The 117,420-nt window shown below is 41.1% G+C and overlaps 1 protein-coding gene across 1 annotated transcript; it reads right to left on the reverse strand.

Moving 5' to 3' along the window:
* Positions 1 to 44,012: 44,012 nt before the first annotated feature.
* Positions 44,013 to 117,090, reverse strand: LOC124606046. The gene is made up of 12 exons (XM_047138008.1): positions 116,984 to 117,090; positions 105,035 to 105,154; positions 98,696 to 98,903; positions 98,329 to 98,558; positions 84,313 to 84,578; positions 77,201 to 77,287; positions 76,477 to 76,604; positions 73,447 to 73,505; positions 68,176 to 68,295; positions 50,791 to 50,998; positions 50,347 to 50,591; positions 44,013 to 44,381 (listed from the first exon to the last, which is right to left on the reverse strand). The coding sequence occupies exons 1-12, from the start codon at positions 117,079 to 117,081 to the stop codon at positions 44,108 to 44,110; spliced, it is 2,043 nt and encodes a 680-aa protein (XP_046993964.1). The 5' UTR covers positions 117,082 to 117,090; the 3' UTR covers positions 44,013 to 44,107.
* Between the last annotated feature and the right edge of the window lie 330 nt (positions 117,091 to 117,420).

Raw genomic sequence — 117,420 nt, forward strand, 5'->3', positions numbered from 1 at the left:
TCACCTCGGTTCCGAGAGTTCTGGAACCTGTACAGAAAATTGGAATATAGATCAACATAAACATCATTTCCGCCATTTTTATTGCTCATGAAAACCACACATTGCATGTTGTACCACCATACAGCCAGACCTTCAGAGGTGGTGGTCCAGATTGCTGTACACACCGGTATCTCTCATACCCAGTAGCAAGTCCTCTTGCATTGATGAATGCCTGTATTCGTCCTGGCATACTATCCACAACTTCATAAAGGCACTGTTAGTCCAGATTGACCCACTCCTCAACGGCGAATCGGCGTAGATTCCTCCGAGTGGTTGGTGGGTCACCATCGCCCATAAAGAGCCCTTTTCAATCTATCCAACGCATGTACGATAGGGTTCATGTCTAGAGAACATTATGGGCACTCTAGTCGAGCGATGTCGTTATCCTGAAGGAAATTCACAAGATGTGCACGACGGGGGCGCGAACTGTCGTCCATGAAGACGAATACCTCGCCAATATGCTGCCAATATGGTTGCACTATCGGTTGGAGGATGGCATTCACGTATCGTACAACCATAAAGCCGCCTTCCATGACCACCAGCGGAGTACCTCGGAGCCATATAATGCCGCCCCGAAACAGCAGGGAACCTCCACCTTGATGCACTCACTGGACGGTGTGTCTAAGGCGTTCAGCCTGACCGGGTTGCCTCAAAACACATCTCCGAAGATTGTCTGGTTGAAGGCATATGTGACACTCATCGGTGAAGAGAACGTGATGCCAATCCTGAGTGGTCCATTCGTCATGTTGCCGGGCTCATCTGTACTGCGCTGCATGGTGTCGTGGTTGCAAAGATGGACTTATGGACTTCGCCATGGACGTCGGGGGTGAAGTTTGGCATCATGCAGCCTATGGTGCACAGTTTGAGTCGAAACACGACGTCCTGTGGCTGTATGAAAAGCATTATTCAACATGGTGGCGTTGCTGTCAGGATCCCTCCGTAGGTAGGGTCATCCACTGCAGTATTAGCCCTTGGTCGCCCTGAACGAGGCATGTCATCGACAGTTCCTGTCCCTCTGTATCTCCTCCATGTCTGAACAATATCGCTTTGGTTCACTCGGAGGCGCCTGGACACTTCCCTTGTTGAGAGCCCTTCCTGGCACAAAGTAACAATGCGGACGTGATCGAACTGCGGTATTGACCGTCTAGGCATCCTTGAACTGACAAGACGAGCCGTGTACCTCCTTCCCGGTGGAATGACTGGAAGTGATCGGGTGTCGAACCCTCTCCGTCTAATAAGCGCTGCTCATGCATGATTGTTTACATCTTTCGTCGGGTTTAGTGACATCTCTGAACAGCCAAAGGGACTGTAATACAATATCCACAGTCAACGTCTATCTTTTGGAGTTCTGGGAACCAGTGTGATGCAAAACCTTTTTCGCTGTGTGTAGTAATTTCGGGCGTGTCCCATGTGAGTACTATAGAACCATTACTTTTCCCAATACATGTAAATGACGTTGTAGGTAACGTCGAAAGTTCCATGAGGCGATGTACGTTTCCAGAAAGTGCAACAAATATATTGCTTCCTACTATGTGTATCTCACGAAAAGACCATGAATATATAATTAAAAATATTCGAGCCCACACGGAAACTTACCAGCAATAGTTCTTTCCTCGTAAGATATGCGGTAGGATCAGAAGATGCGGTAGGTTACATTGATACACTAAGTGTCCACCCCTCTCCCCCACAAACCGTAAGGTGGCTGGTAAATGAAATGTCGTGTGGCTAGGGCCTCCCGTCGAGTAGACCGTTCGCCTGGTGCAGGTCTTTCGATTTGACGCCACTTCGGCGACCTGCGCGTCGATGGGGATGAAATAATGATGATTAGGACAACACAACACCCAGTCCCTGAGCGGAGAAAATCTCCGACCCAGCCGGGAATCGAACCCGGGCCCTGTGGATTGACAGTCTGTCTGACCACTCAGCTACCGGGGGCGGACAGGTTGGTGGTGAAGTACAGATATAGACATATAAATGCGATTTGCCGTTGAGAAATCCCTGCGTAATATTTCCTTTCGTGCAGAATGTAGATGGTGTTATTGTTATCACATCTTGACCAACCCAAATAATTTTATTGTCTAGGGAAAAAATGTTGCTTAGCTACTAGGGGAACATTAACCAGCATGACTGTCTTCCGTGTAACTTTGTTTATTACGTACATGTTTACAGCAGTACGCCTATTTTTAAACAAAACCCAATTCACAATTGTAATCTAGTTGTGAATAAAACTTAGGGTGTGTGCCTCACACAATGGCCACATTATTAAACAGTTTTTGTAGCTGTGTATTGCACTCTATTTTGTGCCAAGGTAAGATCACTACAGGGTTCAAATGGTTCAAATGGCTCTGAGCACTATGCGACTTAACTTCTGAGGTCATCAGTCGCCTAGAACTTAGAACTACTTAAATCTAACTAACCTAAGGACATCACACACATCCATGCCCGAGGCAAGGATTCGAACCTGCGACCATAGCGGTCGCGCTGTTCCAGACTGAAGCGCCTAGAGCCGCTCGGCCACAACGGCCGGCTCTGACAATTTTAAACGTGGTCGGCTCATTGTTCGTCTGCAATGCGGGTTGCATTATCTCAGAGCCTTGCAAGAATCAGAAAGTCTAAGAAAGACACCTACTGCTATACAGAAATAGCCAAAGGACCTTTAACGCATCCCAGTTTTGGAAAGGAAAGACCTTTTTTGCGGTAACAGAGACCAGACTATGATTGACGAATTTCTTACTTTTTAACTGCTTATTCATTGGCGTAACCATGCAAATTTTTACAGAAATTATCGATTTCGGTTGTCATCAGTCATCTTCAGCCCATACAGAAAGAGAAGCATTTTATGTTTATTTAAATACAGAAAAGCACTGCTTGCCGGCAAATGAATTTCAGGTTATGTGCAGACATGTGCTTAGGTACTAATGTATTTTGGGTGTTACGCACACTTTTTTGGGTTATCTATCCAGTTTGATCACTTGATAACAATCGCGGTATGCAGAAGCAGATGTACGAGATGGAATAATAAAAACAGCCTAATTACGGAAAAATTATGTCGCTTAATAAGGTAAATATTTAATCCCAAAGAATACTGACTCTGTTGTTATAAGTAGAATGGATAATACATTTTTTTAAACTGTGACTTAAGAATTTTTTAAATTCTAAACTTTTGTAAGAGAAATGTGGTCTGAAGTGTGTAGTCGTAATGAAATTTTTCTACGAGCTTCTGTCGAATATTCAAGTAAAATGAAAGTACTTGTGATGAATATGTATGCAATTCGTGCGGCTAACACAACTCACTCTTTTGCGACTGTCACACTCTTCTGCAGGAAATTAATTATTTGTTAGTAAAGTAAGATTTAATTTGAACATTCCGAGTTCACCTAAAGCGCCACACTTTGTGTGTGTGTGTGTGTGTGTGTTTTTCTGTCTCATCCATGACCCTATCAGCAGTTCTTCAGACTACGAATAATGTTCCAATTTATATAACTATATCCAAATGGCAAGAGGCCACGGAACTTACAGTTTTCGTTTATGTCACCCTATTACTTAAATAAACGAGTTATGGATAACGTGGCTGGGTGGTTGAGGGAATAAGTACTGGGACTAGAAGTCCAAACGTCTGGATTTCAAATCTCAGTTGGTTCTAAAATTTTTAAACTCTTGGCTACTTTGATCTCTGACAGTAAAAAAGGAAGGAATGGAAATATGGATTTAATATACTGTCGACGATGTTGTCGCTAGAGACGGAACACAAGCTTGAACTACGGGAAGAAAATCGGCCATGTCCTTTTCAAAGGAACTATGGCGGAATTTGCCTTAAAACGATTTGTGGAACCAGGGAAAATCTAAATCCTGATGACCGTACAGGGAGCCAGCGCGCGAGCCATTGCACCACCTCCTTTGGTATCTCCGCCAATGAGAAGTGCGTTTTGCCCATTTCTAGTTATGACCTATTTTTACCTAAGAGGGCGGATAAATTTAATCGTATCGCGTAGTTCATACATGATATTGCCTGAGAATGTCCCAGGAGGTGAAATTAGCTAATCGCAAGAGAAATAAAGTGTTCATGTCATACTGAAAACAATCTCATGCAAGAAAATGACATGTTTCGAGAAAGTTCAGATTCTGGCACCAGTCGGAAATTCAGTATTTGTTAATCAGAATGTTATTCACGGAAAATGAAAATATTCTACACTTTTTTGTAAGATCAGAATTTTATGCTCAAGACGCTGCACGGAAAACAAAGTGATTTACTTTATGAATCGTCCTGAACTTACTCGTGAATACAATTAAAAAATTATACTTTCAAAAAGAAACCAATTCTCTTCAGTTTTCTAATAATCTTTGTTATCGGATCTCAGTTTCTTGTACCACAACTGGACGTTAACTAATTGTCACAATCACAGATAAAATAAGCGAAAGACGGACAAATTTATTAACAAATACAGAAATTATGAAAGTTACAAACAGAAACCGGGTGCACCTTGTAGATTTTGTATAAAAAAAATATTATATATTTCTGAAGACAAAGCTGATTTTATATTTGTAACGGACTACTTGTCTCGTAAAAACACAAATGAAAATTTTGATTAGCCGAGAGAGAAAACGTAACTATTTCAAACGAAACTGGAATTTTGCGCTGTGCGCTTAGTGACGTCTAATGTTTCCACAAATTCTATATTCCACCATGAGTTTTGGAAACCAACAAGAGTATGGCATAAATTCACACATTAATTTGAAATCAAATCGATTACTCATTAAAATTAATAAAACTCGTGTCCCTGGAGCGACGTTTGTTTGTTTAGAGAGGCAGCTGAAATATACACACATGATAGACTTATCACAAACAGAAAAACGACCATTTAGAGAGTTCTCATGTTTTTATCGGTGCGTCACGCGTTTCTTTACAGCAGGTTGTAGAAGTTCACGTAATAGAGATGACAATAATTCAGCTGGACGCTTATTATGCCCCTTCAAGTGCGATAATAGTATGCAGCAAACAATAGATGGCGGAAAATATTTAAGCTCGAGGAAAATAAAAGAAAGTCCTTTGAAGAAAAAACCTAGAAAGAAAGAGTACCTTAAGCATGATTATGGATGATATATTGCTGACATTCGAATGTCCTTATTTAGCAGGTACGTTACCATACGGAAGCTATTCAATGAAAGTGTCGAATGGCATTTATTTACTTGCAGCCAGGAATTAAACCCAGCTGGAGACTGGTTGTTACAGCACAATAAGAGTTTGGCAATTTGGAGCAACTTCGTAAGCAATGGGTAAACAATGTAACAAATGTAGAACACCTTGCTGAAAACACTAGCTCACTGATATTTATGTTGAAATATCATTCTTTTTATTGGACTACACTAGTAAATGAGCTGAGTACTGTTGCCATAACGTCCATTTACTTCCACATCGTGAGATGACGCATTGGTAAAAAAAAGCGCTGAAATCTCATTACGAAGGAACAGGGTTCGAATACTATCCGGTCATACAGATTGAAGTTTTCCACGCTCTCCATGAATCGGTTAACACTAACGTTGGGATGGTTCTTTTGTACGAAAGTATTTACTAGTTTTAGATGTACATAATATTTACTCTGAGATACATTACAGGTCCATAACAAAAAATTATTTTTACCATTCTGCACATGTACTCCGCTATGCATTGAGCTCACTTTGTGCGAACAGTTATTAGTATAATGCTTCATTTACTGCAGGCCCTGTACACAGGGCACTGAGCAATATTCATAGATTCTGGACTGAAAACCGATTCTTGGAATTTGCTAAACGTGATTTTGTCAGTGATGTAGTGTCTGTCTCTTAAGATTGCTCAGCATTTCTGTTAAACTCCACCGCCAGTTAAACAAGTCTGTAGTCATTCGCGTCCTCTTCTTCGTGCTCAGTCTGTTAGTTGTATGTAATTCGGATTCCTTGCATTTGACTTGTATACCAGTGTGCACCCAAATAATGCACTGCAAACAATCGTCATCACACTGCAGCTACCTCGTATCTAACCATTATATGTTTGCCATGCACTTCACAGTCTTTCGCAGAGTATAGATGTGGACGTAGACGAGATAAAATAAGTTATTTGATTTACCTGCAACGTTCCACTTCGTCTCCCCACATATCGTTACTCCCTGGTATCTGTATGACATGAGGGACTCCAGTTATTTCTCACTTATCCTATAGTTCAAAGTTATTAAATCTTTAAATTACATGGCGCGCCCAGTTTTACGTTAGGATGTATTGGGTCAGAGAGAAAAAAACCAGATAAGTCATTTTTTTTCTTCAAGATTGAGTTATTACTGCATTTCGATTCAGACTGAACACAGGCACCAGCGGAGAGGGTAAAACTGAAAAAAAGGGGAAAAAACAAGCAAGTGAGCTCAGAGATGTTATCATTCACAGTTTTTCTCTCAGGGAAAAGCAACAGGTAAGCTAATTTTTCAGGGGAAACTAGCAAGCATGACAGTGGTGACTCACCCAGGGCAGAGCAAAAAGAACTCTGATACAATCTCACTCCCAGTATAATTTTTATGTTTATCATGAATGCACTGCAAAAAAGTGCGCAAATGAAATGCATAATTCCTTTTTCACTTCATCACTAATACCTTGGGTGATGATATTAAAGAGCTCTATACATTTTGTGAGCCTTCTGGTGATCAAATAAAGAACTTCACCGTCATCCGCTTCATTAATTGTGTAACTCTCAGACAAATTAGTAGCCTGAAATCACAAAATCACATTCTTTGTAGGTGGCCAATAGTACTTATAGTGCGATAAAATGTTGGATTGTGGAACCCAAGGGTACTAATGGAAACAACTGAACATCTAAAAGAAATAATCGAAGCGTCCAGATGTTAATGAAGAAATGGTGCTGGGCTAGAAAACACTAGTGTCAAAGGACATTTGTAAATGCCCTTTCAAAATGCAATCTATTAAGATAATATCATCTGAAACCAGGTATTGCCCGTATTTTGAAATATCAAGCGACTTATCAGGGAGGAATGCAGACTGGCATCATAAGAGCATCACGACAATGTCAACCAACACATGGCCTGTTTCAGCTGCCCATACCTGTTTATTAAGATAGTTTAACTTCAGAACACCTTACTTGTCTAATGTACCATAGCTTTGCAGTTATCTTCTGTTCGCTGTAATCGATTTTTTTTTTAAAAAAATCCGCTCCTTGTACTAGATCTGTTTCCAGTTTCCAGACTAAAATATAAAGATTTGCTAAGTCCCTCACCCTTATTATGTATTAAGAGATAGTTGCTAGTCTGCGAAACATATGATACTTTCTTAAGAAATATCTATTACTACATTTTATGTTGGATAATATTTTCTTAGAGGTAACTACTCATCTGCAAAAAAATCTAATAGTCCAAATAATACTATACACTAAGTGTTTTATGTGTTACATAATTAGGAATGGTACCAAATACCTGTCAGTCACTTCAGGTATTCAGAATGAGATTTTCACTGTGCAGCGGAGTGTGCACTGATATGAAACTTCCTGACAGATTAAAACTGTGTGCCGGACCGAGACTCGAACTCGGGACCTTTTCCTTTCGCGGGCAAGTGCTCTACCAACTGAGCTACCCAAGCACGACTGACGACCCGCCCTCACAGCTTCAATTCTGCCAGTATCTCGTCTCCTACCTTAGAGCACTTGCCCGCGGAAGGCAAAGGTCCCGAGTTCGAGTCTCGGTCTGGCACACAGTTTCAATCTGTCAGGAAGTTTCACTTCAGGTATTAATTGTGTGTCCGCACCTCACTCAAGGATCGGCATAACAAACTGAATTTTTCCTGTAAAAAAGACCGCTATCAATCTGGAGCGAAAGGTTTTGTAAGGCCAGAGTCACTGCACTCACGTAATTACCTGCTTCTGTTTCTGTTACGGTGTCAACTGCGAAGAGTTCGAGTCTGGTTTGAAATTATCGGTGTTTTCGGAATTCATGGCGGTGCGGTGAGATGCCATTTCGATAAAGCGTGCATCATATCGTCGGAATTCAGAGTCCTTTCTTGAACCTCGCTACGGCAGTTCTGTGACTCAGCGAACGGGTGTTACCCGTGTTGGTTTAAAATTGCTGGGAATAGTTCTCTACGCAACAGATCAGTCAGAATATATTTAAAGTGGAACTAATAGCCTGAAAAGTGTGTGTAGAACATGTTTTCCATGGGCGTCTTCTGCAGTATAAATTAATAATTATTATTGTTATTTTCATCAAAGCTGACAGCGATTGAAGCGTATTTTTCACCATACGCATTTCGTTTTTAATTATAAAGCATCATCTGTGGTCATTCTGGAGATACGATACACATAATATCTCTCTGCATTTTGGTATTTATAGTTTAACACTCAGCGTGCGCCTGAGTTGATATTATAGCGTTTGCAGGAAATGGGAATATGCGGCGGACGTAATATTACGTCACACTAGTTATGACTGGGCCCCACTAGAAATACGGGCCCTGCAACGAACTTGTGACGTCACACTAGTCGGCTTGTCCGCCACACTTGGCGAATGCTCAACTCCTTGCTGTTCACCCTCGGTAGCTGAGTGGTCAGCGTGACAGAATGTCAATCGTAAGAGCCCAGGTTCGATTCCTGGCTGTGTCGGAGATATTCTCCGCTCTGGGACTGGGTGTTGTGTTGTCCTAATCATCATTTCATCCCCATCGACGTGCAGGTCGCCGAAGTGGCGTCAACTCGAAAGACCTGCACCAGGCGAACGGTCTACCCGACGGGAGGCCGTAGCCACACGACATTATTATTAGCTCCTTGCAGGGCCCACGAGAAATCAGTATGTAATTGAAAAGGTACCCACTAAAGTGCTTAACTTAGCAGTCTGCTATCGAGAGCTTGCATGCATTTAAAAGCGCAGTCAAGAGTTATTAAACTCGTCTGAAATGGTTACTCGCTATCCACCGGAGACGGCTGCTGGCACTCGTAAGACCTGCAGTGTCACGTGCTCTGACGTAAGCCCAAGGCCTGTCTTTCTGGTGGGCCTCGAGTTATGACGATTTATAGCTCCCGCAACCGTCTGTCAGGTCTGCTGGCTTCGTAGTTCCTGCTGGAAGGTAGCAGTGGTGTCACTGGAAATCTTTGTTATCGTCTCTTGTTTCGTAGGCTTTAGCTGACGTTCAAGTTATCTCTGTTTTGCGCGTTTTGTATGCTATTGTATTGATTTTGAGTTCAAAATGTGCAATGAAGAGGGGAAGCAGTTGGGGAAAATGATTTAAAAAAAAAAACCCTGACGAGTCTGCAGGTGACGAGAACGAAATATTTGATGAAGATTCAGATTACACGTTTATCGAATTATTTTCGGAGATTGTGTTGTTATGAAGGATATTCGAGCAGGTGAATCAGGGAAACCATGCGAGCATATGATTGTTGTGAGTGTAACGTTGGACTACGTATATCTCCATGTTTGCTCATATCACACTGTACTCCTCTGTGAACGCTAAATTTTGCTTTGTTCTTGTGTTTTGTGTGTTTCTTTAGATTCAAATGACCCGTAAAAGACACTTAAACAGAAAGATCACTTGTTTGCTTACTGGAGTATGTATTTGAACAGCAGAACTAATTTTCAAATTTTTCTGCGATGATTGCTATTAAATTGAACTTTCATCTGTGGATTTAGATTTAACACTAGCAATGCCAAAATATACTTATCTCAAGTGGAAAATCCAATAAACCTAAAAATGTTTTGAAATTCCTACTAGGTAGTTGTACATACGAGTTACGACTTCCAAAAAACCATGTACTTTAGCCAGTCCGTAGATAATAGCAGCTACGTACAAGACCAGCACTGTTAAGTTTTAAAAACAGCTTTTCTTTAAACATTGTCGTGCATTTAGTTATGGTATTTTTGTCTCTTGTTTAAATATTCTGAAGTCGACTGCCACTTGCTCCGTTGTTAGCGGAAGTTGAGATCGAAAACTTTCTCATATATTTCCTTATCGCAATTTTTCGCCTTTTTTGAACCCTCTTTTTGTTATGCCGCATTTGTATTTCTTTCTGGTTCATCACTTTTTTTTAATTTCGCAAGAGGAACAGTACTGTAGTTTCACATGCGCCACACTCATCTCAGTGTTTGAATATATAATTTGTTTAGTGTGGGCTGTGAGAACTGCCAGCTTGCGAATAGATTTTTACAGCAGTCGTGATTAATCTGTGTAAAACCTTTGTCTGTCCTGAATTCTTGTTGAGTTTCTGCAAATTCAGCTACCTTAGAACAATGTAAGTACTGATATCTATAACGTTTATCTTTGCAGTTTTAGGGTATGAGTGAAGAATATTCCCTGCAAAACAAAAATAAGAAGTTCGAAGAGGAAACCAAATACCTCAATACGTATTGAAGAAGCTGCCTAGAAGCTGAGTGACATGTAAGGATTGGAGAACAATGGTCACCTGACCTAGTGAGTTTCTGAATAACTTCAGACTCAATCAAATTTCACAGCAAAAAATAGTACGATCATAAATATTGACATATCTAACAGACGACTATGAGACTGTGATAGCCAAGCTTTGAACGACGGAGATATCTGCACAATTAGAAGAGCATGCTTCCTTTTTGGCACCCAATCGGACAGCCCAGAGAATAAACCTGTAGCCTTCCAAACAAGGTGTCTACAGTTGGTCAAACGAAGACAAAGACAATGTAGTAGCGTTGTCATTATTCATCGTACGGTGAGTCTGTGTACGAAACAGCAAGTTTCTGTTATTATGTATTGCTTTTATTGCCTCCCTGAACATCCAGGTTTTCAGACTGGCGTGTATTTTCGCATTGGCCACGTCAATTTCGGCATAGACACCTGGCGTCTTCCGCCACAACGCTTCAAATGCCAGTACCCGGGCATGTAGCGTAAAAGAACTGCCTGTGATAAATTTTTATGTCCACATTGCTTCAGTATTTGTAGGGAAAGACTCCACTGTCTCTTTCCGAGTGTAAAACGTGCGAAAAACGTAAGATTGAGAGGAAAAGGTGACAAAAAGACTAGCAGCAACAGGGAAAGGTGACAAAGAGCGAAGTAACAAGCGAAAAAAAAGAGAGTGCGGTGTAACAGGCTAAAGCTCCAGCAAAATAAGACGGGAGTAATCGTCGTCTGAATATAATGTAGTACTGGATATAACATGATAAGTAGCAAAAGAAATTAAAAATCAATTGGTTAATGCTGCCTGTGTGCTAGAAGAAACAGTTGACAGTCCTCTAACATCAGAAGTAACAAATTATCAAAGTTCTTCACTGAATCAACTAAGCTCACCTCCATTTCTATTTTGGCTGTTTTATTGACCCTTTCGGAGAAGGGAGGAAGATTATGGGTTAAGGTTTCCGGCTGGTTCGTTGGGGGCAGGTCACAGGCAGGAAAGTTACAGGTTGGTGTTGCTTGGGTTGGAGTGCCGGTGTGTTAGGTGGGTATAGAGCCATCTTAGGATAACGCGTAAGTTTTAATGCTGCTGATAGTAGTCCACGTGATGCTGCGTGTTCCGAATGTATGTACAATAGCTGATGACCAACTACAACCATTAGGTATGGGCGGGTGAGGTAATGTTGGGGTTGATAAGTTGATACTGATGTTTGGAAAGAAGCAGTAGTTATAGCATTGTGTGGAACGGAGGAGGAACCCTTAGTGTGCCTACTGCTAAATTTGGGGTATTGGGGGTAGTAAGTATGGGATGATGATAGGAAAGGACGTAGGTGGAAATGTTTTGTCTTACTTCAGCATTCTTACCGCTCTTGGAGGGTCCGCTAGTAATTAACATTCGTCCATCGATGGTTTGGCAGTCATATTAATACTGCAGCAGGATGTTACCAACACAATATAAATAAGATTCATTGTGGAGAATTTCCTCTGTCGCCATCGTAGCGTTGCTGTAAGGTTTAAACAAGAGTGTGCAGCTGGTTGAATGGCGCTGATTTTGGTAATTGATGGCAGATGAGTACAATTAATTTGAGTTTGGATGAAGGGGGAAAATCTTAAGAAATACTTTCTCAGTGGGAACCATGTCAATTCTTTCAAATATGAGTACGGTGCAAAGATACTTTTTCCCCCTAACAAGGTAAAGATGTCTTCAACTATCGCCGCATAACAAATGAAGGGAACACAGACATCTAACACTCAAGTCATATGTTAAACTATTTTATTAAGGAATTGTCACGAAATGCAAAAAGAGTGAGAATTGAAATAATCGTCCTCTGCAATAGCTTTACGACAGTAATTGTTGGATAAATAGTTGATTTTACATGAGACAATCTGCTGGCGCATAATTTTCCCAGTTGACCTTCAAAATAGTAGTACATAAGACAGAACTCAAGATGTACCTACAGCAGCATTACCTTTGAAATAATTTTCATTTCAATGATCACTACCACCAAAAAATGGTACCATCTCTTTCATGCTTACTGTGTCATTCGTAGAAGTGGATTTAGCATGTAGGCCTAACACAAAAGCGAACCGAATCAAGAGTGAGAGCCAAGTATCTCAAGTAGGAAATGGAGATGAAAACAGCAGAATGAAAACAAAAATTAGCTACTAGTTTTTTATTTCTGAAGCTCGCGGCAAAATTTATCTCTGAACTGTCAGCCAACTGTATACTTTTTACTCAGTTTCTGATTAACCACACTTATTTTCTTATTACAGATAATGGTGTGTTCCAGGAACCCAAAATCCTACTTTCTTCATTAACAGATGTCTGTAATAAGACTGCATACTCTGCACAGTGTAGATTAATTTTCAGAGAAAAAGGATTTAAGAAGTAGGGGTATACCTCTCAAACCATTGCTCTGCAGGTTTCACCTGCACCATTTCCGGTATTAGAAGCTACACAGGGAACGCTTGTCAGATGTTTTGGAAACGCACTCTTGTTAAACCTACGCCAGCATATTTTTCTTCACACTCTCTTTTGCGTAAAAATGGTCCTCACAAGCAATAATACTAGCACAGTTCAAATCAGGTGACAGGTCACAATCAACTTTTCCACTTCATAAGCAATTCTTCAGGCTGTCTGGGAAGCCTGTAGAAACGCTTGTTGTTAATTTTCTCCATTGAAACTACGAAGAACCCAGATGAACAATCGGGTATTCGCAGGAGCATTTCATCAATTTCTTGTGTTGAATATTCTGAAAAACACAATATTCTTGACTACATTCACTAGAACAATTATTAAAGACACATCAAGCTTATTCGAATAAACAAACGGAAACCACACAGCGCAATTCGTGATAAAAGATAAAACTTTCATTTAAGTGTGATTAAAATACTGTACTGGTAAATTAAATGTCTTAACCTAGAATTAATTGTGGACTTTTCCAGCAGAAATTCTATTCAGTCCCAAGATGAAGGTTATGAAATTTAAACCATTAAATCTTATTATAACAAAATTTAACCAAATATATTTCGCAGTAAGCAGATATGAAATTAGATATTCTAAAAACACCAATACAGTAGACTGCAGTGCACAATTGACACGACAGACCCAGCCATCAGCCATCTAGATTGCTTCATTTGATCCTCTAACACCACAAGTGATATGGGGATGCGTTTACAGCGTTAGTGCATCTCCATAAATTCTAACATTTTTATGTTTTACCTTCTGAGATGTCTATGATGAAAAGTTATAGTTGCGTGAGTTTCTTTTCTAATTATGTCGTGTCACTGCAGTCTACTGTATTGGTCTTTTTAGAATATCTAATTTCACATCTGCTTACTGCGAAATATATTTGGTAAAATTTTGTTATAATAAGATTTAATAGCTTAAATTTCATAACCTTCATCTTGGGACTGAATAGAATTTCTGCTGGAAAAGTCCACAGTTAATACTAGGGTAAGACATTTAATTTACCAGTACAGTTTTTTAATTACACTTTAATGAAAGTTTTATCTTTTATCACGAATTGCACTGTGTGGTTTCCGTTTGTTTATTCGAATAAGCTTGATGTGACTTTAATAATTGTTTAGTGAATGTAGTCAAGAATATTGTGTGTTTCAGAATATACAACACAAGAAATTGATGAAATGCTCCTGCGAATACCCGATTGTTCATTTGGGTTCTTCGTAGTTTCAATGGAGAATCTCTCCTGCGAACCCTGCAGAACTAGCACTCCTGGAAGAAAGGATATTGCGGAGGCATGGCTTAGCCACAGCCTGGGGGTTGTTTCTAGAAAGAAATTTTCACTCTACAGCGGAGTGTGCGCTGATATGAAACTTCCTGGCAGATTACAACTGTGTGCCGGACCGAGACTCGAACTCGGGACCTTTGCCTTTCGCGGGTAAGTGCTGTGAGGACGGGGCGTGAGTCGTGCTTGGGTAGCTCAGTCGGTAGAGCACTTGCCCGCGAAAGGCAAAGGTCCCGAGTTCGAGTCTCGCTCCGGCACACAGTTTTAATCTGCCAGGAAGTTTCATATCAGCGCACACTCCGCTGTAGAGTGAAAATTTCATTCTATACGAGGTTTGTTCAAAAAATTCACGAACTTTGTCCATAAATTTTTTCTACGTTTACCTGTTACTTGTTGTGCATGGTCTCTTTCAAAATACTCTCCTCCACAATTGATACACCGCTCCCAACACCGCTTTCACCTCCGGAAGCGGTCTTGGCACGCCTCTTGCTGGATCACGTGAAGTGTCGTCTGCGAATTTTGATTTATCTCGCCTCTTGTAGCAAATCTTCCTGCTTTCAACGATTCTTTCAATTTTAGAAATAAAGAAGAGGACCAGGTCTGGAGGGTATGGAGGATGAGGCAAGGCAGTGATTTCGTTTTTTGTGTAATAGTCAAACACCAATAGAGATGAATGTGCAGATGCGTTATCGCGCTGCAAGAGCCATATTTCAGGCCGTTTCCTTTTCACATTTTCTCGCAGGCATCGCAACATGTCCCGAAAGTGCGATTAACAGTTGGTCCCTGTGGCACGAATGCATGATGGAATAATCCTTCAAAGTCAAAAACACATCAAACAGTTTTGCAACACCCCGGTTCCCAGAACTCCTGAAGATAAACGTTGACTATGGATACTGTATCACAGACACAATCCCTTTGACTGTTCAGAGATATCACTAAACCCGCCCAAAGATGTAAACAACCATGCTTGAGCAGCATACATTAGACGGAGGAGGTCAGACAGCTGATGAGTTCCAGTCATTCCACCAGGAAGGACGTACATGGCTCGTGTTGTCTGTAGTTCAACCATGTCTAGACTGTCAGTACCGCGGTTCGATGGCGTCCGCATTGTTACTTTGTGCCAGAAAGGGCTCTCAGCAAGGGAAGTGTCTAGGTGTCTCGGAGTGAACCAAAGCGATGTTGTTCGGACATGGAGGAAATATAGAGAGACAGGAACTGTCGATGACATTCCTCGTTCAGGCCGCCCAAGGGCTACTACTGCAGTGGATGACCGCTTACCTACGGATTATGGCTCGGAGGAACCCTGACAGCAATGCCACCATGTTGAGTAAAGCTTTTCGTGCAGCCACAGGACGTGGAGTTACGACTCAAACTGTGGGAAGTTGGCTATATGATGCGCAACTTTACTCCCGACGTCCATGGCGAGGTACATCATTGCAATAAGACACCATGCAGCACGGTACATATGAGCTCAACAACATGCCGAATGGACCGCTCTGGATTGGTATCACGATCTCTTCACAGGTGAGTGTCACATATTCCTTCAACAAGACAATCGTCGGAGACGTGTATGGAGGCAACTTGCTCAGGCTGAACGCCTTAGACACACTTTCCAGCGAGTGTAGTAAAGAAGAGGTTCCCTGCTGTTTTGGGGTGGCCGACGCTGACGTACGCCGCTGGTGGTCACGGAAAGCGTCGTAACGGATGAACAATATGTGAATGCCGTCCTTCGACCGATAGTGCAACCATATCGGCAGCATATTGGCGAGGCATTTGTCTTCATGGTCGACAATTCGCGCCCCCATCGTGCACATCTTGTGAATGACTTCCTTCAGGACAACGACATCGCTCGACTAGAGGGGCCAGCATATTCTCCAGACATGAACCCTATCGAACATGCCTGGGACAGACTGAAAAAGATTGTTTATGGACGACGTGACCCACCAACCACTCTGAGGGATCTATGCCAAATCGCCATTGAGGAGTGGGCCAATCTGGACCAACAGTGCCTTGATGAACTTGTGGATAGTATGCCACGATGAATACAGGCATGCATCAGCGCAAAAGGACGTGCTACTGGGTATGAGAGGTACCGGTGTGTACAGCAATCTGGACCACCACCTGAGAAGGTCTCGCTGTATGGTGGTACAACATGCAATGTGTGGTTTTCATGAGCAATAAAAAGGGCAGAAATGATGTTTATGTTGATCTCTATTTCAGTTTTCTGTACAGGTTCCGGAACTCTTGGAACTGAGGTGGTGCAAAACCTTTTTGATGTGTAGAGAACTATCAGCATGGCTTTGACATTTGACCTGACCTGACGAGATTTTGGTCTTGGAGAACCTTTCCCCACCCATCGGGAAGCTTGAACCTTGGTGCCAACATCATGACCGTAGAACAACGTCTCATCACCAGTTATGATCCTCCTAAGGAACATCTCGTTCTCATTTGTACGATGCAAAAGCTCTTCACAAATTGCGACTCATGAGACGTGGGACGAACATGCCGGAAACACGATGTATTACAAGATGGAACTGAAATGCTACATTTTTTTGCAATCTCTGGGACAGTTTGTCTTCGATTGGCATGCATAATTTCGTTGGCGTTCCTGACATGAGCGTCGTTGGTAGACGAAGGGGGTCCTGTCCGAGAGTCATTTGTAACTTCTGTCCGGCCATTTTTAAACCGTGTGAACCATTCGTAACACCGAGTACAGCTTAAGCACTCATCACCGTTGACTTCCTCCATCATTTGTTGTGTTTCTGTAAAGTTTTTCTTGAGTTTCACGCACAATTTGATGCAGACGCGTTGCTCCTCTAACTCTGCCACCTCGAAATTTGGAAACTGTGCGACGCAATGTTCTACTCAGTACAGCATTGAACAATAACTAACAGACATACAACACTGAAACTTCCGGGAGCTACACATTAAACACAGGCGTGTTCAGGGATGCCAACCGCATTTCGCTCCAACACAGCATTGGCACGGAATTTTAAAGTTCCGGAATTTTCTGAACACGCTTTGTAGATCCCGTGTCAAGCCCTCTGCTGTCTACTATCCTCATAGGTGACCCTCTTTATTAGAACGTTACTGCTCCTGAAGTTGTTGTTCGGTCCTCCTCTTCAGCAGTCACTGTTAAAGCACCCTGCCAGTAGTGCACTGAGTTTTCCTACAACACGTCGGCGTAGTTGTTATCTGATTTGGCTTGGTTCGGTCTGCGTTTTTAGTTCCTATCAACAGACCACGTTCTACGGATCTTGCAGCTTATTAATTATTTGCTGATAATTGTAATCCCAGAACAGAGGATGATCTGGAAGTTAAAGTCTGAAAGATTCTCACTAACCTTTAAAGATGTTTCATTGTAAACTTACTATTTTCCGTACTGTGAACATGTGTTTAAAGGTTTATTTACCTCTTCAAAATTTTCTTAAGCTTTGACAAGTTTTTTAATTCATTTTCAAAAGGCACCCCAGGATAAATATTCGCTATTTCAATCCACCCGTTAAAGGCGATTGAGAATAATTTGAACTAACATTTGGAGAAGGTTTTTATCCACCCTTTCAAGGTGGATCAGTTCGGATTGTGCTCTCTTGTAAGCATTAGTTTAAACTAAACTTTGACGTTTTTCTTGTGCTCTGGTTAGTGGCAGTGTTAAGGCTAAGCATGAGTCCTAATCACTTGTTGATTATCCCAGTATATTAATTGCCTTTTGATATGATTAAATCACCTCAACCTATTTGTGTAACATTGCTGAAGTTATTCCCCGCGTACCTCGGCGCCTAGGTCAACTAGAGGACCAATGTGCGATCACTATGTTATACGTTGACCTTAACTTGTAGGAAAATTTCCTTCTATCTTATTTCTAAGTAAGGTTACGAAATTTGTGTGCAAATTTATTTTCAAGTATCTGTAATTCCTCATGTTCATTGAACTGGAAAACTTTTAGTAGTTTTACATTTCTAGTCAAAATTTGCTTTAATTAAAAGTTCTCTGAGTACCTGTTTTGAGACTGTTTTACGGGTTAAAATGCTGAGCCTATTGGTAAAATCATACTATGTCTAATAGTTTCATGTTATATTTTGCTTTGATCTAAGTTTGTTTAAACATTTGTTCTGAAGCTCGGTTGTACTACTTAGACTGCTGACCTTGTCTGTAAAGCCATAAGTTGCTTAATTGTTCAATGCATACTACCAGTGTATTGTGTATAGGTAAATAAAAGAAAAAAAATATATATTTGCTGTATCCTCGTCTCGGGTTCGGTCTTTCCACTCGAGCGGCCCGTATGCTGCTATCCTAACATATCAGAATACCTTCAGCCACAGGCACAATACTACACTCCACATTACACCATCCTCAGAACTATAAGCAGTGTACTGAGAGACAACAAAATAGGATTCCACACAACAAGAAAAATTGTGAGTAGATACAAACAATTAAACATACAGCATTGTTAGTTGGTATGAAATACAGGTAGACCGTAGTTTGAATTCTAAAGTCAAAACATATGTATAGAACGAAAACAGTATAAGTACATTACCATACAATATACAATGCTAAAAACTGCACAGAACGGCAAGACATAAAAAAATGACTACATAATGCAAAAGAAAAGGAGATATCATAGAACGACATATACACGTGAATTAGCACATAAATCTGCAAATATTGTAAAGAAACAAGGACTGTACACAAAATTCGAAAAAATCTAGCATCTTTTAAGCAAATTAAACAACAAAACATTCAACAGAGGAAAATAGTAAGAATAAACAAATAGGCCTACCAACTTAACTGCAAAAACTACAATGCTGTATATGTAGGAACGACAAACAAAAATTTTAGAAAATCGAACAAAGAACGTATCAGATGTTTTAAGTATGGCATTAGGCATTCCACGTTCACAGAACATTTGAAACACCTTTGCCATCATGCCACAAATGTAGAGACATCTAATTTACTGAAATAAATAATCGCAACAAATAACTCAGCCCAATGCAAGAGAACTGTTATATTCAAAAAGCTGTACCAGAGACCAAGCAATTACTAAATGGTCTAAGACACAAAAACATTAACTCACTACTTAACCCAGTCTAAGAAATAAAAAAGGTTGAAACATTCACATAAATATAACTGCTGATCATAGACATCACAATTCGCAACACCACACGAAACAAACGTAATAACACTGTGGAAAGGTGTGTGTGCAGTTTGTGTTCTCCACTGACAAGATATTTAGAGTTGTAGGGAGGAGAATAGTATCACCGGAAGAAAAGTAAGGACACACTAACACATACAGCAAGTAACAAAACTTATCTAATGAGCCAGAAAGTGCCAGGAGGAGAACAGCTTTTAACTTCTAAGACGGTGGCACAATACATAGATTAAAACTTTTGCATTTAAGTGAGAGTATGTATGTCTTTCAGCCCACTAAAGACGTCTCTATTAATGAAGGCGAAACCCATGTGGCTAAAGAAAAACTGGATACCGTAGTTTGGTTGCAAGTGGAAAAAATGACAAAAAATGTGAGAAATGGGTGGAGACAATAAAACAGATAGCAGTCAACAAACGTTATGGTAAGCAGACACAATGCCAAAATTGAAACTAAAATAGAACAAACCACACGATGATGAGAGTTATACAGCTCAACACATAAAGTAGCAAACATTGTAGAGAAACAGGATCTTTGTACAGGTTACAAAACTAAATGCCATCCAATAGAGACACATTTCCAGGACCAAACATTATGGTAATTTTAGAACATGATTCAAAGAACATATCAATTGTTGAAAGTGTAACACCAACTATTAAACGTCTGCAGAACATTTAAAACAACATATCTATCACCTCATAAGTATATAGCAAGACATGCCAATCATCGGAATAAATAATCACAACAGATATCCCTGTGTGAGAACTGCCACACGACAAATGTCATGACAAGGAGGAAGCAGCAAGTAAATGGTCGAATAAACGTAAACAACAACTCACTGTTGAGCGTAGCCAGAGACACGACATAATTAGAAAAGAAACTCACGCAACTATTACTTTTCATCATAGACATCTCAGAAGGTAAAACATAAAAATGTTAGAATTTATGGAGATGCACTAACGCTGTAAACGCATCCCCATATCGCTTGTGGTGTTAGAGGATCAAATGAAGCAATCTAGATGGCTGATGGCCGGGTCTGTCGTGTCACTTGTGCACTGTAGTCTACTGTATTGGTCTTTTCAGAATATCTAATTTCATATCTGCTTACTGCGAAATATATTTGGTTAAATTTTGTTATAATAAGATTTAATAGTTTAAATTTCATAACCTTCATCTTGGGACTGAATAGAATTTCTGCTGGAAAAGTCCACAGTTAATACTAGGGAAAGACATTTAATTTACCAATACAGTATTTTAATTACACTTAAATGAAAGTTTTATCTTTTATCACGAATTGCGCTGTGTGGTTTCCGTTTGTTTATTCGAATAAGCTTGATGTGCCTTTAATAATTGTTCTAGTGAATGTAGTCAAGAATATTGTGTTTTTCAGAATATTCAACCCAAGAAATTGATGAAATGCTCCTGCGAATACCCGATTGTTCATCTGGGTTCTTCGTAGTTTCAATGGAGAAGCTCTCCTGCGAATCCTGGAAGAAAGGATATTGCGGAGACTGGCTTAACCACAGCCTGGGGATTGTTTCTAGAATGAAATTTTCACTCTACAGCGGAGTGTGCGCTGATATGAAACTTCCTGGCAGATTAAAACTGTGTGGCGGACCGAGACTCGAACTCGGGACCTTTGCCTTTCGCGGGCAAGTGCTGTGAGGACGGGGCGTGAGTCGTGCTTGGGTAGCTCAGTCGGTAGAGCACTTGCCCGAGAAAGGCAAAGGTCCACAGTTCGAGTCTCGGTCCGGCACACAGTTTTAATCTGCCACGAAGTTTCATGTCAGCGCACACTCCGCTGTAGAGTGAAAATTTCATTCTATACGAGGTTTGTTCAAAAAATTCACGAACTTTGTCCATAAATTTTTTCTACGCTTACCTGTTACTTGTTGTGCATAGTCTCTTTCAAAATACTCTCCTCCTCGGTAGAGCACTTACCCGCGAAAGGCAAAGGTCCCGAGTTCGAGTCTCGATCCGGCACACAGTTTTCATGTGCCAGGAAGTTTCTTAAACCTCGTATATTTCAAAAAATTCCATGAGACGGCACACAATGCCCAGACGACAGCCAGTTCCTCCACACGACACGCTGCTCCTGCGAGACGTTCCGACAACCACCGGCCGCTTCGATGTCACCGCTCCTGCCCGAGCGCTATCCTTGCACGTGACGCTCCGCCGCGGACTTCCGCTCCTTCACACACTCGGGCGGTTCAGCCGGCAGCCCGCGCTGCCCTCTCTGTGCCGCTCGTAAACAGCGGCTGTCCACCAGCTGCCTCTCCATACTCTCCACACAACTTCGCGATCGCTCCCTGTTAACCCTACTACTTATTTTAAGCATATACTTAAGATATTCGGGTCAAAAAGGACTCAATGTTTTTTATGTTTCTTGTAAGTATACATTTACACATTTGTGTATTGAATTCATGAACGATAAATCATTCAAACTGCACAATAGAATAGTACAAAAATTGGCTGTAAGCACTATGGGACAACATCTGGGGTCATCAGTCCCCTAGCCTTAGAACTACTTAAGCGTAAGTAACCTAAGGACATCACACACATCCATGCCCGAGACAGGATTCGAACCTGCGACCGCAGCAGCAGCGCGGTTCCGGACTGAAGCGCCTAGAACCGCTCGGCCACAACGGCTTAGAATAGCAGAACAATACAATAATCGAATATTATGCATTGAATTCATGACTAATGAATCATTCAAACTCCATAATAGAATAGTACAACAGTACAATAAGCGAATATTATAATTATGTGTGTGTTGATTTAATTATACTATGCCTAACTTTTACTAGCAGTTTTTACATGTGGATGTAAGATGTTTGTTGCAAGAAATTTTTTTACACTTAACACATTTCACTGAACTTCTGTTATCATTTTTTCCACATAGATGACATCTGCCTTTCTTATTAATCGTAGGATCATTTTTTTCCGGTGTGGAACATGCATATTCAAACGATGTCCTTCTGTCTACAGTTTCTCTTGCAGCATTTCCTCTTGGAAGATGTCCTCGTTTCTTCATAACCCCATCAGCTGCTGACGAAGAGTTTCTAGGAGTATTCTTCTTCGCTGTGGGATGTTTGCTTTCCGTTGGACGTAAGTTGTCTCGTAGAGTTATATATAGATACGTCGATTATATTTGAGAACACAACAGTAGGACATCTCTTTGTCTTCCTCTTTACTGTATAATTCACCATCGTCTTGTCTACTGTGTCCAAAGCTCCTTTCGTAGCGTTGTAGTCTAAAATAATTTGAGGTTTTCTTTTGGTGCCATCACTGACTTTTTGAATCGTGGGGCAGTGTGTTTTGCATAAGAACACATTTGTTTTTCTTTTGGATATATGATGCAGTCTTTGTGCCCTTTGTTAAAGCAAATATTGATGTGTAATTAGGAATCAAATGGGTCTGAGCACTATGCGACTTAACTTCTGAGGTCATCAGTCGCCTAGAACTTAGAACTAATTAAACCTAACTAACCTAAGGACATCACACACATCCATGCCCGAGGCAGCATTCGAACCTGCGACCGTAGCGGTCGCTCGGTTCCAGACTGTAGCTCCCAGAACTGCACGGTCACTCCGGCCGGCGATTAGGATCCCCCTGGTCTCTAGTAGTTTCGGTAGAATGGAAGACTTGGTTTTTATTGTGATAATTCTCTTCAGCACCATTTGTCCTAGGTCCTAGGAAGTGAAAATGTTGTTTCAGGTTGTGTTATGCCCTTTCAAGCCATGAGACAAGTCAGTTACAATCCTTAGATTGGTTCTTTTCAGAGGCCCTACCTGGTCGCTTCCTAGTATATGGCTGAATATTCCATACATAACTTGTTTCATTGTCGCAAAGTACCCAAAACTTGATACCATACTTTGCCCGTTAACTGGGTATATACTGGGGGAAAGAGCAGCTTCCCCTGAATGCAATAAGTTGTTCATCTACTGTAAGAACATATAGGGATTGTATAGTTTAGAAAATATCTCTATCCATTTCTCCCACAAATCCCTTATACGTGCGAACTCATCTTGTTCAAATCTAATAACGCTTGATATCTTTTTGACTGTTTCTAGTGATATTGTCGCTCTGAAACAGGGCGACTTTTATACGCATCCCATAAACTTTCAGTAGATTCATTATGTGATTCATAAACTCTGCAAATAACAACAGACCTGTGTAAGCATCTACGTCAAAAACATCTAATTTTTTCCACTTATCTCGATATAAACACATTGCTTCAACATTAGACTGGGCGAGTATAATATTTCCAATTGATGGAAGAAGAAATAATTTGAAATCTCATTATTCATCTGTGATGTGAAAAGTGGCATACCTTATTGGTCTTGGAGTCAGATGAACTATATTACATGCTGCATGCTGTTCATATGAGGTAAAGGTTCTGTCTTCCATTCAATTGATTTATCCTTTGACGTCAAACTGCACTGCTTTTTTTTCTGTTCTGATGTATCGTCTGCGCCTCCTAGTGAAGATGAAGAGCTGCATTCCGAAGCATGATCATCCTGCTAAATTACTTCCTCACTATCAGATATGCTCATCACCATATCTGCTACTTCATCATCTCGCAAAGAGACTATTTTCTTAAGAAAAAAACTTGCAAAACGTATGAATTGTAAAGGTAGGTACCCAGTGACTTGAGTAGAAGTGAATCACATTACAAACTGATTTGGTTACAGGAGAAAACGATGACTCGCAATCCCCCTTCCATCCTTTCCATGGAAATAGACGTTCCATTGTTCAAAACAACAATGAGTTCGTTTCTTTATACGTATGTTACTGCACCCATACACATTCCATTGCTGCTAAACTGAAAATTGTCAGAATTTGCTGTAATAATTAACATTAAAATACACAAGGTCTAAAATCACCTGAATTGTTTGAGAAGCACTATTCTGTGGATGCCAAACTATAGTTCCAAAATAATTATTTTTCTGTCAGAATGTACTTCACTGAGGTAGAAACAAAGTCAATGAAGGCAGTTTATTAAAGCCAAATATTTTCAGAATTATAGACCATCAAAAATCCTTCTGGGTCCAAATAGACACGAACGCCTTCCGAGGGTTAAGAACCTGACAAATTAAAGAGATCACTCGCCACCAGTGATACCTGCGAGGAAAACCCTCTGGCCAACAAGGGCGCTACGTACATGGAATGCAAGTACCATATTCTATCAAACGCGCTGCTTCCCGAGCGGGATGGCTTTTCGGTCCCTGGCACCCACCCGATGGATTAGTGTCAAGGTCCGGCGTGCCGGCCAGGTTTTTAAGACGGTTTTCCATCTACCTCGGCGAATACGGGCTGGTTCCCCTTATTCCGCCTCAGTTACACTGCATCGGCGATTGCTGCGCAAACACCGTTTCCACGTACGCGTACATCGTAATTACTCATCTTTGGACATGTTTGAAAGCTGGCACTTTTGGGTCTTTCTGAAATTTATTACGATCACCATTCATATATTGCATTTGTCCACTTTTCGTTGACTGTGAAGTGCTATTGCCTGTAGATTTTTCTTTGTTGTGTAGTGCTGAATGTTCTTAAGGGTTCTTGTTACATTCGTTTCAAATTGTGAAGTTGCAGCTGATTTCAGTATCTGAATAGTGTGGTTTTTCTAAACTCCTTAGTTATTTTGATATACTGTTCTTTGTTCATGAGTGTTATTTTTGTTTTTTTTTATATAATTCAGCTAGAGGGTCCTAATTGTAGTTTCTTGTGAATGAGTGTGCTTGTTTTATAATGTCCTTATTTGTTTCCTTACTAATTGTCTTGCTAGGCCCGCAGTTATTGTTTGTAGTTTCTTGTTTGTTTTGTTTATTCTATTAGGGAGTGTTCAGTTTCTACCGTTAGATTTTCTTTTCATTTCTTGACCAAATTCAACTCGCTGTTTGTAATTGTAATTTTATCTTCTAGTAACCGGTTTTGGCTATATGACCTTCAGATCAGATTGTTATTGAGGCAAGAGTGCAGACAGTCTGGAAGTAGTAGACCCAATACTAGGTACCTGTAAACTGTGCAAACTTCAAAAAATCAATTCATTTCACGCCCTAGTTTGTTGTAGTGAATGAACCATGGATTACCGGTCCGCCCCAGGAATAAAACAGCTGTCGAGGTAGTACGTGGAAACTGGAAACTATGTGCTAAAGAGATGCAGTTGATTTCATCTCCGAAAAAGGTTTCAATTTTTTTATGGGATACAAAAGATGTCCTTCTTATTGTATATTTTGCAAAGCGTAAAATTCTTATGTATCAGCTGGATGGAAGAATATGTGATGAACAGTCTAAATTGTCGAAGACGGAAAGTATCTTATACCTGCCACAATGCTATTGTGGAAATTAAAAGTGTGAGGGATTTGATGTATGAATTGCTGGAACACCCAGCCTATTCATCAGTTTCGGCGCCCTCTTACACTACCCCATATTCACACTCAAAGAGACTTTTTGATGGAAAATGTTTCGATTGTAGTGAAGAGGGAAGACTGAAGAACTGTATGGAGTACATAGCAGGCTAGCGTCCCCGTGTTACTGAATTAGATGACAAGTCAGTTGTGTTAAGGGCGTGTGGTAGTGGAGATAGGACCGATGGGTGCAGCGTAACAGTCTTTTGGCTCACGGACGGTGCACAGCACGTACTGGAAACGAGAAAAAAAAACATAATTATGGAACATGGCGGTGACTGAATATAACAATATTGTTATCGATTATTAGTGATGTATTTGGAATGCTGATGGAAGCAACAGCTTCAATGCGTACGAATAAACTCTCGAAAAAAGAGAGAGATAGTTATTTGAGGTCAATGAATAGACAGCCAAGTTATCGCGTAATTTGTCGGCGGCGGAAGGATAAAGTCGTAGCATTATCACGTTCGCTGTCTCATAAATTTACGACAAAGCGTGTTCAGAAAATTCCGGAACTTTAAAATTCCGTGCCAATGCTGTGTTGGAGCGAAATGCGGTTGGCATCCCTGAACACGCCTGTGTTTAATGTGTAGCTCCCGGAAGTTTCAGTGTTGTATGTCTGTTAGTTATTGTTCAATGCTGTACTGAGTAGAACATTGCGTCGCACAGTTTCCAAATTTCGAGGTGGCAGAGTTAGAGGAGCAACGCGTCTGCATCAAATTGTGCGTGAAACTCAAGAAAAACTTTACAGAAACACAACAAATGATGGAGGAAGTCAACGGTGATGAGTGCTTAAGCTGTACTCGGTGTTACGAATGGTTCACACGGTTTAAAAATGGCCGGACAGAAGTTACAAATGACTCTCGGACAGGACCCCCTTCGTCTACCAACGACGCTCATGTCAGGAACGCCAACGAAATTATGCATGCCAATCGAAGACAAACTGTCCCAGAGATTGCAAAAAAATGTAGCATTTCAGTTCCATCTTGTAACACATCGTGTTTCCGGCATGTTCGTCCCACGTCTCATGAGTCGCAATTTGTGAAGAGCTTTTGCATCGTACAAATGAGAACGAGATGTTCCTTAGGAGGATCATAACTGGTGATGAGACGTTGTTCTACGGTCATGATGTTGGCACCAAGGTTCAAGCTTCCCGATGGGTGGGGAAAGGTTCTCCAAGACCAAAATCTCGTCAGGTCAGGTCAAATGTCAAAGCCATGCTGATAGTTCTCTACACATCAAAAAGGTTTTGCACCACCTCAGTTCCAAGAGTTCCGGAACCTGTACAGAAAACTGAAATAGAGATCAACATAAACATCATTTCTGCCCTTTTTATTGCTCATGAAAACCACACATTGCATGTTGTACCACCATACAGCGAGACCTTCTCAGGTGGTGGTCCAGATTGCTGTACACACCGGTACCTCTCATACCCAGTAGCACGTCCTTTTGCGCTGATGCATGCCTGTATTCATCGTGGCATACTATCCACAAGTTCATCAAGGCACTGTTGGTCCAGATTGGCCCACTCCTCAATGGCGATTTGGCATAGATCCCTCAGAGTGGTTGGTGGGTCACGTCGTCCATAAACAATCTTTTTCAGTCTGTCCCAGGCATGTTCGATAGGGTTCATGTCTGGAGAATATGCTGGCCCCTCTAGTCGAGCGATGTCGTTGTCCTGAAGGAAGTCATTCACAAGATGTGCACGATGGGGGCGCGAATTGTCGACCATGAAGACAAATGCCTCGCCAATATGCTGCCGATATGGTTGCACTATCGGTCGAAGGACGGCATTCACATATTGTTCATCCGTTACGACGCTTTCCGTGACCACCAGCGGCGTACGTCAGCGTCGGCCACCCCAAAACAGCAGGGAACCTCTTCTTTACTACACTCGCTGGAAAGTGTGTCTAAGGCGTTCAGCCTGAGCAAGTTGCCTCCATACACGTCTCCGACGATTGTCTTGTTGAAGGAATATGTGACACTCACCTGTGAAGAGATCGTGATACCAATCCAGAGCGGTCCATTCGGCATGTTGTTGAGCTCATATGTACCGTGCTGCATGGTGTCTTATTGCAATGATGTACCTCGCCATGGACGTCGGGAGTAAAGTTGCGCATCATATAGCCAACTTCCCACAGTTTGAGTCGTAACTCCACGTCCTGTGGCTGCACGAAAAGCTTTACTCAACATGGTGGCATTGCTGTCAGGGTTCCTCCGAGCCATAATCCGTAGGTAAGCGGTCATCCACTGCAGTAGTAGCCCTTGGGCGGCCTGAACGAGGAATGTCATCGACAGTTCCTGTCTCTCTATATTTCCTCCATGTCCGAACAACATCGCTTTGGTTCACTCCGAGACACCTAGACACTTCCCTTGCTGAGAGCCCTTTCTGGCACAAAGTAACAATGCGGACGCCATCGAACCGCGGTACTGACAGTCTAGACATGGTTGAACTACAGACAACACGAGCCATGTACGTCCTTCCTGGTGGAATGACTGGAACTCATCAGCTGTCTGACCTCCTCCGTCTAATGTATGCTGCTCAAGCATGGTTGTTTACATCTTTGGGCGGGTTTAGTGATATCTCTGAACAGTCAAAGGGATTGTGTCTGTGATACAGTATCCATAGTCAACGTTTATCTTCAGGAGTTCTGGGAACCGGGGTGTTGCAAAACTGTTTGATGTGTTTTTGACTTTGAAGGATTATTCCATCATGCATTCGTGCCACAGGGACCAACTGTTAATCGCACTTTCGGGACATGTTGCGATGCCTGCGAGAAAATGTGAAAAGGAAACGGCCTGAAATATGGCTCTTGCAGCGCGATAACGCATCTGCACATTCATCTCTATTGGTGTTTGACTATTACACAAAAAACGAAATCACTGCCTTGCCTCATCCTCCATACCCTCCAGACCTGGTCCTCTTCTTTATTTCTAAAATTGAAAGAATCGTTGAAAGCAGGAAGATTTGCTACAAGAGGCGAGATAAATCAAAATTCGCAGACGACACTTCACGTGATCCAGCAAGAGGCGTGCCAAGACCGCTTCCGGAGGTGAAAGCGGTGTTGGGAGCGGTGTATCAATTGTGGAGGAGAGTATTTTGAAAGAGACCATGCACAACAAGTAACAGGTAAGCGTAGAAAAAATTTATGGACAAAGTTCGTGAATTTTTTGAACAAACCTCGTATAGAATGAAATTTTCACTCTACAGCGGAGTGTGCGCTGATATGAAACTTCCTGGCAGATTAAAACTGTGTGCCGGAGCGAGACTCGAACTCGGGACCTTTGCCTTTCGCGGGCAAGTGCTCTACCGACTGAGCTACCCAAGCACGACTCACGCCCCGTCCTCACAGCACTTACCCGCGAAAGGCAAAGGTCCCGAGTTCGAGTCTCGGTCCGGCACACAGTTGTAATCTGCCAGGAAGTTTCATATCAGCGCACACTCCGCTGTAGAGTGAAAATTTCTTTCTAGAAACAACCCCCAGGCTGTGGCTAAGCCATGCCTCCGCAATATCCTTTCTTCCAGGAGTGCTAGTTCTGCAGGGTTCGCAGGAGAGATTCTCCATTGAAACTACGAAGAACCCAAATGAACAATCGGGTATTCGCAGGAGCATTTCATCAATTTCTTGTGTTGTATATTCTGAAACACACAATATTCTTGACTACATTCACTAAACAATTATTAAAGTCACATCAAGCTTATTCGAATAAACAAACGGAAACCACACAGTGCAATTCGTGATAAAAGATAAAACTTTCATTAAAGTGTAATTAAAAAACTGTACTGGTAAATTAAATGTCTTACCCTAGTATTAACTGTGGACTTTTCCAGCAGAAATTCTATTCAGTCCCAAGATGAAGGTTATGAAATTTAAGCTATTAAATCTTATTATAACAAAATTTTACCAAATATATTTCGCAGTAAGCAGATGTGAAATTAGATATTCTAAAAAGACCAATACAGTAGACTGCAGTGACACGACATAATTAGAAAAGAAACTCACGCAACTATAACTTTTCATCATAGACATCTCAGAAGGTAAAACATAAAAATGTTAGAATTTATGGAGATGCACTAACGCTGTAAACGCATCCCCATATCACTTGTGGTGTTAGAGGATCAAATGAAGCAATCTAGATGGCTGATGGCTGGGTCTGTCGTGTCAATTGTGCACTGCAGTCTACTGTATTGGTGTTTTTAGAATATCTAATTTCATATCTGCTTACTGCGAAATATATTTGGTTAAATTTTGTTATAATAAGATTTAATGGTTTAAATTTCATAACCTTCATCTTGGGACTGAATAGAATTTCTGCTGGAAAAGTCCACAATTAATTCTAGGTTAAGACATTTAATTTACCAGTACAGTATTTTAATCACACTTAAATGAAAGTTTTATCTTTTATCACGAATTGCGCTGTGTGGTTTCCGTTTGTTTATTCGAATAAGCTTGATGTGTCTTTAATAATTGTTCTAGTGAATGTAGTCAAGAATATTGTGTTTTTCAGAATATTCAACACAAGAAATTGATGAAATGCTCCTGCGAATACCCGATTGTTCATCTGGGTTCTTCGTAGTTTCAATGGAGAAAATTAACAACAAGCGTTTCTACAGGCTTCCCAGACAGCCTGAAGAATTGCTTATGAAGTGGAAAAGTTGATTGTGACCTGTCACCTGATTTGAACTGTGCTAGTATTATTGCTTGTGAGGACCATTTTTACGCAAAAGAGAGTGTGAAGAAAAATATGCTGGCGTAGGTTTAACAAGAGTGCGTTTCCAAAACATCTGACAAGCGTTCCCTGTGTAGCTTCTAATACCGGAAATGGTGCAGGTGAAACCTGCAGAGCAATGGTTTGAGAGGTATACCCCTACTTCTTAAATCCTTTTTCTCTGAAAATTAATCTACACTGTGCAGAGTATGCAGTCTTATTACAGACATCTGTTAATGAAGAAAGTAGGATTTTGGGTTCCTGGAACACACCATTATCTGTAATAAGAAAATAAGTGTGGTTAATCAGAAACTGAGTAAAAAGTATACAGTTGGCTGACAGTTCAGAGATAAATTTTGCCGCGAGCTTCAGAAATAAAAAACTAGTAGCTAATTTTTGTTTTCATTCTGCTGTTTTCATCTCCATTTCCTACTTGAGATACTTGGCTCTCACTCTTGATTCGGTTCGCTTTTGTGTTAGGCCTACATGCTAAATCCACTTCTACGAATGACACAGTAAGCATGAAAGAGATGGTACCATTTTTTGGTGGTAGTGATCATTGAAATGAAAATTATTTCAAAGGTAATGCTGCTGTAGGTACATCTTGAGTTCTGTCTTATGTACTACTATTTTGAAGGTCAACTGGGAAAATTATGCGCCAGCAGATTGTCTCATGTAAAATCAACTATTTATCCAACAATTACTGTCGTAAAGCTATTGCAGAGGACGATTATTTCAATTCTTACTCTTTTTGCATTTCGTGACAATTCCTTAATAAAATAGTTTAACATATAGTTAACAATAGGTTAGTGGGAGAGCTAATGAAACACGAAATGAACTGAACAGTTTGTCTGAAGGTAGGCCTACTGCTCTCGATCAAATTGTGTTAATTCACCTCCATGTCTGTTTCAAGAAAAATGCAATAATGTATTATCTGTAGCCTGAACATATAAGAACGACGGGAGACTTTTCTGTCATGTCAACTGAACATGCGTATGACAAGAAAAATAATAAAATAACGTAAGGAAATCAAAATTCTCTTTTAGTAAATTAACGAATTATTCGAATTAACCTGCGTCTACCGATGACGAAATGTATTTTAATTCTTTTGCCTGAGTTATTTCCGTAGATTTGCAAAGTTAATATGATAATAAGGCAGGAACCCGTGTTCCATGGGTAGCTTCTTAGATTAGTACTCAAATCTGACGACTGCTCAAATTTTGAATGAAAGTCATCAACAATGGCGCCCGAAGACTTCCGGCATAAGAAGTCAGCCTCAGTCTGCCAATGGCCTTGTTAAAGAGTGCAGAGGTTCAGGCACTCTCTTGCCCTTGGGCTGGGGAACTGCCCCAAAAGGTGCAATAATCAGTAATAATGTACGGCATGACGACCCAGAAGACAATGGAATTTACTGCGTTAAAGACACATAACGTGTGAACAAAGGACATGTGCCTGTAATTGAAAAAGTGACATGATGATCTCTCCTTTGGCAAAAGATTCCAGATTAGTCCCCCATTGAGACCTCGGAGAAACGGGAAGCTGACCATGAGAAAAAGATGGAATAATCAACGAAGGAATATCATTCTACGAATCGGAACATGGAATGTCAGAAGTTTGAAAGTAGCAGGCAAGCTAGAAAATCTGAAAAAGGAAATGCAAAGCTCAGTCTTGGTGCAGTGGGGATCAGTGAAGTGAAATGGGGCAAAGATAGGTTAAAAAGTGAGCTGCTGTGAACATTTCAGAGATAGGGTTGTTCTTATCAGTTTCGACCGCAAACCAGAGCCGACAACGATGGTTCAGGTATACATGCAGACGTGGCAAGCAGAAGATGAAGAGACAGAGAAAGAATATGAGGACACTGAACGGGTAATTCAGTATCTAAAGGGAGATGAAAATCTAATAGTCATGGGGGATTTGAGCGTAGTGGTAGGGGAAGGAGCAGAAGAAAGTGTTGCTGGAGAATCGGCCTAGGCAAAACGAATGAGGGAGGAGAGAGACTACTTGAGCTCTGCAATAAATTTTAGATGGTAATAGCGAATACGCTGCTCAATAATCACAAGCGGAGGAAGTATACTAGTAAAATACCGGGAGATACGGGTGGATTTCCTAACCGCCGTCTGCGTCACGTCTGCTGTGCAGTGAACTACCTTAATTTAAGTATTAACTGTATTTTTCTTACTTGTCACTTCTTCTTCCGTGTGTTTTTGCTTTTAGGAAGCTTTAATTGTCGAGTGCTATTAATAGTGTTCCATAGATTCGTGTTTGTTTTGAATACAGTCAGAGAGAGTCCCTTTAGTCAACCATAGTGCCAGTAGTGCTATTGTTTGTTTTCAATACAGTCCAGAGACAGGTAGTGCTATTTTCATTGTTTTCTACAAGAAGTGGCTAGCAATCACAGTTTAGTCAATAATCAGCCGCCTTTAGTGAATTAGCAGTCTAGTTAAAAGTTGATTAACTCTCTTCAGTAAATTGATTCATTAGGATGGATAGGATGTGTGACTGCTGTGTACGGACGCAGGAGGAGCTGGCCACTGTTCGCGAACAGCTGAACGTGTTGATGGCCGCGGTCAGCCGTCTTCAGGCTGCTGCCTCGGAGTGTAGCGGCAGTGGGGAGTCTGGTGCGTCGCAAGGTACACCCCAGGTGTTACATGCTTCACCCACTGTCCCTGCTGTCGAGACATCTTCGCGGGTACCGGGCGCGGTTGGGCCACCCTCTCCCCAAGGGGAGTGGCGGGTTCAGCGGCGTTCGCGGCGCACGAGGCGGAGGGTAAATGTAGAGGCTGGCCGTGTGGCATCGCCCGCTCTGCCTGTGAGTGGACATGTGGCTGCTCCTTCAGCAAGGTCCGAACAGGCGCACGGGGGGAGGGATTTATTAGTTATTGGGAGCTCCAACGTTAGGCGGGTGATGGAGCCCCTTAGGGAAATAGCGGAAAGGTCGGGGAAGAAGGCCAGTGTTCACTCTGTCTGCTTGCCGGGGGGTCTCATCCGAGATGTGGAGGAGGCCCTACCGGCGGCGATAGAGAGCACTGGGTGCACCCGACTGCAAATTGTTGCTCATGTCGGCACCAATGACTCCTGCCGTCTGGGTTCAGAGGTCATCCTCAGTTCGTACAGGCGGTTGGCGAAATTGGTGAAGGCGGAAAGCCTCGCTCGCGGGGTGGAATCAGAGCTAACTATTTGTAGTATCGTTCCCAGAACCGATCGCGGTCCTCTGGTTTGGAGCCGAGTGGAAGGCTTAAACTAGAGGCTCAGACGATTCTGCGGAGATCTGGGGTGCAAATTTCTCGACCTCCGCTATCGGGTGGAGAAATGTAGGGTCCCCCTGAGCAGGTCAGGCGTGCACTACACGCCGGAATCGGCTACAAGGGTAGCGGAGTACGTGTGGAGCGCACATGGGGGTTTTTTGGGTTAGAGAATTCCCTCCCTAGGCCCGACAAGACGCCTCCTGAGACGCGACAAGGTAGGAGTAGGCAAAATGCAACAGGGAATAACAATATTAATGTGCTAATAGTAAACTGCAGGAGCGTCTATAGAAATGTCCCAGAACTGCTCTCATTAATAAACGGTCACAACGCCCATATAGTACTAGGGACAGAAAGTTGGCTGAAACCAGACGTAAACAGTAAGGAAATCCTAAACTCAGATTGGAATGTATACCGCAGAGACAGGCTGGACAGTGAAGGGGGAGGCGTGTTTATAGCGATAAGAAGTGCAATAGTATCGAAGGAAATTGACGGAGATCCGAAATGTGAAATGATTAAAGCAGGCTCAGACATGGTAATTGGATGTCTCTATAGGCCCCCGGGCTCAGCAGCTGTTGTGGCTGAGCACCTGAAGGATAATTTGGAAAATATTTCGAGTAGATTTCCCCACCATGTTATAGTTCTGAGTGGAGATTTTAATTTGCCGGATATAGACTGGGAGACTCAAGCGTTCATAACGGGTGGCAGGGACAAAGAATTCAGTGAAATTTTTTTAAGTGCTTTATCTGAAAACTACCTTGAGCAGTTAAACAGAGAACCGACTCGTGGCGATAACATATTAGACCTTCTGGTGACAAACAGACCCGAACTATTTGAAATAGTTAACGCAGAATAGGGAATCAGCGATCATAAAGCGGTTACGGCATCGATGATTTCAGTCGTAAATAGAAATATTAAAAAAGGTAGAAAGATTTTTCTGTTTAGCAAAAGTGACAAAAAGCAGATTACAGAGTACCTCAACACAAAAGTTTTGTCTCAAGTACAGACAGTGTTGAGGATCAGTGGACAAAGTTCAAAACCATCGTACAATATGCGTTAGATGAGTATGTGCCAAGCAAGATCGTAAGAGATGGAAAAGAGCCACCGTGGTACAACAACCGAGTTAGAAAACTGCTGCGGAAGCAAAGGGAACTTCACAGCAAACATAAACATAGCCAAAGCCTTGCAGACAAACAAATATTACGCGAAGCGAAATGTAGTGTGAGGAGGGCTATGCGAGTGGCGTTCAATGAATTCGAAAGTAAAGTTCTACGTACTGACTTGGCAGAAAATCCTAAGAAATTTTGGTCTTATGTCAAAGCGGTAGGTGGATCAAAACAAAATGTCCAGACACTCTGTGGCCAAAATGGTACTGAAACAGGGGGTGACAGACTAAAGGCCGAAATATTAAATGTCTTTTTCCAAAGCTGTTTCACAGAGGAAGACTGCACTGTAGTTCCTTCTCTACATTGTCGCACAGATGACAAAATGGTTAGATATCGAAATAGACGACAGAGGGATAGAGAAACAATTAAAATCGCTCAAAAGAGGAAAGGCCGCTGGACCTGATGGGATACCAGTTCGATTTTACACAGAGTACGCGAGGGAACTTGCCCCCCTTCTTGCAGCGGTGTACCGTAGGTCTCTAGAAGAGCGTAGCGTTCCAAAGGAATGGAAAAGGGCCCAGCTCATCCCCGTTTTCAAGAAGGGACGTCGAACAGATGTGCAGAACTATTGACCTATATCTCTAACGTCGATCAGTTGTAGAATTTTGGAACACGTATTATGTTCGAGTATAAAGACTTTTCTGGAGACTAGAAATCTACTTTGTAGGAATCAGCATGGGTTTCGAAAAAGACGGTCGTGTGAAACCCAGCTCGCGCTATTCGTCCACGAGACTCAGAGGGCCATAGACACGGGTTCACAGGTAGATGCCGTGTTTCTTGACTTCCGCAAGGCGTTCGATACAGTTCCCCACAGACGTTTAATGAACAAAGTAAGAGCATATGGACTATCAGACCAATTGTGTGATTGGATTGAGGAGTTCCTAGATAACAAAACTCAGCATGTCATTCTCAATGGAGAGAAGTCTTCCGAAGTAAGAGTGATTTCAGGTGTGCCGCAGGGGAGTGTCATAGGACCGTTGCTATTCACAATATGCATAAATGACCTGGTGGACGACATCGGAAGTTCACTGAGGCTTTTTGCAGATGATGCTGTGGTGTATCGAGAGGTTGTAACAATGGAAAATTGTACTGAAATGCAGGAGGATCTACAGCGAATTGACGCATGATGCAGGGAATGGCAATTGAATCTCAATGTAGACAAGTGTAATGTGCTGCGAATACATAGAAAGATAGATCCCTTATCATTTAGCTACAAAATAGCAGGTCAGCAACTGGAAGCAGTTAATTCCATAAATTACCTGGGAGTACGCATTAGGAGTGATTTAAAATGGAATGATCATATAAAGTTGATTGTCGGTAATGCTGATGTCAGACTGAGATTCATTGGAAGAATCCTAAGGAAATGCAATCCGAAAACAAAGGAAGTGGGTTACAGTACGCTTGTTCTCCCACTGCTTGAATACTGCTCAGCAGTGTGGGATCCGTACCAGATAGGGTTGATAGAAGAGATAGAGAAGATCCAACGTGGAGCAGCGCGCTTCGTTACAGGATCATTTAGTAATCGCGAAAGCGTTACGGAGATGATAGATAAACTCCAGTGGAAGACTCTGCAGGAGAGACGCTCAGTAGCTCGGTACGGGCTTTTGTTAAAGTTTCGAGAACATACCTTCACCGAGGAGTCAAGCAGTATATTGCTCCCTCCTACGTATATCTCGCGAATAGACCATGAGGATAAAATCAGAGAGATTAGAGCCCACACAGAAGCATACCGACAATCCTTCTTTCCACGAACAATACGAGACTGGAATGGAAGGGAGAACCGATAGAGGTACTCAGGGTACCCTCCGGCACACACCGTCAGGTGGCTTGCGGAGTATGGATGTAGATGTAGATGTAGATGTAGATGTAGACTGCGTCATGGTTAGGCAGAGATTCAGAGATGAAATACTGGATTGTAAGCCGTACCCAGGAGCAAATGTAGACTCAGGTCATAATTTAGTAATGATGAATAGTAGACTGAAGTTAAAGATAATCGTCCGGAAGAATCAGTGTGGAAGGAGGTGGGGTACTGAAGTGCTGAGGGATTATATGACGCGTTTGAAGTTCACTAAAGAAGTGGATATTGCGATAATGAAGAGCACAGGACGCAGTTCAGTTGAAGAAAAGTGGACGTATCTGAAAGGGGGAATCACAGATGTTGGACAGTCAGACATAGGTTCAAGGAAGGAAAGTGAAATCGAGATTTAATTTCACAAAGCACTGTGGTATTGTTTGGTTGCATATAAAAAGGTCACTTTAGCGTATAACCCATTTGTCACTGAAATTCCTTGTACCGATGTCGTAACTGATTATATGTGTACTAATAACTGCACATGGTGAGTTAAAATCATGAGAAATATATATTTCTGATTGCGAAGAATTGTCAAACGATATAGATAGCTTGTAGAATGACCTAAACGTTCTTAGAAGGGAAAAATGTATGAGAGAGATAAGAACAGGCTTTACGTGGCATTAAATGTCAGCATTTCTATTTTCGTGGTAATGTTTAATTCCAACTAAGCTCAGTCAATATTTCCATTCAATGTTTTTTGTGTTCCTCTGAAGAAAACGTATCATTTCACGTTTGCATTCTTCAAATTGTACATTTTGATAGTGTAATGATCAGAAACATCTCGTGCCATTTGTACTGTGAAGTATTACAGCCAACAGATCGATTTAAATTGTAATGATCAGTTGTTTTGCCGCGATGTAGTCCACGGTTAATTAATGAAATTTTGTATCAATAAATTGTCAGCTGACTGATTATTATTATTCCTACAAGAAAGTAAATATTCAGAAGTGATTGTCAGTTTAGTGGCTTTAGGTAGAGAGGGCAAGTTTCACATCGGGTTTTAATGGAGAAACACTCGTCTTGGTCTTTGTAAGATGGTGGACTGCCCACCCTATCGTTTCAGCCAATGCTTATTCTCAGCATGTGTAACTCCATCTTCCTTTATTCTTACCTCCTTCGTAACAGTACACCCAACGAACGTGATGACGTGGGGGGGAAAGTGTATGTGATGGTTGCGCTTTGTGCTGGCAGGTTTTTTTAGGCTCGTAGGGAAAAACAAAATTAAAAGTACAGAACAAATTCTACACAGGCACAATACAGAAAAATGTACAAAGCACCAGTCCACACACAAACACAAAACATCCATACAGTGGCTAAACAGCACAAACGAAATGGACGTGGCAGGCAATGACTTATCCACATAAATTAACACACAAAATTTGCAAACGTTGTAAAGAAACAAGCTCTGCCGAGCATGTAAAAAAACTAGGACCCTCGAAGGAAACCGAAGCATATCAACAGCTTAGAGGGATAAAGGCTAAACACACGCGGTGAAACGAAATTTTCATAATTCAGTTGTACATTGAAAGACATTATATTAAAATTAAGAGGATGTGGTGCAAACAACAACACACAAAGCAATCGACAATCGGTGTCACACAGAGGCATTCGATAGGCCGAATTACATTAAAAATGAAGAACTGAGCACAATCTACACAGAAAATATAGCGAAATACGAAGAGCAACATACCAAAAAAAAAAAAAAGACAAAACATACGGACACCAGCTATACAACACAAAAGAAAGGAACATGAGTGACAATAAAGTGCATTCATAAAGTTGCATACGTTGTAATGAAACAGGCCAATCAAATTTAATCAACTCCACACATGAGAGAAATAAATTACAAGGACTAGCTGTATACCAATTTTCAGGCCACTAAAGATGCGACACTAAATTAAATCGAAAGGTGTGCAGCAAAACAAAAATTATTTTATTCAGTTCTGCACAGACAGACATAATTAAAAAATCGTTAATATAATATTGCCATCAACTGAAGCACACAGACGAACAACCCTAAAAATATTGTCATATTTGCTTGCAGTTTTGAGACTTTCTGCTCGTGGATCATTCCCAAGACAATTATTGCGTACTTCAAATCAGACACTTTTGAAAATGAAGGAACAGGGTCATTATAAACCTTCACTAGCTTTTGATGAATTTTCATTTGTTATAAATCGTTCAAAACAAGGAATTGAATGATGGCACTGTATTCCAGTTTTTATCCGATATAATGAAACACATATAGCAAAAATACACTCCTGGAAATTGAAATAAGAACACCGTGAATTCATTGTCGCAGGAAGGGGAAACTTTATTGACACATTCCTGGGGTCAGATACATCACATGATCACACTGACAGAACCACAGGCACATAGACACAGGCAACAGAGCATGCACAATGTCGGCACTAGTACAGTGTATATCCACCTTTCGCAGCAATGCAGGCTGCTATTCTCCCATGGAGACGATCGTAGAGATGCTGGATGTAGTCCTGTGGAACGGCTTGTCATGCCATTTCCACCTGGCGCCTCAGTTGGACCAGCGTTCGTGCTGGACGTGCAGACCGCGTGAGACGACGCTTCATCCAGTCCCAAACATGCTCAATGGGGGACAGATCCGGAGATCTTGCTGGCCAGGGTAGTTGACTTACACCTTCTAGAGCACGTTGGGTGGCACGGGATACATGCGGACGTGCATTGTCCTGTTGGAACAGCAAGTTCCCTTGCCGGTCTAGGAATGGTAGAACGATGGGTTCGATGACGGTTTGGATGTACCGTGCACTATTCAGTGTCCCCTCGACGATCACCAGTGGTGTACGGCCAGTGGAGGAGATCGCTCCCCACACCGTGATGCCGGGTGTTGGCCCTGTGTGCCTCGGTCGTATGCAGTCCTGATTGTGGCGCTCACCTGCACGGCGCCAAACACGCATACGACCATCATTGGCACCAAGGCAGAAGCGACTCTCATCGCTGAAGACGACACGTCTCCATTCGTCCCTCCATTCACGCCTGTCGCGACACCACTGGAAGCGGGCTGCACGATGTTGGGGAGTGAGCGGAAGACGGCCTAACGGTGTGCGGGACCGTAGCCCAGCTTCATGGAGACGGTTGCGAATGGTCCTCGCCGATACCCCAGGAGCAACAGTGTCCCTGATTTGCTGGGAAGTGGAGGTGCGGTCCCCTACGGCACTACGTAGGATCCTACGGTCTTGGCGTGCATCCGTGCGTCGCTGCGGTCCGGTCCCAGGTCGACGGGCACGTGCACCTTCCGCCGACCACTGGCGACAACATCGATGTACTGTGGAGACCTCACGCCGCACGTGTTGAGCAATTCGGCGGTACGTCCACCCGGCCTCCCGCATGCCCACTATACGCCCTCGCTCAAAGTCCGTCAACTGCACATACGGTTCACGTCCACGCTGTCGCGGCATGCTACCAGTGTTAAAGGCTGCGATGGAGCTCCGTATGCCACGGCAAACTGACTGACACTGACGGCGGCGGTGCACAAATGCTGCGCAGCTAGCGCCATTCGACGGCCAACACCGCGGTTCCTGGTGTGTCCGCTGTGCCGTGCGTGTGATCACTGCTTGTACAGTCCTCTCGCAGTGTCCGGAGCAAGTATGGTGGGTCTGACACACCGGTGTCAATGTGTTCTTCTTTCCATTTCCAGGAGTGTACTTCACGAAGCTATTCAATGCAACTAAACCCAAAAATCATATTTCTCACTTATTATTTCGCAACACGCACCTACATAACTTAATCTTTTTGTTATTGTTGCTGTCTCTGTGTCAGGTCAGGTTAGGAAACTGAACAGAAGCCGGCCGCGGTGGCCGAGCGGTTCTAGGAGCTTCAGTCCGGAACCGCGCGACTGCTACGGTCGCAGGTTCGAATCCTGCCTCGGGCATGGATGTGTGTGATGCTCTTAGGTTAGTTAGGTTTAAGTAGTTCTGTCTAGGGGACTGATGAGCTCAAATGTTAAGTCCCATAGGGCTCAGAGCTATTTCAACTATTTGAAACTGAACAGAGAAGTTATTGCAGGATTATTGACAGTACAGGTTTCAAGTCGGTAGATCAAATATACATAACGGAATCGCATATTATCACTTCATTCTACATTTGATATTGGAGCGTACTGAGTGCGCCAGGTATACAAATGGCAACTGACATGTCAATCCACCGACGTGCAAGGAAGCATCTATTGGAGCATTTTGATGGTACTTTTTGTATGAAAGGAAGGAAGAGAAAATTCTTCGTATGAACCAGTAATAATTGAGGAGAGTGATGGAACAGGATGATCAATGGAACTACTACAACTGACTGTGTAATCTTGGAACTGAATTTATGGATATAGCCAAGACTGTACATGGAGTTTGGGAGGTCTTCCCATGAAGAAGGTTTGCGGTTGGGAATACCAAAAACTTTAACCCACGAATGCAAAAATCGTATTTTGAAGTTCCGACAATAGATAGTCAGTGGGTTTAATTTCGAAGGCCAAAATGTACATTAATTATTGTATATTGAGGGAACATGATAATTCCATTGCGGTGGAGAGATTAACCATCACTCAAGCTCCTTTAACTTCTACAATGATGATGACCCAAAAAGTGATTAGTGCAAGCCGTTTTGGCAGACGAACGGTTGCGCCACTTATGAATGGGCGACTGGACACAACTCTAGCCCCACTGAAAGAAAGCAAGATGCTAACTGCCATGATGTTGCTAATAGGTGTCCTGCCACGCTTCAGGGAAAGGAAATGTGACCAAAGGCAAGTGTTTTGCGATTTTGCACCAATAAGAGAACGAGCGTTGTCACAGAATACCAAATCACATAAAATTCTGGTCATTAGTGACAGGCGACAACTCTGCCTGCACAGGGATGGGGGAGGAAATCAACCTGATCTTTAGTACGAAATCATCCTGGAATTCGAACCCAAGCAGAGACGTAAATACGATGGCTAAAAGAGGAATTAGAACTCTACTCCTTACGAAAAAGAGTTCATTGGCCCAACCGCTATGGATTCTCACTAAGTCTAAGAATTAATGGTTTCATGGCTTTTTATATTTATTTTTTACATATACCTGTTTAAGAGTAAATACATTGTTTAAAAATACTTATTAAAATGATCGGTAAGTGTTTTGAGAGGGTTGACATGTACGAGAAACTTGAAAGAAATGACGTTGTAAAGATGCAAGGGAAGTTTTGCTGAACAAGCAGTCTGAATAACATTTCTCAAAAATTTCTGAGTGATCCTTCTAGTATATTATTAGTCATCCGTAATGAACAATGAGATATAATGAAGTGTAACACATAACCATTAAGGGGGGTAGGACGTCAAACGGGCCGACTTTGAGGAGAGGCACCACAGGACATTTTAATTTGCACTGTCTATACTTTTACAAATAAATTCATAAAACTTTGTCAGCATGACCAGGAAGGATTCAGGATTCACACTCATAGCAGTGGAAGTTCAAAAACACGAAAAAATAATATTTTTTAAATGTGAAACTTCATGATTTATTAAATCTATGGAAAAATGAATGGGCTGTTACGTTAACTTCGTGTTTAGAGAAAACTCGAATTTTTTAGTTAATTATCTCAAATTTTACCACAGTTTTTAACATATTTTGGAGATTCTAGAGTTTCATACACCTGTAAGTATGGTTTGTATGCTGTGTAAAATTTATCGAAGGATCTCTCTTACTTATGAAGAATAGTGTACCTACAGCAACAAATGCAGCCAATACCAAGTGAAAAAATGATGGAATTTCACATGTAAAAAAAATTTGTTTTGTTATGTTTTTGAACATCCTCTGCTATGAGTGTGAATCCTGAATCCTTCCTGGTCATGCTAACAAAATTTTATGAGTTTATTTGTAAACGTATAGACAGTGTAAATTAAAATGTCCTGTGGTGCCTCTCCTGCTCCAAGTCGGCCCGTTTCACGTCCTACCCCCCTTAAATCACTCGATAGTGAGATGTCTGGAAAAACAATCAGCATTACTGGGAAATTCCTCCCGTGTTATCAGTAACATCGCGACACTTTGAGGATTCTACACGATGCACTCTTCACCAGCCATAAGCTCAACTATTGGCAACATGGCTCCATCTAGCTATAGCGACCTAGTAACACCTTACTGAGTGACGCTCATTTCGTATAGTTGTCTTCTGTACTTGCTGTCAGCTGATGATCATTATAACATCACTCCACTGGTGAGTAGTACCTGCTGTAATTCGTTGTTGGCTCTGATACGTTGTAATTTCTCTCGCGCCCAATCCAGAAAATGGCACAATGGTGAGACATGAGTTCGTATTCCGGAGGATGGAGGTTCAAATCCTCGTCCAATCACTTTGATTTAGGATTCCCATGACTTCCGCAACCACTGAAAGAAAATGCTGGGACGGTGTCTATGAAAGAGACAGACCCATTTCCTTCTACAACCAGAGTTTTTACTCCGCTTCTAATGACTTCGTGGTAGACAGGACATTTAACCGAATCTTCTTCCCTTTTTTCCTTCAGAAGGGATTTCGGATGGGTTCAGCCACATTGGACGTTAGCTTTGAATCGTGACGTAATGATACGTTGCATGTATCATCATACATTTCAAACGGAGTTAGAAAGGAACACTGACAATATTTATTTTGCTTTCGAAGTTCTTTTTTGGGAAGTAGGTTGCGGTGAAATTTTGCTCTATGGTGTAGCCTGAGAACTAGATTAGACGTTAGGTTGGGACGTGACAGTTCGGTCGTGAACTAGCGAAGCCAATGCTTTGATGTCATGATAATAACTATAATTCGTACTATGGCGCATTATTTGCACGTGTTTGATACCGATGCGTGGTTTATCTGACATCTTGATGTTGTAATGTGTCAAAACAAGCGGGTGGTATCAACAGGTTCAATATTTCCAAAAATTTCTTTATTCACATCCATTTTTAACTTTTTAGTGTAGGTGACTGGTGAATTTATGTTGTGTGCAGTTTCGTATTTCTGTTGTTGTTGATGATGAGGACGAAAGTGAAGAGAGAAAGTGAAGCTCGATGCTGGCACATAGCCTTCTCCTCACGAACAGCCGCCGAACTTGACACTTCCGTCCAAAGGATTGATTATCATGCCCTCACTCCATGAGTCTTGGAGATTAATCCAGGACACGGTGGCAAGTCTGTCGGTAAGGAATGTCACACAGCTACCTCTCATCGCATTGCTCGCCAACTACTGGCGTTGAAAACTTCCCTGCCACCAGATTTTGAATCGACTACTGCCGAGTCGAGAGCCACAGCTGCTCAGACGGTTACTCTATTGGAAAAGAGACACATACAGTAAATATAGAGTCAGTGAAGTTTATTTTGTAACACAAGAAGTGATATGGACGAAGAAGATGCTGACGCTGCAGAACCGTGTAATCTGCGAAGCTGGCGGCTACTCGATCCGAACGCCTCGCTGCCTGAGCAGATCCCCGAGACCTCGGAAGCCACGCATGCCGACTTTGGTACCAGCGACCTGGCAGGCGAACCGCAGGCTCTGCTCCAACGGCCGACCCCTGGCCAGGGCCAGCATGAGGCCAGCGCAGAACGTGTCCCCCGCCCCCAGCGTGTCCACCACGCGCTCCGGAGGGAAGGCGGGCGAGAAGAACACGCCCTCAGGACCTCGGGCAGCCGCTCCTTCTTCCGCCCACGGCACCACCAGCGTCGCCCTGCAAAGTAGCACTCCTGTCAATAAAGCACTCTGAGACCACATCTACATCTATACTTCCTTTTTTTCTTTCTTTTGCTACAGCCTTTATCCCGCATCGGGCGCAGGGTCGGCAGGGTTAAGTACGGATTTGGCGTGGTTAATTTTAAGGGGTGGCCGGATACCCTTCCTGCCGCCACCCCATCCCCCCCCGGGACGGAATGAGTGTACCCCAGCTGTCTGCGTCTAATGTAAATAGTGAAATAGTGTGAATGTGCTTCAAATGTCTGAGGCGGGACGTGGGGACCAGCCCAGTATTCACCAAGCAGGATGTGGAAAACACATCTACATCTATACTAACGGCTGGTTATAGTTAAACTTCCCTTTCCAACACATTATAAAACAGAAACTAATAACTGTGCGAGTACCAAAGTTGGTAGCATTAATATCCAGAGTATTGGGTGCATAATTTCCATTCATCAGAGCGCTACCGTCCAGTTCTATGGCCACCAGGTGCCGTGATCAGTCATCGTGATTCATAGCGTCACCTGACCAGTCGCAGTGCAATTGCTGAAATGGCAACATGAGCTTGGACAAATGGAGCAGGGCATTATTGGCGAAGCTCAAAACAACAATAATGCTGCAGCTGCACTTTGAGAATATAGCTGGCTGAAACTATTACGGAAGGCTCCTCCTTCTCCACCTGCTGTGCTGAGCATTATGAAGAAGTTCGAATAAACTGGAAAACTGGGCGTCGCTCCGGGAAGAGCCTGCCGACCGGACGCACCACAGGTGGTTGATGAAATCGCTGTTGCTACGGTAGGAAACGCTGCGCGCAATACCCGATCTTCAGGCAGTGCGCGTGCTGTCACGACGGTTGAACATTCAGTGATCCACTGTGCGGAAGGTGCTTCGAACCATTCTCAAATGGTATCCGTACAAGATCCATATCGTACAGCAGCTTGCACCACAGGACGCACAACGACGTGTTGACTTCTCTCTCCACTTTCTCGCAACGATTGAAGTTGACGAGGGATGGCCCTGGACTATGGAAAGACGAAGCTCATTTTTCTTTGATGGGTGAGGTGAACACACAGAATTACCGAGTGTGGGCATCTTCATCTCCTTTTACAGTGCATAAAATTCCTCTGTATGGTGAACGTGACACCGTATGGCATAGCTTTGCGGCTACGTTGTTCATCATTGGCCCATTCTTTGGCGCTCAAGGACAAAAAACGTGCAGTGTGACTGGCCAGAGTTACTGCGATATGGTTCGCCAGCGTGTCATACCCACCCTACAGGATCTCTCCTGAACTCAACAGTTTTCACGCAAGATGGGGCCCTACCGCATATCGCTCGTGAAGATCACCTGCTTCTCCGAAATACATTTGTAAGCAATCGAATTATCAGCCGATTGTTTCCAAATACTTGACCGGCACGATCACCTGATCTCACGCCCTGTGATTTCTGGTTGTGGGGCTACCTGAGGGACAGTGTTTACAAGGGGAACATTCACATATGTGCTGATGTGAAGCGCAGCATATCAAGAGCATACCTACGGACATGCTTCGCTCTGCTGTGCAGATTGCAATCCTGCCTTTTCAGATCCTTCTGGACAGTGATGGACGCCTTATTACGCCCCTTTTGAAGCAGTAAAGGTATCGGTAGGTAATGGTATGATGTACCATAGCAGCACATTAAAAGTGTTTCAATTGAATTGATTATGCATTATTTCTCTTCCCTATTTCCTTGATATTAATGCTACCAAGTCTGGTACTCGTACGGTAATTACCTTTCGTGTCTACCGGGTGATTTTGTTAAATGAGGACAAACCACAGGAAACGATTCTTGAAAGTATAAGAAGCAAAAATATCATATGGAAGTGTAGCTTGAAACGAATTCCATCCTGTTGAAGGTGGGGAGATACAAGATCTTTGACAGCTACGCCGTCATCAGCACAAGCCAGATGGCTCGCCAGCATGGAGTTAGGAAGACGACAACATGTGTTGTAACTGAGTTCAAAACATGTGGTGCGCTTTGTAAATTCGTTTTGTGACCAGGTGAAAGTGTTTTAACACTTTCGAGACTGGCCACTTAGAAGAATATTGGGCTTAGGAAACTGACCATTTATGCCGTTTTTTAAAACGTTACTTGCAGATAGTTAATTGATGTATCTTCAAGAGTAACACATATTCAAAAAGGGCCAAGCTTCAAAATTTATTTTTCATATTTACTTTAGTTTTTTGATGTATTACAAATTTTAAAATAATGGTGGCAGAAAGTATAGTTGTCCTCCCAAGAAAACAGTGTGAAGTGAGTTTTTGAGCAGTTTCTTCCTCTTGAGTTTCGAAAATTTCTTTCTCACTCAACAAACGTGACTTATTTGCAGCAGAATTACAGCAAACTGCGAAACCTAACGAGTACACACATGAAATACGTGAGTGCGATCTTTGACTCAGCCGTTCACGACAGCAGCTGGTAACTTTGCTAATGTTTCTGTCGAAATAATTCTGGAAACTGACCACAGAGGGCAGCAGCAGTCAAGGGGCAGGTCATTGCATTTATGAAACAAGTTCAATTTTCGAGCGATTGCGGGCTCGTATGCTGAAAAAATCGCGGCCCGATCTATACTCGGGTGCGGTCTTTGAAGCACAATAATGTTGTGGTCTTACTCTCCAAAGTGTTAATGATGCAAACCGACGTATGTTTTTGTGAAAGAAACAACATTACGAATATGATTTGTTAAAGAAAACAGTGAAAACAAATGCTCCCGCGGACATTTCACGGCACCATTAAGCCAATGCAGCATATGTTTTGACGAACGCATGAAAATCTCTGATCATGAAATATATAATTTCATAACCGGTAACGGTACTTTCTGGATAAAGTAACCTAAAATCAACAATTTATTTCATATAACAGCCACGGTCTCCAACCGTGTCTTCCATGTTACAAAATGTCGTTATCATTCTTTACTTGCTGCACGATTGAACGAAAGATTGCTGTGAAACCTCTCAAAATACAGATTTAAAAGGTCTGAATAGTGTCAGTTTATGATGCTAAGAATTGTGTTACCAATTTTTGCAATAATGAAGTATAACAACCTTAAAAATTAATCTATGATCAAACACAATATAAAATTAATTTCATTGTCACCTCATTAAAGCACGTAAACAGAGTTAAGAATGAGCCTTAACCTTCCCGCGTTCACACTGTCACCTAAATTCACGTAAACAATGGCAATGGATACAACCTAAAATTTTTTACTTGCTTAAATAATTATTCGCGTTTGCCTGACTAGCAAAAACGTTTTGAACGCATTTGCGCTGAGGAACATATTCAGAATCTTTGTCTTAATAGCACTTGTCCACGTCATCTCTCATTTGTACGAAACGTCCCTATAAAGCGTTTACCTTTCTCAAGCACACACATGTTATTAGCTTATTACTAGTGGTAGCCATGTTTTGGCACGTACCACTGTTTACACGTGACAATCCTGAAACAGTTGCCATTAGTGAGAATCTGAAATCAGAGATCGAGATGCCATTTCTCGGTTATCATGGAACTATCAACTAACACGAATAAGGCAGACCACACATCATGTTTTACATGCAATAACTCTGTTTCTCATCAACTGTCACTTACCAGTGTTTACACACGAAATCATCATGCATGTCTACATAAGTTTACTAATTGCTCTGGGCGTGAGAAAGGTTCATTGGAATTGTCTGTTGTTGAGTTAGATTAGTTTATATTGTGACTATAACTAGGTCGACCTAGATTACACCTGTCATCAGGAATTTTATCGACATTCATCTGGAGTAATTTGGGAAACCATAGCAAATCCAAATCAAGACGACTGGATCAAGTAAAAATCCTAACTTCCCCTCATTTTATTAGGTTGGTGCATAATTTGTAGCGATTTTGTTTTGCATGTTGATATTCCGGTTGCTAAGGATTTATATATCGATTGTCGTTTTTCTATTTGTACTTCACTGTTGTTGTTTGAGTTTACATAATGTCATTATGCTAACTGAGATAATCAGAGAGGCTGTGGACGATAGAAAATGGGGTGCCAAGTGGAAATATTGGAACATTTCCGAGATATTCTTCAGTTCAATAGAGGGGTAACAGCAGCTGAGGCAGCCATACACATTTGTGTCTTGTATGAGGATAATGCCATTGCACAGAGCACGGCAAGCAAATAGTTTTCTCGTTTGAAGGAGTATCGTTTTGACATTACTGACTCTTGACGTTCAGGAAAACCTTCAGGTTTGATGAAGATCGTTTCAACAGATTCTTTCTCAGTGATCCATGTAAGTGTGCTCAAGGGACCGGCAAAAGTGTTGAACTGTGATCATTCCACCGTTGTGCGACACGTGCATGAGATGGGGAAGGTTCAAAAATGGGGCGTATGGCATGCTCTAATCCAAAATCACAAAATTATGTGGGTGGCCATATATGCATCTCTGCTTGCTCGTCATCAGTTGGTTCGTGAACAACACCGACTGTTCTTATCCTGTGTCGTTGTTAGTCCTTAAGCTATCATAAGGAAAAGAAAGGAATGGTTGAGCCCAAACAAACCAGCGACTCCCCGTACTAAGACCTGCGCACATCCACAAAAGATAATGTTTTGCATCTGGTGAAAGAGATCTACTACGAATTTCTTCCCCGAGGCGTTATCATCACTGCTGGCATTTACTGGCAATTGGAGAGTGTTGCAGATGCAATCCAAGAACAACGACCAGGAACAATGCGAGAAATGCTGATCCACGATGACGCTGCTCGCGTTCTGCTATACTAACAAAAAAGACAATACAGGAGTTAGGTTGGGAATTCATTCGCACCCACCTTATTCACCTGATCTTATGCCATCAGATTTTCACCTTTTCCGCTCTCCGTCGAACAACCTTCACGGAACTTCCTTTCCGGATGAAAATGCTGTCCAAGCAAGGTTCGACGAGTTCTTCGCCTCGAACCCATGTGATTTCTACAATCGCGGAGTGAAAAAGTTACCACAGCGTTGCTAGACTGTTGTAAATAATGAAAGAGAATATGTTATTGATCAATAAAGCCAGTATGTGTATCTTGGTTTATTAAACATATGGAACCTATGCACCAACCCAGTAGCAACAATCACAGCTTAATGATTAGCAGACATTTCTATATGGAATACAAGGAATACGTCGGACGAAACGCCTCAAACTGGTCTCTATTATACAGTTTATTACGAAGGGCTTGCAGTTTTTACTGAAGCCTCTTTGATACTGTCTTAAGCAGAATAATTTATACTAGTTCTGAACACCCTCAGCGTATAGATCGTTTCTCTGTCTGGTGTTCGCTTAATAGATGTAGTACTTATTACCAACAATGAATCTCATTAGGGACTAGATGTAATGCAGCAGTGATCAATGTGAGGGTCGTGAATTAGCAAAATGAATGACCCAAATGACTAAAACTATCTGGAATACAATTCTCCATGAGAACAGAACAGGAAAGAGAAAAACTGAACACTGGAGACATGAAGCATTTCCAATACAGTTGTCAGATGGATGCTAAAAATGAAGAACACCTGCGAAAATATATATCCTTGACTTGAAACTTCCTGGCAGATTAAAACTGTGTGCCGGATCGAGATTCGAACTCGGTACCGAATTCGATTCTCGATCTGGCACTCAGTTTTAATCTGCCAGGAAGTTTCATGTCAGCTCACACTTCGCTGCAGAGTGAAAAAGTCATTCTGTATCCTTGAATTGTTTCCAAATCTACAGCGGCCTCTCCGCGAGATTTATTAAACGCGATTTACGAGTATGTAATGTTTTTTCGTGCAACATTGTCAACATTCGTCAAATATTGTCTAAGGAACCAAAGAAAATTGTTTCGCAAGGTAGGGAACAGAATTTGATACCCGCTTTTGGGAAACGATCATTCGCTTTATGTGCAACAGTACCTTCATTTTTTTGAAGGAAACTGCTGCAATATCTTACCCAGGTTTCAGACGTCCATAAAGACCATCCAGCGCCTCAGGCATTGAGTTGTATCCGTGAACCCTAGCGAAGTCTTTGCTGACGACGACGAAATCAGCAAGTGGCATGACTTCCAGACACCGATCATCGTTGTTCTCTACTTCCAGAGACACTGGAACTGGACTGTGTTTTCCAGAAGCCGCACGTTTCGAATTCCATTCAGTAATCCTTTGTACTATTTGCTTCAGCTGGTCATTTTTCCGCATCTGAACAGACATAACGGACAGGTGTAATTACGTCCAGGAGAAAATACAGTACACATGGATTGGATGACACAGTACAGAATCAATGAAATTTCAGATAAAAGCAAAATTAATAAATAGTACCAGGCGATATTATATAACATGCTTGGCCCAGACAGCAACAATAAATATAAATCTTTATCGAATTATTTTGAGAACATACCTCTACGTGAATCCAAGAATATTGTGACAAATCTATATTTAGAAAAGCTTCGTACGAAACCTCCGGCCAGTCCTCTGTGTAGTACAGGAATGTTCGCGATCCACTTCCTTCATTAACGATGGATATCGCTATTGGTATTTCACAGCCTTCAATTAATTCACACTGATTCACGTTGACGCCAAACGACTCCAGTTCTTCTTTAATAAGGCTGTGCGAAAAACAGCAAGAATAAATACCCAGAAAAATTACATGTCTTTGTGATAAAAAGCAATAGGGCACCATTATCATCGAACATACTACAAAGTTTGTAATCTGAAGTAAGATCACGTTATTCTGTAAGATGATGCGGGAAAATATCCCGTTTTGATCTTTAGACGCTGTCAGTACGTAGCGTATTTCAATTTGAAATCTTTTCATGCTTACGTAAGCATAAAACTTTGAAAAAGCTCACACACACACACACACACACACACACACATATATATATATATATATATATATATATATATATATATATATATATAGTCACATCGAGCTAGGCATTGTGAAAACTGATGTCACTGTGTAGGCATAAAAAATAAAAGAACTTTAATTTCTTAATTTCTAAAAGAGTACATCTTTTTTTTTTTCAAATTAAAGTTTATTCCAGTTAAAAATACGAGTCGTAAGATTGTAGGTATACCGATTTCGGCTGTCTGGTTATTACCAATAGCCCAGCAGATGTACATTGTCCAATCTTCTTCTTCATGTGCCGTCTCCTCTAAGAAGGTTGGCTGTCATCATGGCAATTTCTGATCTTGATTTGGCTGATCTAAGGAGTTCTGACGTTGAACAGTTGTACCAATTTTTTAAATTGTCAATCCAGGATGTCCGTCTTCTACCCCTCGTTCTCTTCCCACAAATTTTCCCTTCTAGTATTATTTGCAATATTTTATAATTTACTCCCCTAATAACATGGCCTAAATATTGTAGCTTCCTTACTTTAATAATTTTAATTAATTCTTTTTCCTTTCCCATTCTTCTTAGGACATCTTGATTAGTAATCCTCGACACCCAACTAATTCTAAGTATTCTTCTATATGCCCACATTTCAAAAGCTTCTAAACTGTTCATGTCCTTCTTTTTCAATGTCCACGCTTCCATTCCGTATAATAATTTTGAGAATACATAGCATCTTAGCAACCTCATTTTTGTGTTTAAACAAATGTCTCTCGAACAGAATGCATTTTTCATCTTATTAAAGATACTTCTGGCCTGTCCTATTCTCGATTTAATTTCTTCTGAGCTTTCAATCTCCTCATTTACAATTGTTCCGAGATATTTAAATTTACGTACTTGATCGACTCTTTCCCTATTGATTGTAAGATTTTCTTGTTGGTGTGTTTTAGATATCACCATGAACTTAGTCTTGCTTACGTTAAGAGTCAAGCCAAATTCTTCACTTTTTTCTGCGACTTTGTCAAGAAGTAATTGTAGATCTTTGAGGTTTCCAGCTAGTAGTGCAGTGTCATCAGCAAACCTAACATTGTTAATGTTTAGCCCATTCACTTTAATGCCAGCTATTTCATCTGATAGAACTACCTGGATTATGTCTTCTGAATACATATTAAACAATAAGGGTGAGAGAACGCAACCTTGTCTCACACCCCTCTTTATTTCTATATCATTCGATAACTCATTTTCTACCTTCACGGTTGCGGTTTGATAGTAGTAGAGGTTATATATAATGCGGATGTCTTTCTTATCAAGTGTTTTCTTTTCTAACAATTCTATGAGATGATCATGACGAACTTTGTCAAATGCTTTATTATAATCCAGGAAGCACACATATAGTGGCTGGTTAACCTCCATACATCGTTGCGCTAATATGTTAAAAGCAAACAATGCTTCTCTTGTACCGAGGGAACTTCTAAAACCGAATTGTGTTTCACTTATACCTTCTTATACTTTTTTGTATATTCGTTGGTGTATAACTTTTAGAAATATCTTTAAGGTGTGACTCATTAAGCTTATTGTACAGTGATCATTACAAGTTTTGACATTAGCCTTTTTGGGTAATGTAACAAAGGTAGATGTCAACCAATCCCTAGGAATAATTCCCGAATTATAAATATCATTAAACAATTGTACAGATATATCTATATGGTCTATTCCTATGAGTTTCAGGATGTCATTTGGTATCTTATCCGGTCCAGGGGCTTTTCCTGTCTTTGATTTGTTGATAACATGTAATATTTCTTCTTTCGATATGCTTGGTCCTTGTTCTCCGATCATGTTATCATAAAATTTTTGATCTTTTCTTGTATCTTCAAATAGTTCTTTGACATATTCTGTCCACCTGTCCAGTTTACCTTTAACATCAGGAATTATTTTGTCATTTTTATCTAACAATAAACTTGTACTTTTCTTTTTATTAAGTCCAGCTAAATCTTTAACTTTTTTGTGTAAGTTGAAACTATCATGTCTTGTTTCATAACTCTCAATTTCAGAGCATTGTTCCTTGTACCATTCTTCTTTTGCTCGCCGTGTTTCTTTTCGTATTTCTGCATGTAATCTTTTATACTCCCTTTCATCTCTATTTTTAAGTATTCTTCTTTGTTCCATCAATTGTAATATCTTCTCTGTCATCCACTTCTTTTTCATGTTGTCGTGTTTGGTCGCCATTGTGTTTTTACATGCATTATTTAATGTGTCTTTTATAAGTTCCCATTTGCCATCAATGTCTTCTGTTTGATTATTCTTTATCCTAACTAATTCCTTATTAATCTCTTCAGAAGTCTTTTGTTTAGTCAAGGGGTCTCTTAGAATAGTTGTATTTATATAGTCCTTCTTTTGTTTCTTTTGTATGGCTTTCAGTTTCACATGGAACTTTGCTACTAAAAGGTTATGATCAGAAAATATATCAGCTCCTGGATATGTTTTCACACCATGAATAGAATTTTTGTACCTCTTGTTTATAAGTATGAAATCAATTTGATTTCTGCAAACTTCTTCATTACAGTCTCTTGGTGATTTCCAAGTATAAAGTCTTCGTTTAGGGAGTTTAAAAAATGTGTTTGTAATAGACAGATTGTTTTCCTGGCAAAATTGTGACAGCAAATCTCCTCTTTCATTTCTTGTTCCTAAACCAAAAGGTCCAATAAGATCACCTTCACTTCCTTCACCTATTTTGGCATTAAAATCTCCCATGATGATAATAATGTCTCTGCTTTTTGAGGTTCCTATTGCTTGCGTTAATTCTTCATAAAATTTTCCTATTTCTTCTTGGTCTTTGTCGGCTGTTGGAGCATAGATTTGGATTAAATTAATATTTGTTTGTTTCGTTTGTAAATGTAGACTGATTACTCTATCTGAGATTGGTAAAATGCTTTTGACAGATTTACTAGCATACTCATCTAAAATTATTCCTACCCCATTCCTGTGCTGGCTATCAGAATTTCTCGAGTAATGTACTTTCATGTTGTCAATGGTCATTTCTCCTGAGTCAGGCCATCTTGTTTCACTTACACCCAAAATGTTAATTTTTAGGCGTTTCATTTCTTGTATAACATTATTTACTTTGCCTGGTTGGTATAATGATCTTACATTCCAAGTTGCTATTGTTGCATTATTTTTGTATTTACTTGTGGCATTGTTCAAGGCTCTCCCCCCCGGAGATCCGAGTGGGGGAGTTGAAACTCCGGATAATTTGACATTGAACCCTGCCATGATGAGTTTTCCTGGGGATATCCATTGGATCTTTAATGCTGTGGTTTCCCGTTGCCTTCAGCATCCTATGCCGTTGACCACCCTTGGTGATTCTTCCGTCTTTAGGAGTGATTTCTCACTCCAAGGACAAGAGGGTGCCCTTGCTCTACCAGCTCATCCGCCCTCTAGAAGGTCGTTGGCTTAGTAGAGGGTTCTCCTTATCCCGGGAGAAACTCGGTCGCCAGAGCCTCGTTAGCGTAGCAGGGGATACCACGTGCCGGAGAGGTTGACATTTGTGTGGGAGAGGCTATTGGTGACGCATCCCACACCTTACCTTGTCCAATGGCTGAGTTATAAAGTTATAAAGCATCATTCGGCCAGTGAGGAGATTTCTATTCTACGTGACGCGTTATACGTTATGATGCAGTCATTGGGCAAGATCATTAGATACACTATTTATAATGGATGGATAGTCAAAATCAGTAAAATCAAAGTATTTTGACTTGATTATTTTATTGCAATAACACTTACTGATTCGCATATACTTCCGGTTGTTCTCGCCTAATACGGCACACACACACACACACACATATATATATATATATATATATATATATATATATATATATATATATATCGTATTTCAATTTGAAATCTTTTTATGCTTACGTAAGCATAAAACTTTGAAAAAGCTCACACACACACACACACACACACACACACACACACACACACACACACATATATATATATATATATATATATATATATATATATATATATATATATATGTGTGTGTGTGTGTGTGTGTATGTGTGTGTGTGTGTGTGTGTGTGTGTGTGTGAGCTTTTTCAAAGTTTTATTCTTACGTAAGCATAATACTTTGAAAAAGCTCACACACACACACACACACACACACATATATATATATATATATATATATATATATATATATGTGTGTGTGTGTGTGTGTGTGTGCCGTATTAGGCGAGAACAACCGGAAGTATATGCGAATCAGTAAGTGTTATTGCAATAAAATAATCAAGTCAAAATACTTTGATTTTACTGATTTTGACTATCCATCCATTATAAATAGTGTATCTAATGATCTTGCCCAATGACTGCATCATAACGTATAACGTGTCACGTAGAATAGAAATCTCCTCACTGGCCGAATGATGCTTTATAACTTTATAACTCAGCCATTGGACAAGGTAAGGTGTGGGATGCGTCACCAATAGCCTCTCCCACACAAATGTCAACCTCTCCGGCACGTGGTATCCCCTGCTACGCTAACGAGGCTCTGGCGACCGAGTTTCTCCCGGGATACGTAAGCATAAAAAGATTTCAAATTGAAATACGCTATATATATATATATATATATATATATATATATATATATATATATATGTGTGTGTGTGTGTGTGTGTGTGTGTGTGCCGTATTAGGCGAGAACAACCGGAAGTATATGCGAATCAGTAAGTGTTATTGCAATAATCTGCTGGGCTATTGGTAATAACCAGACAGCCGAAATCGGTATACCTACAATCTTACGACTCGTATTTTTAACTGGAATAAACTTTAATTTGAAAAAAAAAGATGTACTCTTTTAGAAATTAAGAAATTAAAGTTCTTTTATTTTTTATGCCGACACAGTGACATCAGTTTTCACAATGCCTAGCTCGATGTGACTGCTGGCTGATTGACACCGCCTACGCCATTGAGAGATGTTCGTGTGACTGTGTCGAAAAATTAAGAAAAGATAAAATAATCTTTACTGCATCAAAAAATTGCTCTAGGTTTGCAGGAGTGGACACTTCATAGACGTGAATTGGTTACCATGACTTAGACCACTTACAGACTGTCGCCCATGAATAAACTTGTTGCAATATATTTCACTAATTTATTTACTCCAGCTTGATTAGCGACTGCGGTTCGTCTCTTACGTCGGAGCAGGGTACTGTACTTAATTTTATAAAGTCTACATAAGAACTGTTACGCAACAACTGTGCCAGAACAAGATCTATGTATTGTATATAGTAGTAACGGCGTTACGAGATCAAAACTTATGACTAGCAGAAGAAAAAGAAAGAGAAAGGGGACAACGAGAAATGCGTATTTACGACGCTGGACAACTGTTCAAAGTCATAGTTTGCGGTATTATGGCTCCGAAAAGAAGTTAAGGCATTGTTAGCTTGATTACAAAATGTAAACTATTATCTTCTTGTCGAAAATAGGTAAAATTATAACTTCTCTGAGACCAATAACAAAATTTTATTTCAACACTTGAGGAAGCAGTGGTTGAAAACGAAGCATAACACTAAGTTTGAACTAGAAGTCACTGCTGAGAGATGTGGCCCAGTTGTTCTCACATTGGACTTGTATTCACGACGACCAAGGTTTAAATCTCACCTGGCTATACAGGGTGTCCTATAATTGTTGCGACAAAGTTCACAGTGTCTTGAGGAAGGATGGGAACCCGTGTCTGGAAACGTCATCCGAGGACGCTACAGGGCGTCGAAGTTAGGATCCTGCCACGAGGCTAACCCTTCGGCGACAAACCTAACTTTGTACGCCGAAGGACCGACGGCGAAACATTTCGCCATATTGTTCGTTAATAAGTGATGGCGACTGATTGTTATCAAGTGCAGAAGATGGAGCTGGCTGCTGCATACAAAGGCCTTGTCTCCTATGAATCCGATGTCCTGTTGCCTCACTGGATAACGGTTTCGGACGTGGGTTTTGATCTAGAACCCTCTAAAATCTTCAGTGTTTTTCGGTGTATAGGAGAGAAACATACTGCAGATGGAAACCTGTATACAAATCCGTCATCCACCAAGGCAACAGAGCATCGCATTCATAGGAGACAAAGCCTTTTTACACTGGCGATCGTGGCAACCAGGTGCGACACTGAATAATAAACAATGTTGCGAGGTGCTCTGCCTACGGTCCTTCAGCGTGCAAAGTCACGTTTATTGCCGAAGAAGTGGCCCAGTGACTGGAGCTGGCGTCTTTAACTTCGTCGTCGAATGAGTTTCCAGACACGAGTTGCTATCCTCGATTGGTTCCTAAAGACACGCTCTAAAAGGCCTCGAAATTGTCGCAACATTTTTAGGACACCCTGTACAGATTTATGTGTTACGTAGTTTTCATAAACAAGATAAATGCCAGGTTGGTTCCTTTAAAAAGGAAGTGGCGTATTTCAGTGCCTATCCTTCCTCATTTCGAACTTTGACCCACCACTAATCACCTCGCCGTCGATGGGCCATTAAACCTTAATCCTGTTTTCTTGCTTTAGAAGTCACAGTGAGGTTCTCCACTTGTCGTCTCATATTTTCACTGACCCGTTTTCAAATTCTGCTTTCTGGGTACATTGCGCTTGTTTCTGATTTCGCTGATGCAGTGGCGAATTCTGTGACATCGATGTAGGGGCCCACCGTGCGACGATTTTGTGTCCGTTTGGTGCTATGAAGTTAAGGATACGAGGTGTGTGATGGATTCTTAATACAGCTATATAAAGTCTAGGGGCAAGCACATGCCCATTGTATCACACAATAAATAGTCGGACTGACTACATCACAAGTTAATTGAATGCAGGCAGGAATGAGGCTGGTGATAAATTAAACAATGTTCACTATTCACATTGATTTTACTTTAAAGTAAATAAATTTTGTCAAGCATTCAGTTCCTGAACATCGAAAAATAGCACAAGTCCAACAGTTGCTCTAGAAATCAAAGACCAAGCTAACTGGCGAATATTACAAGTCCTACTCTAGACAACTGGCGAAAATTCCAAGTCCACTGATATGTTGCCTGATAGTAGCACAAAATTATGACAAGTTCACGGAAAAGACCTCAGAAAAATTCTACGTTCACTTTAACGATGCGACCAACGCACCGCTCATGAAGTCATACGTTTTCTTGCTTTCGAGACTCAGATTGCAATGCCCTGAGCCCAGATGGCCGCTGCCCTTAAACAGCCTCACCTGTCGTCATCCAAATTTTCAAATACACATTTCTCTTATATCTAGCATAATATGGCACATAATTCTAAACTAGAATTTTACCAGATTTTTGACGGTGCCCTTGGACTTTTTCTGGCTATCTTAGTTTTTAACCCAACCACAGTTTAATCAATTTGGTAGTTTCTATATGCAAATTTGCTAATAATTAATTACAAACATGATGAAACCAACATAGTTATTTAAAAAGATAACTTTTTCTTTCATACGTGTATTTCCTTATTTTATATTTGTATTAGTTTGAATTTTATTGACTGTGTCCGTGCAATGAATATTTCAGACGTTCCCGCCAAAGGGGAAACCTCCCACTGTGGTCTCACAACTGTCGTATGGGCTGGGCTTCCACCGCGTCAGTAACACGGTGTCTGGACAATAGCGAAAGCGGACACATGTGACTCCGGATATTTGCGGTTTTACCTGCTCCGAATAGTTGGGTACCCTTGTCTGCTGCACCTCCCACGCCACCCGACCGCTGGAACTCCCCTGGACGGTGTCTAGACAGACACAATGTTTTCCCTGCTCCGAAGGGATAGCGCCACGCTGGCCGAAACACAAGTCCTTATGCTCACTTTGGCTCCGAACTTCCTAGTGTGACCATCAGTACGGAAGTTATTACAACGACCAAGGGTAGGCATTCTGGTCATTACAGTGGTTACGCGTATAGTGAGGTGAAGGAATTTAAAGAAGTTGGTCTTACTTGGATGTGCTGTGTGCTAACACCAAAAATCGGATCATTGCAAGAGAAGGATGCAATCGAAGAACTAAAAAGTATTTAACGTATGAGAACAGCTGTGTAGACCACCTGATGATGCAGTTCTGGAAGTGGAGAAACAAGTGGAGAGGGCGGAGAAGAGTGCTCGAGGAAGAAACAGCGCAGCTATCCGGGATGTATGGTGGCTGAAATGGGAAATCTTCATAATAATGGTTATGGATTTTCACCAGCGTGATCCCATACGGTACGGTTGTGCACAACGACTGCGTATTTTTATAAGGATTGATAGGAATACAGCAATCAGTTGCAATTCCATACAAGAATAATAAAAAAACCAACAAGACTGCGACCGATTGCTGTATTCCTATGCTTTCTTACAATGGTTATGACTTTGATACAGTGATACCTAACTCAGAATATACGAAGAGGATCTTGTGTCGTCAGCTGCATAGAGCTCAGGCGAACCAACAAGAGTCCAAGAATTCCTATGAAATTGATCTTCATGAAGATTTCTTAAAAATGCGAGATGGCAGTAGTTTTCCTTCTAGAAGACAATGGATTAGAGGAGAGAATATTCTTTCTTAGTCGACACAAAAGAAAAGGTAGCTTAAAAACGTCTTCCCATTTTTTTTATGGACGGAACATTTAAGAGCTGCAGCAGGCAGTTTGCACAGATCTACATCACACACGCTGTGTTAGGAGGTCCCAATGATGAAACAAAAATTCTTCCTGCTGTATTTACACTGTTCCCTAATAAGAAGAAAGACACACACGTTCGTCTGATTAAACCAGTGTCCTAGAGAAGTGAACGTCGATTTTGAGGCAGCTGTGGTATCGGCCATTCGTCAAGTTTCCACTCAAGTAAAGTAAATGGATGTGATTTCCATATAAAGAAGAGCTTGTGGAGAGAACGTAAGGATCTCTATCTAACTGAGGATTACCACAAGAACGAAGGTTTTAGACTTCTTGTCAGCATGTGTGCACGGATGGGCTAAGATTCAAGAAAGAAGCTGCTAATAACGTAAGACTCTTTCAATATATTAACTAATTCATGGCCAAGTGGTTACAGAGTGGGGATATCCCCATAATAGTGTGGAATTGTTACGAAAAAAGGCACTGAACGACGAATGTCATTGAAGGTTGTAACAACAATATAAATAATGTTATTGGGAATTCTCACTCTAGATTCACCTATTTAATGGAGTACTGAAAGAAGGAAGTGGAGTTCAAAAACTGCGTGTGCATTAAGTTGGAGATGAATCTCGAAGAGAAGAAGGGGACGAACAAGTACTTGAAGCTGGACAAGAGGATAAAGAGAACCATAACAAATTGTAAAGAGACTGGCAACATTAGGTGTAGCTTGAGAGCCTTTGCCCATATTCAAAAACTGGACTAATATACATTAAAAAGTAACCTATGAAGAGCACTGAGTCTTCGCAGATTATTTAGTTAAAGCTATTAAGTATACTGCATTGGTATTATCGGTACTAATATTAAGTTGTAGTTATAAATAAAGTGTTCTATAATTCTCGCATAAAAACGATGTTGTCTATTTAAGATGAGTCTCAGACATGCCGAAATGGTAAATGGCCATTTATAATTTTGACATTCTGAAACCTGTGCAAAGTGTGAAGGGAATCAGAATTTATTACTTCAAACAATTAAAGAGTGTGTCAGACGTTACAACAGTGCAATAAGCGGTGAGGTTTAGCTTAACGAAGCCAAGTTTAAACGTCACTCAAGTGACCCTGTTGTCATCAGAAATTACAGTTACATCTAACAATTTTCAACTGCAATTTCCTATTCAGTGACAGTATTTTCTTTCCCTATTTTGTACGCTGTGCCGCAACACGTTATTAATAATTTTTTGTCCGTAAAGGATATCGCATTTTGGTGAGTAAATTAACATGGATTATGTCTTTCTTTTTTTCAACCATTCATGCTCCCATTCGTTCTTTCCTTATTTTTTTGGACTGTCAGTCGTAGTAATTAAAATAGTCACAAATGTAGCGTTGAAAATGCTTAGCGAACATTTGCATTCTTTTTACATCGTTCCTTTCCTGTTCCTCCCATGGCGATGGGCTGATTCTGTCGCAGTCAATAAGTGTGGAAAGAAGCTACCGTACAAACGAAGTGAGGATGCGGTTATATTTATGCTGGAAAGAACTAATTACATATTGACATAGTCGAAGGTAGTGGTTTCGTTTCCCAAAAGTTTTCAATATTTCGATTTCCAGATATTGAAAAGAAGCTCTATATTTCGGTACAATGGAAAGGTAGTTGGAAATATGTTGGTATTAGATGCAACTACTACAGTATGTCTAAAATCCACCTGTTCAGAGGGGGATCATTAATAATTACGGTCGGTATTTTCATTTGGCAACCTGATTTCAAGAAGTCAAGATTTAGGAGAAGGACGCTCCTTACGTACTGGCTGTTTCGGGTAAGATGCGGAGACGCCGTCTTGAAAGCGGACTCGAGTACAAGAAAGGGCCATCCTTGCCTGACGGATCGCTGCTCAAACTATCTGGCGAAGGGGGTGACCACAAACGTCCGGCGAGCCATGCCGACTGCCAATGATCGCGATCGCAACTGCACGGCATTCAGTAACACTTGCCAGTAATGCACCTCTCCACCTGCTGCCCTTCTGATAGCTGGGTTGTTTCGCAGGCTCTAACTTCTGCCAGTAGCGGAGTCGAAATTTGTCTTCTGCTTGCGGCCAGTGTCCGAAAGCCTGACGACCACCTCCTGGAGCTTGGTGCATCCTTGATACCACGGCGAGCCACGTGCGGCCCTGCCCTTCAGCTGTCAAAACAGGTCGCGCGCCCTGCCACGCCATCTTTAGACTGTGCTACTTGCCGATTGTCACAGCATATGGCGAAGTTGTTCACTTCGTAAGTGTGCAGTCACGAATTAAACGCAGTCGGGTGGAAAGAAACTTCTTCAAAAGGCCAACACAGTTAATTTCTATTGATAATTCTTTTTATTTTAGTGTATCTTGTAATATCTGACGTAGTAAACGCTCTATCATAAGTGGTGTGCACTTTTTATGTGTGTGACTAGGGTGTAGCTTATGAGTTGTAGCGGAAAATTTTAAATTTATACCTTTTTCGAACATACTTGATATAATCCATTTTGGGAACAGCGCTTATGACCGTGACATCGAGCACTGTTAAGTTATACAGTGTTCAGCAACATCATCATTGAACTCATATCTTCACCACTGTATCACCCCATCCGAAGAGAGTTACCAGAAAATAAACGACGAAAAATAAAAAAGTATGGCGACTGATTCTCAGAGTAAGGATTCTCTTACACTTAGTGTGACCTTCGTGTTTGGTAACATGAAGGGTATGTGAGAAATGTCAACTTACACTGTCGCTCATATCATCTGTTAAGCTCTAGGTCAGCATGAGGCCTTCACAATCGTGAAGGATCAAAAAAATCCGGTTTGTAGCAGACTAGATTGTGGTGACAAAATGTTGGCGTTGGCATGTGTTCGAACTTGCAACCGAAGATGCTGCAGACATGAAACTAATGGCTATACATGTTCGTAGCCGACGGCTGAACAGAGCCATTTTGCACTCAAATTACTGGCACTGAGCAATCAAAGGCGCTGTAGAAAATGGAATGTGTGTCAACGACTTTAATAGAGACAGAGGTTACGCACTCAGCAATGGACGCTTTATACCGATAGACTTCATTTGTTTCTTTATTGTTATTTGAATTCCCGGCAAGGAGTTGGGCTGCTAGTGGATAAAATTGTTCAAATTTTTACATGCCTAACAAAAATTTTAGCAAATGTAAATCAGATGAAAGTAAAATCTGGTTTTTTATGTGTACACAAAACATACAACGTTTAAAACTTTTTACATGATTTTACACAGCCGTTAAAATTAAGTCAGTGATGACAATGTCGATGCTGTTATGCTATAGTGGTAATGCTGGTAGTACATGAAAATGATCATGTTCATGGTGGAGAGGGAATGATGAATACTACAGGGCCTCTGTGAAACTTCAGGAAGCAGCTACCAGCATTTTTCAGTCATCAGTCTTCATAGTGGTTTGATGCGGCCCGCCACGAATTCCTCTCCTGTGCCAATCGTTTCATCTCAGAGTAACACTTGCAACCTATGCCCTCAATTATTTGCTGGATCTCTTCGTATCTCTGTCTTCCTCTACAGTTTTTGCACCCTACAACTCCCCCTAGTACCATGGAAGTCATTCTCTGATGTCTTCACAGGTGTCCTATCATCCTGTCCCTTCTTCTTGTCGTGTTTTCCATATGTTTCTTTCCTCGCCTCATTTCTTACTTTATCAGTCCACCTAAGATCCAACATAGTTCTGTAGCACGGCATCTCAAATGCTTCCATTCTCTTCTGTTCCGGGTCCATAATGTTTCACCACCATACAATGTTGTGTTGCAAAAGTACGTTCTCAGAAATTCCTTCCTCACATTAAGACCTATGTTATGGATACTAGTAGACTTCTTTTGGCCGGGAATACCCTCTTTGCCATTGATAGTCTACTTTTTATATCCATCTTGCTCCGTTCGTTATGGATTGTTTTGCCGTCTGGGTAGCAGAATTTCTTGACTTCGTCTACTTCGTGATGCTCAGTTCTGATGTTACGTCTCTCGCTCTTCTCATTTCTGCTACTCGTCATTGTATTCTATGTTAACCGGGGCCTAGAAACCACGGAGAGGCGCCGTCCCCGCCGCAGCCACAGTGGTCCACAACCTCACGACGACTACGGCAGTCCACTTCACCCCTCCGCCGCCCCACACCGAACCCAGGGTTATTGTGCGGTTTTGCCCCCGGTAGACCCCCCAGGGAACGTCTCACACCAAACGAATGTAACCCCTACGTTTGCGTGGTAGAGTAATGGTGGTGTACGCGAACGAGGAGAACTTGTTTGCGCAGCAATTGCCGACATAATGTAACTGAGGCAGAATAAGGGGAACCAGCAGGCATTCGTCGAGGCAGATGGAAAACCGCCTAAAAACCATCCACAGACTGGCCGGTTCACCGGACCTCGACACAAATCCACCGGGCGGATTCGTGTCGGGGACCAGGCGCTCCTTCCCGCCCGGGAAACCGTGCGTTTGACCGCACGGCCAAGCGGGCGGGCTGCTACTCCTCATTACTTTCTTCTCTCTTCGATTTACTCTGTCCATATTCTGTTCTCATATTCAACAGATCCTCTAATTCTTCTAAACTTTCACTAAAGATAGCAATGTCATCAGCGAAACTCTCTATAGATGTCTTTTCACCTTGAATTTTAATCCCACTCTTGAGCCCTTCTTTTATTTCCGTCATTGCTTCTTCGATGTGTACATTGAACAGTAGGGGCGACAGGTTACATCCTTGTCTTACGCCCTTTTTTACTAAGAGCACTTCGTTCTTGGTTTCCCTGTCGTGTTGTTCAGTTTTGGTTCTTGTACATGTTGTATATCACCTGTCTTTCCCTATAGCTTACTCCACTTTTCTCAGAATTTCGAACATATTGCACCATTTTACACTGTCGATCGCTTTTTCCATGTCTCCAAATACTACGAACGTATCTTGACTTTTCTACTTTCTTGCTCCCATTATCAACTGCAACGTCATAGATGTCTCCCTGTTGCCTTTATCTTTCCTAAAGCCAAACTGACCGTCACCTAACGGATTGTCAATATTCTTTTCCATTCTTCTGCATATTATTCTTGTCAGGAACTTGTATGCAGGCGCTGTTAAGCTAATTGTACAACAATTCTCTCACTTGTCGGCTCTTCCATTCTTCGAAACTGAGTGGATCAAGGTTTTCCGAAAGTTTGATAGTACACACACAAAAAGAAGTTTTGCATCACCGCGGTTCCCAGAACTCCTGAAGATAAACGTTTACTGTGGATATTGTATCACAGACACAATCCCTTTGACTGTTCAGAGATGTCACTAAACCCGCCCAAAGACAAAAACAACGATGCATGAGAAGCGCCTATTAGACGGACGGGGTCCGACAGCCGATCAGTTCCAGCCATTCCACCAGGAAGGAGGTACACGGCTCGTGTTGTCTCTAGCTCAACCATGCTTAGACGGTCAATACCGCGGTGCGATCGCGTCCGCATTGTTACATTGTGCCAGGGAGGGCTCTCAACAAGGGAAGTGTGCAGGCGCCTCGGAGTGAACCAAAGCGATGTTGTTTGGACATGGAGGAGATACAGAAAGACATGTCACGCTCAGGCAGCTCAAGGGCTACTACTGCAGTGGATGACCGCTGCCCACGGATTATGGCTCGGAGGAACCCTGACAGCAACGCCACCATGTTGATTAATGCTTTTCGAGCAGCCACATGACGTCGTGTTTCGTCTCAAACTGTGCGCAATAGACCGCATGATGCGCAACTTCACCCCCGACGTCCATGGCGAGGTGCATCTTTGCAACCACGAAACCATGCAGAGCGGTACAGATGGGCCCAACAACATGCCGAATCAACCACTCAGGATTGGCATCACTTTCTCTTCACCAATGAGTGTCGCATATGACTTTCAACCAGACAATCGTCGGAGACGTGTTTGGAGGCAACCTGGTCAGGCTGAACACCTTAGACATATTGTCCAGTAAGTGCAGAAAGGTGAAGGTTCCCTGCTGTTTTGGGGTGGCTTTATGTGGGGCCGACGTACGCCGCTGGTGGTCATGGAAGACGGCGTAACGGCTGTACGATACATGAATGCCATCCTCCGAACGATAGTGGAGCCATATCGGCAGCATATTGGCGAGGCATTCGTCTTCCTGGACGACAATTCGCGCCCCCATCGTGCACATCTTGTGAATGACTTCCTTAAGGATAACGACATCGCTCGACTAGAGCGGCCATCATGTTCTCCAGACATGAACTCTATCGAACATGCCTGGGATAGACTGAAAAGGGCTGTTTATGGACGACGTGACCCACCAATCACTCTGAGGGATCTACGCCGAATCGCCGTTGAGGAGTGGGACAATCTGGACCAACAGTGCCTTGATGAACTTGTGGATAGTATGCTACGATGAATACAGGCATGCATCAAATGTAAGAGGACGTGCTACTGGGTATTAGAGGTACAGGCGCGTACAGCAGTCTGGACCACCACCTCTGAAGGTTTCGCTGTGTGGTGTACAACATGCAATGTGTGGTTTTCATGAGGAATAAAAAGGTCGGAAATGATGTTTATGTTGATCTCTAGTCCAGTTTTCTGTACTGGTTCCAGAACTTCCGGATCCGAGGTGATGCAAAACTTTTTTTTTATGTGTGTATATCGCCAGTCTCACAGATTCTATATACCAGTGTTATTAGTCGTTTTGTTGCCACTACCCCCAATGATTTTAGAAATTCTGGTGGAATGTTAGCATCAAACAAAGAAGTGGTTTACAAGGCGCTTGTTCGAGCAATTCTTGAGTGTTGTTCATCAGTCTGGGTCCCTTACCAGGTAGGGCTGCTAGAAGAGGTAGAAAAGATACAACGAAGAGCTGCGCGTTTCGTCATGGGATTGTTTAGACGATATGAGAGCGTTACAGAGATGTTTAATAAACTTCAGTGGCAGACGTTACAAGAGAGGCGTTATGCTTCAAAGAGAGCTTTAATACTGAAATTTCGAGAAAGTACTTTCTGGGAAGAGTTAGGGAACATATTGCGCCCTCCACATACGTCTCACAAAATGAGCACAACGAGAAAATTAGTGAAATTAGAGCTAATGCAGAGGTTTACCGACAATCATTCTTTCCATGCGCCATTCACGAATCCATGTGGTTACTATGCTTCAATCTGAGTACCTTTATTTTATAAAAACAGCCGATACACATATTAACACAACGAAAATAAATATTTCCAAACATGGTTGGATTCAAGTGAAAGAAACTGCACTTAGTGTCGTCGAGAGGAGAACAATGTTTAACGGACTTGAAGACTGGAGCACCTACAAGATTTTCAAGTAAGGGGTTCCCACTTACATAATAAAGGCCTTTGTTTTACCGTCACAACAATGTAAAAACAACTCGTCTGCTGAAAATAAAAAGTATCTGCAACAGATGCTGCAGCATTTCAAAGCAGCTAATAGAACATTTTTCGAACGTTAATCAATTAAAATTGCTTTGTACTCTATAAAATTAAGAGAAGGATTAAAAATAAATTAATCACAGAACAATGTGTCTGTAAAATGTATCTGAAAAATGTTTATCATTAACCAAACTGATAAATCCTTGAGATTCCTTTCAGTGGCACTTACCTCTTCTTGCCGATAGCTGTGTGGCATTTAGCAAGTTCTGCGTTTTTCAGAATAAAATATGTATTTTCATTGATAAAAGGAAGGGAACTTTAAAAAATTGCAGGGCTTGTGTGATTCTTACTGTAGAAAAAATAAAGAAGTGTTATTGAGGCTTTCCCATCAAAATATTTTTGTCAAGACAAAAAAACAACTGAATAACTCGGAATTAGTCTTTGGCACTTAGCCTATTATTGATTTTCACTCTACAATTACAAAGAGACAAAAACTTGACTTCAATAAGCACGTTGAAGTGAATGTAGGTTGCAGTAGTTATACTGTGACTTGTGTAGGATACACTTGTGTCCAAAGCTGCATCAAACCGTCTTCTGTCTGAAGACAACAACAACAGCAATAACAACTACTCCCTATAACATGATTTTTCTAGCTGACAGTGGGATTCTACTTTTCGCAGAATCAAAATGGCGGGACTGAACTGTATGAGTGGTATGGCATATTGACGTTATACGTGGCAGGAAAGTGCTCTTGCCTAATATACATCTTCCTCAAGTAACAAGCACTGCATAATTAGCTTTCATTTCACTTGTATGTTTTGATTCTCTCACTTAGTTAACCCATTTCGACGAACAATCTCCAAAATTAAAAAAAAAAAAAAAACAGTTGTCACATTTCAGTGTGTTGCTAAGTGCGTCCAAAAGAAGAAAGTAAAATCATGCAGAACTTACCTCCCAGCTGTAGAGTTAACGTTAAGCGTCCCAAACAAATCACTTTTGACACCCAATTCCGCCAAAACTTTGCAGTTATTGGCAGCATTGCCTCCTGAACTCAACTTCCGATCAAGAACTCTGTTGAGAAATTGAAATCAAATATTAGAGAAGTGGGAACAAGAATTTAAAAAAAATGCTGTCGGATGACCATACCCAAGAAGCCAAACGACAAAAAAAAAGTCGGTTGGATGGCTGATGAATTGGTGTGTGTGTGGGGGTGGGGGGGGGGGGAGGGAGGGAAGGAGGGGGGGGGGGGGCTTCAGGCAGTCCTCAGGTGACAAATGAATGTCGCGACCACATATATAACGACATGCATCTTATAAAATGCCTGTAAATTCCCTCCGCCGAACTCTCATGTATAAAACAGCTTCAAATGTCTGATTACTTTACAAATGAGTTAATGTGTTAAATACTTGACGTTAAACATGTAAGTGAGAAAAAAGTTTAGAAAAGGTTTGATATGAAGTTTAAGGTTTGTTGGAGATCACTAAATGCTCTCGCTATGAAACAATAGATGTGTATACTCTGGCAAATTTACGCTCTGTTTTAAGCAAAAGTTAATTTTTCACGCATTCGTTTGGTCACGATGTCATTACACCTAAACTATATGTATATATTCAGGGCGTCTCAACTAAGAGTCGTGAGGAGTTTTTTCTCTGTTGTTTTGGGAGATATTTCCAATTTCATGTTTTGAATGTGTAGCTGGAGTTGGCCCAAACAGACAATTCTCATCACGTCTTTCATGCGAGACCCAGTGTAGACAGAAAGCGTCGGTTTGTTTCCTATTACAAACAAAATTATTCTTAAAACAAAATTTTAAGTGCCCTTTCGATAGAGCGGTCCCATGTTAGTCTAGTGAGATATTTGTTTTATTGATATGCATTACCAGGGACAGTAAAACACAAGGAATAATCAGTATTCCAGCAGCGATAGGATAGCTCTGGCCAGCATTGGCTACCGCCATGCAGCAGCGCTTCGCAGTCGCCCTTGAGTTCTTGTTATTCATCATGTTTTACTGTCCCTGATAATACATATCGATAAAACGAGTACCGTAATAGACTAATTTGGGACCACTCTATCGAAGTGGCACAGAAAACTCCGCTTTAAAATTATTTTGTTTGCAGTGGGGAATAAACCGACGCTTTTCATCGGCACTCGGTGTCGCGTGAAAGACGTGAGTTTTGGTGTATGTCTGGTCTGACCCCAGCTACACATTCAAAACACGAAATTGCAAGTATCCTCCGAAACACCTGATAAAAAAACGCCTAAAGACTCTAAGAGTCCCCTATACAAATAACATTGTAGATACATTCGGTGGTTTATGTGGATACTGTTGCAAAGTGTGTTGTTAATAGAGCTAGTAGTAAAGAAGCAATAAATAAATAATTAATGCCTGGTGCTCAAGTTTTACTGCATGAACAGCGAAACTATAGTAAGCGATAAACTTTTTCCTTTTCATGATTTCCTTAGGAGGAGGGATGGGGGTTGTTAGCAGAAAAACTTTCGTAAATATTTGAAATTACGTGTACAGTATGTAGGAAGTCGTTAATTGCTCTCACTCTCAAATACTAAATGATCAGAATCTGGGTCATTTTGGCTCTTTGAATTATTCTGCCTCAAGACATATGGACGCTTTCTAACTGTAACACTAGTCTTACTGTGTTAAACCTTTAACATAAGATTTCAGCTCTAAATGTGTGGATTATGACAGCATTTTAAATATTTAAATCTGGTCTGTATTTATATGAAATATTGAAAGTAAAATTTTTATTGTCCCTGGCAGTCGTTAGATAGCAACCTGTAACTGGAACCAGGTGACCGTGGACCAGTTTAGTCGTTTAGTAAGACAGATGAGTGTACAGACACAGAATATTGAAAACATTGCAAAGTTAACTGTTATTTGAAAAAGTGAGCGCAGCAATAAAATGGTTTTTACTATTATAATCAAACATTTGTGTAAGTGAAACGTATTTTAATGAAGGGAAAAAGGAAATTGTGTTTTGACATTTAAAATAAATTGCCATTTTGAGTCATATATTTACTGTTTTCAAGTGCTTCTGTTTTTCTTTACAGTGCATCAAACATCACAAGGTGGTTGCTTCTGTGTTAAAAGGTGCATCGCAAAGGATGAATCCATCTTTTCTAGTCTCTAGTTTCTCTCGTGCTCCGACAACCTAATTAAATGTCATACCTCTGCCCGAATGGTAAGCATACAATTGTCCATAGTGCTTGTAAGTGAACTTAAACATACCACTCTGTGCCAAAGGTTTCGTTTTGTCATTACTACTGAAAACCTTAGGAATGTTATTGTTATTTTATAATTAAGGCCTGTACATGCCGGATTTTACGTTTTTGTCTGACTATCTGGAATGTGCCAGTATATGGGATAGTGCACCAGTTTTTGTCATTGATTGTTCTCTATTAGCCAACGTAGGGAAACGGTGTTTTTAGCGCTTTTTATTTTTTCCTAGAAAGGTATGAATCAAATCAGAGCTAGACCCTTTACAGAAAATGTAAGTTTAATTGATTATAATTTGATTTTTAAATGTACATTCAAGTCATGAAACTGATACGAAGAGATGCACCGTGGAATGGGAAACGGCACGTATGTGTCTGTGGATAGTGTAAGCTTGCAGAGATTACAATTTCGGTAACTCTTGCGTTTTGTAATTGATAATTGAATGTTTTTTTTGCGCTAATCTCTGTGTTAAGGTTCAAGAAATTTATAGAAGTACGTTTGATTTGAATTTTATTATATTGGGAGTTTCAAAGTTGGAAGAACATATTTAACTGTCTTATGATACCAGTCCACATCACATCACCCATATAGCTGATTCAGTATTTAATTCTCCAACTCAGTGTCTCTTTCTGTAATACAGTTTATTCAAAATTCTCGGTGTAAACTTACTATCTCATTCTTGTACTACCTGAAAATAATCTTTTACCATACTTAAGATTCTGTTCGAAAGATGAAGCCCGATATTTCCATGTTTGGTCAAATACAAGAGCCTAAGAAATATAAAATTATCCTTAATACTATAACTTGTAAATCGTATAACCTAGTATATAGAAAATTAGGTGGTTGTTTATAACGATTAAAGTATCAATTAAATATAACATACATATGGAATATAACCACGAGAAAGCAAACAGTAGAATAATTCTGGTTATATTCACAGATTTTTTTAAAAATGTGAGCAAAGAACAGTTTAATTTTTCTCCAGTCATGAATAAATGAGAAACCATTACAATCCAGACATGGAATGAGAAATAAAGGCGGTTAGCAAACTGTTGCACAGAAAAGTCGTTCGACAGTTCTTTTGTTTATATCATCTCTAATATATCAAGTAATCTTACACAACGATAAGATACATTGTTTAATGTTGATCTAGTATCAGGCACGGCATCGTGTGTTTTGTTCTGTTGAGTGTAGGGGTAGTTCGACTTTCAGTTGTTATAAAGCACAACAGTAAGTATCGTAGCAATTGAAATGTGCTGCTGTGTTTGAAGAGTTTTCTTATGACGTAGTATTAACGAATATCTTCCTAATTCGCCAGCGTAAATTCAACAGAAAATAATGCAGTCGTACAACAGAATGTAGCAAGACTCCTCATCAGATGGAAGAACAATTCAACTTGAAAAAGAAAAAAGGCCCACAGACCTAAATATTGAAGAGGATGTTGGGAATGATAAAAAAATAAATAAATAAATAAAAATAAAAAAATGATCAAAATTGAGGATAAGTAACATTTGAAACCGCTGAAACACTTCTCCCTAGAGTGTACATAAGCCTCTGGTAATGATAGTTGAAATGCACCAGTAATTTAAGAACTAATTTTGACCTGATTGAAGCCAACAACTTTTTTAAATGAAGAAGTTTTTGATTAAAAAATTGTAAAGAATGGAGTGCATTTTGGATACTACACTGAGACATAGCCTAAGAAATACAGTCGAGAGTCACAAAGGATTTTATCATTTTTATGTTACTATACAAATAAAAATATTTCGTAATGAAATTATGAATCTGCTCATAATTTGATTTAACGTGGCACAGTATTGATCAATAACACCAATAAATGTATTGCTTCATTAGAAATAAAGCTGCAGGATAGCTTGGGTTGAAGAAAACAGGAACAGAAATATCTAGCACATTATAAACAGACATTGAACACTCAGCCTTCTTCTGCTGTGAGGAAAACACGATGACTAAAGAACTTGTGGATAAATTTTTCAATCATTTAAGTAAATATATAATAAATGACAGCCAAGTGAACTGAATGGTTTCCACATCAATCCTGTGACAACAACAAAAAGTACGAAGTATAAACATTCTTACGTTGTCTGCTTGGACCATTCGATCTCTAATGTTTACTGAACTTCCGCTGTCACAAGCCTATGTATTGGCGTGCTTAATCCGGAATACGTCGCAGAATTTACTTATTTAAAAATATTCCTTTCGTAAATAGCTGGCTGGAGGTGCAACTTCATTTGCAAATAAAGACAGTATATACTTGTTTACATTAGATAACAGTAACAGTATTTCGTACACATTTTTATTTAAGTACAGAATCAGTTTTGAAGGTCATTTCGACAGTGCAGTGAGATCGGTTAATTGCTAGAAATGATAACTTACGAAAAACATATTCGTTAAAGTCTGTTTTAGCGTTCCTCCTTGGGGTGACGTTTCATGTTGAATGAATATACGGTATGAAATAAATGTCAGACATATTTCATAACAAGTTTTTTATTTTATAATCTGCCACTTTAATTGCTAGAACTTTCTTTCCTTATCTAGCGTAAGTCAGTGAACTGGATTACTTATTGTTTTATGACTCGCGATAGATAATTTTTGTTTACTGTATTGATCTTAATACTGCGCAACTTGTGATGAACTGTTCATCACCAACGTAGCGTTTGCGCAGTGGTGAGACAATGTGGAGACAAATACTGCTGAAATGTCAGAGAAAAAGGAAAGCATTTATGTGCCAAACACGAATCAAGAAGTGGATCATACAGAGACGTGTTGAAACATTTATTGAAATTAGCCCTCTTGTTTGAAATTTGCATTTCTGTTTCTAGTCCTAACATATCTATGTTACGTAGGTTTCACCTGGGAACACTTCAGAAAGACTAGTGGCGGCTTTATATTCTTTTTATCAAACAGGACAAGTACGAAAACAATCAGGCACTTAAAAACTATTGCTTTTAATAAACAGCACGAATATTTACCTTAAAACTGTATCTTCGACGGGATAGCTGTCGCAGTACAGCAGTTCGTCAAGGCATACCTTGCCAATGCAGAGTATTTTAAATTCATTCCCCGCCATTGTCTACGCACTCACGGCGGAGAAAACGTGTGGACTCTACGCTGAACAAAGTCGTGGATGATGTCTCTGAATCTTGAGGCTATCAACATACTGTATGCACTAGCACACGGCAAACATGGAGACAGTAGCACGTTACGTCATGCTTATCACATGGTGGAATTACCTCTTTACATTTGGACAGCTGTTCAAGGCAGCATGGCCTTCACTTGGATTGCTGTGCGGCTTTTGTATGTGAACGTAACTCTATTTCGTGCACTTGGTTGCTGGCGACATCTGTGCCTTTACAAAACGAACGTTGAATCGAGAAGCAGAGGTTATCAGCGATTAGCAGGTCAGGGACCTAGGCCAAGAGTCTTCCCGTGATGAGAACTGGGAACGTGCTCCCTACATACAACTGTCTGCTACCAGTAAAGGGCTTGATTATCACTCTATTTAAAGCTTAAAGGTTTACCTAAAGTAGACGAATTTATATGCAGGAAAGATCATTAACATTTAGATATGCTCCATGCATAGAGCGAAGTGTCTTTTCTGTCTCAAGCAATAAATAAGTGTTCAAGGTTCAAGAATAGAAGGCTGAAATACTTTACAATTACGAACAGCGTGTGCGTGTACAGTGTGGTCAGTTCTATTTGAATATTATCGGCTGTAATAAACCCATAACGCTATGCGATAGACCGTAAGATTTGTTTTCAATTTCCAACAAACACATTTGAATATGTCATTGACTATTAGCGACAAATACACTCTAAAACAAAACAAAAAAAAAAAGACACACCACGAAGGAATTATACGAATGGGACGAATTCGGTAGATGTAATGTACATGTACAGACAAACAAATGATTACAATTTCAGAAAGAACTGGATGGTTTATTCAAGAGAAAGAGCTTCACAAATTGAGCAAATCAATAACGCGGTGGTCCAACTCTGGCTCTCACGCAAACAGTTATTCGTCTTTTGAATGTTTGGTAGAGTTGTTGGATGTCCTCCTGAGGGATATCGTGCCAGATTCTATCCAACTGGCGCGTTAGATCGTCAAAATCCCGAGCTGGTTGGAGGACCCTACCCAAAACGCTCCAAATGTTCCCTCTTGTGGCGACATCCAGCGACTTCGCTGGCCAAGGTAGGGTTTGGCAAGCACGAAGAAAAGCAGAAGTCTTGCCGTGTCCAGGCTGCGTTACCTTGCCGAAATAGCCCAGGATGGTTTGCCATGAAGGACAACAAAACGAGACGTAGAACATCATCGACTTCTCGCTACGATTTAAGGGTGCCATGGATGACAACCAAAGGGGTCCTGCTGTGAAATGAAATGTCACCCCAGACCATCGTGATTATGGGGCTCTATGGCGGGCGACAGTCAGGTTGGTGTCCGACCGCTGTCTCGGGAATCTCCATACATGTCTTCACTGATCATCGGGGCTAAGTTCGAAGCGGGACGCATCACAATTCTACTCCATTCAATGAAATTCCAGACACAATGTGCCCAACACCATTGCAAACGGACTTGTTGGTGTACAGTGGTCAATGGTAGGTGGCGCAAGGCGCCACGAGGTCGCTCCCTTTCTCTGAGCCACGTATTAATGGTCCTTGTGGTCAATGACGTACCAGTTGCACGTCGGATCGACAATAATAATGAACCCTGGGCTCTGGGTGCCCCTCTGACAATTGCTCTGTCCTCAAGTTCCGTCGTCTCTCTAGGTCGACCGCACCCTTCTTGACACTTTGTTCGGCCATGATTCATATATTCCGCCCAAACTCGTCGAATAGTGGCATCGCCCCTATTCAAATGTCGAGTGATTACTCCAACCGCTTTCGTTGAGCCCAACAACACGTCCTCTCAAATGCTGACGTCTGCCTATATTGTTCACGTGCCTGTCTGCGAGGCATGATTACTGTTCAAGTACACAGAATAAAATTTGCAAAGTCTTTATGCCCTGCTATCGAGATGTTCCCTGTTTACTATTCTTGGCAGCTGCAGCGCTACACATTCATCCATCTGCCGCCAAAGTTTACAATCACGCATTTTCCCTCAGTACCTGGATGGATATTGGTTTGTGACCAATTTGCATAACTCCTTCTTGGTGCCCCGTTTTTTGGTCTTAGTGTATAAATAAAAGACAGTAGTAGAAAGCATATCACTATCAACACAACCACGTGTCCTCATTTCATGTGACACTGTGGAGAGATTAGGGATTTAACCCAGGACATTGGCGCAAAGACTGGCGATAGGCAGCTTTACGCTCTCCACTTGCTGGCGAAATACTGGCAGTGAAAGATTCATCCACCACTGGTGTACCTCCCAGTCGATTTCTACTTCACAAGCGCGTGTTAACTACCTCGGATGTGGAACGGTGTTTTGGGACCCATTTTGATCTATGATGACTCAGTCACCTCCCGCAACATCGGGAGACTGGCCAGAGCTAGAGCTGAGGCATTTAAACCTCAATCAGTCGTGTAACAGATTTCCAAGTAAGATTTATGTCAGCTAGCCTCATGTCTGTGAAGTGTCCCACACCGCGGTCTGGCACAACTGAAGAGCACAGGAGAGTAGTGGCGCAGTGGGTATACTGGATCAAGCGGCCTCTTGTTCTTGTAATATAAACAAACTGGCCATAAGGCTCCACCCACTTAATAACCCTTATGTAAACAAACCACACTTCTGCCTGAGGCCCATTATACAAAGAAACCATCTGAAAATGCTTTTAGTCTTGTGTAGATAAACTGCTAACCTGGTTGCAGCCCTTATATAAATAAAACAGCCACCTGACACTTTTACCTTAATCTGTTTACGACCCACAGCTGTGATCTTAATTATTATAATTTATGATCCAAAACCCCCACCTCCCCTCCCCTACTCCCTTAGTGCAGTCCTATTGGTGGGGTTGACCCCCCTGACCACACATCAGGGTATGACAATCAAGAGATGGACTTACCATTCTTGTTATGTACGTTGGCTGATCAACATCATGAAGTATCTTCAGCAGTAGCAGCAGCAAATTCTGGTGATACTCGCAATTTGGTTTTGCAAATTGCAGCAGAGCATTGCAACCAATGGTATTTTCTGCAAACATGCCAACGTATAACGCTATTTACAGTTGTGGGGAAATTCCTTAAAAGTCTGACCATTTTCTCCCAGTATTTCACAAATACCCACTTTTCAAGAAGACACACATTAATATGAGGCTTCAAATATTTAACAAATACCAGCACAGTGCATTATTTAAACAAATACATTAAAATCCCAATGTTCTAATGTTTAAAAGTTATCACAGTGCAAAAATACTCTTTTGCTAATTACTAAGTCTACATTTCACTGTAAGGAATCACCACTGTGTTATTAATGTGTTAAAAACAGTACTGTCACTATTCAAAATGCTTCAAATGGCTCTAAGCACTATGGGACTTAACATCTAAGGTCATCAGTCCCCACTGTCACTATTAGACTGCCTTAGAGTGCTCTGTCGCTATAAGATTATGGAAGACTTGTAAATAACAGCATGAAATCTAAGTTGAAACGTTTCTACAGGCATGTAGGTACACACACAACTAACTACACTTGTACTGCTACCACCACCAATGGGGTTTATTTAAATTAAGCAAAAAAAATATGGAGGCCGTCTTCAGTGCTCCATGCAGTGAATCCCTAATGCACCTCACCACCTAGCGCTGACTGGGAGCAGCACTTGTCTTCAGTACAGCCATCGAGTAAAGGCTCACCACCACAGTGCACATTGAAGCCTACAACTGTCATTGCAAGTGCATAAACACATTAAGAGTGCAGACTTTACATTGTCTTGACAGAAGACTGAGCTCTCCAGCTCTCCACCGCACTCCAGCACCCAACCAATGCACAGGGCCAAATATGCAAGACGCAATACCATTCCCCACTGCTCCACCCAAGTCTTTCTGAGATCCTTCCATATATATTACCATAATTAAATGAGAAATGAGAGCTTCATTCACTTTCTTATGTAATTCCCTTAAAATTTCATCTTTGCTCAACACAGCTTATGCACAGTATGTATAAAACAGATATTACAGAGCACCTAACATACGCAGTTCTACTACTTTATCTTCGCAGAGCACACTCGGTAGCAATGGGCTAAAATGTATATGCTAAACTATACATGAATAATACAGATGTAAGTCATTCTGTCAGCTTAATAGAGTGTTGGTATACAAATTACACTGAATACAACATCAGTTCTAAGTGACACAAGGCCTTTATAGTTTTCCAGAGGTATATGAGTTCAAATGTTTACGAAATTCATATCAAATTACGGTTTGGTAGATGTAGTATTTGCCACTCATTCTCACAAAATGATCGTTGCTGAATTTATCAACCAGTAACTAACGTTACAATTATGGCAGACGGCTCTCTCTTTATTTCCCTCATAGTGCATTGTGTGTCATTCCCCTAAGAGTCATCAGGTATGTTTTTCTCTACTGTTTCACTATATATTTGCAATTTTGTATTTGCAGTTTGTAGCTGGAGTCCACAAAAACAAATATCACACATCAGGTACTTCATAGGCTGCAAGTGTCGACGTAAAGTGACAAATTGTGTCTGGTTGTGGTGAACAAAACTTTTTTATGTTATCATTGGATAGTGCAGTCCCAAATTAGTCTAGTGTGATATTCGTTTAATCAGTATCAATAGGGACTTTCAAATATGTCTGGATACTTACTAATAACACTCACATTATTGCAGTGATTAGAAATACAAGCTCTCTTTCTTGCCAGTGTCATTGTGCACTGTATGCTGCTAGGGATCCTCTGATTGGGAACACTGCTATGAGTAGATCATATTTTTTCTGTATGCTGCTAGGGATCCTCTGGTTGGGAACACTGCTATGAGTAGATCATATTTTTTCAATATAACTAATGTGAAATATATATTAAACAAGGTTCCTCAATGGAGAGCTACATAATATTTTGAAGATGCAGACCCCCAGTTAGTTTACTGCGATCAGTATATATTAATAGGGACATCAAAATCTGTAGCATGCACTGTCTCCATGCTCAGTAATCTGCTTTACATCTGGGGAAAGAAAAATGAATTTAATCCTTACAGGTGTGGATATTTTTCCAATACAACACATAGAACAAGCCTACTGTTCATTTTCCCCACATGCTATTCGAGAGTGGAAGAACTTTAATATCAAATTTAGGGTATGGATAACATATATCTCTTCCGTCTGCTGCAGAAGTCTGGAAGTAATTTCTTTCATAATCATTAGCCTAAGTTTCTTAGAGTCATTGCTCATTTTCTTAAGATATGGGGAGTAACAGTGTTTGTGGGAGCAGTTTATGATGTGTCCTTATTTTAATGTATGGGATAACAATATATACAGTGCCCAGTACATGACATGCTGATACAAAGTAGCCATCCTTTTTTAAGAAAATAAATGTTTCGTAATATTCTCGACAACAAATCTATACTAAAAACAGATTATCTACACCACTCCACCTCAGGTGTATTTTAGAGTATCACTGCATGGTTCTGCTTTTCCTTAAATTCTTGTCATCGACAAATGATCCACTAAAACTGGTCTTCAACATACAGCATTTGATTTTCAACATACATCTTCCAAATATTGAAATGCAATTTGCTTGTTGTATCCCCAGCTTCCACCTTACTGATTTTGAAATACAACAATCTTATTGTCGTCAGCACTTCTGTTCATGTAATTCCTACATCACAATGTGGCAGTCTTCCAACAATGTACTAATCTATCATTATTATTTCTATAATGGTGAACTCATTATGTGTGAAGCCATTGTGGAATTTATAGTTTGAGGCACTGTGGAATTTCCATGAATTTCTGAAGATGACAAACACGATTAATCATAGTTTACTGAACCACCTCCAAGAACTTAAGAAATTCAATCTGGCTCTGAAATTAACTTATTGTGAACTGTGACTTTCGATTGTTCTATGATCTTATTGGAAATAAATTCGAAATTGTGAAACTTTGAAAAGTGCTTGAGTATGTGATTTTTGCCAAGCAAATCCTGCCTGCATTTATATTAAATATTTTTATGAAACATTGGGTGCATTGCGACAAACGTGAGTTGGTGCCCCATAGACGAAACTTGGCAAAACTTATAAGTCGAAACACATTTACGGGGGCCCATTGAAGTGTTTGTGCTGTGTAATGTGTGCGTAAATTGTTTCATGCAGTAGCATGTTGGGGCTCTGAGCTGATACAGAATTTGTGAGCAGTTAAAAACTTTGATTTTTCGCAAGTTGATGAGAGAGATTGTATTTAATTTTGTTATCCACACCACATGCACATTCCCATACTGCCCGTATGGTCCAAAACCCACCCACAAGGGAAGGGAAGTGGCCTTTTGTCGATCATAAATTATAGAAATTAAGATGCCAGTTATGCATCATAAACAAATTAGTTTAGAAGCGTCTGATGGTCATTTTGTTTATATAACGGCCACAGCCAAGTGAACAGTTTGTTTGCATAAAGCTAAAAGCATTGATGGCCATTTTATTTGTATAAAGGCCTCAGGCATGTGCGTGGTTGAGCCGTGTGTGGCTCGCATTCATGCTGTTTGTTCTTTGGCATTTAGTCACATCGAGTGGCATCTTGTTCCTTCCTTACTTACTTACTTGTGTAACAAAGTTGCTGGCTTGCCTCCTTGAGTGGCAGCAGCAGCGCTTATCGATACTAATACTGTCATACTATCTTTGGTGTGACCACTAGTATTTCCGGGTGGTGGTGGTGTGTGTGGTAGTCTGTCAGTTGGGACAGAGCAGCAAGGAACTCTCCGTAGCTCGAGGGCAGGCCTGGACTGCTGGCGGTGTGTAGGCCCTGTCGGATTGTGAGGCGCTAGCTGCAAGAGTGACAAAGTTCGTTGCCCACCGAACCTGGTCGCTGCAGTTGAGTGATCAGTTAACCTGTTATGAAGCCTGAACTATTGTAATATCTCTTTGTTCAATTGTGGGTTGTTGCTCCCTGGGCTATTCGGGCTAGCAGCAACGTATGATGTGTTCGGGTCGGCAAAATCTTGCAGCCGTCATCCTGTATTATGATTAATTATTAAATTGACTGTTACATGCCTTTGAAGTACACCAGCAGTATTTTCTGTCCTGTGGCCATTAACGCCCCCGTTATCTGCCCTGGTCGTTAGTGTACTTTTCCGGCAATGTGCCTTTCCTCGTTGTGTTGATGCTGTCCGGCACGGTGTGTAGGTCAACAGCCTTTTAAATAGTTTGGGTCATATTTGCTTAGAGTGGTTATTGTTCCCTTGCCTGTTTTTAAATGCGAATATCTGGAGACGTAGTGCTGTTCGTATCCTCGTCCTCGGCCGATATTTTCCATCGTTGTGCCATTGGTTGGATGGAAGGGAATTGGTTAAATTGTTGGTCAGTCCTTGGGAAGTCCCTAGTATGGGTTGTCATCCGATTATTTAACTCCAACTTTTGGCTGCCTTTCTCACCTTACCTTACATTTGAGCTACCTTCTCAGGCTGACCCTTGGAACACTTCTGAGCACCATTTGTTCTGCTTGTTTCAGATTGTGATTTTCATTTTGGTTTGAAGTATTGTGCGAGGCCTTAGGCTGTGTATTAAATCAGTTCCTTTTAAATTTTACATAAAGGCCTTCAGCTATATTGAATTAAAATTTTGACGATTGATTTTATTTTAAAAATAAAAAAAAATTCCTTAATATTGGTTCTATCTGAAATTGTTTGTAATCCAGGCCCTAAGCCGTTAGTTGTTTGATGTGTTATGTGTGGTCATCAGTCGAGGATTTACGTGAACCCCTTTTAATAAGGCCTAAGTCGAGGATTTACGTGAACCCCTTTTAATAAGGCCTTCAGCCATGTGTATACTTTAAAGGAAATTTTTTATAAGAAGGGAGGGGTTTATTTTAAATTGTCCAGGCCTTCAGCTGTTGTTTCAAATTTGTTTGTGGCCTTCAGCCATGCAATAAGTTAATACTTTTCAATTCCATGATTTTTTTAAAGAAAAAAAGTTTTCCTAACTAATAAGCCAAAAAACAGTTTCATGTTACATGAAGCTTTATATGTCAACTTCATGGTGAAGTGCCCAAATTTTGGTAATCGTCATACTTAACTTAATATTCCCATTTAAAAATGACTCTGCATGAAATTCGAGAAGGTGAAGGTGAATTACATTTATTACATGTAATGACAAGAGTGGTCATGCAATGGAGTAATATGTGTAATGCGTTGAATTTGTGAACACAGTGTCAAAACTGGTAAATCACAATATTATTTCTAACACAATGGGGAATGAGAAAAGAGACCAAAGCTAATCTACACATTTGTTGTGAAATACATCAAGGATGAAATTTCGCATAAAGTTAAGGAGCCTTATCTATTGTCATCAGTACGTGATGGGCAGAACAGAGACTATAATGTTGTTCGATTTTTGTCTCGTTCGCTGCTGCAAGTCCATTCAATAAAATAGTGCATTAATTTCCTATCAGGCATCACTCATACTCTCTCTGTAATATTTAGAGTGATAAAACGATTAATTCGGCGTAATGATGTTAATCTTCTGAGTACGAAAAAGTGATGTTAAAATCAAGGAAGTAAAGTAAATTTGCAGTAATACTAGTGAAAAATGAGTGCAAGCGTTAATGGTACCTATATTTCAACAACAACGCTTTATCAGTCGCTTCTAAAGTCACAGGACAACGTAAAGACAGGAACGGTTTGTTTACTGTCACATACTTCATGGTGTTCTCCAATTATGTCACCATTCTGCAGATGACACATATTAATACACTAATGACAGATTTATTTCATCTGCAAAAGCTAGTAGAGACACTACTGTTTCCTACAGAAAACGCATATTCTTCCATAGCGCTTATCCCTAAAAATGATCTGGATGTACAGGAAGTTTGTCAATATATGCCACATGAAATGCTGACTTTACGATAAATTAATGGAATGGCCTAGATACTTCCAAAAGCTAGACACAGACCATGAATAAACAATGAAATAAAGTATAAAAATTATTATTTTATGTGTAATAAGTATTTTCTAGTTTTTTAGGATAGTACAACAGTATATATCTTTCTTTTTGGTGTTATGCATCAGTTGATATATAATAAAAGAAAATTCATTACATAATGTGAAATAGAAAATCATCACATATTTCAATGGCTTCAGAGTTCTAAATGTTGGACACTTCTTAAAATAAAGGTATTTTAACAATTTTGCAAAAAATCTGCGACAGTGTTCCTTATTTTGTGTTTCTCTATTAAAATGTGTTACATTATTTTTACCTTAAGCAACTTGCTAGGGCTACCATCAAAATATTGTACTCCGCATAGACTTTCCACTTATCTAAAAACGTACTTTGTGTGACTCATGGGCTTTTATAAATAACCGATGTATTTCAAAATCACTAGCCAACATCCAAGTAAAGTTTTAATGAACACACTGATTCATATCTTGATCTCTTCAGTTACTTTAACACAAGTATCACAGCACAGAACATATAATTTACTCAGCACTTGAGCTTCTTTCTTCGGTTTAGTATTTGTCGCAAAATAATTCCGGCTGCAACCGGAGCTGCTGCTATTAAAACGGACATCTTCAAAACAATAACAAAGCGTACAGGCTTCTTTGCTGGTGACTGGGATGAGACATGCAAACGTCTTGAATAAGAGGCATGAACCTTTTTCTGTTTCTGAGTCAACAGTAGACGCACAGGTCCAAATGCACCTTTAGACTCCGACATGGGCAACATACTTTTATGTGTCATGTAATATTTCGATAATCATTAAGATAATAAAAGCTTTGGGAACATATGATGAGCTCTGTAAAGACTTTTAGAGTGTCCATGGAAATAGTCTGCATAGTTCTTGGTTCAATGCTGGACTACATGGAGACCCATTTTTTTCTTTCTGTAAATGAGTGATGTACCTATGTACTGATGTGAGTCTTGTGACCGCATCTTGGTGCAAACCGTTCTCGAATGTCAATTGTGTTGCATCTTTATTTCAAACATATTCTCAGTTGGCCTCTTGAAAATGGGTGGATCCTTCCCAAAGCTTTGCAATACAGATTTGAGAAGATTATCGGGTACTGAACCAGAGATCTTTGCGTCGGTTTTCAGCAGTGTTATTCAGCAGGTGACAGAGGTGAGAAGGCTTCACGTGACCTTAGCCTTCTGTCTATCGCACAGTAATTCGAGTTCTTTACAAGTGACTGATGTGTCCCTAGTATCACGCTTCAACTCGTACTATCATAGACGGGTTTGGAATGAAAGGAAGTGAATTGGCTAAAGGTGGATTCTAGGATACAGCATACCCTTCTGAGATTGGACCAAGAGGTCCATAAAGTTAATGTTCCCCATCTGGCAGACGGGCAACCAAGATGATTGTTTTATGTCATCACTCTATGAGAAATTGTAGAGATACCTGTGATTTAGTTCACTGCATTGGTGCATGGCCCGGTGAATATTAACCTAGTTCCACCATTTCTGCTACCCTTCTACTGAAATATTGGCGACAATTATTTTCTGCACAATCTGGTCTCAAACCTTTTACCTCAGGATCGAACTACGCTGCAATATAATCTGTTCACGACTCTAGCTATGATGTGTGATGGCAGACCAGCGAAACAATTACCAGACTCTAAAGTTCTGTAAATGTAGCAAATTAATCTCGATGTAATTATCACAAATCTCTTTTTAGTCACTCGAATATGTACCGCCCATATTGTAAAAGAGCTCCTCAGGGTCACCTACTGGACAAATATCGTCTAGTGTTGACAGCGTACACCACGCTCCCTGAGAACGTCCCGAAGTCCGCGGTATCCGTGCATGCCGACCTTGGCTCCAGCAACTTGACAGGCGTAGTGCAGGCTGTGCTGCAGTGGATGGCCGTCAGACAGCGCTGACAGCAGCGCAGCGCAAAAGGTGTCTCCAGCGCCCAGCGTGTCCAGCACGCGCTCTGGAGGATAGGCGGGGACAAAAAAGACGCCCTCAGGACTTTTTGCAGCCGCTCCCTGCTCTCCCCACGGCACCACCAATGTTGCTCTGTAACAGGAACACACATCCATAAATCAAGGGAAAAATCATAGAAATGAGAATACTTCAACAATTTATTTGTTCAATGTCTGCATCAGAGCATATGAGTTTAGAAAATCTACCAACAACCTCTTTCTTGCACAATCACATACAAAATTAATATTGAAGTCATCTCTCTAGTTTGAGCATAAATGCTCTTAGGTCAGAGTTAGGGGACCTATAAACAACAAGAATTAGAAGTTAAGTTTCACTAAATTCAACTGCCCCTGCACAACATTCAAGTATCTGTTCAGTGCAGTGTCGTGATATGTCTACGTAAACCAACATATAGAAAACATAACACATCGTAAATAAAATCATGAAACAAAGTTTCACATCTGAAGTTGTCACATAATTGAAAACTATGGAGTACATATGTCAAGTTCCTGTGAGAAAACTGATATTTTGGCAAAGTATGATTACCTTGCAAAGCGATAAGGTTTAGTATATTTTCTGTTAATGGCAGCGTTTATGAACTTATACAAATGGATGCTATTTTTTCTTTCAGAGCTGATCAACACATTCTGGGAGCAGCCCAAACACTCCCAAAGAGATTAAGATTAGGTGATTGGGAAGGCCACTCCACTGCATACAACTGTGAAAGAGATGAGCAGATTGTAGTTGAGGGTTACCCTTTGACCCTACTACAGGCTTGTTGTGCAGTTCATATCAGTATGCATTGTAGGGGCTTCAAGAGGAGGGTAGGAGGAATAGATAGTGAGGAGGGATGATGAGGATGAGCAGGAAAGGGGGAGGGGAGATGGACAGGCAGAGACAGAAGGATGAGGTGTACAGAGAGAAGATAGACAAATAGAATGGGAAGGAGGAAGTGGAGAGATAGAGACAGTACAGGAAGATATGGACAGAGACAGATGAGAGGAGAAGGTGGATAGAGAGAGGGGAGAGGGAGTTCTGGCATGAGAGATTTTGGAGGATGAGTTTGGCAGATAGAGTGGGAAGGATGACACAGACAGAGAGAATAGGGTGAAGATGACATACACAGACAAATAGGAGAAGGAGATGGACAGATATTGAAGGAGGAGTAGATGGACAGAGAGTTGGAGGTGAAGGACATGGACAGAGAAAGAAGGGAGGAGGAGATGACCAGAGAGTTGTGAGGATGAGAAGGTCGTGGAGAGGGCAGGGATGAGATGGAAAGAGATAGGGGAAATGGATACAGAGAGGTGGAAATTAGGATATAGAGAAACAGAAGAGGGAGAGCCATACAAAGAAATGGGGGTGCAGGAGGAGGACAGACATAGAGAGTGGGAGAGAGGAGATGTAAATGGAACATTGATACATATATCATGGCGACAAAACACGCCAGTAGTTGACACAGAGGAAGGAGGAAGATGATGAGATGGATAGTGAGAGTGAGGTGAGGAGATGGACAGAGAAACAGGGGAGGAGATGGACAGACAGGAAGGTGGGGGTAGGAGATGGACATAGGGAGGGAGGAGGAGATGTGGAGACAGAGAAGTGGTGAGGAGAAGATGGACAGCTAGAGGTAGGAGGATGAAGTGGACAGAGAGAGAGGAGGGGAGGAGATGGACAGGCAGAGAGGGCACATATGGTGATAGACAGGAAAGAGGGGGTGGAGGAGGTGGCAGTGGGATACAGATAGAGAGAGATGGAAGGAGGTGATGGAGAGTATGATAAGGGATAGGAAGAGTGAGACAGAGACAGGCGAGAGGAGGAGATGCACAAAGAGAGGGAGAAGGAGGGGAGGGGAAATAAAGGTGGAGAATGAGGTGGAGAGAGAGGGGGAGAAGAAGAGAGACAGATAGGTAGGAGAAACTAGGAGACGGAAAGAGAGAGATGGGGGAGGAAGAGGTGGTCAGATGGAGAAGCTGTAGGAGGAGATGATAGAGACAGGTTCCCACCTGAGATGGGCAGAGAGAAGGGGAGGAAAAGACAGCCAGAGGGTGAAGAAGAGATGGTCATAGAGAGTGATGAGCTGGAACAGAGGTAGGGCAGATGGACATAGAGAGGTGGAGAGGAGAACATAGAGGGGCGACGGGGGAGGGGGGAGGATGGACAGAGGGTTACAGGTCAGGAAATAGATAGACATATGTACATGTATGAAATGGATCGTGGCTACATATACTGTTGTGAAAAGACACCCAACATTCGATACAATTAAAGAGGGGGAGGAGGAGGAGACAGCGACAGGGGGAGGATAAGATGGACTGAGGTTGAGAATAGGAGATAGACGTAGAGACAGAGGGAGGAGGAGATGGAGTGAGAGATGGGAGAGGAGGGGGAAGAGGAATTGTTGTGAGAAATTGAAGATGCATTTGGCAGATATAGTGGGGAGCAGTTGGACAGAGGAGGGGGAAGGGACAGACTGAAAAATAGAGGGAGAGAGGAGTAGGATATGGTTGGAGGGTGAGTGTGAGATGGTCATAGAGAGGGGAAGGATGACATGGACAGAGATAGGGATGGTGGACACAGAAACTTAGGGAGAGAATGTACACAGTCAGTGGAGAGGAAGATGGACAGAGACAGCGATGAGGAAGTGTAGATGGACAAACGCATGGTACACGTATTAAATGGACCGCTGATATACATACCATAGTGACAAGATACCCCAGTAGTCCATACAGCATAAGGAAAGTCATCACAGTTGGGGACGCTTTGGACAGCTTTCAATCACAAAGCGCTATCGACTACTACATCAAAGCGATAACTGTCAACATAGCACCTTTTTCTCGCTGTGGTACTATAAAGGCAGCTCATATTATTTCATTTACAATTACAGACTGGAATAAATAAACACTGCACATCTCCAGGGCCAAGGAGGATGTAGACAGAGATGGAATATTTGGAGTATATGCATATAACGAGTACACGGGAAATGTCGTTGGGGGGAAAGGCTAATATACAGAGTGGTCAGATAGTCTGAAAAGATTGTAAGAGTGCCGCAGAGAAGGTTGTGCTGAAAAATAAATGTTAAGAAAAAAATTCGATACGTTCCGCCATTTCCGAGTTAATTAGCCTTGAAATTAGCCGATCAGGCCGTTGCGTGTGTTTGAGAGCGTGTGTGTGTGTGTCTTGATAAGGGAGTGGCCGTCATGTTTTTTTTTATTTTACCCGTCTGGTTCCGTTGGACTAAATTGAGGAGGAAATCCCCAAGGTCATGGAACGTACCAGACATGAAATTACAATATAAAATTAATAACAGATAAAATAAATTGTTTATGAACCCAAAAAAAGACAAGCCTTAAGTTCAAGTAAACGCAATCGACAATATAACATAGAAATCAGCTTAATTTTTCAAGGAACTCCTCGACAGAATAGAAGGAGTGACCCATGAAGAAACTCTTTAGTTTCGATTTGAAAGCCTGTGGATTACTGCTAAGATTTTTGGATTCTTGTGGTAGCTTATTGAAAATGGATGGCGCAGTATACTGCTCATCTTTCTGCAAAGGGGTCAAGGAAATGCGATCAGAATGCAGATTGGATTTCTGCCTAGTATAACTGAATGAAAGCTGCTTATTCTTAGGAATAAGCTGATATTGTTAACAAGAAACGACAGCAAAGAATATATATACCAAGAACAATGTCAGAATACCCAGATTCGTGAACAGGGGTTGACAAGAGATTCGCTCACTTACACGACTTATTGCCGGAACTGGCCTTTTCAGAGCCAAAAATATCCTTTTAGAATGGGAGGAGTTACCCCAAAATATAATACCATACGACATAAGCGAATGAAAATAAGTAAAGTAGACTAATTTTCGTGTCGAACCATCACTCACTTCAGATACCGTTAGAATAGTAAAAATCGCAGCATTAAGTCTTTGAACAAGTTCTTGATCGTGTCCTTTCCACGACAGTTTACTATCTGTCTGAACACCTAGAAATTTGAACTGTTCAGTTTCACTAATCATATGCCCATTCTGTGAACTAAAACGTCAGGTTTCGTTTAATTGTGTGTTAGAAACAGTAAAAACCGAGTCTTGTTGTGACTTAGCGTTGGTTTATTTCCTAAAAGCCATGAACTTATGTCATGAACTGCACTATTTGAAATGGAGCCAATGTTGCACACACCATCCTTTACTACCAAGCTAATGTCACAAGAAAACAGAGATATTTTAGAATTACCTGTAATCCTAGAGGGCCTATCATTTACATAAATAAGGAACAAGAGTGACCCCAACACTGATACCTGGGGCACCCCCAATTTAACCGAGCCCCACTCAGACCACACATCACAGACATTTTCAGCATTGTGAATAATGACCTTTTCCTGTCTGTTATCAAAGTAAAGGGTGAACCCGTTGTGAGCTACTCTGGACGAATATTTTGTGATCAACACAATCAAACGCCTTAGTTAAATCAAGAAATATGCATATCCTTCGAAACCTTTGTTTAATCCATCCAGTACCTCACAGAGAAAAGAGAATAGAGCATTTTCAGTTGTTGAACCACGTCGAAAGCCGAACTGTACATTTGACAGCAAATTATGTGATATAAAATGATCAATTATCCTTACATACACAGCCTTTTCAATGACTTTATCGAACACTGACGGCGTAGAAAAATGTGTCTAAAATTGTCTACATTATCCCTTCTCCCTTTTTATAAAGCGGCGTTACTACTGTGTACTTTAATCGTTCCGGAAACTGACCATTCTTAAAGGAAAAATTACAAAGAAGGCTAACATGTGCTGCACAGTACTTTAATATTCTGCTAGGCACTCCATCGTATCCATGAGAGTACTTAGTCTTCAGTGATTTAATTATTGACTTAATCTCTCCCTTGTCAGTATCACAGAGGAATATTTCAGACATCAATCTCGGAAAAGCATTTCCCAAGAGAGTTATATGATTCCCTATATAAACTAAGTTATTATTTAATTCACCAGCAATGCACAAAAAGTGATTGTTAAATACTGTACACATAGATGACTTATCAGTAACAGAAATATTTTTACTACGAACTCACTATAAATCGTCGACCTTGTGCTGTTGACCAGACACTTCCTTCACAACTATTATTTTAATTTTATCCTGTGAATTAGCTATTCTATTTGCACCACATACTCTTCGGCTTCCTAATAACGTTTTGAGCACCTTACAACACCGTTTGAAATGGGGTACTGTAGCTTGTTTGTGACTAATTCTAACATTTTGATATAATTCCCACTTTGTTGTACAAGATATCCTTATCCCACTAGTCAGCCACCTGGGCTGCCTATTACTGCTAGTACCCCGTTTAGAACGTTGTAATGGAAAGCAACTCTCAAAGAGCATGAGAAATTTGTTAAGGAAAGCATTGCATTTATCATCGATGTCATCGGCACTATAAACATCCTGCCACTCTTGTTCCTTGACAAGGTTTAAGAAACTCTCTATTGCTGTTGGATTAACTTTCCTACATAGTTTGTAACCAAATATGACATTGGTTTAAGTACAAAGGCCTTTTAGTGTTAAAATTTGTGCATCATGGTCAGAAAGGGCATACACCCTTTTACTAACAGAATGCTCGTTCAATAATGAAGAATGAATAAAAATATTGTCTGTGGCTGTGCTGCTGTCCCCCTGCACCCTGGTTAGAAAAAACACAATCTGCATCAGATCATATGAGTGTAGGAGATTTACGAACATCCTTTTTCTTGCACAATCACATACAAAACTAATATTGAAGTCACCACATATAACTAATTTTTGGTACTTTCCATAAAGTAAACCAGGAACACTCTCTAGCTTGAGCATAAATGCTTTGAGGTCAGAGTTAGGTGATCTATAAACAACAACAATTAGAAGTTTAGTTTCACTAATTTCAACTGCCCCTGCACAACATTCAAGTATCTGTTCAGTGCAACGCCGTGATGCGTCTCGGGACTCAAATGGAATACTGTTTTTTGCACCCATAGCCACTCCACCACTCTGAAAAGAACTCCTTGAAAAACAGCTAGCTAATCTGTATCCTGGTAAAGGAAGCCTCGGAATTGTGGTGCTCCGATATATCAATAATGTCAGAGTCAACATCTGTAAGCATTTCTCTAAATTTATCCCTAATACTTTTATATTTTGATGAAATATGCTAATTCCTAATCCATTAAATTTCGGGCATGCAGCCGCGCAAATAAAATTTCTTCTACTGATATTTCGGCCGCGTATCGTCCGGCTGCATGCCCGAAATTTAATGGATTATTCATTACGCCGCGAGAAGTTGAAAATGCACATGCTAACTCCTTTTCATTCGTCTTGAGTTGAATAGTGATAACGAGATAGAGTCCTTAAAGCACTCGCACAGCAGAGCTCACGGTGTTTCGGTGTGAATCCGTCGGTTTGTTAAGAGCGGTGAGATCCCCAGGGTGGCCATGAGCGGCACGGTTTCACAGCGCTTAAAGGACTTCGAATATTTTGTGTGCGCGAGGTGAACACTTGAAAATATTTCATGACTCTGAAGAAATGTGTGGGAGTGAGCTGTTGACTTTGAATTCGGTCAGTACTTAGAATTTTCAAGTCATTTTTGGAGACTGATTCCCTTGCGCTCAAGCGAACTTTATCGTTATTTAACTATTTATAAGCAGCGGTGAACTTTACTAATCTCACTGGATGTTATGATTTCAGATTTTGTGACGAATTTGTTCTAGATTAGCCGCGATATTCTTGATGATTATGAACTTAAGATTACACTGCATATGTTAGAGAGCCACCTGCCTTGCCGTTGGTGGGGAGGCTTGCGTGCCTCAGCGATACAGATAGCCGTACCGCACGTGCAACCACAACGGAGGGGTATCTGTTGAGAGGCCAGACAAACGTGTGGTTCCTGAAGAGGAGCAGCATCCTTTTCAGTAGTTACAGGGGCAACAGTCTGGATGATCGACTGATCTGGCCTTGTAACATCAACCAAAACGGCCTTGCCGGTTTTGCGAAAGGCTGAAAGCAAGGGAAAACTTCTGTCGTAATTTTTCTCGAGAGTATGTAGCTCTACTGTGTGGTTAAATGATGATGGAATCCTGATGGGTAAAAAGTTCCAGTAGTAAAATAGTCCCCCATTCGGATCGCCGGACGATGACTATTCAGGAGAATGTCATCATCAAGAGAAACAAAACTGGCGTTCTACGGATCGAAGCGTGAAACGATTGGATCCCTTAATCGCTCAGATACGTTAGAAAATTTAAAAACGGAAGTGGATATGTTGAAGTTCGATATAGCGGGTATTAGTGAAGCTCGGTTGCAGAAGGAACAGGACCTCTGGTCAAAGTGCCTAAGGGATTATAAATACAAAATGAAATAGGGATAATTCAGGAGTAGATTTAATAATGCATATGAAAATAGGAATGTGGGAAAGCAACTATAAAAGCGTAGTGATAGCACTATTGTAGCCAAGACAGACGTAAAGCCAACACTCACCACAGTAGTACAAGTTTATATGGCAACCAGTTCCGCAGACGATGAAGAGATTGGAGAAACGTATGATGAGATAAAAGAAATTATTCAGGTAGTTAACGGAGACGAAAATTCAGTTGTGATGGAGGAGAAGAATTCGGTAGTAGGAAAAGGAAGATAAGCAAAAATTGTAGGTGAATATCGACTGAGGGAAAGAAATGACTGGTAGAATTTTGCACTGAGCATTAGTTTAAGAATCATGAAAGAAAGTTGTACACGTGGAAGAGACTTGGAGACACCGGAAGGTTTCAGATTGATTATATAATCGTAAAAATAGAGACTTCGTAACCAGATTTTAAATTGTCAGACATTTTCACAGGGAGATGTGGTTTCTAACCGCAATGTATTGGTTATCAAATATAGATTAAAAGTTAAGAAATTGCAAAAAGGTAGGAAATTAACGAGACGGGACCCGAAAAGGTTGAAATGGCCAGAGACCGTTGAGAGTTTCAGAAGGAGCATTAGGTAATGATTGACAATAATAGGCGGAAGGAATGCACTAGAAGACGAGTGGGCAGCCGTGAGAGATGAAATAGTGAAGGTAGCAGTGGGTCAAATAGGTAAAAGCACAAGACCTAATAGAAGTTGTTGGATTACACAGGAGATATTGATTTTAACTGATGAAAGCTGAAATTATAAAAATGCAGTAAATGATGAAGGCAAAAAGGAATAGAAAAGTCTAAAAAATGGGATTGACAGGAAGTGAAAAATGGCTTAGCAGAAAAGGCTAGAGAACTAATTTAAGGATTTAGAAGCATATTTCGCAAGGGGAAAAATAGATACCGCCTACAGGAAAATTATCAGGCCTTTGGAGGGAAGAGAAGCAGATGTATGAATATCAAGAGCTTAGATGGAAAACCAGTCTCAAGCAAAGAAGGGAAAACTGAAAGGTGGAATGAATATAGACGGTCTATACAAGAGAGATGAACTTGTAGACTACTTTATAGAAATTGAAGAGGTTGTAGATGAAGATGAGATGCGGAATCGTGATACTGCGAGAAGAATTTAACAGAGAACTGAGATATCTAAGCCAAAACAAGGATTCAGGGAGTCGGCGACATTTCATCAGAATTACTGACAGCCTTGGGACAGCTGGTCATGACAAAACTCTTTCATCTGGTGTGCAAGATGTATGAGACAGACGAAATGCCCTCAGACTTTAAGAAGAATGTAATAATTCCAATTCCAAAGAAAGCATTGACTGGAATATTCTCACTGAACCTCTAAAGGTAGCAGCGCTAAAATAAGGGAACAAAAGGATATTTACAACTTGTGCAGTAACAAGACGGCAGTTATAAGAGTCGAGGGGTATGAAAGGGAAGCAATGGTTGAGAAGGGAGTGAGATAGGGTTTTAGCCTCTCACCAATGTTACTCAGTCTGTACATTGAGTAAGCAGTAAAGGAAAAAATAGGGTATGAATTAAAGTCCAGGAAGAAGAAATAAAAACTTTGAGGTTTGTAACTCTTGCCAGAGACGGCGAAGGACGTGGAAGAGCAATTGAACGGAATGGACAGTGTCTTGAAAGGAGGATGTAAGATGAACATCAACAAAAGCAAAACAAAAATAATGGAATGTAGTAGAATTAAATCAGGTCATACCGACAGAATTAGAACAGGAAACAAGAAACTTCAAGTAATAGATGAGTTTTGTTACTTGGGCACCAGAATAATTTACGATGGTCGAAGTAGAGAAGATATAAAATGTAGATTGACAATGTCAAGAAAATTGTTTCTGAAGAAGAGAAATTTGTTAACATCGAATATAGATTTAAGTGTTTGGAAGTATTTTATGAAATATTAGAATGGAATGCAGCCATGTATGGAAGTGAAACATGGATGATAAACAGTTTAGACAAGAAGAGAACAGAAGCTTTCGAAAGGTGGTGCTACAGAAGAATGCTGAAGATTAGATGGGTAGATCACGTAACTAACGAGGAGGTACTGAATAGAGTTGGGGAGAAAAGAAATTTGTGGCACAACCTGACTAGAAGAAGGGATTGATTGTTAGGACAAATTCTGAGATATCAAGGGATCACCAATTTAGTACTGAATCGAAGTTTGGGGGGGGGGGGGGGGGGGGTAAAAATCGCAGAGGCAGACCAAGATATGAATACAGTAAGCAGATTCAGAAGGACGTAGATTGAAATATTTATTCGAGATGAAGAGGCTGCTCAGGATAGAGTAGTATTGAGAGCTGCATCAAATTACAAGAACGTTAGAGGAATTTCGTACCAACGCACTCTGTGATTTTGCCACCGCTTAACGAGGAAGTTAATTAAAACACGGCTTTATGTACTTATTCCACTCCTGCTACGTCCGTCCCTGGTAGCTGAGTGGTCAGCGCGACGGAATGTCATACCTAACGGCCCGGGTTCGATTCCCAGGTGGGTCGGAGATTTTCTGAGAGCTCAGGGTCTGGGTGTTGTGTTGTCCTTATCATCATCATTTCATCCACATCGACACGCAAGTCGCCGAACTGGCTTGAACTCAAAAGACTTGCACCAGGCGAACGGTCTACCCGACGGGAGGCCCTAGCCACACGGCATTTCCTTTTACGCATGCTATTGCCTGTAAATGCCCTGCCTGCACTACGTAACAACAATTGCGCTATTGATTTTATTATTATCCAACTTATTTATAAATTTTGTTGTAAATTTTCTCGTTATAAAGCAACGATTCGTATTGTTATATGCAGATTTCTGAAGCAAACATTTCGCTGAAACATCAACTCATCTGATATCGTTCACATTAGTATCATACGGGATTTTATTTAGTTGTTGCACTTTTCAATTATTTATTTATTTCATAAGTCAGTCCGGTAAATTGTTGTCCTGCTATTAAATGGCTTGATGCATACGTGTGTTAAACTTTGGGCTTAAAAGCAACGGTGACGTACCACCACCCACAGACTTCAGCGAGCAGTGCGAAAGTTAAGGGCTTGCAGTGCCCACATTAGTTATCACGTTTTTCCCAATCATTATTGAGTCTGACTCGATCAAGGACACAATTGTGATACAAGCAGATGGCATATGGAATCTAATTGAGATCCTCTGTTGATAGCACTCATTGCTTCGTGTGAGTAAAGAGCCATGTGTGTTTCACAGGAGTGATATTTCTTGCTGGCTATGTGTCAATAGATAATTTTCCGCGAGGTATTTCATAATGTTCGAACACAGTTTGTAAAAAATGGTTCAAATGGCGCTGAGCACTATGGGACTTAACATCTGTGGTCACCAGTCCCCTAGAACTTAGAACTACTTAAACCTAACTGTCCTAAGGACATCACACAACACCCAGTCATCACGCGGCAGAGAAAATCCCTGGCCCCGCCGGGAATCGAAGCCGGGAACCCGGGCGCGGGAAGCGAGAACGCTACCGCACGACCACAGTTCGTACTCTAAAATCATACTGCAATTCGATGTAAGTGATAGAGGTTTACAGCTCATCGTATTACTTCTACTGCCTTTCTTGTGTGTTGCTGTAACTTGTGCTACTTTCCAGTCTTTAGGTACGGACCTTCCGTCGAGTAAGCGGTCGTATCTGATTACTAAATGGAACTATTTCGTCTGCATACTGCCAAAGGAACCTAATTTGTATACTACCTGAACCAGAAGATTTGGCTTTATTGAGTGAGTTAAGTTGCTCACTACGCACAGAGTATCTACTTGTAAATTATTCCGCACTAAAATTCGAGCTTCTGCGAGACATTGCCAATCCTGGAGATTTTGCAGTCTCAATATCTGGAATCCTTTTGTCGTCGTTTCTGCAAGAGCTTTCTAGTCTGTTTTGTGTACCATGGGGGACCAGTTCCATTTCATATCAATTTATTTGGCATAAATCTCTCAGTTTCCTTGAATTCAAGCAACATGTGGTTTACGGATAGATAGTTGGTTTGGAAGGAATGGAGCCTGTCTCTTAGAAAGGGGTCAAGCAAACTGTTATCTACCTTTTTGAAATGGACATATTTTGCGTTTCTTTTGTTGGATTTGGATGTTACGGTATTACTTCGCGCTAGAACGACCTTGTTGGTCACTAATCCCTGTACCCGTCATGACACCATCTATTCACTCAGAATTAATTGCTACTAAGGGGTCTGGTATGTTATCTAAATCATTTACACTTCATGTTATCTATTCCATCTGACTTATTTGATCGTAAGTCTTCTAAGGGTCTTTTAAACTCTGACTCTAATACAGAATCCCCTAAGTCTTCTATATGAACTCCCATTTCTTCTTCTACTACGCCATCAGACAGTTCATCCTCTTCATAGAGGCCTTCAGTGCACTTCTTCCACCTACCCGCTCTCATCTCTGCGTTAAACAGCGAATTCCAATTGCACACTTAATGTTTCTGCTCCTGCTTTTGATTTCACATTTATATATGATGCATCAGTCCTTCTGATGACCACTTCTTTTTCTACTTCTTCATATTTTCCTGCAGCCATTTCACTTTTTCTTTCCTGCACTTCCTATTTATTTCGTTCCTAAGTGATTTATATTGCCGTAATTCCGGTTTTCCGTGAACGTTTTTGTACTCTCTTCTTTCGTCGATCAATTGAAATCTTTCTTCCGTACCCAAGGTTTCACTTTCCTTGTGCCTATGTTTGACTGTCCAGTCTCTGTGGTTCCCCTTTTTAGAGATGCCAGTTCCCATCAACAGTATTATCTATTTCGATATTAATTATCGTAGCCATAGAGAACTTGGAATACATGTCAACATTCCTCTGTTCTTCTGTATCCTACTTCTTTCCACATTGATTCTTCTGAACGATTCTTTTAAACTTCTGTTTGCTCTTCATCATTACGAAGTTGTGACCCGAGTTTAAATCTGTTCCTGTTCACGCCTTAAATTCGAATATCTGATGTCGAATCTCTGTCTAAGCCTGACGTTATTCACCTGGAATCTTTCTGTGTGTCTGGGCCTTTTCCAAGTACACCTTCTTCTTTTGTAATTTTAGAACAGTGTGTTGTCTATTACTACCTAAAATTTGTTTAGTAATCAATTAGCCTTTCTCACATAGCACTGTCTTCTATCTTTCCCTTGCTACCGTATTCCAATCTCCCATGATTATTAGATTATCGTCCCCCTTTACATATTGAACTATCCGATCACTATGTTCGTATACTTTTTGTGTCTCATCGTCTTCCAATTGTGGCATCGGCACGTGCATCTCAACTACTGCTTTTGGCGTTGGTTTACTGTTGATTCAGATGAAAACAACTCTATTACTGAGATGCTTTGACTAAGTCATTCTCCCTGCCTTCCTACTAATAACTAAGCCTACTTCTGATGTACCATTTTCTGCTGCTATTGATTTTACCATATATTCGTCTGACATGAAATCTTTACCTTCTTTCCATTTCAATGCACTGACTCCTATAACATCTAGATTGAGCCTTCGCGTTTCCCTTTTCAGACTTGCTAGCTTCTCTACCACCTCCAAACATATGACATTCCACAGGCCGGTTTGTAAAATCCTAATCTTTCGTTGGCTATTCAGACTCTTTCCGAGCGCTACCTTCCCCTTGGCTGCCCGTCCATTGCTAATGAATAGATCATCATCACACTTTTTCAACTACAGACCATATCTCCTTTGGATACACGTTATGTTTCTTTAATGGAGCCGCTTCGATTGCCTACTGCATGTTCTTGCTGATTTTTCTGCCATTTAGAGCCAGTTCCCAAATGCAAGAGACTGCCATGAAAATGTCCGTTCCTCTGCCCCTTTTGACAAGACCGTTGGCAGAACGACGGTGACTCCTTATACCCGGAGTATTTGGCCGCCATTGTTGACGAGTTTTAAAAATGGCTCTGAGCACTATGGGACTTAACTGCTGAGGTCATCAGTCCCCTAGAACTTAGAACTACTTAAACCTAACTAACCTAAGGACATCACACACGCCCATGTCCGAGGCAGGATTCGAACCTGCGACCGTAGCGGTTGCGCGGTTCCGGACTATAGCGCCTAGAACCGCTTGGCCACCCCGGCCGGCAGACGAGTTTTATACAGAAATTATGCTGCTGTTGAGATCGAAACCGGGACCAAGCACGTTTTGACTACTTCTCAAAGTCGCTACTTCTAAACCAGCTATATCAAGGCGAAAACGAATGCTGCAGTTTAATAGGTAGTTTTCCCATACCTGTATAATGTATCGAATTAAAAAATGCCTCGACCCTTTTTTCCAGAGTGCGAGTAATACAGAGGCTCATAGCTAATCATCAAAGAACATGTAACACATTAAGACAATGTGCGCGTAAGAATTTCGTAGTGAAAATTAAAATATCATACAAATCTGTTAGAAAACGGAGGTTACCCAGGTTTGAGGTATCCATGAAGTCCATCCAGTGTATCAGACATTGACTTATATCCGAGCGCCCTCGCGAAATCCTTGCTGACCATAACAAGATCTGCCGTGGGTATCATTTCCAGACAATGGTCATGATAATGCTCGATTTCCAGTGACATCGGGATACGTCTTCGCTCTTCAGAATTCCATGCATGAATCCTTTTTACCATTTTCTTCAGCTGGTCGAAGTTTCTTGCCTCCACCAAAAATTGAAAACAGAAAACAGGAAATTGAAAACAGAAAAAAGTAACATAGAACATGTCTGTAATCATTCAGTTTCGCTTAATGAACTTTACACAATGCATTATATGTTATGTCTCCCAGTTTACGATACCTCCAGGTGAATCCACGTATACTGCGACAAATCTATTTTAAGAAAAGCCTCATATGAAACCCAAGGCCAATCGCCACTGTGGTGCAGTATCGTTCGCGATCCATTCCTCTTATTAATTATACACGTCGACATAGGTAGTTCTTTGCCTTCTACAATCTCACATTGTTTCAGGTTTACACCATATGACTCCAGTTGCTCTGTGACAAAACTGTAATAAAAAGAGAAAAAGGTAATTACAGGTTCTTGGGTAAACAGTTCACATCAAGGAAACAAAATCTACTTCATTAAGATTATGTCAGCGCCTGTGACTAATGAACCAGTCTCAAGGTAGTCACAATTATTACTACTCTCATTTTGCTTGTCGTAGCTAATGAGCAGTGGTGTTATAAATAAAATCGGCTTGACACGTGAGCGTATAGAGTATTCGCTTTAAGGCCATGGAGAGAACACCTCTCGTTCTGTTTACCAGCTTTGGATTACGCAACGAAGGCTGATAGGCCCTTCAATGTCGCCAACGAACAGGCTAAGCGCTAGTAGAGCATTAATATGTTACGCCACGGTTTTGCCTGGCGAAGTGTATGACTCTTGTGACCGACTCAGCAAAACGACGTCATAAAGTGGGTGTTGAAAGCACCTCAGTACCTAGGTGAACTGTAACAAGGGCATGTATTCAGCACATTGCGAAAGTCGACGCCAAGCGCTCGAACTGTGATGTTAACACTTGTTTAAAGTATTATAAAAAGTGAAAAGTCCTGCCAGTACTCAGTTTCTGCAGAGCTTCATTGGATCATAAATTGCACTTTCATGTTTTGCTCTGCTCTGCACATCACAGGACGCCAAAGGAGTGTATTTGAAGGCGGCAAGGTAACTGCAGGCCAGTTTTGATTCATTGTCTTCAAATGTTGTGGCATTCCCAGAACGACTATCACTAATTTTGCACAGTGCAGAATATCCTGGATTCCGCTGAAGAATACTTCGCAATTTGTTGTTCACTTTCTCAGCCACATGACTACGAGCTCGATCCAACTCACTCTGCACATGTTGCACAATACCCAAGGCGTTACACAGTGGAGTATCAGCAGCTCCCATTCGCGTAGTGGCTTTTGATACCAATGAAAAGTTGGCGTTGATGTATGCCAAGTGTCCAGACAAGGTATTTGTGAAGACCTCTTTCACAGGTTTGAAGCACTTGATTCGCCGCTATCAAGGCGACAAAAGATCGTATTTATTTTGGTGTAGTTGGTGCAGTAATACCCAGCAGCATAAGCCAAATCATGTAAGAACAGGCTTACCGGGAGGGACAGTGAAATTCCTGTAATTACTTCACCTGTAGAAGACTTTCATATAGGTTTTCTTGCCACGGGAGATTAATTTGTCCGTATCAGAGTAATTTGGCTGCACCTTTTCTGCAGCTCTGTATAACGCATGGGCGAGGCAAGTGAGTATACAATACTGTTGTAGAGAACCTGAAGCCCCATGGCCGCATTAGCCATGCACAAAGCACCATCTGTTACTAGTAGCAAAAAGTTGTCTCTGTTCAAACCAATCGGCCACAGTAGCTTCAGACAAAACGCCCGAGAGCTTCACACGTTAGGAGGACCATTTCTCCAGGCCCGTCAACTTTTAGAACATCAACAACAACGTTTGCAACATAGCGCCTACCCACGTCGGTGGTTTCATCTATAGACACCCAAACCTTTGGTCAGCAACACTACTTCGTATTTTGTTGAGCTGCTCCTCGTAGAACACGGACAACCAGTTCTTTCTGAACGTAGGTTCATCTGGAACTGGGTGTGTTGTGTACTTCTCCAAGAGAAGTCTTAAGCGTGGATTTTTCAGCTTACCCAATGGGATGTTGCAAGACCTCATCATGTCACACAAGTCTTTCAAGGACGATTGCACGATTGAAAGTGGACCTGTTTGCTCAGATAATAGCGTTTTTCTGCTGTCATTTTCAGCACTGATATTCGTATTTCTGCTATGTTTGGCGGTATTAGAGCGTTGTTGCAAATTTAAGCGCTCTTCTACAGTCATGTTAACTGCACGTAGTTTACAAAATAATATTTCCCCGTCAGTGCTGAAGATCTTCTCTGCAAAATCACGAAAATCTCGCGAGTTCATACTGTGGGAGCTCTTTAGTTTTCACATGTTGAATCAGATTGAGTTTGTATTCAGACTGAATTGTGTGACCACGTGCGTAACGTTTATTACTTCGGAAGCCGCCTTTGTTGGCTTCGAGTGCGTTTTGTTGATGCCACCCAACTACGTCGTGTGAGCCGATTAATGTGTTAACGCTGCTTGTCTACTATACTCCTGATGAATAAAGATTTGTAGTAATTGTTGTGTTTGTTCTCGTTTTACTAAGGCTTGAAGCTCCTCTTGATGTTCTTCCGTGTTTGCGATTTAAAATTAGATTGTTTTGAAAATTCGCCTTATGCAAACGCAATTTATTTTTGTATTTACCCAGACATTTTTCGACACTTATGTGTCATCTTCAGTGGTTCAAATTTTTATTTCTTAAAATTACCTCGCTAGATGAACTGCATTATTACACATCCCTTTTTTTGTGCTCTTTTTCGTCGTTTTTTTTTTACAGCATGTCATCTGCAAAATTTCTTCGTCCTGTTACGTGTCAGGTTGGTGTCTCGATCAACAGCTATTCAGTGCACTGTTTCCACACAGTTTGTCACATAACTTTTCATCACTGGTTCACCTCACATGCATTTACACAAAATGTGGCGAAATGTGATCTGAGCAGACACTTCTGACTCCATTTTTCTGAAGTGTGACAATTATTGAACAATACGAAATAAAATCGTCAAATTTGAACGGCGTGCGTTAGGACGTTCAAACTGCGTGGTTGGCCGGAAGCCATGATGGGAATTAGTATGTTATGGTTTAGCGACACTTTCATTTGAATGGATTCGTCAATGAGTAAAATTGGCGCATTTGAGGGACTGAGAATCCGCATTTCGCGATCGATAAATCTCTTCACCCTAAACGGGTGTGCATTGTCCAGTCACGGAATAATCGGTGCGATACTCCTTGATGGCACGGTGATTACCAATGTACGTGAAGGTTTTAGAAGATAATTTCATCACCATTATCCAAAGTGACCCTGATTGCGACAAGATGTGGTTCGTGCTAGACGGAGTTCGACCTCACCGAAGCAGGAGAATGTTTCATGTCCTGGAGGAGCACTTTGGGGACCGTATTCTGGCTCTGGGGTACCCAGAGGCCACTGGCATGGGCCTCGATCGGCCGTCATATTCTCCGGATGTGAACACATGCGACTCCTCTTTGTAGGGCTTTTTTAAAGACAAGGTGTACAGCACTAACCTCAAAACGACTGCTGAGCTGAAAACAGCAATTCAGGCCACCGACAGCATCGATGTTCCGACACTTCAGCGGGTCATGAAAAATGTCGCTATTCGTCTGCGCCACATCATCGCCCACGACGGCAGGCATATCGAACGTGTAATAACCTAAATCCGAATCTTTAGTGACGTTTAGATGTTGAATAAAGTGTGGGCACGTCGTAGTTTGTAACTAATTTAGGTTTTCTTTTTTTCCTAGTAGTTCAATAATTGTCACCTTGTACCTATCAACAGCAGTTTAATGCTAGTACTGGAGTCGATATTTGGAGGTTCGTAGAGCTTTGGGATTGCAGTATTTCTCAAGGAGAGTCGAAGGGGCATATAACGACAGCACATTCTATAATTCATTCGTTTCGAAAAACATTTCAGCAGGCTGCTTGACTTCGTCCTAGCCGACTATGCCTGCATCCCTCCCTCTTCGTCCAAAATCTGTTTACGCTGTTGTAACTGAAGCCAGCAGTCCCATGCGCTATTAAATCTTAAAATATGCATGCACTCGTGCACTATCAAATGAGTAAACATACACAATTAAAGGAAAAACATGCAATGTCAGAATTTAGTCGATTGTTGTGAAGCATTTTCTTTTGTTTTAAAACAATGTACAACAACCAATTTTTCCAAATTCTGCACGAGCTTGGGGTAGCTCTGCGTGGTGAGCCTCTTAACTAGCAATCCATGGATTCGGGAGGCAATGTAGTGTGAATCAATCCGTCCGCTAGCTTGAAAATGGTTTACTGTCGTTTCCCATTTTCATTTTAAGTAAAAGAGCTGCATCGAAGGCGAGCCAAGCATCTCTTCTGAGATTTCCGACAGTAAAAGCTGTACACTAAATAAATAATATTTCAAATTCTCGTTTAGGCTCAATCTATTGTCTGCCGGGACATTCTTCAATGCAAAAGAAATCACAGATGCATACATGAATGAGGACATTTAGGTAAGTGTAAGGTTGAATAATTCCAGATCTTTTGCATTTTCGCTATCAAAAATTATTCTAGTTTCTCTGCCGAAAGGAGATCTCCTAGTTCAAGGCCCTGTCTGTAGGGGACTGATGACCTCAGATGTTAAGTCCCATAGTGCTTAGAGCCATTTGAACGCTGCCGGTAAAAATCACGGTGCCCCAAAAAATTAGGGCTCGTACATTCCTGGTTGCTTCCTCGCTCAAATCCAGACTGAAAGAAGAAGATGGGTGGCATAAAAATGGTGGAAGTTACATCAGGAAACTAAACGTTGGAGGCTTGACAAAGAAAGAAATGTTTTGTTTCATCCATAGCAGCATCTGTTTTCAAGTAACGCGCTGTATACATGGAGTCTGCATACATCTCAGATACTGCGTCCTTTGAAGATCAAATGTCGTACATTAAGGTCGAAACTTTACGTCTTAAAAACCCAACCGAAATCCAGTTTGCTTTTAAGTGCAGTTTGCAAATTAAGTGTGATTTCAAGACCTCACTCAAAGCCCAAACAAGTTTTGTCTGTGTGAGACCCCTAAGGAATCACCATGACGGGTAGATTTTAATGTGGACCACGTGGACCCGCATTTTATTCACGTGCCTCCATACAAAAGCTCCACTGTGATTCTCCATATTAGAACGTATATCCTATCACTGGCTGCGTAACTCAGAAGATGGGAAAAACGCAAAGGATGATGCCTACTACCGCACTGTAGTGTTCAAACTAACCTTTGAGTTGATGAATGCATTACCCTTATTCTGTAGCATCGTAAAATGAGGAAATTACTGGCTGCTCAGTGACTTTTTCGCCTATACTAAGATCCAGAGATAGATGTAATTTTGAAGACACTGGTGTAGATGAGGTGCGCTCAATCAGGATATTCCTCATCTGTGTTGTGTGACTCCTCCACTGTACTATGACCTATTCGCTGTACGTACATAGCGGAAAGACAGATCCCGTATAATTCGGACATCCTCCTTCACTTACAGTGACAACAAAGTGATATTATACTTCGTATCAGAGCATGTGCGTATTTGACAAAAAAGGAAGGCGGGTGTGAGAAGTGTTCAAATGTGTGTGAAATTTTATGGGACTTAACTGCTAAGGTCATCAGTCCCTAAGCTTACACACTACTTAACCTAAATTATCCTAAGTACAAACACACACACCCATGCCCGAGGGAGGACTCGAACCTCCTCTGGGACCAGCCGCACAGTCCATGACTGCAGTGCCTTAGACCGCTCAGCTAATACCACGCGGCGTGTTTAAGACACAAGGCGAATTTCAAAATGCACATAATACCATAGTGTACATTCTCTCTACACACAGTGAGTGCCATCGCTGTTCAGGCACAGATCAAACCGTCAGCGGAGACAGCAATAGCTGGATGTGAGACACAACAAACTGTAATCAGTAAAATTTATTATTTGGCTGCAGCGTAGTTCATTCCAGCTACTGAGGCATTGCTCATTCTTACTCTGGGTGTATCATAACGACTCTGCTCTTGGACACACTGTTTCCTCGACTAACGAGAAGAATCGCCACTATGAGGGATTTGCAGTAAAAACAACAGAACCTCATAGCTTGAAAAAGTGCACCCAATTTGGAAATGAAAAGGCAACCTATGGCTTGTATGAGTATATTCTCTCTGTTTTCTTAAAGGCAGTAAGAGTCAAACGATTATTAAATTTTGTTATCTCTTTAGAAATCGTATCAAAGGTGATAAAATAGAACAAACAGCAAGTAACTTAAGTCTGGCTCTAACATCTAAGTTTGAAAATATTCAAATCGTAGCTCTTTAGACATTTTTGAATACATTACTGTGTATTTAATCATTTTAAAATATCCTGATATTTTATCATTGTCATGGTTTTTCATTAGGTTATTTATTTGACGAGATTTTGTGTATTAACGTTCCCAACGACAACAACGAAGTTACATATAAGAATGACGAGACTGCTGACGTAGGTCCTATAAACACTGATAAGAAAGCTATGTATATCGGACGTACCTTCCTGATCGTGAATTATTGTTGAGCGTTCCAAACAAGTCGCACTGAACACCCAGCTCACCCAGAACGGCGCAGTTGTTGGCAGCGTTCCCTCCTGGTCTCAGTTGTCGAGTAACAACCCTGTCAAGAAATTCAAAAAATACTACACAAGGAACAAGTGAAAAACATAAAATGGCGTCTGAATATTGTGATATGTATGTATAAGCATTCACTCATATAGTTAGTTATTAAGATTTAGAATAGATGAGGAATTCTGCGAACTGAGCATAGCACATTGCAAGGCATCCGGGATATGCTCAACAATGTACGTGTCTGGGGAGTTTGGTGGGCAGAGGAAGTATTTAAACTCGGAAGAGTGTTCCTGGAGACACTCTGTAGCAGTTCTGGACGCGAAGAGTGTCGCATTGTTCTGCTGGAATTGCTCAAGTCCGTCCGAATGCACAATGGACATATACGGATGTAGGTGATCAGACAGGATGCTTACGTTCGTGTCACCTGTCAGAGTCGTATCTAGACGTATCAGGGGTACCATGTCACTCCAACTGCACATGCTCCACACCATTACAGAGCCTCCACCAGCTTGAACAGTCCCCTGCTGACATGCAAGGTTCATGGTTTCATGAGGTTGTCTCCATACCGGTGGACGTCCACCTGCTCGACACAGTTTGAAACAACGAGACTCGCCCGATCAGGCAACATGTTTCTAGTCATCAACAGTTCAATGCTGGTGTTGACGGACTCAGGCGAGGCGTAAAACTTCGTGTCGTGGAGTCATCAAGGGTACACAAGTCGGCCTTCGGATCCGAAAGCCCATTTCGATTATGTTTCGTTGAATGGTTCGCATTCTGGCACTTGTTGATGACCCAGCACTGAAATCTGCAGCAATTTGCGGTAGGGTTGCACTTTTATCACGTTGAACGATTCTCTTCAGTCGTCGTTGATCCCGCTCTTGCAGGATCTTTTTCCGGCCTTAGCGATGTCGGAGTTTTCATGTTTTAATTTCATGTTTTACCAGATTCCTGATAACGGCGGTACACTCGTGAAATGATTGTTCGGGAAAATCCCCACTTCATCGCTATCTCGGAGATGCTGTGTTCCATCGCTCGTGCGCCGACTATAACACCACGTTCAAACTCACTTAGATCTAGATAACCTGCCACTGTAGCCGATCTAACAACTGCGACAGACACTTGTTGTCTTGTTTAGGCGTTGCCGATCGCAACGTCGTATTCTGCCTGTTTACGTGTCTCTGTTTTGAATACGTATGCCTACACCAGTTTCTTTGGCGTTCAGTATATACGTAGAATATATAGCAGCAGAGAGTCGCGCAAACACTGGCCCGACCAACGACTACACTGGTCTTGGGAGACTCGCCATGTCGTCTTTCGAGATGACTCCCTGTTCTACCTACACCATCACGACGGGCGTTTCCTTGTGTGGGACCTCCAAGGAAAACGATTATTGCCAGATCGCATTCGACATCGTGATATGGGTCCAGCACCTGACGTGATGGTACGTGATGCCATTGGGTACACAGTACGGTCACCTCCTGTTCGCACAGCCACTGACTGTGATAGCAGGCGTTACATACCTGAAGTGGTAAGGCCGATGGCTGTGCTCTTCATTTGACGTCTCCTTGCCATAATCTTTCAACAAGATATGGCAAGACCAATAACATGACCTACTTCGATGCTGAGGGTTTTCAACCATTGCCTTGCCAGCTCATTCTCCGTATTCTCACCAGTTGGAAATATCTGATCATGGACACTGGCGCGCCACCAGTCGCCAGCCACGACGATTGACTGGCACAGAGTGTTGAAGCAGCGTGGAATGATATGCTCAATCTGACAACCAAACTCAGTTCGACACGATGCCCAGCTATACTAATGCTGTTTCTGCCAGAAGTGGCAGCCCTACAAATTAATTTCGTATCCTGTACACCCTAATATCACCTATTGTGTTGTATGTGCACAATAAGTAAAATTCGTTACATCATACCCTTCCTGGTGCTGCAGTTTTCGTGGTTAACAGTGTACTTGTTTCGTGAAACAGGATTCTACTACTCATCTAGTTGGACCAATAAACACTCACGAGCAGCTGAGTTAGGCTCATATACCTTGTAGAGTTTAGCATCCTTCACCTTTTGACGACAGAGACGACGCATCTCAGTATGACTCCACGAAACATCAAATACATTGACAGCCATCCTCATCTATGATCACCTAACCACAGCCTATAACTTGTGATGATTGCTGGGAATGTGTGCCTGCGGCATATCACATGTGCTAAATAGTATTTTGGCCCACACAAACCACTTCACGTCCATGGAGAGTTCCTAAAACTATTGCGACACAATTAGGCGGATATGGAGTGGTGCATTGTTTCGGGGCTATCGGTGAACAAACGGATCCACGTGATCGAACAGTAGTTTCATCTTTCACTCGCCTGTCATAGAGATGGACGCCTATTAGGCCAGTTTTTCTTCAATTGTAATCCTCAACTGAACGAGAATCCCTCTGTCCCTGCCTGATAGACACGAGGGTTGTAATGTCTAATGAAGTTTTCGATGTGTTCGTTCCCTGATATCGGCATGTACATCTCCATGTACATCTGTACTCTCCAATCCACTTTACGATATGTGGCAGATAGTAATCCCAGCACGATTTGTCATTTCGCCTCTATTCTTTTCCATTCACGTATGGCGCGTGCGAGGAACGACTATTGATAAACCTCTATACGAGTTTAATTTCTTTAATTTTGTCGTCGTCGCCATTTCACGAGATATAAGTAGGAGGAAGGTAATATGTTTCAAGACTCTTCCTTGAATGTATGCTCACATAAACGCATCAATAAATTCGTCCATGGTGCACATCACCTCTCCATTAACGGCTGCCATAGAGTTTGTTGAGCGTTTCCGTTGGCACTCTTGCGTTTACTAAACGATTCCGTGACGAAATGTATCGCTCTTCATTGGATGTTCCGTGTCTCTTCTACACTGCTGGCCATTAATATTTCAACATCATGAAGACGGTATGTAACAAATGCCATACTGTCATGAAGCGTGCTACACGCTTGCATATGTAAATTATTAAGATGTCAGCTTGAGCGCACAAAGTAACTAGGAGGAACGTCGCCATATAAAGAAATATTCTGCAGTGGCTTTCTCAGTCGGGAATCACACCTAAATGTTGGTTCCTTGTGGAAAGTAAGAAGGTGAAACGTCTATCCTCGTGTATCGGAATTACACATAGGCAAGGTCGTGGCCTATCGAATCTGCGATTTCTTGTTCCCAGTTATTGCCGTTTACATCGAGCGAAATCCCACGAGTACCATGTGCTCAGAGTAGCCAAACTCAAAGCCATGCAGGGATTCGGTGACTCCGCATGGCTACCGCCCGAGAGGAGAGACATACCGTGTGTTCGGCCGAGCAGGCTCGTAGAGGGCCACGCCAAGCACCTTGACACAGGAAATCGGCATTCTTGCAGCAAGACGAGTATCCACACCCACACACCAACGACGCGGCCTCGGCTCAGCCTTTGACAATGCTAGCCTGTTGTGCATGGTGAAACGTCAGGAAAACACTTACGAAACCGCGGCGAGCGCCAAAAAGCAAGGGATTAAGAACATTCCTTAATTCATTTCATAACGTCACAACCTTCCAGAATACACAGACTAAATAAAATGACTGCGGTATTCACTGGACATCATTCTAAGCTTTAAATGAAAATATATTTACAGGAAAAATGAAAACACAGAGTGTTTTACTTCTGCAGTTTTGGTGATGATTAAGTGGGCAAATAAATCTGCCACAGGCAAGTTTGTGTTCTCTGTAATAATGACGTATCGAAGGTGATTGGAGCCCTCATGTTGGTAGCGTCTCGATGCTGGTTTAGACATCTATGGTTATTAAACACGCAATTTCAACATTTAGCTGATACAAATCTAGTAACTATGACAGTGGCCAATTGGTCACTAAGTGAAGTATGAAGAAGTAACTCTGAATATTTGTCACTTTTCAGTCACTTCTCAGTCATTACTAGTTTTTCGATCACACCGTTTATATCGAAGCGGACGTTGCGCCTTGTGGGTTCCAGTCAGTACTTGAGAAAGACGACCGCCTCACGGGGTCATTTCACGCTATGCTTGCAATGCATGCCGTCATTCCTTATCTCTGCTGTTCCCGTATAGTACCGCAACTTTATATTCTGATACGACCAAAAAACTTTAAAGCTAATGTGTAGCATCTAAATTTAAGAGAAAATCCTAGATTCTGTGCTTCTAGCATTATTTCCTCTAGTTGTTGTTTTTTTGTGCGCCTTTTTTCTTTTGGTTGTCTGAGTCTCGCACTTGACGCGAGGGTAGCTCCGCTTTCTGCACTATTTCTTGATATTTGCCTCATTATTTGCGCTGTATGTTAAGCCAGAGGTGATACATGTAAGCTGGACTACATTTGGATGGACATGGACATTCGATTTTTTACTGTAGAGATCTCCTTCGTTCTCTCTTTCATATTTCCTGCTTCTCCTCTCAGTTCTTCTCTATCTCTCTTCTTTCTTATGCTTTTTACGCTCAGTTTGTTCTTCCCGTTATCTGCACCTCGTATCTTCCTTCTCCACTCTTTCTTCCCTCTTACTGTCTCTTCTCTTGCATTCGTATTTACCTTTTTTCCTTAATTATCTAATTATTCGTTCTCTTTGCTTTTATCTGTCATATTCTTCTTTCGTAACTTATCTTTTGATTCTTTTTCTTCTATTACAGGCAGCCATTGAACTGTTGCTTCATTCGCAACCAGCATTATTACATGAAGACCTCTTCATAATGTTTGTAGTGCAAACAGCCTTTGCAGTTCTTGCGCCAACAGCATTCGCTTCTTCCTACAAGTATGTGGTGTGCTACGCAAATGAATTCTGTACGATGGCTTGAAATGCTGGACTTGTAGCACTGCAAAATAATTTTTAATTGCATTTCTCTTCGAGGACGTAGAGAGTTCCCTTGTATATTGAGTCGTGGCGCCTTGTACTGACAGGTCCATAACCACAACACCCCCTTCCTCATCCTCCATGAACCACAGACCTTGCCGAGGTTGGGTGATTTGCGTGCCTCAAAGGGGTAAATAGCCATACTGTTGGTACAACCACAACTGAGAGATGCCTGCGAAGAGGGCAGACTAACCCATGATTTCTGAAGAGGGGTAAGAGCCCTTTCAGTAGTTGCAGGGACAACAGTCTGTATAACTGATTCATCTGGTCTTATGATATAACCCAACATGGCCGTGCTGTGCTGATACTGCAAATAACCGAAAGCACCGGGAAACTACATACAATATTTTTCGCCAGGGAGCATCCAGCTCTACAGTACGCCCTAAATGGTGACGGCGGTAAATAGTCCCCATTTGGGTCTCCGGGAGGGGACGAGTCAGAAAGCTGCCATCATCAGGAAAAAAAAACGTAGCATTCTCATATTCGGAGTTAGGAGTTCAGGTAGTTAGCAAACACTAAAATTTAGTTGTGGTAGGCGGAGGGACGGAAATTGGTAGTAGGAAGAGAAAGATAAAGAGAAATAGTCGCAGAATATGGACTAATGCAAAGGAATGAAAGAGAAAGCCACCTGATAGAATTTTGCACAGAACATGATTTAATCTTAACTTACTCATAGTTTAAAAATAGTGAAGAAGACTGTACGTGGAAGAGACTTGGGGACACTTGAAGGTTCGGACTGAATTATATAATGTTTAAAACAGACACCGTCCATAGGAAAATTAAAGAGATTTTTTGAGAAGAGAGAGGCAGGTGTCTGAATATCAAGAGCTCAGATGGCAAGCCAGTACTAAGCAAAGAAGTGAAAACGGAAAGGAATATATAGGGGGACTATATATGACAAACAAACTTGATGACAATATTATAGAAAGAGAAGATGAAGTAGGTGAACATGAGATGGGAGATACGATAGAGCGAGAAGAATTTGACAGACCACTGAAAGACCTAAGAAAAACAAGGTCCCTGGAGTAGATGACTTTTGTTCTAAAGTATTGAGATCATTGGAGGGTAAGCCAACCACTATAAAACTATTCCAAGTGTAAGACGTGTATATTTCTATTGTCTATTGTCAAACCACAATTTATGAAAGGTGTTTATATTTTATTAATAGAATTAAGTAGGAATAATTAATATTTGTCATTTTGGAAGTAATTGTGGTAGCAGGGAATGTCTGCACCAAAGTATTGTTGGCAAGAGAGACCGCAAATTGATATAATTTTAAAAAGGGCGGGAGAGACCGTGTATGGATACATTTTAAGAAAAGAGTGGGAAAGACCTCGCATTGATGCATTTTGTAATGGTTGCAGGGATTGTCTGTACCAGAAAGCATTGTTGGCAGGAGAGACCGCACTTTAGCGTTCGTTGGAAGTCAGTAGTAAGCGAGATGTGAAGCGAGTTGGTAGCAGGTCTGAAGCGAGAGGTTGAGAGGAGCAGTGTGCCTGCCAGTCACCAGCTATGATTTACAGGAGATCATAAACGGATGAACAGAGACATCAGCTAACTATTATCATAAGAGGAACTAACATTATTGAATTATTTTCTTCGCGAAACTCAAGACTACTGAAGGTATGTTTGCGCAATGCTAGTTGTACGATTATTGTAAAAGGTAAGTCCAATTTGAACGTTTGTAAAATCATTTCATTACCAGAAACGTTTTCAGAGTATAATTAATTTTTGCCAGCAATGTTGCATCCATTCCAAAAAACCATCGACGTAAAACTTTGCAAAAATTTTATTGTTGTCAAGAAAAAGTGTAACTATGAATTACGTAACTTCAGCCAAATTAATTAAAGAATAACGTCAGCTTTGCTATTAAAGAATAACGTCAGCTTTGGTAATAAATACAGCCACTTAATATGATAGCCCACCAGCAGTTAATAGAGTATAGTAAACCAGAGTAAGTATATTCATGTCCCAGTTCGATGTAGCAGTCAGATGGCGATCCAGTAACAGTAAAAAGGTAAGGAACAGTTTTCGGTTATTGCAGATAACGACTGAGGTCCACGACGACGACACATTCTATGTTTCGTTGAAATAATCAGAAAATCACTTTTAACAAGCAGCAATTAAATTTGTATGCGAAGATTGAGAAAGAGAATAAATTTCAAAGGGAAGATTTCATTTGTTATTATTAAGCAAGAGATAGAAATCCTAAGGAAAGGTTTCATAGCTTATTGTAGGAGGGAAGGTTGAGTAACAAAAGAGATATGGAGGAGACGGTTATTGCGTAAAACAAAAGAGATATAGAGGAGACGGGAAGGTTTCACAAGTGGTGTGCAAGGTAAATGAGACAGAGGAAATACCCGCAGACTTCAAGAAGAATGTAATAATTCGAATCCCAAAGGAAATATCTGCTTACAGGTGTGAATAATATCAAATTATCAGTTTAATAAGTGATGATTCTAAAATACAGACACGAATTGTTAAAGGAAAAAAGGAAAAACTGAATGAAGCCGACCTCGGGGAACATTAGTTTGGGTTCCGAAGAAATATAGGAAAACGTGAGGCAGTACTGACTGTATGACGAATCCTAGGAGATATGTTTTAAAAAGGCAAACCTGCGTTTGTAGCATATGTAGTATAGAAAATTTTTGACAATGTTGACTGGACTACATTCACCGAAATTTTGAAGGTATCCGGGATTCTGAACGTAGCACAGGTAAAACACAGGGAGTAAATCATTATTTACAACTTGTACAGAAATCAGGCTGCAGTTTTAAGAGTCCAAAGATATGAAAGGGATGACATGGTTGAGAAGATAGTGAGACAATGTTGTAGTCTACTCCTGATATTATTCAATCTGTTCATTCACCACGCTGTGAAGGAACCCAAGGGGAAATTTAGAACGAATATTAAAGTCCAGGGAAAATAAATACAGTGACACTGTAATTCTAAAAATGGTTCAAATGGCTCTGAGCACTATGGGACATCTGTGGTCATCAGTCCCCTAGAACTTAGAACTACTTAAACCTAACTAACCTAAGGACGTCACACACATCCATGCCCGAGGCAGGATTCGAACCTGCGACCGTAGCAGTCGCGCGGTTCCGGACTGAGCGCCTGAACCGCTAGACCACCGCGGCCGGCACTGTAATTCTATCGGAGATATCAGAAAACTTGGAAAAGTAGTTTAACGGAATGAGATTACAAGAGATTATAAGATAAACGTGAAACAAAGGTAATGGAATGTAGTTGAATTACATCAAACGACGCTGGGGGAATTAGACTGGGCAGCAAAATAAAATGCAGATTGGCAAGAGAAAATACTTTTCTGTAAATGAGGAATTTATTAATACTAAATATAAATTTAAGAATTAGGAAGTATTTTACGAAGGGATTTGTGAGGAGCGTGCACCGAAGTGAAACGTGGATGAAAAGTGCGCAGACAAGAAAGATTTAGCAGCGTTTGAAACGTGGTGCTCTAGAAGATTGCAGAACATCAGTAACTCGCTTAACAAATGAAGAGGCACTTAATAGAACTGGGAAAAAAGAAATTTATGGCACAATTGCATTAAGAAAAGGGATCGATTGATACGAGAACTCCTGAGACATCAAGCAATAGTCCATATGGTAACGTAAGGAAGTGTGGAGTTGAAAATTGTAGAGTACGGTAGGTATAAATACAGTAAGCAGTTTCAAATGGATGTAGGTTACAGTAGCTACGAAGAGATGAAAAGGCTCTCACAGCATAGAGTAGCGTGGGAAACTGCATCAGTCTTCCGACTGAAACCCACGACAAAAACATTTACGTGTAGTAGCCGTAATATAGCACTCTGACGTAGTTCCGCCATGACAAATGTTTCCCCTGTAATTACGGCTGTGTAGAAAGCATTTCTTGCTCTGAACTGCTGATAGGTTTCTCAGTGCATATCCTAGAATGTTGTCTGTGGTGCTTTCGACTGATCCCATTCTGATAGCCGGCCGGAGTGGCCGAGCGGTTCTAGGCGCTACAGTCTGGAACTGCGCGACCGCTATGGTCACAAGTTCGAATCCTGCCTCGGGCATGGATGTGTGTGATGTCCTTAGGTTAGTTAGGTTTAAGTAGTTTTAAGTTCTAAGGGGCTCATGACCTCAGAAGTTAAGTCCCGTTGTGCTCAGAGCCCACTCTGAATAGTGAAGTACAACCCCTATCTTTACACTCTCGACAGTTTTCCTCTGTTCTTCAATTTGTTCTTTCAGATATCGCACTTCGGTCTTTTGCTGAATTATCTGAGATGAAAAATCGCCATCGTCTTCTGGGTTTCATGGTCTTATTCCTGCAAATATCGATTATGAGTGATTACTATCTGTGTAAATCTTCATAAGTGTTGTTGATCTATTAGTCCTGATAAGTTTTCTTTCGTTTCTTCCGCGACTCTATTCACAATTCATCCGCCCTCATTTCTAACACCATTTGTGTCTCATCTTCTTTTTGCCGTCACCCATTTCAAAATTTTCCATCAACGCCCTTTGTGCTTTTGTTAGTTTATCTATCCTCAATCCTTACGATGTCTCCATTTTCATTCCTAACGAATTCTGTTCCTCGTACTGTCATCCCATTGTCTCATTCAGCTGCACTTACATTTTTAGACAACATAGTTGTGTGGATATAACATTGATTAATTTACTTATAATCAATTATTCAAATTGACAGTCACAATCGCATTATTTATTTTGCCGTCAACCGGTTTCAACTCGCGATGGGGTCATCTCCAGGGCAATTTACACCATTTGGTCGCTCGCTGGAGTCGTCACCTTGCCTGTGCACGGTTGGTTGAAACCGGTTGGCGGCAAAATAAATAATGCGATTGTGACTGTCATTTTGAATAATTGTTTATTAGCTGCACTCAGTTCTTTGTCCCTGTCTATGATTCTAGATTCTTCTTGATTACCCATTTAATTTATTTCAGTCTCTTCCACGAGCCCTAAGCCCCATACGAAATCTCCATTATTTGTGTCTTTTTCCTGTATATTTCATTCACCATCTACTTGTACCTCGTTTGTTATGACAGCCATGATCTTAATTGCTGACATTCACTAACACAGTTCTTTCTAATATGACTACGGCCTGTGACTATTTGCTCTCGAACAGTCTTTGTCTGTAGTTCACACCACAAAACACAACCTTGTCAATGATGTTAGATACTGAACACAACCCGTTGTAGGCGTTGGTACAACTCCGTGTTCTTTGCTGGTGCGTAGTGTTGCATGCCATAAGACGTTGCCCCTTCTCAGCAGATGCCATGCCAGTACTAGTTTTGTTGTTCTGTCATATCCAGGTTAATGAAACGAGCAGTTTCATCACAACTTTATTCAGCTGCTAACTCAAAGCGTAGCCAATTAATCATAGAGTGTACTAATAAAAAGTCATTATCATTATCTGTCAATACACATGCACACATATTGCCAGTTAATCGTCCAGAGCCCTGTATTAACACTGACTCGATCGTTGCGATTGTAAATTCCAATACTTTATTAGACGGTCACCTCAGGCTATTACCATCGCGAGGAAGCGGACGCATTGAATGCGAAGGCAACACGCTCGTAAAAACGACATAGCCTGCAGCTAGATTATATAATGGTCTGCCAACTGTCCATCAACAGTCATTCCACTTTGACAAGCCGGCCGAAGTGGCCGAGCGGTTCTAGGTGCTACAGTCTGGAACCGCGCGATTGCTACGGTCGCAGGTTCGAATCCTGCCTCGGGCATGGATGTGTGTGATGTCCTTAGGTTGGTTAGGTTTAAGTAGTTCTAAGTTCTAGGGGACTGGTGACCTCAGAAGTAAGTCCCATAGTACTCAGAGCCATTTTGAACCACTTTGACAGTGGTCAACGTATACTCGATCGGAAGCTCGTGGTATTTCAGTTACTGGAGGCCACTGGAACGCCGATCATATATTTTTTAATGTTATCGCGGCGCGACTCTGCATGTCAGCTTTTAGGTTCTATTTTTATTGCACTCTAATGTCAATCATTAGTGTCATCTTTTTACCTCTCCAAGCTGTGTGGGGAGGGTCAAGTTAGTCAAGTTATAAGTTAGATCATTTGGCTAGTTTTTCATTATTGCTTGATTAGAAAGTTTTTGTGCTCTCCATCTTCTCCGATGTTCATATAACCCAACGGTCGTAAATCTGCATGACTGATTTATATATAATTTTAACAGTACTTGCAGGTGACCATATACACACTACTTTGTGACTTACATTTCATTTCGTCTTTGCTGTTGAATAATATTTTACCTGTGCTGTTTAAGGTAATCATATATTTTTCGTCTAGCTGTTAGCTCATCAGAAAAAAATGAAGAAATTTTAACATTTTTGCAAGATGATTTGAAGTGCTGAAAATGTATTGGATAGTACACTATTCTTGTCACGTCTGACAGATGGAGATCTAACTTAATGTCTTTCTCTTTGCGGTGATTTATAGTGACGCTATCGCGATGTAATACACTCAGTTGACAGCAGTCTGAGTTGACTGCCCCTACATTTGCTGGAGGACAACGAATGAACACACAAAAATATGTTATTCGATGTCAGTTTCTTCGTATGACTGATCGAGCATTAACGATAAATTCCTTCTACGATCGATAGCATTTGATCTCCATATCATTGTAACGTGATTGTCGTGAAACATACATTCGCCGTTTTATGAACATCCCCCTCATCAAAAGGTATCAATTCAACTGTCTATGCATCCTTGACAGTGTCTCCTAACCTCTCTCAACAAATAAGAGCCAGATTCATTTTTTAAGTGTCATTGTAATTCCTGATTACATGTAGTACCAGAGTTAAACTCCCATACATTTGATTGTGCCAAGGAAATAAAAACTTATTCTCCACATACCACAAGTAACCTATAAATAAATGATAGATAAAAGCTTTCTACGACATAACATAGTATGAAGTAACTACTTACGATTTCTAGACATACGTACATTTCCACAGAATCTTCGACGGGGTAGTTTTCACAGTACAACAATTCGTCGAAGCAGATCACACCGACGCAGAGAATTCTTTTGTCACTCATTGCCATATTTATCTTTGATCAGTGAATCTGAATATGTAGACTTCGTTGTAAGCGATGTGGGTTGCGTTAAAAACGAGCTCCGTGTTCTGAAAACGTCCATGGAAAGAATCCCGGGTCGCAACGCATATCAGCACAAGAGTCTCACTGCCAGCAAACATCAGAATGCTATCTTATTATGTAATGTTTACCACCTCTGAAACTGACATTGTTACCGCTCGACGGTATCTGCAGCTAATTAGTTCTTTCCGGTCTTAGGATGTTATGTGAGGGCTGAATTTCGTGGTCGTGTAATGTGATCTGTTACTCTGATAGGAAAAAAAAAATCAGAAGCGCTAATGTAAACAG

Source organism: Schistocerca americana, chromosome 3 (genome assembly GCF_021461395.2).
Source record: "Schistocerca americana isolate TAMUIC-IGC-003095 chromosome 3, iqSchAmer2.1, whole genome shotgun sequence".
In the NCBI taxonomy this organism is placed as follows: Eukaryota; Metazoa; Arthropoda; class Insecta; order Orthoptera; family Acrididae; genus Schistocerca; species Schistocerca americana.

What these genes read in the sequence shown, in the direction of transcription:
- LOC124606046 (XM_047138008.1), bottom strand. Translation starts at nt 117,081, where the DNA reads ATGGCAATGAGTGACAAAAGAATTCTCTGCGTCGGTGTGATCTGCTTC. An exon ending in CATGGATACCTCAAACCTGG is followed by an intron (nt 84,579 to 98,328) that starts GTAACCTCCGTT and finishes TTCCTGTTACAG; the next exon opens with AGCAACATTGGTGGTGCCGT. An exon ending in CAGGGAGCGTGGTGTACGCT is followed by an intron (nt 77,288 to 84,312) that starts GTCAACACTAGA and finishes TTGCAATGACAG; the next exon opens with TTGTAGGCTTCAATGTGCAC.